The sequence below is a fragment of the Xyrauchen texanus genome, chromosome 14 (genome assembly GCF_025860055.1).
Source record: "Xyrauchen texanus isolate HMW12.3.18 chromosome 14, RBS_HiC_50CHRs, whole genome shotgun sequence".
NCBI classification, from domain to species: Eukaryota; Metazoa; Chordata; class Actinopteri; order Cypriniformes; family Catostomidae; genus Xyrauchen; species Xyrauchen texanus.
Window position 1 is genome coordinate 47,280,878 of NC_068289.1, and position 144,179 is coordinate 47,425,056.

The 144,179-nt window shown below is 36.9% G+C and overlaps 3 protein-coding genes and 1 pseudogene across 8 annotated transcripts; 2 read left to right on the forward strand and 2 right to left on the reverse strand.

Annotated features, from left to right (window-relative positions):
• Window positions 1–200: 200 nt before the first annotated feature.
• Window positions 201–62,499, forward strand: LOC127655199 (glutaminase kidney isoform, mitochondrial-like). Its single transcript, XM_052142852.1, has 18 exons — window positions 201–598; window positions 31,484–31,580; window positions 31,954–32,075; window positions 36,211–36,340; window positions 36,981–37,060; window positions 39,788–39,951; window positions 40,230–40,288; window positions 46,492–46,524; window positions 46,625–46,683; window positions 47,182–47,248; window positions 47,422–47,472; window positions 49,802–49,978; window positions 50,094–50,225; window positions 52,547–52,639; window positions 58,602–58,663; window positions 58,745–58,821; window positions 60,456–60,519; window positions 60,677–62,499. Exons 1-18 carry the CDS (start codon window positions 306–308, stop codon window positions 60,831–60,833), a joined length of 1,917 nt encoding a protein of 638 aa, XP_051998812.1. The 5' UTR covers window positions 201–305; the 3' UTR covers window positions 60,834–62,499.
• Window positions 62,500–80,625: 18,126 nt separating this feature from the next.
• LOC127654917 (signal transducer and activator of transcription 1-like) lies at window positions 80,626–93,988 on the reverse strand. 3 transcript variants are annotated; one of them, XM_052142473.1, is made up of 24 exons: window positions 93,884–93,988; window positions 93,059–93,186; window positions 92,653–92,797; window positions 92,438–92,533; window positions 92,242–92,331; window positions 91,695–91,773; window positions 91,370–91,464; window positions 90,178–90,329; window positions 89,606–89,764; window positions 89,286–89,378; window positions 88,900–88,959; window positions 88,682–88,711; window positions 88,442–88,532; window positions 88,286–88,324; window positions 88,100–88,183; window positions 87,401–87,499; window positions 87,166–87,307; window positions 86,995–87,050; window positions 86,597–86,691; window positions 85,197–85,336; window positions 84,910–85,098; window positions 82,873–82,957; window positions 82,672–82,744; window positions 80,626–82,528 (listed from the first exon to the last, which is right to left on the reverse strand). In XM_052142473.1, exons 2-23 carry the CDS (start codon window positions 93,184–93,186, stop codon window positions 82,714–82,716), a joined length of 2,178 nt encoding a protein of 725 aa, XP_051998433.1. In that variant the 5' UTR covers window positions 93,884–93,988; the 3' UTR covers window positions 80,626–82,528; window positions 82,672–82,713. The 3 variants fall into 3 exon arrangements, with proteins under 3 accessions (XP_051998433.1, XP_051998434.1, XP_051998432.1); XM_052142474.1 differs by having other exon boundaries at window positions 82,667–82,744; XM_052142472.1 differs by having other exon boundaries at window positions 80,626–82,744.
• A 5,405-nt stretch (window positions 93,989–99,393) lies between these two features.
• LOC127654783 (signal transducer and activator of transcription 4-like) lies at window positions 99,394–142,690 on the reverse strand. 4 transcript variants are annotated; one of them, XM_052142203.1, is made up of 24 exons: window positions 142,257–142,690; window positions 121,623–121,757; window positions 121,290–121,425; window positions 117,583–117,681; window positions 116,081–116,173; window positions 115,905–115,983; window positions 115,202–115,287; window positions 112,234–112,385; window positions 109,974–110,132; window positions 108,673–108,765; window positions 108,489–108,548; window positions 107,828–107,848; window positions 107,088–107,178; window positions 106,330–106,374; window positions 106,012–106,095; window positions 105,039–105,137; window positions 103,735–103,870; window positions 103,511–103,563; window positions 103,329–103,423; window positions 102,325–102,461; window positions 101,638–101,829; window positions 100,142–100,187; window positions 99,929–100,031; window positions 99,394–99,798 (listed from the first exon to the last, which is right to left on the reverse strand). In XM_052142203.1, the coding sequence occupies exons 2-24, from the start codon at window positions 121,748–121,750 to the stop codon at window positions 99,784–99,786; spliced, it is 2,202 nt and encodes a 733-aa protein (XP_051998163.1). In that variant the 5' UTR covers window positions 121,751–121,757; window positions 142,257–142,690; the 3' UTR covers window positions 99,394–99,783. The 4 variants fall into 4 exon arrangements, with proteins under 4 accessions (XP_051998163.1, XP_051998162.1, XP_051998164.1 ...); XM_052142202.1 differs by lacking the exon at window positions 142,257–142,690 and adding an exon at window positions 136,948–137,220; XM_052142204.1 differs by lacking the exon at window positions 142,257–142,690 and adding an exon at window positions 122,044–122,359 and having other exon boundaries at window positions 106,330–106,371.
• Window positions 128,610–144,179, forward strand: part of LOC127654784 (WD repeat-containing protein 75-like) — a 30,540-nt pseudogene continuing 14,970 nt past the window's right edge.

Genomic DNA, 144,179 nt, shown 5'->3' on the forward strand with positions numbered 1-144,179 from the left:
ACCTGTGGGTCAAACGTTCAGTGAGTCACAGCAGGATGTGATGCATGGCAATCAAAAATGAAAAATGGTGTTTCCAGCCAATAACTGGAGAGAATTTTTAAACACATTTTCTCTTCGTCCAATAGGACGTTAGGTGGGCGTGTCTCTGAGCATTTTTCTCAGTGAGCCTCTACATAAACTTCACATTCAGTAGATGTGCATAGAGGGTGGATTTGGTCTCTGCTGTTGCTTCCAGAACTACAATTTGTCTTCTAGTATTATTAAAAACAAAAGAAATTAAACTCAGTTAGCTCGACAGGACTGAGATGTTACAATTTAGGGCTTCATTTGTGCTGAAGGAGTTGATTCAAACCAGCCCTAAGCGTTCGCTGTATGACATTTTAAGGCATAAGCAGACTTTACCTAACGCCTACTGCTTTACCACTGCTTACCCGAATAGCAAAATATCTCAGTTTAAAACTGTCTACAATGGAAGACATCTGCCTTTCATACGACCTTCACAAGGGAGAAGATTCTTATGGTCAAAGACTGAGGGAGAGATTGAACACACAGAGCCAGTGAAGAAAGATGAAACCGTCCAGGAAGCCGCGGCAGACAAGTACGAAATTAATTTATGTATGCCGTTTGGTCATGACTTATATCTTTACTGGTCATAATTATACAGCATGTTCAGCTCACGCGCCAAAATATTCCTGAGGACTCTTCGTCTTTTTGTCGCCGTGCCAATTTAAGAACTTCAACGGTTAAAAAACGCGCTCGAGACGCATGCTGTCGTGGCGCTGCGTTTAGTGTTTTTAGCGTATGTATTTGGTGTATCTGTGCACTCGTAGATTTGAAGCTATATTTGAAGTGCTGCGTGCTGAGGGTGGCGTAAGACGATCCACGTTTCCTGAGTGGAAGTTGGAGAGGGGAGTGGTGGTGGCCTTTATCAGCTGCTGGATATGACACCATACGGCTGCTGTGGAATGTCAATTACCTACATCCTCAGAGCTTTGGGAGACCATTAATACTACAGTTTATTCAGTTTCAACACATAGGCGTTTTACTCTTGTAAAAGCAGATACGTCATTATTATATGTTTATAGATAGATAGGCTATATAAAGGCGTTTTCATTTCTTCTTCTTTGGAATGGAAAATAACTGGCAGTAGAATAGTTTGCTCTTTCGCGCACTTCTAGTTCACACGCTCATCATGACTCATTGCTCCTCTGTCCATATGGATTATAAAATGACGTAGGAGGTTCGTGCTGCGTCTGCAGAGAGACTTTAATCGAGAGCTTGACCATTATGTTCTTGATAATATTGTGTTTTGTTTGGGTTGCCATCCTGGCTCAGGGATGGACAAGGTGACATGTTCCAGACAGTCATCTGGGGCCAAGTGTAAAATTAAGGGCGGTTTTCTGTACAATTCGTGGCAATCTGTGCGTAATTTAACTTGTACCCAACAACACCTGGTAAACGTGTAACTTCTCCAAATAACATATGTTGAAGAAGAAAAAAAGTTGTTTTGAGGAGTTGCCATTTTGTCATTACTATTAGTGAAAAATGTTCGAATTGGATTACTAAAGAGAATAATGTTGCATTATAGCCATAGCCATTGTTACACAATTAAGAGTGTTGCAAGGTAGTAATGGAGTGAGTATCAGCTTAAAGTCTGGTCCAGTTTGCTGCTTATTTGAGAAGGTTCTGTCTGCTTCCTGCAAGACTAGGCCTACATGTTACGCCCCCTTCAAAAAATGGCAAAATGCTGAAGTCTTGCAACTAGGGGTGGATAAAAATATAGATTTTCAGATGTATCGTGATCTATTTACTTGATTTTTCATTTGAACTATCTTGGCATATAAGATCAATCTTTTACTCTATGTGCAATCCTTCTCTACAGACCGAGGAAATCGCTCGCTAAATTCGTAAATTTGTACATTTCACTCACCAGTAATTGTGTAGTATACACTGATCAGCCACAACATTAAAACCACTGACGGGTGAAATTAATAACATGTATTATCTTGTTACAATGGCACCTTTCAAGGGGTGGGCTATATTAGACAGCAAGTTCTTTAATCTCATGTGTTGGAACTTGGAAGCAGGAAAAATGGGCAAGTGTAAGGATCTGATCGACTTTGATAAGTGCCAAAACGTGATGGCTAGACGACTGGGTCAGAGCATCTCCAAAATGGCAGGTCTTGTGGAGTGTTCCTGGTATGTAGTTGTTAGTACCTACCAAAAGTGGTCCAAGGAAGGACAACTGGTGAACCAATGACAGGTTCCCAAGGGTCATTTATGCATGTGGGGAGTGAAGGCTACCCCGTCTGGTCCGATCCCACAGAAGAGCTACTGTAGCACAAATTGCTGGAAAACCTAATGCTGGCCATGATAGAAAGGTGTGAACACATAGTGCATCGCAGCTTGCTGCGTATGGGGCTGCGTAGATGCTGACCGGTCAGAGTGCCCATGCTGACCCCTGTCCACTGCCGAAAGCACACAATGGGTATATGAGCGTCAGAACTAGACCATGGAGCAATGGAAGAAGGTGGCCTGGTCTGATGAATCAAGGTTTTGTTTAGATCATGTGGACTGGTGGGTGCGTGTGCATCGTTTACCTGGGGAAGAGATGGCAGCAGGATGCACCATGCGAAGAAAGCAGGCCAACGGAGACATTGTGATGCTCTGGGCAATGTTCTGCTGGGAAAGATTTTATTTTGGGCATACAAAAATGTTGTGCATGCAAGATTATATTTTGAGTGCATAAAAGGTATTTTGCAAGCACATGAACTCAATGTATCTTGAACGCTATGTATCTTGCAAAGATGAATTCAGTTTTTTGCGTGTGCAAGATCTCACTCGCTCTCTCCTCATACCCACTCTGCGTGCACTCATAGCTTTGACTGCTTGTTTGCTCAGCAAGGTCTCAGCATTATAATGTACCAGAATTTCAGCCAATCAGAGATGAGGTGGTAAAGTTTGATTGGCTGGCTATACCACAGATCATACTAGGGCTGCACAATTAATCGAAAAACTAATTGCGATTCCGATTGCGGTTGCCACGATTATATAATCGTGAAAATTGATGATTACAGCGTTCAGTTTAAGTCTGCTGCTGTTGCGTCAGTGGTTTCTATTTACAATGTGTTTTTGCAGCGGTTGAGTATTCTAACCAATCACTAACATGTCCGTTGAGCAATGAAATGGTGTGTTTCAACCTCAGTGCGCCTCCAGTTTGTGCAAAATTTCACCATTCACCATGCGTTTTTTTTCCGGCTCATGTCAGCATGGATTGCTTGTGAATAAACAAAAATACGATTCAAGCTTTGCTAAGGAACTGTTATTCAAGAATGGGGCAGGTAAAAACACTTACAAAATGCAAGTAAACAGTTTCATTCATGAATATTTCAAATGTCATGACTGTTTGATAGTTTATGGTGCCCTGTGTTAACAGTTGTGCTCGAGATGAACAGTTTAATATATTCGGATGCAATGTGTTGTATGTGCTTTGTGTAAACCCTCCAATTATGTTTTATAATGATGTGGTTCATTCTATTCTGGATGAGTTTGCTGAATTTTAGGGGCTGCATGATGTTAGCCAATCATAACAGTGGGCGTTTACGTTGAGGTTTTAAGGAGTCGGTTAGGCCAAATCTGAGCGTTTCAGACAGAGGGCCAAAAACTAAATTATCATATATTGTATTACTAATTTTACACAATTAAATTACGGTAACACTTTACAAAAAGGTTCCATTTATTAACATTATTTAACAACATTACTGTAGTTAACATGAACTAATGAACTTACTGTTATTTACAACATGTATATATATATATATATATACATACACACAGTGCATCCAGAAAGTATTCACAGCACTTCACTTTTTCCACATTTTGTTATGTTACAGCCTTATTCCAAAATTGATTAAATGCATTATTTTCCTTAACATTCTACAAATAATACCCCATAATGACAACGTGAAAGAAGTTTGTTTGAAATCTTTGCAAATTTATTAAAAATAAAAAAACGTAAAAAAAAAAAAATCACATGTACATAAGTATTCACAGCCTTTGCTCAATACTTTGTTGAAGCACCTTTGGCACCAATTACAGCCTCAAGTCTTTTTGAGTATGATGCTAAAAGTTGGCACACCTATTTTTGGGCAGTTTCTCCCATTCTTCTTTGCAGGACCTCTCAAGCTCCATCAAGTTGGATGGGGAGCGTCGGTGCACAGATATTTTCAGATCTCTCCAGAGATGTTCAATCACAGAGTTGTCCTTTAGCCACTCCTTTGTTATCTTGGCTGTGTACTTAGGGTCGTTGTCCTGTTGGAAGATGAGCCTTCGCCCAGTCTGAGGTCCAAAGCGCTCTTGAGCAGGTTTTCATCATGGATGTCTCTGTACATTGCTGCATTCATCTTTCCCTCTATCCTGACTAGTCTCCCAGTCCCTGCCGCTGAAAAACATCCCCACAGCATGATGCTGCCACCACCATGCTTCACTCTAAGGATGGTATTGGCCAGGTGATGAGCAGTTCCTGGTTTCCTCCAGACATGATGCTTGCCATTCAGGCCAAAGAGTTCAATCTTTATTTCATCAGACCAGAGAATTTTGTTTGTCATGATCTGAGAGTCCTTCAGGTGCTTTTTGGCAAGCTCCAGGCAGGCTGTCATATGCCTTTTACTGAGGAGTTGCTTCCGTCTGGCCACTCTGCCATACGGGCCTGATTGGTGGAGTGTTGCAGAGATGGTTGTTCTTCTGGAAGGTTCTCCTCTCTCCACAAAGAAACGCTGGAGCTCTGTCAGAGTGACCATCGGGTTCTTGGTCACCTCACTGACTAAGGCCCTTCTCCCCCGATCGCTAAGTTTGGCCAGGCGGCCAGCTCTAGGAAGAGTCCTGGTGGTTCCAAACTTCTTCCATTTACAGATGATGGAGGCCACTGTGCTCATTGGGACCTTCAATGCTGCAGAAATTTTTCTGTACCCTTCCCACAGATATGTGCCTCGATACAATCCTGTCTCGGAGGTCTACAGACAATTCCTTGGACTTCATGGCTTGGTTTGTACTCTGACATGCACTGTTAACTGTGGGACCTTATATAGACAGGTGTGTGCCTTTCCAAATCATGTCCAATCAACTGAATTTACCACAGGTGATCTCCAATCAAGTTGTAGAAACATCTCAAGGATGATCAGTGGAAACAGGACGCACCTGAGCTCAATTTTGAGCGTCATGGCAAAGGCTGTGACTACTGTAAATGTGATGTTTTTTTTTTTTTTTTTTTTCGTTTTCTATTTTTAATAAATTTGCAAAGATATCAAACAAACTTATTTCACATTGTCATTATGGGGTATTGTTTGTAGAATTTTGAGGAAAATACTGAATTGAATCCATTTTGGAATAAGGCTGTAACATAACAAAATGTGGAAAAAGTGACGCGCTGTGAATACTTTCCGGATGCACTGTATATACTATTATATTTTTACTTGTATTAGTTTACATTAGTTAATGCACTATGAACTAATAATGAACAATTGTCATTTTATTAATTAACAATACAATTAAAATTGCTATATGTAGTATTTTTACTGTACTAAATCATTAAATGACCATAATGTGTCATTAGAGAATTTGGAAACATGCTAAGTTGAAATACTGTCTTCTCCGATAACAATGCTACAGCCAGTATATTCTACTTTTAAATGTCCATTCCGGGCCAGAATTTCTGGGTTTCCGGGTTGCCAGATTTGAACAAGTTTGCAGGCAAACAACACTGCGTGCTGCACCCATGGAAGCCAGCAAATGAACTGTATCAGAGATAACAGATTCTACACAACCTAAAAATTCTCGCCATCCGTCTAAAAACCACCATGACCAGAGGTGTAGTAAAACAAAGATAAATACTGGAGATGCCTTTGGAAGATGGAGACAGCTTCAGAAATCTTTTAAAACGATGCGGAGTTGGCTAATTTGCGTGTCAACATTCTGGCAACCCGCATGAACTTCGAGTCTCTGGGGCTGGGCAGAAAACTCTCCAATATTTTTAATTTGGACTACTGTACTGATTTCAAATGCTTGTTGTCAATCTTACATATAGCACCTTTAACTCTTTCCCCGCCAAACACAGAATTTTCCGGGTTTTATGAAAAAACGCTTCCCCGCCAAACACTGAATTTTCCGGATATCCGTGTTTTAGGTGGTATACGGTAAGGAAGACCCGCACGCATGTTTTGAAAGAGTACGCAACTCTTTGATCAAAGAAACAGACTGCGATCGTCTCAAACGTGAAGTGGAACACCATACTAATACTAAAGCACAGCACTTGTTTGATAAAAATGCCTTTTTCTCAGCTTTTTGTTCGAAATGTTGTTTTTGACAAAACCTACCTCTGTTCAAGTGGCAATAAAAAAAGAACAAATGAAGATAAAATAAAATTGTTTTTTTTGCCTAAAAGCAGAGGCTCAGATTTTTATTTTGATATATAGCATCTTCATATATTCATGGAAGAAAATATTCTGCGGGCCATTAAAGTTTAGCGAAAATCGTCAAAAACCCTGGCGGTGGCTGGCAACTTTTTTTAAAAACGCTGGCGGGGAAAGAGTTAATAAAGGCTCTAAAAATATATTCTTCATTGTTTGTTCATGATACCTATTGCATTAACTAATGTTAATGAATGGAACCTTTTTATATACATTAATTGTGAATTGCTAAAATGTATTTGTTTTATTTGATATCAAAAGGTCATTGTGACATACTGGCAAGCAGTAAAAACCATGAGAGCATCACACTCAGCAGTGATAGGTTCATAAATAATAAAAAAAATAAATAAATCCATTACAAGCTCTAAAACTGCTCCATTGAGAAATAATTAGTGGTGCTTGCAAAGCATCACTATTGTAATCTCACATACTTATTATTATTTGTATTTTTTTTATTATTATTATATCTCCGTACAAAACTTCGGCACCTAACTCGTCCCGCACCGTTTGGCATAGACCCACGAATGAGGTGTCAAATCGAACGGCCTATTGAGGACACATGTGCTATGACTTTTATAAGCGATCGGGGGTCAAAAAGCGGCCGAAAAATCCCATAGACTTAACATTGAGACAAACTTTGACGCGTCACAGCTCCGATCGAGGTTTTCACAGAAACGTGTGATTTGCCACATTTGAAGAGGCTGGCAGGCTCTGTAAGAGCATACCTCAATATGGGGTAAAAGTTGCACCCCTGGGGGGCAGGAGCTACCCAAAAATGCCCCAATTGACTTATAATGGTGTAGGACGGCCCATGAAATGAAATGGCATAGGGATTTTGTATTGAACATAGCTCTAGATCACAGTGTCATAGAGACGAGGGGGCAGGCTCATTTTACTCAGATGACCAATCAGTCTCTCAGGATCATTGTGAAGCTATCAAGCCACGCCCTAGCAACCATTTAGAGCACCTTAGCAACAAGTCCAATAGACTTCTATTGAAACAGATCAAAGGGATATCTCCGGATAGAAGTGTCATAGAAACACAAGGGTGGTCTCGTTTGACTCGGGACAGCAAACAGCCAATCAGGAATCACCTCAACACTTCCTAGCCCCTCCCTAGCAACCATTGTCGAGCACCTTAGCAACCAAAATCCATAGAGGGATATCTTCCATTCTGAATGTCACAGAGGCATGGGAGTTGGTTTATATCATTCATACTGACAAGCAGCCTCTGGAGTTTCATGATTGGCAGCTGCCAAGCCACTCCCTAGCAACTAAACAGAGTACCCTAGCAACCAAGTAACAAATCATATATTTCTGCACCAGAAAATCAGAGAGACTTCTGGCTTGATTTATTTCAATCAAGATGGCAAGGAGACTTCATAAGTATCACTATGGTAACAACCTAGCAACCGGATGGGGTTACCCTAGCAACCGAGTAACAAATCACATATCTCTGCATCAGAAATACATAGAGACTTCCGGTTTGACTTATTTCAATCAGGATGGCAAGGACACTTCATTAGTATCACTATGGTAACTGCATAGCAACCACATGGGCTTACCCTAGCAACCGAGTAACAAATCACATATTTCTGCACCAGAAAATCGTAAAGACTTCTGGGTTGCTTTATTTACGACCATAATTTTTGTTCTTTTCAAGTTATAACATTCTGTTTGACGAGTTTTGCCACGGCAAGCACCACTCACATTTTCTTCAGGAAATGTACCTATCTAGTTAATATCTATAATTTGTTTACGGTCTTTGGCTTTTTGCTGTAACACAAATCACTAATTATAAAGCAAGCACATGAAGACATGGTGCGGATATGGTTAAAATGTAACTGCTGTGTCTAGTGGTAATTTGACCAACATTAATTTGATTTAAATTGGGATCCTCACAGAATAACGATGAGATGAGTGTCTGATGATGTATTGAGAGCATCTGGAAATGAGTTATTGATATTGTTGCCATGGGGATATTCTGTGTGTTCTGATTGTCCGGCTGTGTTTAAACCAGTCTTTTTATGTTACGGGTGAAAATGGGATCACAGGCTGCTCATTTGGTCCTGAAGCTGATCATAGACACCAGGTTGCATGCTGTCACAGACTCTCAGAGCTACTCTTCTGTTACCATAACAACAAGACTAACAGGATGATGAGAGATGAGAGAAGGTGTTAGAGCACTGGAAGATTTAATTGTAGAATTGCGCTCTCAAATGTTCAAAACTTTATGTAGGGATTAACCGATGTGAGTTTTCAATGGCTGATGTTGATATGGATTTGTATATAGACATAAATTGGCCATTTAATGCTGATATAAACTGTATAAAACAGGCCTAATTTAATGACAGTGAGTGAGATTTACACAAAATCGCTGAATTTAAATGAACACACTTATGTATTTTACAATATTAAAAAAAAAGGATATGAGGAAATATGCACTTCGCAAAGCTGATAAAGGTATAAAGCCCATAATATGTAATAAAGGCTTATACAATTAAACAAAATTGCCAGGCAGATATATCTGTCTACAACTATCCTGAACCTCAAGCTCATTTCCAGTTCCTCTGTATTTTCTGTTGTAGTCTTTATAGCATATTGTCAGCAAGAACCTTCAGGAGGTCAGCATACTTTTCTTTTATTTATTTCTGGAATGTGATTTAATCTCTTGGGGAATCTAGAATGATTTCTACTCTCCTATCTCCAGCATCATAGATAGACTCTGGAGTGACTCATGAATGGCCTTCCACCTAATTTTAAGTGCCATCCTGTTTTAATTTTAATTGCTATGTTCACAAGAGAGTTCCAGATAGGTTTTTTTTTTTTCCATTCTTGCAGTTGTAATGTTCCATCATCATGGGTGTGTTGGCTGCATATCAAGAGCCCACAACCAGTAAACAGATTTTAAGGAGTATTCATTGGGACTGCTCTGCGTTTTCAGTTCTTCTAACTGTTTTTTGAATTTTACACTTTTGTTCAGAAAGGGTGAAGATGTTGAAATAAACTATAGTTTAATAGCATAGAGATTGAATAGCTTAGCAACAGGCTACACATGCAACTCTATTGAAATCAATTGTGAATTTCTGTGCACTTTGCAAAAGTAACACCATTTGTATGACTTTTGATGCATAGTATTTACAGCATAATATAAAACACTAATTCTGCAATTCAAACTGATATACTATAATCCATTATAAAATGCTATAAAACTGCTATAATATGCTAAAACAATGCTTTAAAAATAAAGGCAACAATCAATGATGTGCATTTATTAACATTCACGTCATTGTTACTGTAACAAGATTCTTAAGATGGGCAAGGAGGAGGCGGGAACAAGCTTTAAACTTTAATAACAAACTGAACTCAAACATAACATGAACTGCAGAACATAGAAAGATGCACTTACACAGCTTTGTGCATCTCTCTCTCTCGAACTGGCATCCCCGGCTCATCTTTATCTATCCCGGTCATCCATCGTTACTGCCTGAACACACCCTCCTTCACGTCACATACCCCCAACACCTGACTTATTCCCCCCTTCCTGGAGGGCAGGTTTTGTCCTTTCGGCCATCCATCCACTGGCCAGTCTTCCCCACCTCATGGGAATCTGAGTATGATGAGGGGTGGGAAAGAGAGAGAGAGAGAAAACTGGCACGCCGGTCCCCGAACACACTGTCGACTGTTCCTCAGCCAGCTGTGCAGCGGTCCTCCGTGACGCTGGGTGATCGCACTTGACCTTACCTCCTGGCAGATGGCAGCGGGCTCCTCCACCTCCCGGCAGATGTCAGCAGTTCCTCCAGTGGACGGCAGTGGCTTCTCCACATTCTGGCAGCCGTCAGTGGCTTCTCCACATTCTGGCAGCCGTCAGTGGCTTCTCCGCACTCTGGCAACGTCAGCGGCTTCTCCAGCCTCTGGCAACCCACAGCGGCCCCTCTGGTGGATGGCAGCAGCTCCTCCATTTCCTACCGGGTGGCAGCAGCTCCTTCATCCCTTGGTGGATGGCAGCGGACTCCTCCACCTTCTGATGAACTGCTCCAGTGCATCAGACCATACCTCCTCTGCGTCCCGACCCTCCATCAGTGGCGAGGGCTCTCTGACAGCACATCCCTCCTCCTTCCTGGTTTTCGTCACCAATGTAACAAGGTTATTAAGATAAGCAAGGAGAAGGTGGGAACCAGCTGAACAGTCAATGTAAAACTTTAATAACAAACTGAATTCAAACATAACATAAACTGCAAAACAAACAAAGCACACACACATCTTTGTGCATCTCTCTCTCTCTCTCTCTCTCTCTCTCTCTCTCTCTCTCTCTCTCTCGAACTAGCATCCCTGGCTACTCTTTATCCCTTTCCCGATTCAGTGATTCGATCGATTCAGTGATTCCATCGTTACAGCCCGGCCACACCCTCCTCATCGTCACAGTTATTTTAAAAAAATGTACACACATTTTTTTGACAACAAACAATCATTTGTACATTTAAAAAAATATAAGCAATTATTTGTATATTTTATAATATTTAGATTTAGGATAAATTATATAACGTATGAAAACTGTCCAGGTGAAAGCCTTAGCCCCTGAAATAATAGCATATAAAGAGTATAATAAAGTATGCTATTAGTGAGTATTAATATAAGCTTTTTAGACATTACAGTGTTAATCGTTTTAGTACATCGTTTAAAACTTAATTTAGATAAAAACTGTGAATTTATTTTCTGTGTTTTAGACAGTTTAGGATATTGCAAGGTGTCTAATGTTTTTTTGGAAACTGCATTCACAACATATTCTGACTAGAGTGTAACTTAGTTCAAGTTCACCTGTGAACTTCATTGTTTGTGCAGATGTAAGTTGTAAGATTACATTTAAGTTATAGACATAGCTGATTGATCTCATTCTGTAGCCTGTGCTTGTGGAAGAAGTAGCCTAATTAACCCGTTAAACTCTGATCAACTCATGCAGCTCAAGCGGGAAAATCCCCAATCTTTTTTAGATTAATTTTCTTATTAATTCTCATAATTTATTTTAATGAATACACTGTCTTAACAGCACTTCACAGGGTGAACTGCAACACCAGCACCCATCCTTCACACGGCCATGATAACAATTGTTTCATACGAAGGCTTGAACTCATCGGTCTCAATCACATTCTAGTTTCTCTGTGTGTGTGTGTGTGTAACATGAGCATGGCTCAACACAGGTTATCTATCTCCAGGAGGCTGAAATAACTAAACATAGTGCCAGTGAAAATATCTGTGGCCCAAAAAGCCAAAACCAGAAAGAGATTGATATATGTTGTCCCTGGTGGCCTTAAAACAAAGTCCCTTTCAAGGCAAGGCACACTAAATTCAAACATTATCTAACATTAAACAAAGGCCATTTGTATAAACTCAAAATACAGTTTTTAAATGATAACGATGTTTATTGAAGCCAAAAAATGTTATCCAATACCAACTGTGCCTGTGTGAAAAAGTATTTGCTCCCTTAGTTACTAATGGGGCTTTTCCACTGCACGGTACCACTTGACTCAACTCGACTTGCTTTTTTGGGGTTTTCCACTGTGGATAGTGCCTGGTACCTGATACTTTTTTTTAGTACCACCTCGGCCGATGTTCCATGCGATCCGAGCCGATACTAAATGTGACGTCAAAATCCTGCAGTTCACTGATTGTTCAGGGAGAATCGTCACTACCAGCGTCACTGGATTTCCAACCCATCAACCCGCTAGTTTCATAACAGTATCATTTGTTCATACAAATTTCAAATTGTAAAAAAAGAAATGGCTGTGCGCAAATCCACACCATGGTCAATAAACAAGGTGACGAGCTAAACGAGTGATGAGCTAAACAAAAAAGTCTCTCAGGAGGTGTCTCCGCTGTTGGCCGCACACGGCTACTACCGGACCTACCAACAGTGTAGGGAGAAGTTGGACAATTCATGTGCCGAAAAAAGGTCTGTGCAACCCACTGACTGGTGGAAAGTCTGCCAATGAAACCTTTGACAGCATACTTCCCATCAAATGAGTTCTCGCATGAGCTCTCTCCAAAGGTTTAGCTAATTGTGTCCAGGTGACAGAGTGTGAAAAATTGACTGAGCTCTTGTCCTTGTCTGCACTTGTTTTCCAAATCAGTAAAGATTTTGCTAAAATCTGTCAAACATAGCCCCATCTGGCCACAAAGGATATTTAGCTTCAGTTCAATGATAATTTTTTTATCATTGTTATTATTGGGTGCTACTGGATGGACAAATTTATAACTGTAAACCCATTTTCAGGTTTCTAAAGAAAATGTGAGCAGTGCTGCTCATGCAAAACCTGTCATCACAATGGTCTTGGTGGTTGCTAGGGCATTGCTATGCATTTCTAGGATGTTTATAGGTGCTTGCTTACCAGCCTAAGTCAAAAGAGCCCACCCTTAAGACTCTATGACATTCTGGTCCCAAGATATGACTCTGTTCAATGTAAGTCTAAGTGATATTTCAGAAATCAAAAATCTGATTGGTAAGAATAGTTTGATTGCTTGGGAAAATACCTCTCCTTAACAAGCTGCACGATTTGAGGTATCATTTAGGTCCACATAAAGGAGTAACACAAGTTGTTATGTACCAAAGTTTTATAGGTAGGGTTAAAACCCTAACCCTTATAGTTATTTCAAAGGTGACATTGAATAATGGAGTATCCAGCATTTTGTCAAGAGCAAATGCACATGCACTTCAGCAAGCGATTATGTAGGACATATTTTCTGAATCAGTCAGACTGTTTAGACTGCAGTGTGCTTTCAGTTTTCGACTGTTGCAGTACATTTGAAATCTTTATGACCTGTCATATAATCTTAATCCCAAAAGATATTCAAATGAACAAATTGCTGCAGAAAAAAGGTGAATGAAACTGCAGATATGATACCTGCAATTAAAGCTATCACATGGAGTTGCTCTGCCACAGGCACGTGCACACATAAACATCAAAGGGGGCTTGAGCACCTGCCCTTTTTGTTCCTCGAGAGAATTTTTTAATAAACAAATATATATATATATATATATATATATATATATATATATATATTCCTGTTTGCGCACAGCTTTCCTGTCAAACAAATATATTTATTGAATAAAAAAATCTAAATATCAGGTTGGGAGATGAGACTTTGTCGAGTTCCAATGCCCTCTCTCTACCTCCATGTCTCTGCACAGCAGTGTAGCACACTTTGGCACATCAGACACACAGTCAGGCAGGCAACAGCCCCTCTCAACTCCTATCCCAGTTGTGTTTTTCTTGGCTTGTGTGGAGGTGAGTGGTGATGAACAAAAGACTGAGCTTCCAGTGCCTTGACTTTACAGCTAATTATCCAAAAGACAAATATTGTTAACTTCTGTCTTGCTAACGGGCATGACTCGTGAGCTACTAGCTAATGTAATAAGTTAGCTAAAGTTTAGCTAAGGCAATATATCATGGCCATACAGGCCACTGTACTGTACTTAATGGAGACACTACAGTAAAATTTGTGTCTAATAAACATAACAATTGCCACATTGATATGCAAATGTGACGTGAACTAATTAAAATGAGCTAATTTACATAAATTTGACAAGTCACTGCAGTTGAATAGGACAAACAAATTAACTAAAGCATATCACCACAGAACTTCCCCAGTTAATGACTTACATCAAGAGTCTTTTCCCCTGAAATGTTTTGTTTAAATATGCAGATTAGCTTGTTTTGGTTAATTTAGAAGTAGTCTATTGATGCAAACAGACAGAGGGTAGTAGGCTTAAAACAAACACCATCTAAATGTGTATTACTTTCCATTAGAGAAAAAAAGACATGTAAGCAAAATAGACCAAAATCACAATATTTTGTATAAATCTGTTGAGTATGAAACAATTGCATGAGTGTGAGGGAATTTAAATAAATTGGTAAGGAAGTCAGAGTTGTGTTAATATATTTAACGTTTTGTTTAAAAAGAAGTGCCCTTTTTTCCACTTAAGACCCAAAAATCTTTATGCAGACAAAAATGTCTGTCCCTGCTCTGCCAGCTCTCTCTCTCTTTCTCTCTCTTTCTTTCTTTCTTTCTCTCTCTTTCTCTCTCTTCTCTCTCTCTCTCTCTCTCTCTCTCTCTCTCTCTCTCTCTCTCTCTCTCTCTCAGGTGGGTGAAGTAAAGTTATCTGACACCTGAAACCTGCACTGTTTGTTCTCCTGAGCAAAGCTTGTTCAGCAGTGCAGGGTATCATACCCCCAAGGGCCCCACAAAGGTGCAACAGAAGTTGCCACAATCCTCTTTGGGACGTGGCACTTTTTAGTGGTACAACATTGTAACATTTCAGTAAAAAAAAATAACGAATATGAAGGAAATTACCTAATTATAAAAGTAATAGTGCACAATCTTGTAGGGCTGTGCTTAAAAATTATATATTAACATTTTGTATCCTTTATGGCACTTTTAGTGGACAGAATATTTACCTTTTAAATTGGCTATTTTTCAGAGGCAATATTAAAACATCCATCTTAACATTTTGTACTCAAAGTTTGCAAGACAAGAAAGGATTTGAAACAAACTAATATAATGAGCACATAAAACACTTGTGCAACAATTGCAATGTTCACAATATTGGTACCAAAATTTCTGTAAATATATTGTGAATATTCAATGTATTGTCCAGCCCTACAGTGTTGCAAATATACAAGTGTTTTGTTAGGCTATATTTATACTTTTGAGAACGCAATGGTTCAAAACAAGCATATTGAAAAGAAAGTGCTAATGCTAAAGCAGCAGTATGATTGGTGTCTATATCCAGAGGCCTGTTGGATGAAGCTAGTTGAATAAACTTGGAATTTCAGAGTAAAGGCCTGTTCACACCAAACCCCTTTTTGGTATGAATGTTTGTTCCGAACAAGCTTTTGTAAGGTAAGAATGGATTTCGTCGCCACTATTCTGTTTTTTAACAGTGTTCAGCTTTATTTTCTCCTTCGGACTGCGATGAAAACTGGCTGACAAATGAGATAAGAGGGTTTTGTCAGGGTGCATCTGCTCAATTCAGTGTGTTGCTGGTGCTATTCAACTGGCAAATACTGTCATTAGACTGCAGCTGATACACACCCGAAATTGTATACTTAAAAATAAAAGTTGCAGTTCACGAATCCTTCGTACTGCAAACATAAACCTGTTCTGTTTTTGAAAGTCTGCTTATGGTGTTTTTTCTTAATCTGCATTATATCACTAATATGTATATCACTGTTATATATATTCCTCTCTCACTTGGTTTTAGTGCACTATTGAGCACTAAGTTGTTGTTTGTTTGTTTTTTGCGAAGAGAAAGTGAGTGCACTCGCATGTATGGTTGCCAGATTGCATGAATTAAGTTTGACATAAGGCGAAATATTTCCAGTTTGTGCAAGTATAAATCTCTGATTGGGGTGTTATAGCATATATTATCTGGTAACCCTGAGCATATTAAAAGCTTGTTGATGCGCGATAAGTCCAAAAGCCAGATAAATGAAAGATCTAATGAAAAATTATAAAATGACCCATGGGCAGTAGTTTGCCCTGGTCTGTAATTTAGTTTGAGCACCCTCAAGCACCCCCATAGAATCGGGACTGGACAGAGTGCAAGTATTGTTCCCACAGTAAAAAAAAAAACACATTTCTCACATTATTTTGCCTTTAGAGATGAAGCACTGAATGAAACGTAATAAAAAAAAATATTTAAACCCCGGTTATGCACATGGCTGGAAAACTGAGCTGCTCAGTTTACAAAATGCAAGTAAACATTTAATTTGGCAAAGTTTCAAAATGTAAACATTAATTTGGCATGCTAGTGGCATTTGATATGAAAAGCAGGACAATCACTATGGCTGTTATTATTTTCAGAGCAGTTCATTTAAAAGAGTCTAGCCTACTTCATATCATCCTTATGACAAACCTGTTCCATTTCTCATTTCTGGACTGGACAGGTATTATCTTTCTGAGCTTTCTGTATCAGTCATTGTAGGTCTTTTTTGGGTTGTCTAATTTCAAGTTTATATCTGCTATTTTTATTGCAAGGATAAATATCAAAGTATTGCAATAATTTTAATAAAGACAAGGCAGTGAGTGAATATATTCTTTTATATTATTTTTAATATTTGCATCCTATTTTACAATAAACTGGTATTCTTGTGAACATTATTCCATGTGTATTTATATCACTGTACATTGGGCTATATTATCCAGGCATTATAAAAAGAGAAGTTGATCTGCTTCTGTATTATTTGAACTTTAATAAAGCTATAACGCATTCAATTTGACTGTATTTAAGATGTAACACCGGGATGTTTCCTTTAAAGAGCTCCGCCTCCGCTTATTCCACAATGGTACATGCTTCTGAATGTACTTTTTTTAATCATTCCCTAATACTTTGGGATCTACATAATATAAACTGTGAAAGTTTAAACTCACCTACTTTATTTGCTTGAATAAATCCGGGTGTCTGTCTTTCATGTGCTTTATTAAGTTTGATGTGTTTCCTCCTTTCATCAGAAAATTGCGAAAGCAGCGTTTACAAATAGGTTTTTGCTGATCTGTGATGTTTCCCTTTTCATCAGCCTCAAATTACCTGGCTTTTTCCACTTTTCATTTCGACAAGATTCAGTTGAGGCTCCGCAGCAGCTTTGCTTGCCGCAATCTTTTGCTTGTTGTGAGCGTTCGAAAGTTCCCGTTCAAAAGTTCCCGCCTCTGCATGTGTACCGGGTAGACCCGGTACTCGATACCTTCAGAAATTCTGGTATCGTAAATAATATTTTGTTTGAGTACCGACTTGGTACCGGTATTTTTGACAACACTATTTATATATAGTATCTATCACAATTAGTAGTAACTATCTGTATATTTTTCTAAAATGTAAAAGCTTTTATATTAATTTATATGAAAATCACATGTGCAAGCCATGTGTCACTTTGATAGTCTACAATATAATTTTACCAGTATATTTGTTTAGGTGGAAAGACTCGTCACACAATGAATGCATCTTTGTGTTAGAATAACCTTACAAAGTTTTCAGCATTATGAACTGCATACAGGTACAGTATGTAAAGAAATGCAAAGAAACTCAATAATACATTGTTAATGTGCTCCTCAAAAGATACAAGGTTCTCAGATCTTAAAATAAACCATCTTATAATATCTTGATATATAGGTCTAAAATGTTTTATCATAACATTTAAATCTAAATGTATCAAATACTGTAAATAATAGAGCCTGATCAGTATTGTATTTTTATTATCAGTCAATAACTGACCATTTAAATAAATAATAAATTCAAATAAAATAAATAACGCTGGCGAGACGCCATCTGGGTCTGAAGCCTTCCTGGACTGTTGCTTCCGAAAGGCACGGCACACATCGTCTTCACAGATCTTGAGTGCAGATTGTGTAGCAGGAGGAGGGAGGAGGGGGGTTGCAGGAGGTGTTAATGTTTGTGTGAAGTGAAGGTCCGAGTGCATGTGGGGTGTGAAATTGGGCCTTTCGAATCTGCAGTAGAACACATTCAGGTCGTCAGCCAGTCGTTGGTCCACCACAGGGTTGGGGGTAGGAGTCCTACCTCTTGTTTTCCCCGTTAACTCCGCGATGCGATCCGCTCTGAACAGCTGGAAGCCCGGCAGATGTAATGCGCTGTCCGGAATGGCTTCACTCGGCCAGGTTTCTGTGAAGCACAGTGCAGCACAGTTTGAGAAGTCCTTATTAGTACATGTGAGGAGATGTAGTTCATCAGTTTTGTTGGGAAGAGAGCGGAGATTCGCTAGATGAATGCTCGGCAGTGCTGTTCGAACGGCGCGCTGACAGAGTTTAACCAGCGCGCTGGCTTGTTTCCCTCGCCTGCGTCTCGTAGTGCGTTTAAACAACACAGCTGCGCCTCCGACTAAAATGTCCAGCAAAACGTCTGAATATTCAAAAACCGGGAAAAGATTATCTGGTATGTGCTGCCGAATGTTCAGCAGTTCGTCCCTGGTAAAACTGTCTGGAAAAAGATTACTAAACACAGGACAAACAAAAACAACAAAAGAATTGGAGAGCTCCACACCAAGGCGGCCATCTGCAGCGCCATCGCTGACATAAATATTAGCTATATTAAAAAGGGAAAATGATGGGGTCATTGTTTATTAACTTTCCAGTATGTATTTTACAAACTAGTTATCAACTTACTGTGAAGACACCGCTAAACTCCACTTGGAGCCCACTCTGCTGGATAAACTATGTTATGACACCAATTTTAAATCACCCCAAGCATTGTTTTATGCATTATATGTTCAGAAAAAAAACATATACGCCGATATGATAAATCGGTCGGGCACTAGTAAATACATTTTCCTGTGAAATGTGCTTTAATTTGAAGTGAGAGATACAGGGGGAGTGACTTAAGTGCATCATAGATGTCACATTACTCACATCTGATTGGTTCAGCATCAGTTTGCGATCTCTAACCCAGAAAAAAAAACCTGCTATAGAGCAGGTTAGCCATTTAGCTAAGTTGTTATGGCAATGAACACAGATAAAAACCGGCTCAGTGGTAAAGATGCTGGCATCCACCCCTAGAGTTTGCTAGTTTGAATCCCAGATTGTGCTGAGTGACTCCAGCCAGGTCTCCTAAGCAATCAAATTAGCCTGATTACTAGGAAGGGTAGAGTCACATGGGGTAACCTCCTTGTGATTGCTATAATGTAGTTCGTTCTCAGTGGGGCGCGTGGTGAGTTGAGCGTAGATGCTGCGGTGGATGGCATAAAGCCTCCACGTGCGTTATGTCTCTGTGACAACGCACACAACATGCCACGTGATAAGATATGCATGGTGTGGATGGGCTAAAGCACATAACTGTTAATCAGATGGTCGCTGGTTCGAATCCCACAGCCACCACCACTGTGTCCTTGAGCAAGGCACTTAACTCCAGGTTGCTCCAGGGGGATTGTCCCTGTAATAAGTGCACTGTAAGTTGCTTTGGATAAAAGCGTCTGCCAAATGCATCAATGTAAATGTAAATATGCGGGTTGACGGTCACAGATGCCCGGATTGAGGCAAATCACTATGTGACCACGAGGATTTAAAAAGCACATTGGGAATCGGCATTCCACATTGGTAGAAAAGGGGAAGAAAATCCCCCCAAAAAACAAAAAAACATGCCACTGATTACATATTTCCATTTGGCACATGGACTAACAATGCACTCCATCAGCAGCACTAATTGTATAATACCTCCTATCCTCCACTCCATGCACACTGGAAAAACAAACACTTCACCATGAGCCTAGACAGCCCTATTTACAAAGTGGCTAATGCGTCAAGATAATTTTAGTCTTTGCTTCGAGAGCTGTCAGCTGAAGATAATTTAGATGGCAGCTTTATAGGTTATAGCATTTGTCAATGGAAAGATAGTGAGAACTTAGTAAAATAATTTGTAAGGGTGTTTTTTCTAAGAAAATTATGCTTTAGTTATTAAGGCTGTCTGATATTTGTTGAATTTAAGCACTGTTGATGACTTACATTCTTGGGCTAAGGCCACATTCACACTACTTTTCGTTTGAAAAGTATCATTTTCACCATGTTTTGGCCTTCCATCCATACTGAGACAACACCAGGTATAAACGCAGGCCTTTGGAAGAAGCAATTCATCATGGGTCGACCAAATTATGTTGACTAAATATAGAGGCAGTGTTCACACTACCTATACAGCAGCAGGGCTGATAATGACATTCCTAAGGACAGTACCACTACCAGCTGCTTGTTACTTATGGAAATGGGGCAGATTCAGTGTATGTTCAGTGTATTGGAAGGCCAGAGCTGTTTTGATGAAGTGTTGTTGCATTTTCACATCAGGGGGCTTGGACCATTCATTTCCAAATGATTTCCTGCCACTCAAATGTAAACACACTCTGTTTTCTGGCAACTAAACTGAGTGTTTTCTCCACTTGGTTAATATGCTTTTGTATTCACCTGATCTCCATGTTTACATGTACAATAAAAATGTATTAATGAATGAACGTTACATTTATATAGCATCAACCTGGATGATGCAATAGCAGCCATAGTGCACCAGTATGCTCACCACACCAGCTAGCAATTCATGAAAGGGGATTATTAGGAGGACATGACTGATAACAGCCAATGAGGGAATTTGTCTTTTTTTATAGTATAGTGTCCCCATCACTATACTGGGGCATTAGAACCCACAAAACCACAGGGTGAGCACCCCCTGCTGGCCTCCCTAATACCTCTTCGAGCAGCAACCATAGCTTTTCCCAGGTCGGTCTCACATCCAGGTACTGACCAGGCTCAACACTGCTTAGCTTCAGTGGGCAAACAGTCTTGAGCTACAGGTTGAAATGGCTGCTGTTTTAAGGCCAAATGAGTAATGATCTGTAATCGCCTTGAAAACGTAAGGGCTTGTTGAGTCAATAGTGTATTATAAATATCACATAATAGATAGTTTTATTGCCAATAACTGGTACAGTAAGTCAGTCAAAACGGAATTCCAATAATGGCCAATATTTTTTTTCCCGTTATTAACAAGAGAACTACCATTTACCTTTTTATGTTTTTTATGTACATGGGATTGCATCATGTCCTGCCAAAGTAAACATTGCTTATATTGATATCACAATAATCCACTGAACTTTATGGTCAACCAGATCCAGAGCTACACCAAAAGCTCTAGCAACAGAAAACATGAAATGGCCTTACCATTTAATAGATGCAATGCTAGGACGATTCATCGCAATCTTCTTTCGAGCAATCTCAATATTGTTTCTCATATCCGCATATGAGACCAAGGGCCCTATTTTAAGCATGCAAGCATTATGCACAACGCAATGCCTTAAGTCATAAGCACAAAGTCAATGGGCATGGTCATGAAGTTTTGGTATTTTCGTGCAAGCATGTGCTTAGGCCAGGCACAAGTGGGTTTTGCAAAATCATATGCGCAATAGGGACCAAGTGCAATGTAAATGGACTGTATGTAATGCATTAAAAGAACAGAAATATGGACTTGCATTCTTTTGTGCATTAACTGCATCCTTGATGAATGCCATGCATATTTATATGACAGTTACATGCACTCCTTTTATATGAATGGAAAATGTGATTCTCATCATAATTTGGATGTTTGCTCCTTTAAATTATAGAGAATGTAAGCATTATTAATAATTTTCTTCTACTGACACACAGATCATGGCTAGTATTTGCTGTGATTGTATCACTTCTACCGGTCAATATTGATTTAGAAAAAAAATAAATATTTATTGAAACAAACAAATAAACCAAAAATATTTCTAAATTAAAATTACACTTCAAACAAAACAAAAATGTAATCAAAATAACAAAGTGGTGAATAATAAGCCATGACCTGTAGATAGTTTTACAATATCCTAAAAATAATATTTTTTTTATCAAAATGGCTACGACGGATTATCAGTGGCTTAATTTAATGTTCCACTATATTTTAAGAGTTTGAACAAACTTTATTACCACCTGCTGATGGAATCTTCCAGCTTCAAATTTGCTTTATTTGGAGCTGTATTTGGACTTTGTGCTGAGTTAAGACGTGATATTGAACCGTTTAGCGCAACAACCAAATTCTTAGGAAAATAGAAAATCGTGCTTTGCGCCACTTAATTAACATACAATACACCCACAGTAGCGCAAATACTCCCACACACACCCATTTGCGCTTTGTGCTTGCACAAAAATTGCACTTAAAAATTGGATAAGACCTTGCACACAGTAGTAGCGCATTGCGCTTTGCTTTGCGCACTCATAAAAATAGAGACCCAAATTTCTTTGTGACATTGCGACTAAAAATTTCTTTGATTAAACACTAGTTGTTAAATGTTTAGATTTCATTCACCAGTGATTGAGTATTACGCTGTCGAAGAAGTTCATTATCCTTTCACTGCGGGTTGAGAGTAAAAGTTTGGTTTGACTCATTCCATTTATTGTGTCTTAAGACCAGATCCACGCAATCCATTTATCGTTGAAAAGTTTCTTTAATATCCTTTTTGTTCTTAACAGTCAATTGTTAAAATAAAAAAAAAAAAAGCAATTCGCGGTAAAGAAGCAATTTGAGTCCTCTTTCGTTAATATGGGCTTATTTATAGAAGCTCAGTAACTGTTTTTAGCATGTGTTCTACAAATCAATGTAAATAATTCTAAGTAGTATAAATTATGTATTAAACAATAAACTTGGAAATATAAGAATTTACGCAATATAATATAATATTTATTGATGAAATACATGGATTTGTACATTTTTAAAAACCTTACATGTAACCAAAATGATGAAAAACAAATAAAATCACAGTTTTGATAGCTAGACATACAGTACTCTTGCTTGTGTGATATTTCTTTAATATGAGTACTGTGTATTAAAGTGTTGCTTAAAAACAATCACTCTGCACTGTTGTGTTAATTTTGCATATAACCTAATCCTAAGTTAATAGAAAGACTGATTCAAATTGGTCAGTTTGACACTAATTTATTGATATTTTATGTTCTGTTGAAACTATTATACACAAATGGATGACCCATATACCATGGTAACCATAGTTTCAGCCAAAATACCATAGTAACTGCAATTATTGTTACCAGGCCTACTATAAAACTTCACAAGGTGCCACCTTCAGACTGTGCAAAAATGACTGCGCTTATGCCCTGGATGACACAAGCTACTGGTCATTATGTGCAAGGGAGACTTTGTCACTTGTCAGTGTTCAGGATCTTGAACAACTGCATTTTAGTTTGTGGTAGTTTTATGTACACATCATGCTTATAAAAAGGGATGTTGATCAAACAGAGGCATCATAAATTAGATTTGAAGACATGAATCTACAGTCTCTGCACAGCCTGTGGTTTTTGGTTACGTGCTGAGTCTGTCTTCTCTGACCCATCAGTGTTGCATGAATAGATGCTTAATGTTTGTTTTATTAAGTCTGCATGAGGTTGGGGAGCTATCAATCTCTTTGGGAATTCCTGGAATCCCATGGCAGCCTCAACAAAGATTATTTTTTTTATATATTCATATTTTTCTTTATGAAATAATTAACATTTTAGGTTTTTAAATTTGCAATAATAATTAACAGGAAATTATACAGCCATAATGTAACAGCTATACATTCATAAACAGAGTAATTTATACTGCAAAGACAAATGCAGAGGTCTAATGTTTTCACACAAACACACATTTATGTTCACTTACACTTACATTAATACCTCACCAAGACAGACATTTTGATTAAGAAATGCATTTGACCATACCCAGGCAGCGCTCCAAAGCAGCCACTTGTCAGTCAGACCTTGAGTACAGTAATGAATCTGCTTGCTTTTTATTATGGACATAGGGATGGTACGTTTGGCTTCCCTTCTCACAAAGGGACTGAGAAACAAGCAACAAAAGGAGAGGAGAATGTGCCAGACAGCCAAAGCAAACACCAAAAAGACCTAAGGTGCTAATTAGATCCCAAAGGTCCTGCACAGATGATTCATCCATTATCTTTTTCAAATCTGTCCATCTCTGTCTCTGTCACTCTCTTTGGGCAGAGTTGCAGACCTGCTGTTCCTGCTGTAAGCTGATACCGCAATTCTGATTAGCACACAAGTGATTTGTTTTTATCACATAATGCAGGCTGAGGCTCTCATACATTGACTGTAATACAAGTAATAGACCTCACTTCAACTTAAATGAGAGCACAAAAATAAGTTGTTTATTCATCACTGTTGCTGCTAAATCAACTTGATCAGATTTTACATCTGATTATCATAAACAGAAACAGCAGTATGTAAATTTGAATCACATCAGTAATTTTTGTTTAGTATTTTGCCATAATGATAATGAGTTGTTGACATGTTTATGGGTTGAATTAGGGGTGGGAGATATGACCTAAATCTTATATCACGAGATAAGAACTCCAGTCAGTGAATTAAATACTTAATATATTAAAGCCACTTCATCTATATTTGGAACAAGACAATCAATGTCAAAGTAAGAAAATAAATAAAAATCAACCTGTTTTCAAACATGAATCTTACCAAAATGCTAGATATAACAGTATGCCACATTTTAGTTAAAAATGTCGTTGACCAATATTATTGTTATTATAAACTTTGCTATAAAAAAAATTAAGATCTTCTCAAAGCAATGACAAAAAAATAAAACTTAAGTAAAAAAATATCCAATGAAAATAAACACTTGAAGTAAATAAATCTGAAATAAATATCACAAAGGATGAGTGAACGTTACATTTATATAGTGCTTTTCTGACACTACACTCAAAGCGTTTTACCCAGATAACAGGGGACTCTCCTCAACCACCACCAGTGTGCAGCATCCACCTGAATGATGTGACCGCAGCCATAGTGCGCCAGTGCGCTTACCACACACCAGGGATTTGTGGACAAGAGAGAGTAGAGTTGTAGAGCCAATTAATGGATGGGGATTATTAGGAGGCCATGATTAAGAAAGACTTCTTGCTAAATAAATAAATTAATGCAGAGTTCATCTTTTGGCTTTCATAATATTCTTTGGCCTGCTTCATTTTGAGGTGGTAAAACAGGTTTGTTTTATTACGAGTGATTATCGTTGTGCAAAACAGTTTGCAGATTAAATTGTTCTGCTCTGTACACCATGTCGCACCTGTTTTAATAACAAGCTCCTCTCCATTTTCTGTGTGGGCGTTAGGGCTGCACCTGACAATTATTATTTTTATCGATTAATCTAACGATTCTTTTTCCGATTAGTCGATTAATCTAATTATTAATTTGCAGATTTTTCTAAATTATTTTTATTATTATTACTTGATTAATACAACAATTAATTAACCCAAAATAATTATAAAAAACTTGTCTCATTAATATTTCAATATTTTATTAAATTATCTTGTCTTAAACAAACAAATGTACAAGAAACAAAGTGTGCACTGCAGGGCATTATTCTGCAACAAAAATAGCCCTGGCTTAAATGGTAATCTCCGTTTTACAGTCCAACATTAATTTTATTTGAGAGATTTTATGTTGGACTGCTAAACTCGAGGTTCACAATGATTTGATATTCCTCCTGAAAGTGACTTGAATTTTACATTTGTTTCATTTATTTTGTTGTTGGTTTGCTAAATGTAGATTACTTTAATTTTATTTTGGAGTGATGTAAATCTCAGTGGGGCAAGGAATATAATTGAAACGATTTACAGACTGTAACAGTCATAGAGTTGACACCATTTTGTTCACTCATACATGGCCGTTAAAGTAAACAGAAAATATAAAATGGCCAAATAACAAAATTAGATGACGCATGGTGTAAAGTTACGTTAGCAGCGGTGCAGAAATTACTTTTAACATGGGGACAATGAGGAAACATTTTGAAAATCTATTTTAAGTGACTACTACTAACAAACACGTGTTGTTATACTATATATCATGTTTGTCTGGGGACAAAAAGTCAACAAAACTTACGGTGCTGCCGTCTTGACAAGCGCTCTGGGATGCTTTCGCTTCAAGTGTTCGTTCATGCCGGTTGTACTGCTGTGATAAGCCATTTCCAATTTGCATATTTTACACAGCACCACATTGTTGTGTCTCTGGATAAAATACTCCCACGCTTTAGATGACCGTGGGCAAGTTTTTTTTATCTGCAGCTTGTTCTTTGGGGAATCCATGCTTAAACCGGGTGCTGCCATTTTAATTATTCCATTGCGACGCACCAACGCATATGAAAATGACGTATTTATGTATGTCGATGAATTGTCCCAGCCGTAGTGACTGTCGTCCTGTTCTGTGGAGATTTCTTTTCCTGGGTCAAAAATGACATGTAGTATGAGTAAAAAATAATAAAATGAGTAGCATGAGTGATCCCGCTCTGAGCTCTTCTGTCTCTGTAGCGGACCACAGTCACGTGAAACATTCTCATATCAGATGAGAAAATCTCTATTGGTTGACACTTTATATCGTCCACATGATATATATCATCATATCGCCCAGTCCTAGGTTGAATCATCAAGTATTCCTTCAGATATATAATTTTAAATCAGTTGCTCAGTTTTTTATTTTATTTTTTTAAAACAAAAATCAAGGTGACAGTAAAACACTCACAATGGATGGAAACTCAACCCGCATTTGAAAGCAGAGATGTCAGGATCATAGTTTCGTTAAAGCTCTTAAATTATTTTTTTTATTTATTTTTTTACTCAAGAACGATTTACTCGAATTACTTTTAGTGATAATCGGCATTATGCCACAAATGCTGGCAATAGAGCTTAGCTTGTATTAAACCAAGAACATTCTTTGAATTCTCAATTGTAATATCTGTCAAAGACAACAATTTATTCAAATGGGGATTAAGCAAATTATATTTTTTAAGTATGTTAAAAATCATGTGAGATTCCTTATTATACACTCACCTAAAGGATTATTAGGAACACCTGTTAAATTTGTCATTAATGCAATTATCTAATCAACCAATCACATGGCAGTTGCTTCAATGGATTTAGGGGTGTGGTCCTGGTCAAGACAATCTCCTGAACTCCAAACTGAATGTCAGAATGGGAAAGAAAGGTGATTTAAGCAATTTTGAGCTTGGCATGGTTGTTGGTGCCAGACGGGCCAGTCTGAGTATTTCACAATCTGCTCAGTTACTGGGATTTTCATGCACAACCATTTCTAGGGTTTACAAAGAATGGTGTGAAAAGGGAAAAACATCCAGAATGCGGCAGTCCTGTGGGCGAAAATGCCTTGTTGATGCTAGAGGTCAGAGGAGAATGGGCCGACTGATTCAAGCTGATAGAAGAGCAACTTTGCCTGAAATAACCACTTGTTACAACCGAGGTATGCAGCAAAGCATTTGTGAAGCCACAACACGCACAACCTTGAGGCGGATGGGCTACAACAGCAGAAGACCCCACCGGGTACCACTCATCTCCACTGCAAATAGGAAAAAGAGGCTACAATTTGCAAGAGCTCACCAAAATTGGACAGTTGAAGACTGGAAAAATGTTGCCTGGTCTGATGAGTCTCGATTTCTGTTGAGACATTCAGATGGTAGAGTCAGAATTTGGCGTAAACAGAATGAGAACATGGATCCATCATGCCTTGTTACCACTGTGCAGGCTGGTGGTGGTGGTGTAATGGTGTGGGGGATGTTTTCTTAGCACACTTTAGGCCCCTTAGTGCCAATTGGGCATCGTTTAAATGCCACGGCCTACCTGAGCATTGTTTCTGACCATGTCCATCCCTTTATGGCCACCATGTACCCATCCTCTGATGGCTACTTCCAGCAGGATAATGCACCATGTCACAAAGCTTGAATCATTTCAAATTGGTTTCTTGAACATGACAATGAGTTCACTGTACTAGAATGGCCCCCACAGTCACCAGATCTCAACCCAATAGAGCATCTTTGGGATGTGGTGGAACGGGAGCTTCGTGCCCTGGATGTGCATCCCACAAATCTCCATCAACTGCAAGATGCTATCCTATCAATATGGGCCAACATTTCTAAAGAATGCTTTCAGCACCTTGTTGAATCAATGCCACGTAGAATTAAGGCAGTTCTGAAGGCGAAAGGGGGTCAAACACAGTATTAGTATGGTGTTCCTTATAATCCTTTAGGTGAGTGTATTTCATCACAATGTATTTTGGTTTGTCATAGTTTATGTTATCCATTTGTTGCATGTTGCTCATTCAGTCTGCATGGTTTTTTTCTCTCCCTCATTGCTCTGCATGCTGTTTATTTGTAGTATGATTTGAACTGTCACTTATAGTCTTTAACCTCCAGTCTAACCAAATCAAAACTATTTCACCCAAAAATGAAACATTTTTACTCAACCTCATGTCCTTTAAACGCCATATGACCTTATGAAGAAGCCTCAGTCATCATTAACTTTTATTGAATGGAAAATAGATTTAATGAAAGTGAATGTTGACTGCTTACAACATTCTGCCTAACGTTTTTTTTGTGTTCCACGGAAGAAATGCTTTGGCTTTTTATGGTTTGAGTGTGTTTGGAAAAACATGATGAGTAAATGATGAGATTTTTTCTGAACTAACCTGTTTAATGGTTTCCTTTCTGCATTCCATAATTTTCAAAACTGAATTTTTACATATGAAAAAATAAAAAATAATAATTCTGAAATTGACATTTTCATGAAACCTTTTGATCTTTACTTAAATAGGACCTGCATTCAAATGAGACCACATAATATACAGGGAAATGAATTGAGTAAATGTAAATTGAGTGTGGGAAAGGAAAATAGTAATTCTGGACTGCCGTTAGGGGGGTAAATTAAAATGGTTTATGGTGAAGAGGCTGTGGTGGGAAAGTGGGCCCGTCAGTGCTCTTTGGGAGGATGTTTTGGTAGGCTGATGGGAATTACTGTGGTGGCTCAGTGCCACAGCAGCTTATGCAGAGCTCCATTAGAGTCAAAGCCATCTAAATGTGATAATGCAACTGCTAACTCTTAATATAACTTAACAAGAGTGAAGCTGTACTTGTGTATTGTGCACGTTTGCATTGCACAAGAGTTGTGGCATGACCAATGTGAATATAAAATATAAACAGTATTTTGAAGATTCTGCTATATTCACACTAATCTTTGAAAAGGAAACTGAGCATTTTGAAAATGCTCTCTATTATCAAAAATGTATGTATCCTTTGATTTATTACCATTCTTGATGCCATTTTCAATTTCACCACACTTTCTTCCATATTACACATCAGGGCTTTAAACATTTATATTAGGGATGTACGAATGTATCGGCTGCCGATATTTATTGGCCAAAGTGCATGAAGTGCATTAAAATCATCACAATATTCACAGTATTGCTTAATTTTATATCGGCAGAAAATCATCACGGTAATGTTGTGAAATTACAATATCGCCCAGTGCATACAAATATTTTCATAGCGGCTAGCTTGACCACGGTAACAGCAGTCAGGTACCGAAATTGGTCTGTACTCGTTAACAAGTCTACTGTAAGAAGACTGATATTGTTCCTTTTTTAAATTTTAGCATTGGCGTGGTACCAAAGTACTGTTCCTTTTGACATCCTAATTCCCTACTTATCATAATTTCAAAAATGGGCCTCATTTACAATTTACGTTCACTGACGGCCAGGGATGTAGTGGAGGCTAAACGCACGTAAACGCCGTTTACGCACCTCCCAGAATTCGGAAATAGCTTTTACCCACCTCCAAAGTGGGTTTATCCACCTCTAAATTGCGTTTATCCACCTCTAAATAGATAGTGCCTAAGCCATTTTAAATTAAGCTTATGTCATTTTAGTTTCATATTGTTCATTATTAGTTTCATAGGTTGTTAAACCTAAGACGAAGTCTTTCATAATGCGCTGCTGCCAGTGTTTCCCATGCGCGTGCATCGATATTGACTACTACCAGCTATATACAGCATGCTGACCTCAAAAATCCAGCTGTATTCTAACAATAACTTAGCTCTCCTTATTAGCTAGGCTCCTTGCATGCTGGCTAATAAGTAATAACTGACAGTGCTGTGTTGGACAGATTTATGCAGCGGTGTTCCATGACGGAGAGAGAGCGCGAGAGGTACGGGTGAGAGAGAGAGGGACGAGCAAGAGGTAGCCTAGTGCTGCGCGAATGCGCTACGGCTCTCTGCAATCAAATACGATTTTAAATAGGCTTAGTAAAAAATAAATCGAAAATCAATGTGTGGCGGTCAGCGTTGATATTTTGGCGGGCCGCCACAAATAAATGAACGTATGGGAAATCCTGGCTGCATTACTGTCAGTGTTGACCAATCAGCAGGAAGCAGCAGACTGCATCAAGATTCATCCGTCACTCACTAGCCCAAACGTCTCATGTAAAAATGGATATCCGGCAATTTTTTTTTTAAATATGTGGCACCAGATTCATTCTTCTGTCGTTAATCTGCACTATTTTACTATCTAAACTATTTTGATAATCAATTAGTCGGGTTGAGTCGTTTTTTAAGACAAAAGTAAAAAATAATTTGATTCCAGCTTGTTAAATGTGAATATGTTCTAGTGTCTTCTCTCCTCTGTGACAGTAAACTGAATATCTTTGAGTTGTGGACAAAACGAGACATTTGAGGACATCATCCTCCTGGGCTTTTGGGAAACACTGATCCACATTGTTCTGACATATTACAGACCAAACAAATAATTGATTATTCGAGAAAATATTCAACAGATTAATCGACTATGAAAATAATCCCAAATCCCTAATCATTATGTACAAGTGCATTGCATTGGAAGCCCTGGATATAAGCCTCCCTCTCTATCTCTCTTAAATATTTTTGTTCTCTCTGTTTTGTCATTTAGTAAACTTTATAGATTTCAACCATATTATTCCTTCTTGGGTCTCTTTAACAAGAACTTAGATTAATGTATGAATTGAATAGTGATTGTGTGACCTATGATGAGGGAACAACCAGTGATACCCTTGGTAGTACCATCAAATGATAGCCTATAGTGATGTCATCAGGATACACATACAACCGGTAGGCAGTGGCCCACCTTACAGGGTGACCACGTCGTGGTCCACCAGAATTTATAGTTTACCCACCTCTTTTTTTACCACTACACCTCTGCTGACGGCCATTCAAAAAAGCAGGTTTTCCACTAACTCTTCTCTGCCTGTTAAATGTTTTTCATTGAAATGGTGCTGCAAGCCTCTCTGTCTCTGTATTAGCCAGCAGTAGTGTTTAATCCCAACTAACCAAATTCTTTAATCAGCTTTATGTGCATTTTAACACATGGGCAGACACCCGACCAGTATTTCTATCAGGTCCTTGTGTTTGGATATATATTGTACATATTCAAAATCATGATATTCTAGGAGCACAGATGGACATTTTGTCTTTCTCTGCTGATCTGTGGTCCTGCTTGAAGCTGTTAAAATGTGTCACCCCAAGCTAAAATATCATATCCCATACTGTATTTTGTATCATGGTTGCTATTATATTATGAGTTATGGATTAAGGCGAGCTCACTCAATGTCAATGCACTTTTCTCTCTTGTTCCAGGAGGAGGAAGGCTGGCATCCTGCCCAGCTTGGAGGACCTGCTCTTCTACAGTATTGCTGAAGGCCAGGAGAAGATCCCAGCACACAAATTCATTACCGTGAGTGACAGCACTTATTATACACACAGGGTGTTTTGTTTATGTCTTGTGCTCGTAGGTCATCTGCAATTTATCTGTGTGATAGTATGACCATGATTGTATAAATGTGATGGGGCGAGCGTTTACTTTTACCACTTTGTTGTTGTTATTAATAGCACCACTAAATGGGGCACAGTCGACAAGCTGCTCGACAAAGAAAGTAGAACCTATATAAGATTATTGTCATTGATGATAGTAATGAGTAATGGACTGAAATGTGTTTGCATTTGAAAATGATCTGTGTTAACTTAGACACATTGGATTTGGATTCATGGAAATTACGTGTGTGTGTGTGTGTGTGTGTGTGTGTGTGTGTGTGTGTACGCGCATACAGGCACTGAAGGCCACTGGACTTCGAACAGGAGATCCACGGCTGAAGGAATGTATGGATATGTTGAAAGTCACCCTCAAGTCCACATCAGATGGTGTAATGCTGGACCGTCACCTTTTCAAAAAGTATGTTTTAATTGTCCTGTAGGCTTATATTCAGAGTACCCAATGGTCAAGGAAAAGCTGGAAATATCAGAGAATTTTTAAATTGTGATTTCCAGGCCTGGAAATCCAAAGGAAGATATAATATTTTATAAAGTCATGGACATTTCTACAGTGGGTGTCATTTTTTTCTAGTTATGCTTTGCTTTAAAATATTTCAGAGGCTAGGAATTCCTCTTTGAGAGTGTAATCTCTATTAAAAAAAATTGTTTTAAATAATTATCCATTCATCTGGATTCAAAATCATGGAAATTCATTGGTAAAAATATATGGCAATCATCTGAAATTAAGCAAAATGCAATGTGTTGGAACTTCTTAGCCTGTTAACTAAAATTAGATACTGCAGGTAAGACCAGAGAGAAAAAAATATTTTTCTTCAATTCAGTCAATTAATTTTAGTCCAACAAGGTTCTTCCTAAAACAGATGATCTCTGCATTAATATGGATGCCGACAAGACCCAAAAACACCTTTTTCCATACATACTCAGATACACACAAAAACATTATACTACATGATATTTGTGATTGGGGGGTGGCACTCTGCATCTTATTTATAGTAAGTAATCCCCATCATTTGGCCACACATGGGCAAATCCCACACAATCTGCATATCACTCCCCAGACATAATCTATAACACATCTCTACATAACCAGCCTGATGGATGTCTATTTTTCAGCTTGCCTCTTGCGTGTTTGTTGCTGGCACTATGTTTACTGCCGGGCGATCTGGCTGGCACTGACAGCTTCATTACTGGCTGAGAGACGGATGCAGTGGGTGTATGTTAGCTTGTAGAGGCTTGATAAAAAATGTCAGGGTGTGACCTTGCATGAGAGACAGGGCCGTAACCTCCTGAGACCCGAGCATTACTGCTGTGTGCATTTTCCATTTCCCTTTTTGATTTGTAACAAGTAGCACATAATAGATATCCAATATACAGTATATATATATATATATATATATTCTAGACCAGATAGTTTTCATCATCCAATTACTGCCAACCATGTTAAAATAAAATGATACATTATCAAATCTGAATCTATTTACTGATTACCATTGTCCCATGTCTGCCAAACAGGTTGAGTCTGCAGCCTGAAACTTTCATCCTATTTCATCAAACTATTAATAATAATAATAATAAATTTTATTTATAATGCACTTTACATTTCAACTAAATCTCAAAGTGCTATTGTCATACTAGCTCCATATAAAGCATCTGAAAGCAAATTTTTTCAGCTTTGAATGAACGCATTAATTCTCTTATAAATAATGCACAGTAAATATAGGAAAAATACGCTAAAGTACACATTAATGTACATTGTGTTTAGCAGCATGGCATTTAATGTAAAATCGCTACATTTTTAATAATGGAATATCGGATGAAACTAGAGACTCCAAAAGACAAACTCCACTGTGAATTTAATTTATTATGCGTTACGTATAGCGAAGCCAAAATACAAAATCCACGTATGTGTATGCAGGGCCGCACAAGGATAAAGAGAGAGAGGGCATGTTTTTAATGGAATACTTACTGCTTGATGAATACATCAGTGTAAACTGAAAATTCGTTGAAATTTCTATATTGAATATACATTCATTCATTGATTCTCATTGTGATAATGCACAGTGAATATAGAAAATTAGCCCATAGTCCATGTACTTAGCCACTGTGTTTAAAAGCATGCCATTCCGTGATATGAAATGTTTAAAATGCCATAATGAATGAAACTAGAGACTCTAATCTTTTGACTCAAGCATGTTTTAATGTAAAATCTTAATACGGTTTCTTACTAAATATAGTTTTGTTGCCATTTCTCCTAAAGACAAACTCATGTGAGATCAGCGCCATGTTGTTTTGTCATATGACTCGGTGCGTTGGAAGTTTAACCCATTAATAACAGCTGTGAGTCTCCTGAACTGAGATAAGTCGGTTTAAATGAAATTATATTTTGCATAGCCTATAGCAGGGGTACTCAACTTACCACTGGTTCGACTTTTCTGAGCTTGCTTTTCCATTGCTGTTTAGTGCCGCCTCAACTTGGGTGGGATTATAGGCTGATCTTCATAGTTGCGCCTCCTCTGCCGTGACATCATCTTAAACGCGACACAATACAATAAATAATAACAAGACCGCTAGCTGTTAGCTACTAACTCATTGTGCTACATAAAGCAGTTATTGCATGGTGATTTTATACAAGTGTAACAGTTAAATTGGCCTGGTTGTTTTAGAAGCAAGCGTTCCAGTAGCTGGTCATCTAAATAAAGTGAAGCTTTCAAGCAGAGTATAGTGTTAACCTACCCTCTCCCTCCCATCTGGTCTAGATAGCGTCCATTTGGTCGAACCACTTCCACTTTTCCTTGATGGTTCTGTGGTCACTTTTAAGTTTTTCCCTACACTGTTGGCAGGTCCGGTGGTAGCCGTGTCTCAGTTGTGCGGCCAACAGCTGAGACAATTCCTGAAAGACTTTTTCATTTCGTTCGTCGCTAACGAGAGGAACGTCTGCACCTTGTCTCACTCACAGTCATTTCTTTTTACAGTTCGAAAGTCACATGAACAAATGATACTGCTATTGCTGTAGCTAACTTTAAAACTAGTGGGTTGATGTCCCGTGTCAAAAATCCAGTTACACTGGTAGTGACGATTCTCTCTGACCAATCAGTGATCTGCAGGGTTTTGACGAGTATCTGCTCGGCTCACTTGGAACCTCAACCGAGGTGATACTAAAAAAAGTACCAAGTACTCTCCACAGTGTAAAACCCCCAAACAGTGAGCAGAGTCGAGTCGAGTTGTACCGTGCAGTGGAAAAGCCTCATTAGCAAAGCCGAGGAACCAGAAAGCAGGATCCCTTTAGCCTCGGGGGCTGTACTATATTTAACAACTTTGAATTACTTTTTTTATATTAATAAGGTGAGCAGACTACACTATATGCTATTTAATACATAATGGACACATGTTATTAACACAAGTAAAATAAATATTACATATACTGTAGATATATAGCAAAGTTCTTGTAAAAGTGTGGTTCTTTAAAAACTGTGATATACTTTTATTATAATGATCACACTGTATATAGGCCAATATGTTTGTTTGTTTTAAAAGATCCACACTTTTACAAGTAGACCACATACTGCAACAGAATACACCACTGACAAAATGACAATGTACAATTAAAATGTACATTTTGAGAAATTTCAAAAACATTTAGCCATATACAGAAAGATGATGATCTGGGCCCGTATTCACAAATATTTTTATCTTACCACTAGGAATTCTCCAAAGAGTTCCTAGCTTGGATTTTTTTGCTTAAAACCTATTTACAAAAATGTTAAGAGCAAGTTTTAGTAAGGAAATATTAAGATAAGAGTAAGGCAGAGTTGACCTCGCTGCTAGGGATGGCATCGCATTTTATTAGCGCACTCTTTTAAATCGCCCACAGTTAGTTGTAGACAGGAAACCGCTATTTGTCAGCTAAGATAAACAACTATATATACAGAATATACAGGATGGATGGATGGGTTTGTGGGTAGATAGATAGATAGATAGATAGATAGATAGATAGATAGATAGATAGATAGATAGATAGATAGATAGATAGATAGATAGATAGATAGATAGATAGATTACAACATGAAGCACATATTTTAGGTTAACGCTTTTCTTTTCAGTGTTGCATTCAGAATATATGTACACTGTGCATAGTATACATACTACAGATATAGTACTGAGTGAGTACTGTTGTATGCTATTCTGTACATAAATTTATAGTCCAGCAGTGTATGTAGCTATTTTGAGCTTGTCTGCCCATTCAGGGACCTTGGTGTAGCAACTGTACCAACATTTTGGTAAATTGTTTGTGGGAAATGTGTTTTGGCTCAGATGCTGCTGCCACCTACTTTTACCTACCTCTAACCAGTGTTGCTTTGAAATAAACCACCAGTTTCATGCCTCAATGAGAATAGACACACTTGACAATTAGATTTGTAGACAAATTTGTTCCTTTGTATACATTTCTTTGCAAACCTGGATTTCAGAAAATATTTTTATGTGTTATCATATCAATTCCATGTGAAAAAATGTCACAAGGCTTTTTCTGTCCTCAGGTGTGTCCAGAGCAATATTGTGCTCCTCACTCAGGCCTTCCGCAAGAAGTTTGCCATCCCTGATTTCCAGTCATTTACTTCCAACATTGATGCGCTCTATGAGAAAGGCCGAAAACTTTCTGGAGGGCAGGTAAAAAGAAAAAACTTTAAATATTGAGGCCCTGTTTTAAGAACGCTATGCTTAAGCACCCACAAAAAGGGCTGGGCGAAACTGCGCGTGCAAAGCGTTAATGTGCTGGGTCAAGTGCAATTTAATTCTGCAGTCATTGTACTGTCAGCATCCTATTATATATTACATTTCATGTCAAGCAGCATTGATATAACTGAAGACAGCCAAAATAATTTGGAAGTGTAAATGGGCTGTATGCAATGCATCCCCTGCTCTGTGATTTTAATGTCGCCTGCACTGCTCAGGAACACGATGTATGTGTTTTATGATCTTTGTAGGTCTCTCTGGGCCTATCGGCTCTTGTCCTGCTTGCCCTTGTCTCACCGCTTTTAAATTTATCTGCTGATGGAATCTCCAAACTACAAATGCAGGAGCTGATTGCATTTTGTGGCACTTCATTAACAGACAATACACACATTTACGTGCATATACCCACAGATAGAGCAAACACTACCACCTACGCCCACTTGTGCTTTGCGCTGGCGCAAATATTGCTCTCATAATTTATCATGAAAATAGAGCCCTAAATCTCTTTATTTTAACTCAGATGTTTTGTTCTGCTTGATAAGGATTTGTTTCTAGCTATTTCTTTTGCTTTCAGGTTGCTGACTACATTCCCCAACTTGCCAAATTTAGCCCAGACCTGTGGGCTGTGTCCCTTTGCACAGTAGATGGACAAAGGTATAAATCATCACACACCTGTACAGTGTATCTGCTATTGAGGGGGAATTACTTATTTAACTTTTACAGTAATGTCTAGTTTCATTGCATGTTAGCTTGTGACATCCACCTCAAGGTTCAGTTTGTTTTGAGTGTGCATTCTGAGCTGCTATTCTGCTCACTACAATTTATACCTTTATTTAACCAGGAGGTCCCTTTGAGATTCAGAATCTCTTTTACAAGAGAGACCTGGCCAGGGTAGCAGCCAAATCACAACAAATGCATACATAACAAACACTAAATTACATTTTCATGATAAAAGAAGTACATAAAAAAATAATTGTTGTTATCTGAGTTACCATAGCCTTTCTGTCTGCTCGAAGCAGTCTGGCCATTCTCTGTTGAACTCTCTCATCAACAAGGTGTTTCCGTCTGAAGAACTGCCACTCATTGGATGTTTTTTGGTTTTTGCCACCATTCTGAGGAAACTCTAGAGTGTGAAAATCCCAGGAGATCAGCAGTTACAGAAATACTCAAACCTGCCCGTCTAGCAACAACAATCATGCCATGGTCAAAATCACCGAGATTACATTTTTCACCATTCTGATGGTTGATGTGAACATTAACCGAAGCTCCTGACCCGTATCTGCCTAGTTTTATGCATTGCACTGCTGCCACATGATTTGCTGATTAGATAATCGCACAAATAAGTAGCTGTACAGGTGTTCCTAATAAAGTGCTCAGTGAGTTTATGTTAAATTGAACAAACACCTCTAAGTAGACCAGATATTATAAAACAATTCTGTGCATTCATGATTGCACTTGCCTTGAAAGTGGACTTAGATGTCTTTTCCATCCTCTTAAGTTAGGGGCTCAGTTCAGTTTCCAATCACATTTATGTTGTTTTTGAAGTCCAGTTTAGGCTGCGTCTAAAGTTGTGTAATGTGTAAGACATAAAGCATACCCCAAAATCTTTCAAGCTTTGATTTTCTTTTTGGATATTTATTAATCAGAGAACTTGAATAGCATTATCACTGACCATTTACTGTACCTATATTTGAAGTACCGGTAATGCTTCATATATGTTGGTCACAAAAACATTAGATAAAATACCAGCTAATCTTATCATTCAACAAGCGCTCCACTTTTCACCAGGACATGTTACCAGTGGAGATAAAACACAGGGTAGAGCAGAGGGGATGTTCTAATGTCTAGTCATGTGAGAGTCATTGAAAACAAGACCATAAAATAACAGTCATTGATGTTTTCTTCAATACAATTCTCAGAACCATGTGCCATGGTACATCCTTTGATCTTTGATAACAAAGATAAATATTTTCACTCTATGCTATATAATTTGTTTTAAAGATACATGGGGCATCTACTTACCTCCATATGTCTCTCTATGATAACCAGACTGTTACAGTAACTGTAGATTTTCTAGTCTCTTATTCAAATCAAATCACTTTATTGTCACACGACCATATGTAAATTGTATAAAAAAATATACAGTAGGTTGTATTGTAAAGAGAATACAATATATGACAGTCCAGTAAAAGATTAATAAAGTGCAGTGCTGATGTATATTGATTGTGAGAGATCAAGTGTTCAAAAGTCTGGTTGCTTGGGGGAAGAAGCTGTCATGTAGTCGGCTGGTGCGGGTCCTGAAGCTGCGATACCGCCTGCCTGATGGTAGCAGTGAGAGCAGCCCATGGCTCGGGTGGCTGGAGTCTCTGATGATCCTCCAAGCTTTTTTCACACACCGCCTGCTATATATGTCCTGGAGGGAGGGAAGCTCACCTCCGATGATATGTCTGGCAGTTCGCACCACCCTTTGCTGGGCTTTACGGTTGAGGGAAGTCCTATTGCCATACCAGGCAGTGATGCAGCCAGTCAGGATGCTCTCTACAGTGCTGGTGTAGAACCGTGTGAGGATGTGGTGGTTCATTCCAAACTTCCTCGGCTGTCTCAGGAAGAAGAGGTGCTGGTGAGCCTTCTTCACAACGGCCTCAGTGTGGATGGACCATGTGTGTTCCTCAGTGATGTGGACACTGAGGAACTTGAAGCTGCTGACTCTCTCCACCAGTGCTCTATTAATGGTGATGGGGCTGTGTTCTCTGTCTTTCCTCCTGAAGTCCACTACAAGCTCCTTGGTCTTACTGACGTTGAGGGAGAGGTTGTGCTCCTGACACAGCATGTCAATCACACAGTGCCAAAACCTTGACCCATCAACAGATAGAATCTGCTGACTTTTTTTCACATTTTATCTGAACTCATTTTGAGGGAAAATCTGTGGAATTCTGCAGAATGCATTTAAAGTGTTAGTTCACCTACCAATTAAACTGTTGGCATTATTTACTCACTCTAAAGTTGATCTAAATCTTTGTCACATACGTTCTGCTGTAAAACACAAAAGGGGAATTAAAAAAAAATTTTTTTTGCAATAATCACACATTTGCAATAATGACATTGAATAGTGACATTCTTGAAAAAGGACAAAAAAAAAACACCCCAAAATAAAACCACAGTAAAAGTTATTGAAACAACACACTGAGATCTTTCTACTGAATGCCTGATTAATTTATGAGGCCCACAATTTTTTCAGTATATTTTAACATCTGAATATGATTCACATTGTGGCCTTGAGGTTCTTTGTAGGTTTATGATTCCTCATTTGATAATTGGAACATGCCATGTATGATAGGATCGTGTCACTGGTTTTAATCTATGTTTATTCATTTTGCACAGACACACAGTGGGTGACACTAAAGTTCCATTTTGCCTGCAGTCGTGCGTGAAGCCGCTCAAGTATGCTATTGCCGTGCATGACCACGGCACTGAGTTTGTACACAGGTTCATTGGGAAAGAGCCCAGCGGCTTACGCTTCAACAAACTCTTCCTGGATGAGGACGGTAAGGATTATCACTATCAGCATCAGAAGAAGTTTCAGCTTTATATATATATATATATATATTTGCATTACTGTAATGACAGCATTACTGTAACTTGAGTGGCTTTAGTCCCTAGTACAGCATTCACACCTGAAAGTAGTATTTGGACTGTATCAAACAGAAGAAACTGTGCTTGTCTCTCTGAATTCTGCCACACAAAACAGAAAATTCCTATGTACTAACAACACGAGTGTTTTGTGTTTTTTTTTTGTGTGTGTGTGGGGGTTGGGGGAGCACAGATAAACCCCATAATCCAATGGTGAATGCTGGTGCAATTGTGTGTTCTTCCCTAATTAAGGTAAGCATCTAATTCCACTTGTTTTTCCATTTTGTTTTAATGTTAGAAATGTATTCAACTACAAGTACTCACATTTATCTGATTTTACTTAGCCAGAATAAACTATTTGATATTGGTTTAAATGTTCTTTACAAAGTTTTTGTGACATTTGCAGAAATCGTAATGAGAGATTTGGGCTGTAGTTGTATTTTTAAACCATACAAGTGAGTCTGAGAAGTGACCATCAGTGCATATTATGGGTGCTTCCTGTCCTGTCCTTTCTTTTGTTTTATTGCTGTACACAGTATGTCTATAAATATCTAACACACCTTCTCAAAACTTTCACTTTCATAATAAAATAAAATGTGCAAATCATCCCGTTCTGAGGACCATTATTGTTAATAGTCTGTTTTCATTTCATTTTAAGTAAAATTCATTCAGAATTTTTGTTTTCCAAACATTTCCCTTCCACCCTCTGTTGTGACAAGGGCTGGGCAATATAGCTTCAAAAAAATACTTCATATTTGTATTACTATTATCGTTAATATCTCTATATTTATTTGCTATAAAACGATTTGTGTTATTTGTTTTAATCAAAGGAACCAACATTTCCATCAAAAAGTCATTGTTGACCATTCAAAATGTGTAAATGTAAGAACTTAAAAATATTCAAGGCATGTATTTTCATTTATATGCACATATATAACAACACTAATTAAACAGTAAAAGTAATGAACAGAAATACACTCCATGCACAATTATTAGGCAAATTGTATTCCTCAGGATTAATGCTCTCAGTCAACCACAGCCTCCCAAATGCTGTTCAAAGAGGATTAGTGTCTTCCCTCACTGAAATTCTCTCCTTTGAGAAGGGCCCACAAGTTCTCAATAGGATTTATGTCAGGTGAGGAAGGGGGCCAAGTCATTATTTGGGCATCTTTGAGGCCCTTGCTGCCAAGCAGCGGAGTACTTGGATGCATGCGATTGGGTTATTGTTATGCATAAAAGTCATGGCCTTCTTGAATGTTGAGGAATTCTTCCTGTACCACTGCTTCAAGTAAGTACTTTCCAGAAACTGGCAGTAAGTTTTAGAGTTGAGTTTCAGTCCATCTTCAACTCAAAAAGGTCCAACTACCTCATAATGATAACAGCCCCTACCAGTACCCCTCCTCCACCTTGCTGGCGCCTGACTCGAAGTGGTGCCATTTGTCCATTAGTGATCCAGCCACGGCCCATTCATCTGGTCCATCAAGTGTCACTCTCATTTAACCTTTGAAAAATCTGTCTTCGGTTATTTCTTTGCCCAATCTTGATGCTTCAACTTGTGAATCTTATTCAGTGTTGGTCGTCTTTCAGCCTTCTTGATCTTGGCCATGTCTCTAAGCACTTGACACCTTGTACTTCTGGACACTCCAGGTTGGTTGCATTTCTGGAATATGGTGGCACTGGAGGATAATGGGTTCCTGGTAGATTCTCGTTTAATTCTTATCAAGTCTTTTGCAGTTAATTTGCACCTTTTCTTCTCCATGCGTTATTTGCGCCCCAGTTGACTATTCGCAACAAAACATTTAATTGTCCGGTGGTCACGCATCAATAGTTTAGCTATTTCAAGAGTGTTGCATCTGTCTGAAAGGCATTTTACAATGTTTTACTTTTCAGTGCCAGTTAAATCTCTTTTTTGGCCCATTTTACCTGAGGTAATGAAGCTGCCTAATAATTATGCACACCTTGATATAAGGTGTTAGACACTTTCCCCACACCCTCCCTCATTACACAAATACATACCACCTGAAAATTATTGAATCCAATAAGAATTCAAGTTTATATAGTTTGGAGTTGGAACATTTGCATGGAAATAATGATAAGATCAGAATACTCACTTGCCTAATAACTGCATGCAGTGTATTGACTACATATATTTTTACTAAAACAATTTTAATACTGAATGAAAAATTACATTCATGAGACATCCAAGAATTTTTTTTGAGTGATGTCGCTAACAAATAGTTAAATCTTGAGAGTTAGTCGATTAATTGAAACGATTAGTTTTAACTTAAAATGTTACAAAAAATATTGATGTTTCACATTGTATATTCATTTTATATCATCAGTTGAATATATTGTGAATATTTGATATATCACTCAGCCCAACTTGTGCCTTATTAAAAAAAAAAGTCACCCAAGTTATATTTAAACTATACTGTATTGCTGTGCTATATAGGGGGTTTATGAAGCCTAGCTGGTATTTCTGGAGTTGTTTGCACCTTTTGGTTTTATTTGTGTGTTGCAGCTGAGTTATATTTGTGTTTTGATCTATGTGCAAGCACACAAGAGAGTAAAAACACTCCAGCTGGGTTAACGGTGGTTTTGTAATGTAAGGTTTAGATTCAAGTGTTCTGATTGCCTTACATTAAGATAGCACTGTACTATTTGCCCACAGTTGTGCCCTTGTATAAGTGTGCATGTGTACGTTTAATGCCGAACACCAAAAGTGATCCATTCCTTAACTCACAAATGCACTAATACATTTTCAGCAGGCTTTTCTGAGCTGGTCCAGCAGAAACTGTTGTCATCTTCTGCTGTGGGCTCATATAAGTAGGGATGGGAATTGTAAGCAATTTATATACAGTATTAATAAACAAGACAATACTACTTTTGGTAACATATTTTGAACAGCATCATTTATTACAACACAATTCTGTTCCAGTGTGAACAAGTCTTACTCAGTAACAGTTCTTGATGTATTTATTTTTGGACATGACTGAAAATAATGACTTAAGGTTCAATGAATGAGTCAGATGTTAATTCAGTAACCGGTCCGACTGATTCAGTGAGTGTGTTAATGACCTATTTGTGAGTTGTTTCAACTGATTCATTAATCTGGTTGCTCTGTTTGTTATTGTGTGCAACCACTGAGAAAGACGTGTTGTCTATAAAAAATTGTCATTGTTTTATTTCGCTCTATCTGGCCCTTTTGTCTTGCGGTGGAGCTATAGATTCAGCAGTGCTGCATCAATTGAGTAGCATTGCAGGAAATGCCATATTTTTGTGCGCTGGTCCATATGCATTAGCAAAAGAATGCAGATGTTAAACTACTATTAAGGAACTGTCATAAAAATTATTCAGTTCTGTTATTTTGTATAAAATGGAACTGGTTCTGAATAAGAACCGATCCTCGATTCCCAACCCTACACAAGAAAAACTGTTCATATTTTTTATGTATTTGTTTTATCCCAGTACAAATCCACACGCAAAAGGATGCACCATCATCATCTGTGATGAATGTTGAGCATCCTGTAAACAACACAGCCAATAAGTTTTAAATCATTTAATCTCCCATCACACCTTAACAATGATCTTCTCATGTTGTTTTCTTGTGAATGATATTGGTGTGACGTTGTCTTTCACCCCTTTGATGTGTTGACCGGTAGGTCTGTTCTGAATGTAAGCTATGCGTGTCGGTTTTCTTTAAACCTTAGTAACGCATGACATAATTTTCTACAAAGCCCTTGAGCAGCACCATGAGCAAATACTAAAGCGTGTGATATGCTGTTGAAGGCTCTCTGTGTGCTGTTTTATGTTGTTGCATATTTTGCAGACTTAGGATCTGTGGGATTTTTTGACCACTGCTGCAGGTCAATGACGTTGGTAATTTTCCTTTCCATTTTTCCTCCCTCCCCATAAACAGCCTGGATACTAAAATATCAGTAGTGTCATTGTGCTGTTCAGTATGACAATGAAATAGAGACAGTAGAGCATATGTGCAGGATAAAATGTTTTTTATTTTTTATTTCTTTATGTAAGCTTTGGGAGCCAAGAGAGGCCATGCATATTATTATATTCAGTCATGCTTTCATAATATTGTATTCTGCCTTGTATGTAATCGATCTTAGGTAGTTGGGTAGCTAGATAGTTAATTACTGTAGTTAGTTAGGTAGGTAGTTATTTACAGTTTTAAATCATTAACGTTCAAACCAAAAACTGAACGTTTTGTTAATGTCTGCGATGTGAAATCTGATCAGGTAGAAAATATTACGCCTAATGTGTCAGAACAGGCTGCAGGCTCTGCCGGGTAGGGCTGTCACAATTAGGGATGCGCAAATCTACCAATTTTAGTAATCATCTTGTCAGTCTGTTGTTTAAATGACTAGTCTGTATTAAGGATAATAATCTATATTTAGGCTTCGTTATGTTCACTTGACAACAATCTGGAAATACCGGGATATACGGATGCAAAGTGCAGCATTTCAATATCGTGACTAATGGATATTTCTTTCTTTATTTTTTGTTGATTTTCTCCTCAATTTGCGCTCTAGGTTCTCGTGGTGGCGTAGTAACTCGCCGTAATCAGGGTGGCAGAGGACGAATCTCAGTTGCCTCCGCATCCGAGACAGTCAATCCGTGCGTCTTATCACTTGGCTCGTTGAGCGCATTACCGCAAAGATCTAGCGCACATGGAGGCTTCATGCTGTTCTCTGCGGCATCCATGCACAACTCCCCACGTACCCCACCAAAAGTGAGAACCCCATTAGCGACCACGAGGCTACAAGCAGTTTAATCCTTTTTTTACTTCAACTATTTATTAAAGCGGTGTCAGACAGAATCCACAAAATACTTTAATTTCCCAACAACACCTCACATACAGGAACATTTCTCACAGCAGAAAATTTTTACGTCAGACTGTGATCATCGTGAAATGTATTGCTGATATGGAGCTTTGGTATAATAATGAGAAGACTAATCCTAAAGCATTAAAGTGACAACTTCACTGTACTTTACTGTAAATTTGAGTGTTTTACTGTACTGACTGTTATTCACTTTTAAGCACAGCAAACCACAATCATGCAAAAATGCTCTCTAAGAAGTTGTATCACTCAATTAATTTGAAAATTGCGTCTCCCATTAAAACAACTACCACTAAATACTGTATATTATTAGTAGTCGACCCCACACGATTTGTCGACCACCCTGGCACATCCCTCGTCAGATTATGCAATTTGGCTGACAATTAATTATCAAACATATATTTGCGAGTAATTGTCATAAAAAATGGTCATACCTCTTAAGGTTTATGTGTGCTTCAAATATCTTAAGAAGTCATTTATTAATATTTTACTTGGAATCATATAAAATAGGGAAATATTTTAAGCTTTCCTTTTTAAGGCTTGGAAAATATTGCACAGGGGTAATGACTTAAAATTCCATATACTTAAAATATGGTCAACATTGTGATTGGTATTTAAAGTGCACAATTATTGCAGTTATCTTAAATAATTTATTGGATGATTATTTAATAATCGAGGCCGCCCTTGTGCAGAGATTGGTAGACATAGCTTGAAAGTCCACAAGGAGTTTCAAATATAACCCAAGTTTATGCAATAACAGTATGTTGGCCTTGTCAAGCCAGCATTATAATAATGCATGGCCTCTGTGGGCTTCCATGGTAAACTGGATATGTAGTACAAGCTTAACATTTCTTCATACATTTTTCCCATCTGTTTTGTAAGCAATAATGTTCATCAATCTTAATAGCAAGACAAACACAAACAATAGTCATTGTTCATTTATACAGAAAATGCAATGATACAATGCTCAAAGTTGTAGGTAAATAGCTCAATGCTAAAGTTTGTAGGTTAATGGATAATGATTCAGACAGTTGCACAGATGACACAGTAGCTAGATGTAGTAGCCTTGATTTGAACTCATTCTTAAACAACCTGTTCCATACCTTCACACACTAATGCATCAACACACAATGCACAGATCCTCAGATACAATACCTGAATCATCCTAAAATATTTATCAGCCATGCTGATTCACAACACTTTGTTTTTTTACTTCTCTGTCTGGCCTGCAGGTCTTCATGTACAGTTTTAACTCTTTTCTCTGTAGCAGTTCATCATAATTTATTTTTTAGAGCATAACAATACTTTACTGTAGTCCACAAATTAAATCATTTGCTTCTCATTGATTTCTAACTGCAGACTACTAACTGATTTTAGTATTGTACTGGTAATATTTACAGAATATAAAGTTAGTTGATGTTGTATTGCTAATTTATTTTTTGATATTACATTAAAACTGATTTTATTTGGAATATATCATATTTTATTTTTAATGTGGATTTTATAATAATAGTATTGTGAACACATCATGAACACAGAATTTATTTCCATTTCCATTTCATTTTCTTATTTCCTTTTATTTCTTTCTGTGTCTTTCAGCAAGGGGCAGGCAATGCCGAGAAGTTTGATTATGTGAGTAAATAATCAATAGATAACAATTCTACTCTTCATAGGAACTGTTGTCTTTTGGTTCTGTTTTTATTTACCTGTTGTTATATGTACACTCCTGCAGGTGATGAACTTCTTGAAGCAGATGGGAGGAAATGAATATGTTGGTTTCAGCAATGCTACGTAAGTGGAAATTTCAGTTATGTGCTTTCATCTGTACCATTACTCATTATAGCAATCTTTTGACTGTTCCTTTTCTTAAAAAGCCCTTCTCAAACATTGATAAAGTTTGGTTGCATCTCAATAATTGACACTTTTAAGATTTTCACTATTTTCAATTACCGTTTAGCCTTTGCTAGATTGTTTTATGTCCTGTGGTGTGACAAATTAATTTTTAAAAGTACAACTACTCAATGTAGTCTCTTAATATCAGGCCATAAAAGCTGCATGTATAGTGATTATAAAAGAATTAGCAAAATACATTGTAAAATGGTTTTAGATGGAGTATAGTATGTCTACTTCCCTAACGTATTTCATGTTAACTAACCATTGGCAAAGTTCATCAATGAAGAAGTTGAAACAAGGAAGAAGGAAAGCATAAGATGAATAGCGTGTGGGAAATTAGACTGTATGTGTTGGGTTCTTTCGAGGTATCTGAATGTTTGCCGTTTCTTGATCTAGATTCCAGTCAGAGCGTGAGTCAGGAGACAGGAATTTTGCTATTGGCTACTACCTGAAAGAAAAAAAGGTTAGTATCTCTGAATGATTTTGATGTTGCTCAGAGCTCCTGTCACTTCTGATTCATTGCATCCAATTATCTATAAATATTTCTGTTGTTTGGAATAATTTGTGGACAGCTGTATAGATTCTTATTTAACCTCTCTGATTCCAACCTTTACCCTTCATTCTCTTTCTATGTAGTGCTTTCCTGAGGGCACAGACATGAATGCTGTTCTGGACTTTTACTTTCAGGTGTGTACAGACATCTTTCTGTGGTCTGATACATTTCTGAGTCAGATTTATCAGTTTCTGGTTTACAAATAATATAACAGATGCAACATAAGGTTTCCTCTAGAGCCAAATCTCTTGGAAGTCCATGAATAGAGAAGATATTCTTGTAGTTGTAATGCAAAATTTGAATTGCAACACAATGATACTGGAAAGGCAATATTATCAAATCTGAACTTTTTTGGTAAATAATTGAATGTAGACCCATCTACCTTAAAGAGCACCTATTATGGTTTTTCAAATATTACCATTCATGTAGTGTGTTATAAAGCTGTTTGTGAATGTAAAAAAAGTCTGCAAAGTTTTAAAACTCAAAATGCACCACAAATAGAGTTATTGACTCTGATTCTGATCACCTGAAACGAGTCGTTAGTAATTCCAGACTTACTTCCTTTACTAACATACGTAATATGGTAACAAAAGAATGCCTCTGGTCTTCATTGGCTGCTCGCGAACAGCTTTGACCCACCCTCAAAAACTACACTTAAGTGTTAGACCAATCACAACAGACTGGGACATCTGACCAATCAGAGCAGTGTAGGCTCTCTGAAAGGAGGAGTTTAGAATGAACGCTTTAGAACGGATCATTGAATGAGTTGTTTTTCACATTGGGGAAGAAAGGGTAATGCTGCAATTTAAATTATGAGAAAATTAAAGTGTTTTTTGACCTTGGATGCATATAAATATATTGTAGAGATCTTTAAAACAAAATCAGACACATTTTATAAACCATAATAGGTGCACTTTAAGGTGAGTGTGCAGTTTCATGTACAATTTGTATGGCCATGGAGGCAGAAATTCAAACTTACCAAGAGAAACATAAAAAGAGTATATCCTACTGAAGTTATGTTTTTTGTGTTGTTCAATCTCTTCATAAACTCAAGAAGGCAACATTGTTTACAAAAATATGCAGAATGTCTGACCTGAGTGACTTTGGCTTAGTTTGACATGGCACAGGAATTACAAGGCTGCAGTCTGGTGACTGTCTCTTGACTCCTCTCATGTGCCTCTGAAATCATACAGCATTTGAAATGGGATAGCCTAGCTGATGACTCTCTCTCTCACACACACACACACACACATACACACAATTGCTCAAGTGCACTTAGGGTGTTGATGCCTCAAAAGGCCTCTCACTCTTGTAATGACATTTTTTGAACAATAAATTCAAGGATTGGTCAATCAACATTTATTGACAAATGTAGATCGCTATTTATCCTTCTAAGACCCGAGCGTGACTGTAACAATACCCCCTAAGAAACATTCAACAAAAATAATACCAAGCTATAGAAAGTTTTTTATATATATATGTATATATATATATTATGTTTCCTGGAGAGTAGGTTATTCATGTTTTTGAGACTTTACAGACTTTACATCAGAAATTGGCATAATTAATTCTGATTCAAAGTAATGGCCAGCATCATCCAAGCACTGCCAACCATGTTAAAATAACATTTTTCTTGTAAAGTTCTGAATCTATGTATTGATTTCCATTGTCCTATGTCTGCCAAACATGTTAAGTGGTCCAAACATCATCTGCAGACTGAAACTGAACTTTTGACTGGATGTTAGGAGGGAATGCACTTGGCTTTATAGGAAAGCTATAGGATGCTCCCTTGCTCTCTAATTAGGGAATGACTTAACCTTGAGTGTGCTGTCTATCTGCACTGGCCTCAGAACAGTTTGAAATGCACCTTATTTTCATCCTAACTCTGTATAAGGCATCTGAAAGCAACATTTTCCTGCTTTTGGGTGTATCCAGTGATTCCGAATGTGATGATGCAAAGTGAATATAGGATATTTTAAGGAAAATTAGCCTATAGTCTACGTACGGGGTCATTGTGTTTACCAATATACTATTTCACGATAAATCAATTACATTTTTCAAATGGCATTTCGGATGAATCTAGAGACTCTACTCCTTTGACTCAAACAGGTTTTAATGTAAAAACTTAATGAAGTTTCTTACCAGATGTAGTTGTGTTGCCGTTTCTCCCAAAGACAAACTCAGCTGAGATTGGCGTCATGTTGTTTTGAAACATGACTTGGTGTGTCTAAAGTTTAATGCTTTAATGACAGCTTAGAGTCTCCTGAACTGAGATCAGTTGGTTTAAATTAAATTAAATTATGCATAGCTTATAGCAGTTAAAACGTAATGTTTCAGGGTCTCGGGAGTATATTAAGTGTATTCCCCCTTGTGTAGTTGTGCTGGACTGATGTTTTTATTGTTAATCATATTGATTATCATGTTGTTTTCACTATTCAGATGTTTTTGTGTTGATATATGCAGCTCTGCTCCATTGAGGTAAACTGTGAGAGTGCTAGTGTCATGGCTGCCACGCTAGCCAATGGCGGCTTCTGTCCAATCACAGGCGAGCGTGTGCTGGGCCCTGAGGCTGTACGAAACACCCTCAGCCTCATGCACTCCTGTGGCATGTATGACTTTTCTGGACAGTTCGCCTTCCATGTAAGACTTTGTGTGCATTTTCTAGGAACAGTAGTTCTTTAAATGATAATCCAATAATAATAATTAGAACCACAATTACTGTATATCCAGAAATGCAGTGCAGTTGTTTTTTCAGGTGGGTCTTCCAGCCAAGTCTGGTGTGGCTGGTGGCATTCTGCTTGTTGTGCCCAATGTGATGGGCATCATGTGCTGGTCTCCTCCATTGGACAAACTGGGCAACAGTGTTCGGGGTATCCAGTTCTGCACGGTATGTGAATGTCCTTTGCACACACAACCTTTCCACACACACAAACCCATTCGTTTTTTATAATGTTGCACCCATGTACTGGCAACTTAATGAAATATTTAATGATTAACCAAGATAGGGGTTGAGACACATTTCTGTGTGTAGAGATGTTGGGTACGGTATGCACTTTTCACACATGTGAAGCACACATTAGATACATGTAGGGCTGGGTATTATATATAAGCAATATCACACTCGCAATCGTGCTATATGGCCCTACACAGCAGTGCTGATTTACATTTACATTAATGCATTTGCAGATGCTTTTATCCAAAGCAACTTACAGTGCACTTATTACAGGGACAATGCCCCCGGAGCAACCTGGAGTTAAGTGCCATGCTCAAGGACACAATGGTGGTGGCCGTGGGGATCGAACTAGCGACCTTCTGATTAACAGTTATGTGTTTTAGCCCTCTACGCCACCACCACACCACAGTCCATATATTTAGGGCCATATAGCACGATTGCAAGTGTGACATTGCTTATATACAATAGTTCAATGAACAAGTAAATTAAAAAACATTTGGAAAAACTGAGTACAGTCATAAAAACGCATTTGTGCATGGAACTACTTACTTACGCGACCGATCAGAATCTACTGTTGATGGTTAAAAAAAAAATGATGCGTCCAAGCCTTCGTTAGTTATTCAAAATGTCACATCAGAAATAGTATCATGGCTTGTGCTGTTTCGAACAAGTTATTGGATAAACAAGAATGTGTGTGTGTGTGTGTGTGTGTGTGTGAGAGAGAGAGAGACGGAGTGTGTGCATTCATCAGTTGCCACACCCAAGCAAAGATGTTGTCAGCTTTTTGAAGGTCAGATGTCTCAGTGGTAAAATAGCGGCCCAAGTGGTGGTATTCCTCTCTATTTCGCTGTAGCCGGCACGCAAGAGTCATTCCCTATAGAAACCGTGGTAAAAAACGGTAAAAATTTGGAAATAATGTTTCCAATGTGGAAACTCCTGTAAGAGGTAAGCTTGTTGAGTTCTGTAATCAATCAGTCTGTTGTGTCTCTCAGCTGTGATGATTCTTAATGCTGAAGTTGTTCGTTTAAAGCCGTTTAAAGCTGTTTCCTAGCTTTAGTAATGTAGTAGTAATACAAGTGATCATGGAGCGCTGTTCTATGTAAACAATGCCACAGATATGAACAGATTCACTTCAGGTCCCCAACTGGCTCATATTACACACAAAAATTATCTTTTGCCATCACCTGCTGGCTAACATATGTAATGTAAAAAAAATTATAGATGTAAAAAGAGACGCATAGCCTACATTAGCTCTTAACACATATGCACTGCTCTTACACTTAAGTTTAGGACGACGTACACAAGCAGAGTGATATACACACACAGTGAAGTGTCCGAGTGCTGATGGCGTCAGACCATCAGTGCTCATGGAACGTCTCTCGTTCAATCAGATTCGAGGAACGAAACTAACTGTTGTATATACAATGTCATCCTAAACTAAAGTGTAAGAGCATGTGTCTCTTTTTAAATCTTTTTTTTTTTATTACAGATGTTAGCCAGCAGGTGGTGGCAAAAGCTAATTTTTGTGTGTAATATTTTTTTTGTTGCCGTGTCACAGGAGTTTAGGAAGGCTCCATAATAGTTATTTGTTATCTAAGGTTTTAGGAGATGACAACATACAATAGGTCTTTTAACATTTGGCCTTTAGTCCCATTGTACCCTATCATCAAAAATCATGTTAGTAAACTTATTTACTTTATTTACCTGTTCAAAGCTGAAACAAAAATCAACCAAAAAAATAAATACTCTGTGTGTGATGACGCGCATGTGTGCACAAACCCTGTTTGAGAGAAAGGAATGCAATTTGTGTGAAAGATGCAGTACCCAGTGAAGCAGGTAGGAACAATATGTGGCTAGGGGCTAAATATGAGATAATACGAAATATTTTTAGGTCAAATTTAATTTATAGATGTACAAAATACTATTTAAAGCTGTAAAACATCCAGAGAGCCCGAAGGTGAAAGGTCACAACTGGTTCTTCCCATAAGGGTCAAAATTGACATGTTCACTTAAACAATTATATACAAAAATTAATTTTCTTTTTTCTTTTGTTTGATATGATGGTCTCAATAAAGTCACAACGTTTGTTCCAGTAAAAAAAAATATGTTGTATTTATAACGTATTCTTTACCTGTGCTGGGTCAAAAATAACCCTAAGACAATAGGATTGTTAAACGAGCAATGTGTGTATTTATATGTGGGTGCTTTGAGACGTTGCCATCTTGGGTTGACTTGCAGCCTCTTCTCTGTTGTAGGATCTGGTGTCATTGTTTAACTTCCACAACTATGATAACCTGCGACACTTCGCCAAGAAGCTTGATCCTCGTCGAGAGGGAGGGGAACAGCGGGTGAGTGCCCTCTTCCATTTGCCAGCCAGCCTTGCCCTCCCACGTGCTCTATCGAAGCATTATACCACGTCTTGTATTAATGACTGCATGTACCCTGATGGAGGGAAAATTATAGTTATACCCAAAACTCTGAAACTGGTAATATATTTCAGGGAAAGCTTATTTCCACACTACAATCTGAAATAGGGCACACAGTCAGCCATAGACAAACTTTGTGCCCCCTACAGGACCATTTTGACAACTGCTAGTAAGGTCGCTACACTAAATGAGAAAATGTTTTTGCTGTTCTGTGGTCTCTGTGAAGCAGGACAGCTAAAGTGGTGAGAAAGAGCTGCTGTTAGTCCTTTAAAAGTTATCAGCTGTGCATGAAATTTGAATCCTGCATACCAAATGCTACCACTTATTTTGCCCTTTTTCATGCAGTTTATTTGAAAGAGATTTTTTGTTTTGCTTGCTTCAGTCTGCATTTTTAGATCTGTCATCTGCAGGCCCTGACCAGATCTGCCGACTTGGTGAAATGTGTTCAACTGTGCTTTTTGTTAACCGAAAGCATAATCAAATTAGCCAAATAATAAAAAAGTAAAAGGTGCAATCTTTTCAATATTAAAATACTTGCACCTATCCGGCTTAATATGCAGGGACAACTATAAGTAATTTGTAGGTTGATTCCCTTGAAGAAGAAAAAATTAAACATTGCCATGTTTGTTTGAGTGTCTCAACCAGTCCAACACAGCAACTTTGGCTTAACCAAAGCTGTGAATTTGGAGCAGAACTATGTTTTTATACGACCAATGTCTGCCGGGGAAGTATTCGAAAAACTGTTTGAAAACAGTCACTATTTTTGCCATTCTGTTTTGTTCAGCTAGAGGTGCAGAAATTACACACTTCAACCTTAATGAAAAATCAGGGCTTGTGGGATGTGTGGAACTTTATTAATGAAGATTGTTCCAGTTCTGCGGAAATCTGCAGATCTTATTTGCGGAGTTCTGCACACAGACTCTGTGTGGGCCTGGTTAGTTATTATTAATGATCGTGACATAAATGAGTCTTGCACAACCTAAATGACCCAAATGAGGCATGCACGATTAATGTTTTAGGAAACAACTAGTTTCTATAGTAAGACAGACCTTTATAGTTTTGTTTTGAAATTTGTGTGCATTGTGAATAGGGGTTTTTCTCTGTGTTTGTTTTTGTTGACTTTTAAATCTTTTTACGTCACCATATAGAACAGTGTGAGTCACCTACAGTGCACGCCAACAGACACTCTCACTCTCTCTCTCTCTCTCTCACACACACACACACACACACACACTAACAGCAGCCATTCTCTGTAAGCCCACAAAACGAATATGTTCTCTGTGTTGCTCAACACAGCAGCACACCTTTGGACCTATGGATTACGAGTGCCCTCAGAAAAGCTAGCTCTCAAAGACAGCTCAAAGACAAAAGTGTCTCTTACGGAGTGCAATGAGGACAGCTCCACCACTGTAGTCTATGTGATGGAGAATATCGGACATCACAACTAAGATGGACCAGAATCGTCTGTTTAACATGATATATTTATGTAATTATCAATCGTTATTCATATTTATTTTCAATGAACCTCAGTGGGTTGTTATTTTGGTCACATTTATGTTTTTTCACCAGAGTCAATGTGTCTGCAGTATTCCTCTCTCTTTGTTCATACCCTGTTGGAAAATCCTGCCTGTGCTGATAGCTGTGTTTTGGAACTTGGTACCTAACCTGAACTGGTTATTAGCTAGTCCGAACTGGTCATTGGTTGGTCCAACCTGGTTGTTAGCTTGTATAAGATGGTCATTAGCTGGTTCAAGCTGGTCATTAGCTAGTCCAAGCTGGCTGTTAGCTTGTTCAACCTGGGTGTTAGCTGGTCATTAGCTGGTTCAAGCTGGTCATTAGCTGGTTCAAGCTGGTCATTGGCTGGTCCAAACTGGTGGTTAGCTGGTCCAAACTTATAATTTGCTGTGGGCTAAATCACATAACTGGTAATCAGAAGGTTGCCAGTTCTATCCCCACAGCCAACACCATTGTATCCTTGAGCAAGGCACTTAACTCAAGGTTGCTCCGTGGGATTGTCTCTGTAATTGGTGTACTGTAAGTACATTTAAGCATCTGCCAAATGCATAAATGTAAATGTAATTAGCTGGTTCAAGCTGTTCATAAGTTGATCCTTATTTAGTTTAAACTGGTCGTTAGCTGGTCCTAGCTGGTTCAAACTGATCATCAAATGGTCCAAACTGGTCATTAACAGGTCCAGACTGTTCGTTAGCTGGTGATTAGTTGGTCAAAACTGGTTGTTAGCTGGTCCAAGCTATTCATTAGCTGGGCCAAACTAGTTGTTAGTTGGTCCAACCTGGTCGTTAGTTGGTCCAAACTGGTCATTGGCTGGTTGACCAGCCATCATGTTCCAGCTTAAAGCTAGTTTGTTGCTGGTCTAGAATCATCTGCCAGCTAGGACCAGCTAATGGCCAGCTATGATCAGCAGTGACCAACGTAGACCAGCTAGAAACCAGTTATCACATCCATAAAAACAGTAGCAAACATAAGCTGGTCAAAAGTGGCCATAAGCTAATTCAAGCAGGTCATTATCTGGTCCAAGCTGGTCCTTTGGCCATAGCTGGTCTAAGCTCATCATTAGCTGGTTGTTAGGTCCAAACTGGTTGTAAATTGGTCCAACTTGGTCATTAGTCTGTCCACATTTGTCATTAGCTGCTCCAAGCTTGTCATTAACTAGTCCACACTTGTCACTATTCCAAACAATTACCAGCTTGACCAGCTCATAGCTATATTGTTGCTGGTCCAGGAACATCTACCAGCTTTGAACTAGCTAGAAACCAGCTACCACCTCTTATTTATTTCATTGCATTCCCAGTCAGTCAGAAGTTTACATACACTTTTTTAGTATTTGGTAGCATTGCCTTTAAATAGTTTAACTTGTTTCAAACATTTTGGGCAGCCTTCCACAAGCTTCTCGCAATAAGTTGCTGGAATTTTGTCCCATTCGTCCAGACATAACTGGTGTAACTGAGTCAGGACCTCGACAAGTCTGGTTCATCCATTGGAGCAATTTACAAATGCCTGAAGGTACCACGTTCATTTGTAAAAACAATAGTACACAAGAATAAACACCCTGGGACCACGCTGCCCTCATACTGCTGAGGAAGGAGATACATTCTGTCTCCTAGAGATAAACCTAGTTTGGTGGTAAATGTGCAAATCAATCCCAGAACAACAGCAAAGGACCTTGTGAAGATTCTGGAGGAAAAAATGTAGACAAGTATCTATATCTACAGTAAAACAAGCCCTATATTGACACACCTGAAAGGCTGCTCAGCAAAGAAGAAGCCAATGCTCCAAAACCATATAAAAAAGCCAGACTACAGTGTGCAAATGCACATGGGGCAAAGATCTTACTTTTTGGAGAAATTTCCTCTGGTCTGATGAAACAAAACTTTTTTTGGCCATAATGACCATTGTTATGTTTGGAGGAAAAAGGGTGAGGCTTGCAAGCCGAAGAACACCATCTCAATCGTGAAGCATGGGGGTGGCAGCATCATGTTGTGGGGGTGCTTTGCTGCAGGAGGGACTGGTGCACTTCACAAAATAGATGGCATCACGAGGAAGGAAAATGTGTGGATATATTGAAGCTGCATCTCAAGACATCAGCCATAAAGAAAGCTCGGTTGCAAATGGGTCTTCCAAATGGACAATGACCACAAGCATACCTCCAGGGTTGTGGCAAAATGGCTAAAGGACAACAAAGCCAAGGTATTGAAGTGGCCATCACAAATCCCTGACCTCAATCTGATAGAAAATGTGTGGGTAGAAAACTGAAAAAGCATGTGCGAGCAAGGAGGCCTACTGACTCCCGTTACACCAGTTCTGTCTGGAGGAATGGACTAAAATTCCAGCAACTTGCGAGAAGCTTATGGAAGGCTACCCAAAATGTTTGACCCAAGTTAAACAATTTAAAGGCAATGCTACCAAATACTAACAAATGTTATGTAAACTTCTGACCCACTGGGAATGTGATGAAAGAAATAAAAGCTGAAATAAGTCATTTTCTCTACTATTATTCTGACATTTCACATTCTTAAAATAAAGCAGTGATCCTAACTGAGCTAAGACAGGGAATGTTTTCTATGCTTAAGTCAGGAATTGTGAAAAATTTAGTTTAAATGTATTTGGCTAAGGTGTATGTAAACTTCTGACTTCAACTGTATCTCTCCAATAGTTTTTAATCAATCATTTTTATTTTCTCATGTTTTTTCCTTGTGCGCTTATTGAAATGCCCTGCTCTCCTAGTTTTCATTTATTGTATCATTAATAAATGTATTTAATCCCATCTCATTGTTACCTGAAATTAATTTTGTTTCTATGTTTCATCAGATCTTGTGGAAAAACAACAAAAAAATCAATTCTACGTGCTTTTTCATCATACATTGTTAATTTTACTGCCATCATTTGTCTCAAATTGGCTTAGAAAGTCCAGTGAGATAGCATTAGGTTGTGTTTGGCCTCAATATGAATGAAAAACAAAAGTTTATAGTGAAAAATATCACAAGAAATTAGAAGATTATTGTAATTTAAACTCTAATTGATCTACTATTAAAAGAGCTGCCATTCATCATTGCAGCACTAGCTAAATAAATATAACCTTAACCTATAAGTGTGTTTATAATGTGATATATTTGGACTGCAAAAGACTGATTATGAGATAAATATTAGTATTGAAATGACCTGTTTTGAAACAGTATGTTTATTATTTGGTTTGGCTACTTTAACTATACATCTAGACATAACTCTACTGTCCAAAAAGACTCCAGCATTCATCAATCCATCTATCAGCAATGCCCTAGCAACCATTCAGAACACTTTAACTCAAATTCAAAGTATTCAAAGTACACAAGAATTATGTAAACTTAAATCTTCATATCTTCAAAATGCCTTAGTATGTCAATATAACTTTCAAACTAATCCTCAAACTATTTAAAACTTCCAGGCAAAGCTTTTTCCAGACAAAATGTAAAGTGAGTCTTGACAAACTTTCCATTTGTTATCTCAGATTAACATGCACATTACTGGAGAATGATAATTGCACATCAGCAGACAGGAATAGTGCTTTGGGATTATATTTAAGATGTTAGACAGGTCCTTAAGTCTGTAATTAAAAACACATGCAATGAGATCATTTATGTGATGATCTGTTGAAATGAAAAAGTGTTTGGAGCAGGTGAGGAAAAAGCACTATGTCTTGCATCTGAATGCACACCATACTTGTGCATTAATGTTAATGTATCCTTTATGTATAATTTCAATTTTTGTTTAATGTAACAGTTTAAGTGTTTATGCACTGTAATACTTAGTATATACTTTTGAAATAGGCTTGGAATTGATTTTCTGGTTTGTGATTACATTTTATTTTTTGACATTTGTACAAAAATGAAGGTGAATTGAGTTGTGCCAACATGGGCAATTTTTCTGTTCTTGCTGAGTTTAGGGTTGAAGGTTTGGTGATGCCACCTAGTGGTGCCTTTCTGTCCCTTACTAGCACTTGCCTCAAAGCCGCAGTCAGCATTAGAATAAAGTGCACGACTTTCTTTGCATGGCTTGCTAGGCTTAAAAAAGTATTATTTTTTTTATGTATTTTTCAGAACCTGACAGGAATGATTTAGCAGACCCAGTGCAGGACATAATAAATTGTGATGATTATAACTTAACGTGCCGTTTATCTTGCCAATCTGTTCAAGATCAGACTAGAAATATTTAGTTAACATTTAAAATGAAAGTACTTGTTCATGTTTTAATTCACTTAACTGAATTACTATTCACATCTATCCATTAGAGCTAAAGAAGAAAAGATACTTTGGAAGCCACCACCATTCTTCCATCTCTTCATCATAACTTACTACTGTTTCACAAAGGTTCTTTTCTATCATTCCAGGTGAAATCGGTCATCAATCTGCTCTTTGCTGCCTACACAGGAGATGTATCTGCTCTGAGAAGGTACATGGTTGATAATTCTCTTAAGTCTTTGAAATATTTTAAAATGTATTTTTATAACATTTTCATTAAATGTGACTGCAGGTTTGCGTTGTCTTCCATGGACATGGAACAGAGGGACTATGACTCCAGGACTGCACTGCATGTAGCTGCTGCTGAAGGTACAACCCTACACACATATGTCACTGTAGTTTGTCACTTAGTAGGGACGAGACACTGATAACCTAAAAAAAAAGTGGGGAACCAAATTTGTACTTTTTGTGTCTGCAATGTTGCTCCCTAAAGCTGCTGACACTGCTAATCATAGAGTGAAATTTCCAGTGCTTAAATGCATAGGTGTTTTGGCAAAAATGATTACATAATCGGGTCTTTAGCGACCTGGCACATAAATCTGTTACAAATGGATCTACAAAATTCCCAGATGGTGTCAAATTTTCTAAAAATTTTCAAGACAATTACAAAATAATAGGATAGAATATATTCTGATATATTTTGATGTTTTAGTTTTTTACTTTATCAAAGAGATAATGCAACAAATATAGAACAGGATTCATTACTTCCACATGGAAATTTCATTGGACGCAACTGGCTGTAAAATACATATTGAGCTACACATAACTCATAAGCTACTGTACAAATAAGCCACACAATATGTATTTTCTGAGGCACTTTTTTAGTTTAAATAGACGGACAACTTACAATTTCAGTAGTACACCAAAATGACAATAGTGTAATGATGTGTGGAAATAAGGGAAAGGCAGAAGGGTGTGCGGAACCAAATGCGGCTTTATTATTTCACAAAAATAAACAAACTCAGGAACAAATAAAAAGTCCACGAGGGGAAAAGTAAACACAAACATAAACTAACATAAAGCTGAACACGAGTCGACAGAACATCCATGAAGGGCTGGAAAACCTGGAGAAAACACGAATGGAGATGACACATAGGCATAGACATGAACATGAAACGGTAATGATCGACAACGGAGGGAGGAAACGACAGGGTTTAAATAGACAGACACAGTGATAACAAAATAAGCGACAGGTGCGGATAATAACGCTGTGATGAGGAGTGAGGAAGAAGGGAAGTGTAGTTTTAACAGAGACCGTGAAACACAGGCGGACAACAAGGAAGACATGACAGGGAGCGTGTTCGGTGAAACAGAAAACACGGGACGGACAACAAGGAAGAGTGACATGGAACGTGACTAGAGAAACAGAGAACACAGGGCAGACAACAGGGGATCGTAACAAATAGTCAAATTATATTGTTCATGTGTTAAACTTGCTATAGTTTACTAACAAATTGCTTCTTTGTCAAATAGCAAAGTAAAATGTAAATCAAGTCAATCACTGAAACAACAGCACCACCTTGAGTAAGAAATAGCATGTATAATATGTATCTGTGCACGCATCTAGAATACTGATAAATTACCATTGTCGCACAGAAAATCAATGTGATATAGTACTGATTTGTCCTGTAATAAAGAAATATATATGCCCTATGATAGAAAACTGATATAGATATGTAATCATCATAAAAATATATTGTATTGAAGTGCAAAAAAAAAAAAAAAACTGCCACTATTACATATCTTGGGTTTTGTTTTGGTAATTAAGCGGTTACTAAAAAAAAAATTATAATGAATGCAATTTTGCATGGGCATAACAAAAAAAAAATGGATAAGGTACAGGGTGTGGAATCTTCACACAAAATAGGTAAAATATATGATGGAAAAAGCTGAAGTAAATGTGTCCAGTCAATAGCTTATAGAGCTATTCCCTGTGATTTTAGGACACATTGAGGTAGTGCGGTTTCTGCTGGAGGCCTGCAAGGTGAACCCTGTTCCCAAAGACAGGTGAGCAAACACCCTAAACCATTCCACTATCAATGTCTGCTTCATTCACTTTTGATTAAGAATATTCACTTCCTTAGTCTTAATAAGAAATGAATGGAAATTCATCAGTCAAAAGGTGTGGAAACCCTGAAAATAAAAGTAAATTGTTTTCCATCAGGTGGGGAAACACACCAATTGATGAGGCAGAACATTTTGGCCATCATGAGGTGCTCGCACTTCTACAGGAGTACAACAGTAAGTACAATGCACCGGTGAACGCTGCTGCAGACAAAGAGACAACTGAAAAAAACCTTGATGGGATGCTGGAGACATAACCATTTCTACCATGAGAGAACACTTTCGTTAACATTCTTTACTTATTATTAGTGTGCTGTTTGCAAAAAAAAATTGACATTATATCCTGTGGTTATTACATGCATTTTGGCTTGTTCTCAACTTCATCCTTGCAAGAAAGGGTGTGGCAAAAGATCTCAATATGAAATGGTGTAAATGGATTAAAACTGTAATACACACCTATAATTGTAAATTGTATGTTTACATGCCAATGTTTTCTTGTAAAAGTTGCATAACTTTTCACGAATCACTAAACAGAGTTGGCACTGATTTCCTGAGGGCAAATAACTACATTGTTGAGTTTAGAATGATACTAAACAATCCACTCTGTTAAGTGACTAAGGGGCCATTCACACAGGACGTGTTCTTGCGTTCAAAAGTATCAAGCTGTGCAACTGAGCAGAACAAGATGCAGGGATCTCGAGGCATGTTTTTTTTAAAAATTCAATGCTCATGATGCAACAGCCAAATGACACATGTATACGTAGACAAAATAGCGCAGACTGAACGCATGTGCTGTGTGAACTGCCCATAAATGCCGTTTTATTTTCTGTTATATACTCATAACTTTGCGTGTACTCTTGGTGTAACTGTCATTATTGTCTCACACATTTAAATATTGTATTTCAATATACTTCATTATTTTATCATGTTTAACCACTGCCAAAGACATTGTGTTATTTCTGCTAGTCTTTACCTGATATAATTGTAGTTTTGGATGTATTCTTTAGAACACACACCTACATGAAGATGTTAATATTATTTGTGTTGCCATTAACCAAGTTGGCTGCTTTTTAAAAGAGGGAATGATATTGTTTGCAATTTGAGTATAATAGTGTTATCCACACCTGCTAAACCATTATTTGTTACAAATTCTGTTTAGTAAAACTCTTCTATTTATACATGTATACATAAACATTCTGTGCACTCACTTAAAGTGGATTTAATGTCTTAAATTACTGTAAATGTAGATTTTTACAGATAATAGTTTGTGAACAGTGAAAAAGTGTTGGAGAAAAACTTAAAGAACAATTAAAAACGAGCAGTTGGATGTATGACACAGAAGAGTTGATGATAAATTAGCAAATTGAATGTAAACTATTTCAAGAGACTACATTATCTAGCATTATTCACTGTTCAGCTGGATACAACTTACTGAGGCAGATTGTTTTTTTTTCCTTTCTGATCTCTCCAGTCTTGTATTTGACTGACTAAAGTGTGTACATGTGCAATTTTAGCAATTATATAAAACATATATATTTTGATGTGCAATAGTAAAAGTTGTGTTAGTAAATAAAAGGGTGTCCTTTTATCACACACACATTCACAGAAGTGCCTCCTTCAATTAAGTATTTAATTGCACCAACAAATTGCTTCAAATTGTCTATAATATTTGACAGATGTGGTCCTGACTGAATTGAGGTTTAATTCTCACCATGAGCAAAAGTAAAAGTAATTATTGTGCTCTACCTAAATCACTAGGATGTCTGTCTACGTCCATTTCTCCTTTATCTGAGGGGGACAAAAACTCTTATTTTATTCCAAATGTACTGATGGTGCGTAAATGCCACATACATGGACAGGAAATTCTAAGACAGAAAATTATCTCAGAAGAGTATTGTAATATAATACAATATGCTGTTGTAGTGAATTGCTGTGTATTGTTCCTTATTCCTTTTAAAATTATTTTCTTTATCAGTATTTTTGTCTTTTCCAGTAAAAATGCCTAAGCAGTTTTTCTTGTTATAAGTGTAACTTTCATAAAATTTTGTCAGATTCATGCATAAAACAAGAACAAAATTGGGGTATGAAAAATAAATGTAACATATACAGTATACTCTGAAAACAAGTCCTAATATCTTCTGCTAAACATACAACTTGTTTTAATTGTGCAAGTCAGCTTAAGCAACCAGTTGAACTAACTACCAGATCAATTGTCAAATAAATGGCTAATTATCAAAGGGATAGTTCACACAGAAATTAAAATTCTCTCATAATTTACTCACCCTTATGCCATCCCAGATGTATTCCAGGGTATGACTTCCTCTCTTCCTTCTGCTGAACACAAACAAAGATTTATAGAAGAATATCTCAGCTCTGTCCATACAATGAAAGTGAATGGTGGCCAGAACTTTGAAGGTTCAAAAAGCAGCATAAAAGTAATCCATAAGACTTCAGTAATTAAATCTATATCTTCAGAAGCGAAATGACAGGTGTGGGTGAGAAACATCAATATTTAAGTCATTTTTTACTATATATTCTCCTCCATGCCCAGTAGGTGGCGATATGCACAAAGAATGCAAATCGCCAAAAACAAGAAGAATGTGGAAGTGAAATTGGAGATATTTAGCAAATAAAAAAAACTTAAATATTGATCTCTTTCTCACTCACATTTATCATATCGCTTCTGAAGATATAAACTCAGCAAAAAAAGAAACGCTCTCTCGCTTTCAACTGCTTTAATTTTCAGCAAAGTTAACTCGTGTAAATATTTGTATGGACATAAAAGATTCAACAATTAAGACATACACTGAATGTGTCCTTGAACAAATAACCGTCAGTATCTGGTGTGGCCACCATCTGCATTAAGTACTGATGTGCATCTCCTCCTCATGGACTGCACCAGATTTGCCAGTTCTTGCTGTGAGATGTTACCCCACTCATACACCTTGCAAGTTCCCGGACATTTCTGGGGGGAATGGCCCTAGCCCTCACCCTCCGATCCAACAGGTCCCAGACACGCTCAAGCTGATAGATGATGCTGTAGGAAGTGTAATCGAGCTTCATTATCCCCAAGGAGACTGCTATCAAGATGTACAGTGTAAAAAGAGTTACATTTTGGTCTGTTCTACATTTTGGACTTTATCTCCTTTTTGTAGCTTCAAAGTTCTGATCACCATTCACTTGCATTGAGCCTATAGAGCTGTGATATTTTTCTATAAATCTTTGTTTTCTGCAGAAGAAAGAAAGTCATACACATCTTAGATAGCATGAGGGTGAGTAAATGATGAGAGAATTTTAATTTTTGGGTGAACTAACCCTTTAACTGGTCATTTATATCACATCTCATAACATTTCATATAATATAGAAATAATTCATGTGAAGTACAGAGGGCCTGACTATTTTGCCAAATTAAACTCTTGCTCTTTATTGTGTTCTTCAAACCACAGTCTCACTATGTTTTGTTTTATTCATGTATCACGTGATGACATTGGAGAAACAAACAAAAATGTGTTTGTCATTTCCATACAAACCCACCTCACAATATTTTTTTCCCCAAAAGATGAGGGTCCTCGGGGTGACCTTGGGCTTCAAGGCCTAAAACAGATGTGAAATCTATAACTACATTTTCAAAGTGTTCTATGGATTTATCTATCAACATCTACTGCATCCAGTAAAGGAAAGTGGAGCAAAAAAAACAAAACAAAAACTCACAGAGAAGTTTGTCGGCCAGCATTCTAAGCTGCTCAGAGTTTAGCGCTCGTTTAGATAAGAAAACAGCCAACTTATCACCTTTGAAAGCAGCCCCCATTTCACCAGTGGTGGAATCAAGAATGATGCCAGATTCTGAGATGGAGAGTGAGAGGGACAGCAAATATACAAATATATTTGGACACAGAACCAACTGGACCAACACATACCATATAGACTTTAGTGACATATACTGTATTTCATTTTTGATTGATAATTTACTGTATTGTTTGTTTGTTTTCTAGTATATGTTTATTTAACGTGGTTTATTTAAAGGGATAGTTCACCCAAAAATGAAAATTCTGTCAACATTTGCTTACCCTCATTTTATGACTTTCTGGGCAGAAAATTTGCCTCACTCTCTATTTCTTTTCTCCTTTTGAGTTCCACATTAGAAAATAAGTAATTCGAGTGTGGAAAAACATGAGGGTGAGTAAATGTTGACAGAATTAAATTTTTGGGTGAACTATCTCTTTAACACTTTGTCGATAATTAAGTATGCTTTTTGGGTGATGAAACGGTCACTACTTGCACTACTTGAGTACCAAAATCACTAATAGGTTTTAGGGTTCCCCCTCCTCCAAAACTGCAATTTAGCCCATAGTTATACAATATCATTTTAAATAGTTTTGAATATTCAGGTACAACAGGCATACATGAGGTTCACTACAAAGCATGTTGTATCACAGAATGGATCTAGATAGCAGCCATATTGGAGTGATCACTACAAAAGGCAATGATGTGTGTGTTGAACCAGTGGCGTAGCCAAGTGTGGGCCGGAATTAGACCCAGGCCCACTCAGAATATTAGAGATTATCCTTTACTTAAATATATACATTTATAAAATAGTATAAAAAAAACATTTTGATTGCACCGCTTCCCAGTTGTTAAAGAAAATTTGGTTTAAAAATGTTTTGGCAAAAACTTGCCCATCCATTTTTATTGAGGCCCACCCAAAAGTAATTTCCTGGCTACGCCCTTGGTTAGAACCTAATGGAACAGTCTTAGTGCAAAACCATGACTGATCTGATCTGCAGTCAGCAGGCTAGTTAGAAAGAAATACTGTTTCAGAATTCTACTTGCAGAACAGTCACTTTACCTGTATATCAAAGCAAAGTTCAGGCAGAATGAGTTGAGTATTAAAGCTAAGCTAGTGCAGCTCTTTAGTCATATTGAGAGGAGACTGCAAAAAAAAGAAAAAAAAAAAAGAAAGCCATTTCAATACCAATAATCCTTTAGGTAGTTCATTATAAAGGGCTTTTTAAATTTTGCCCCACCTCATTTGATACATTTTTATGCCTTGTTTCTCTTAACGTCTGTGAAAACTTCATAGTCAAAAAAGGAGTACTATCGGGTTACTCATTTAATTTTTTATAATATGCTATATTGTCTGCCTTATCTTTATTATTATTAATTTAACTTCATACCAAATGGAAACTACATATAACGCTTGCCAGACCCAGTCAGCTGTGAGCTTTTGGGCCTTTTCCACTGCATGGTATAGCTCGACTCGACTCTGCTTGCTTTTTGGAGGTTTTCCACTGTGGATTTACCTGGTAACTGGTAGGGCTGGGGCGGTATGGATTTTTTCTAACCGCGGTTGAAAAGCAAGATATTCCCGCGGTATAGCGGTAAACCGCATTAAATAGGCTACATTACATTGGATCAGAGAAGTTGATCCAATGTAATGGATCCCCGACAGACTTTGGCGCACACATCAGAAGTCGCTTTTGATAGACAGACTTTAAATATTGTCACCTACATCCGAAGAAAAAAAACGAGCACAATTTTAAATAGTCAAATTTTCATCAAGCAGTAATTTGGCATGAACTAATCACTGTATAGATTTCCTTATTTAAGATTATTCTCAGATACATTCGCATTGAAGATGGGTTTTGTTTTGTAGAAAGCCTTTCTTTAACTTAAAATTTCGTTTTGTATAAATTGTATCTTAATTTTAATCACTGTTTCATTAACTAATTGCCTGGAATTAATAAATAAGAAGCAAATATAGCAGACATATAATCAGCAGCAGGACGTGGAAGCGCCGATCATGCGATCTCTTGCGCGTGAGCTCTCTCATAAATGAACCGAAACTCGGCGGCTAGGCCTACTGCCTCACAGACATGAGAAATAAATAGAAATCTTAAAATGCATTTTAAACAAAATTCAAAACAAAATGATAAAATTTTAGGCTACAGTAGCCTAGTAGTCAGGTTTGCCGATGTGCGTTAGGCCTACTATTTATTTATTTATTTTTATCCCTGTGCGCCAATCGGAAACGGACTTCACTGCTGATATTCTGGGGATACAACATAGCCAATAGGCTATAGCCTACTAGGGACTTTAGCCTTTAAAATATCTTTGCTGCATTGGATCAGTCTCCTTTCTAGAACAGCCAAGAGCTTTCTAGCCTCGCGGCAGCAGCGCCTTGCATCGCTCAGACCTTAAAACAGTCAGCGCCGCGGATGCGGTTTTGAAAATTTATCAAAAAACGTTGGTGCGGACAGATGAGTTTTGTGATGCGGTTGCGGATTAAATAATAATAGCCCATCCGCGCATCTCTAATACAAATGGAATGTTATTATGTGTCATGGAACATTGCGCTCCCCAACTCGCGAAAGGTCGGATTTGCTCCATATTTTGATAAGTTTTGTTTAGAAAACCTTGAATCCATGTAGGCTAATATCATTAGACATAATCCATATCATTAGAATCAATGAATCCATGTCATTAGACACAACGAATCCATGTCATTAGACACAACGTGCACACATGTGCAGGCCAATGTTTTTTTTTGTTTTTTTGCGGTGACGACGGTGACAAGCTCAGACCCGCGGTTGGAGTCACGTGACCGCGGTATTGCGGTAATGCGGTAACCGTCCCAGCCCTAGTAACTGGTACTTTTTTAGTACCACCTCGGTCGACGTTCCAAACGAGCCGAGCCAATACTATATGTGACGTCAAAACCCTGCTGATCACTGATTGGTCAGAGAGAATAGTCACTACCAGCATCACTGGATTTGCAACATGGGACATCCACCCGCTAGTTTTAAAGTTAGTAGCAGCGATAGCAGTATCATTTGTTCACGGAACTTTCAAATTGTAAAAAGAAATGGCTATGTGCAAAACCACGCCGTGGTCAATAAACAAGGACCAGACGTTCCTCTCGTTATCAATGAACAAAACGAAAAAGTATTTCAGGAAGTGTCTCAGCTGTTGGATGCACACGGCTACCACAGGACCTATCAACAGTGTACGTAGGGAAAAGTCAAAAAAAACTTAAAAGTGACTACAGAGCCATCAAGGACCACAACAGCCAGAGTGGTTCAAACAGAAGAAAGTGGAAGTGGTTCGACCAAATGGACGCTATCTATGGTAATAGACCGGCGAGCAATGGTAGAGTAGAGTGCCCTGAACTCGGCCACGGCGTTGTTGGAGTCCACGATGGAGGATGGTACGTTTTGTTACATTAACTCTATATTCTGCTTGAAAGCTTCTCTTTACCAGCTACTGGAAAGGTTGCTTCTAAGACAACCAGGCCAATTTAACTGTTATACTTAACTGTTAATTGCTTTATGCTGCACAATGAGCTAGTAGCTATGGAGGCCCAAACCTGCATAAATAGTAAATTAATAAATGTAATAATAAAAAATAAATAAAGGAATAAATGTCTTGATAAAACAAATATAATTAGTTTTTAATTAAATGTATTCCTGAATTTATTAATGTATGACATTATTCCTTTATTATTTTCTATATTTATTTTTAACTTTTTTTTTATTCTTTTTAACTTTTAATTATTTATTCATTTATTTTGCATATTTTTTTATTTAGGTGTTTATTTATTTTATATATTTATTTATTCCCACATATATTTATTTCCATATTTATATATTCCCATATATATTTATTTATTTATACATGTATTTATTTGTACTTTACTGTGTGCAACATGGAAATGAGGGAGGCGGTCCTTGCGGAGCTCCAGTGCATCATTGGATGAGAGCTCAATAGTACTTATCGGAAGCAGATGGACGTCCCACCTTAGCACCCTCTGACCAGAGCCATAGAGAGAGAGTTGCGACAACGGAAGTTCTAAATGCTTGATCGTCACGTGATTCACGTAGACTTCAGATAGTTCCAGGAAGTGCTTTGGCGGGCATTTCAAACTGTTAGAGTAGAGTGACAGAACTGCGATTTCTGGTAATTAGTAGTCAATAAATGCATTTATTTTATATATTTATGTAACACACCGACATATGTATGTAGCATGAGTATGTTGTTACAGCGATGTTGTTTTTTTAAAGATCAAATCAGCTAATATTTGAGGATTAGTGTTCAGCTTACCGTTATTTGCCTCAACTTATTTCAGGCTAGGGTTTCTGTTGCCTTTTTATGTTACCTCATGTTCATTGTTTTCACTAATCTCATGGTAACTAATGTCATATTTATGACTTTTCAGATAGTACAGAGACAGGCTGGTGACAGGTGATTTCCAGCTCGCACCGCACAATGGGTCAATGAACTATTAACTATTAGCAGCGGTTACGTAAATGTAAAATTTAGTGAAATGAAGCTTATTGTTTACAATTCTTACAATTCTATATATATAGTAATATAATTATTTATGTATTATAAATATGATATATCTAATGTATAATTCTTACAATACTTATTCATATACACAATATATTCAGCTTTAAAACAACTTAAGCATACTCTTATATAAACTGCCGTTCAAAAGTAATGAGGCTGAAAATTCAGCTTGGCATCACAGGACTAAATTACGTTTTAAAATACATTAAAATAGAAAACAGTTATTTTAAATTGTAATAATATATTACGATATTACTTTTTTTTAAAACGATGGATGAAACTGAATCAAGAGAACAGATTTTACAATTAATAGGGTGTTCGTTACTAACTTTATCCAGCTCCAATCCTTGCCTAATCTGTTAGTTATCCGATATCATCCCTTATCTCCTAATTTAATGAGTAATACTCAACTATAAGGTTTTAATTTACAAGTTATTTTTATTTAGATGTACTGATAATATACAGAATAACATAATATTATTCTTTAAACGTCTCACCTTTTAAAAGTGCGTCGCAAACGGTTTGTTCTGCTGCATCTCTACGGCGCGGCATGTGTTTGCTGCTACTTCCGGGAACTATTGAGAGGCTCCACGAGCCGCCATTGCTGTAAAAAAAATGTTCCATTGGAGTCAATGGAGTTGTCGCAACTCTCTCTCTATGGCTCTGCCTCTGACTAGAGCAGATTTTGAATATGCAGGGAAACGTTTTGCAGAGAGTTTTAACAATCCAGGAAGTGCTTCGACATTCATACCCACCAGCATACAGCTCTCCTAAAACATCAATAAGCACCACTACTCTAAATGAAACATTTATTTGATGTGCAGTTATCGACTCCATTCGCATGTCGCGCAACTTTCTAGATATGAAGAGTCAGCTATAGTTTTAAAAATTTTTTTATTGCAGATGTATACATACATAAACGATCAGGGAAATGAAGCATGGTTGTATCTTTTAAAATGAACAATCATAACAACATAACAACAAAATATGACGTTATATACACAGAAAAAAAGAAAAGGACAAGGTTAAATCATATCATTTATGAAACTTGCTCATTTTGTGGTTTTGTTGAAGAAACAGCTCCCCATTTCTTTTGTGATTAGTATAACCAATAAATCTTGGATTGACTGAAGCTCTTATGTTTTTAGCCCCACAAATAGTTTACACGATATGGCTATGACCTAACGTCACATCAAAACAAGTCAAGAGTAATCGAGCACCGGCTTCAATCTACAATAAACCATGGTGAGCAGGACCCGCCCACATCATTATCATACAAGAGACAGAAATGTAAGAATAAATACAAAAATAAATAAATGTGGGAATATTTAAATATAGAAATAAATGAATGCATAAATACATAATAAAAAAATTAAAAAATGAAAGAATAAAAAATGTTTTAAAGAATAAAAATAAAAAGAGAAAATAATAAAGGAAAAAAAGTAATTCAAAAATAAATTCAGGAGTAACTTTCATTTAAAAACGAATTATATTTGTTTTATCAAGACATTTATTCCTTTATTTATTTTCTTATTATTACATTTATTTATTTATGTATTTATTTATTATTTTTGCATGTTTTGTCCTCCATACCTTCAGGGCAGGGAGAGTTATTTCCAGCAAAAAAATGACAAATATTGAACTGTTTCTCACCCACACTTATCATATCACTTCTGAAGATGTGGATTTCACTACTGGAGTCGTCTGGATTACTTTTATGCTGCCTTTATGTGGTTTTTGGGGCATGCACATTTTGACACCCATTAACTTGCATTGTACTGACCTACAAAGCTGCGATAATCTTCTAAAAATGTGTGTTCTGTGGAAGAAAGGAAGTCATACATACATTTTTGCATCTGTCTGCATTGTGTTGTGATTGGTTTATATGTAAACATTAGCTACGTGAACCTCTCTGACTGCTGAGGAATGTGCTTTGCTATTTTTTCAGCATCTTGTGCCATGAAACAACATTTGTAAGGAGCCGTTCACACAGAACGTATTTTTGCATTAACCTGCTCTGTTTTTCAATTGTTTTTCTATGTAAACCTACTAGACAAACAGCTTTGACCATTGCACTGTGTCTAGCTGCTTTTCAGCATCTCACACAGGGCCACCATTTTGAAAAAGAAATAAAAAATATTTAGATGCCATGTCAAGTTAAAAAGAACTTCAACTGTTAATACTAGGGCTGTCAATACCTAAGATTAAGATTTTAAATTGAAGTAATTATATATGCCAATTAATTAATCACAATTAATTTCAGATATAAATATTTGCTGAAAAAGCTCCTCAGAAACTCCAGCTGTATAGGGAACGCGCAACTACAGTAAAACAAACCAAACTCAGCCTTGCTTACAAAACGTCTAAAACAGGGGTGCCCAATACGTCGATCGCGATCTACCAGTCCAGGCAAAGGCAATGCTGGTAGATCGCACAAAATTGTAATGTACTTTCATTAAATTTTAATAAAAATAAATATAATGTCTTTCCTTCTTTTAGTTTCTGTCTGACTTGTGCTTGACGAGTAAATATTGACCAGGCCAGGTTTTGTTTATTCAGTTGCCATGACAACTAGGTTTGCGCATATGGGCTTTCCAAGGACTTCTGAGAACAGAGCGCGAAGTTGCAATGCTACTGCCCAGATTAGGCAAAACTGTCTGATTCCATTCAGTGCAAGTCATCAGAATAAGGTAAATGCCCTGGCTATTGTAATCTATTGTGCTGTAGGTGTTTTGGGTTTAGTTTTAAAACTGAATGATATCAACATTGAACATTATTATATATTTTTTTATTAATTAGAAGATGAATTCCATGTAGGGATACATGCAGTAGTCCCAACAAGCATTTTCTTATTTGAAATGAAACTGTGTTTTTTTAGTTGGTAGATCTTATTGAGTTGGTCATTTAAAAGTAGATCATCACACAAAAAAGTGTGGGCACCCCTGGTGCAGAAGTCTTGCAAGTGTCACATTCGCTGTTGGCATTAGATTTAGTGGTAGAGTTAAGGTTAGGGTTAGGTGTAGAGTTTCTGGGACTCAAATTTAACACAATAAGCACAGAGTTTGAGCATCACATATGGCTCTTGGTTTGACACTAGCGACAGCACAAGATACGAATGCTTTTTGTGCATTCATAATAGGGCTGTCGATTTAATGTGTTAATTCAGTTGAACATTTCTGTAAAAAAATCTTTTTTAATTGTACGTAGTTAATTGAAGCTTGAAGTACCACATGTTTTCAGCAGAGGGCAGTAAGCAAACCTACAGCTGTATAAGCAAGTGCAACTGTAAAGGTAGCAAACCACACTCAAGGTGCGTACACACTGCCAGCGACATCGCGCGCAACAGCGACTCAATACCATTCATTTTCAATGCGAGCACAGCGACTTCCGGCGACACGAGCTGTCGCGACCGTTGGCGCTAGATGTGGGCGTGTCCAGCGACGCGACAAAGTTGAGAAAAGTTCAACTTTGGAGCGACTAACGGAAGCGACAGCCAATAGGAGAGACGACGGGAGAGCTCACGTGTCCCTCTCTCTCTCTCTCTATCAAGACGGATGAAAGGCTAATTCTTGCTGTTAGAAATTTCCCAGTGCTCTATGATATGTCTCTTCCCACGTACAAGGACATTTTTAAGAAAAATACTGCGTGGAAAGGTGTATCTGAGATCGCGGGATTTTATGGACCCAGAAAGACAGGCATTTGCATTTTCGCCGGAGATAAACAGCCGCTATGGCAAACAGCACGCCTTGTTTCTCATTCATCTTTGATATAAAGCATTTTATGTACTGATTCCATTTATATTTAGTCTTTTCCCTCCAAAATGTTTGTTTTTAGTGGCAAGAAAAGAGATTCGCTGTCAACAGCAATGGAATGACATCCGTGAATGTCATTTATAAACGTTACTAGGCAACCAGTAGTGGGAACACCCACTAGCGACTTCACCGCCAGCCACTGGCGACTTGCAGCGACAAAGTCGCTGGCAGTGTGTGCACAGCTTCAGGCTTGCTAGACATTAGTGATGGCACAAGATATGAATCCGTTCTGGTGTTCAAATACAACTGGATGGAGCACAATTCTCGAGATGTGTTTTTCTAAGTTTCAAACTATGTTTAACTTGACACAGTGACCTAAGAATGATGTGTTTATCAAATCAAATCCCTTTATTGTCACACAACCATATACACAAGTGCAATAGTGGGTGAAAAACTTGGGTGCGGGTCCTAGCGACATTGCAGTATGACAATTACAATAAACATCTGATTTACACATAACACAGTTTACACATCTTGTTACAACACAATATACAATTGTGCTTCACAAAACATAAAATACAAAACACACAGCAAAACACAGTATATGACGTGACACAACCAAAGTGAGAGACTCAAAATTGTCTGTCTGACATGTGTGAACATAGATGTACATATTCACATAGTAATAAAATAACAGACACAATATAACAAAAAATATTCATATTATAATAAAATCAAGTCTATACAAATTCGTTTTTAAATGAGACTTAAACACAGACACAGATTCAGCAGATCTAATATCCCATGGCAGGCTGTTCCATAATCGTGGGGCCTTTGACAAAAGCTCTATCACCTTTAGTTTTGCATCTGGATCTTGGAACAGACCACAGTTTATGACAAGAAGATCTAACAGGTCTAACTGTGTCATAAGGCCTTAAAATTTCTGCTAAATATTCTGGCACCAACCCATATAATGTCTTATATTTAATAAAACAAAAATCTTAAATCAACCCTGAAATGAATTGTTAGCCAATGCAAAGAGCTAAAACTAGAGTAATATGATTAAAAGACTTAGTTTGTGTCAAAAATCTAGCTGCAGCATTTTGCACTTATTGTAGTCACGCTAAAGTAGGTTGAATTAAAATTGAACATTTTGAAAATTGTAATAAAGGCGAAATGAAATAAAATCATGAATAAGCTTCTCTGTATCCTTGAAACTCAAGACATTTCTCACCTTAGAAATGCTCTTTAACTGCTAAAAACAATGTTAAACTAACTTCCTGATGTGATATACAAAATTTTAATTTGTATCAAAATAGGCTCCCAAATTTAGTTCCACCTGCTGATTAATTGGGACAACCTGTCTAATTGCTGACTCAGTCTGACTTTTTTTAGAATCATTATTTATATCTCCTATACACTCTTAAAGAACATTTAAATTAGTCAGATCATTACGATTCAATGACAAATACAATTGCAGGTCATCTGCATAGCAATGAAAATTAATGTTGTATATTCGAATCACAGAACAAAGTAGTAACATACAGTATATAGTGAAAACAATATTGACCCTATCAGTTATCCTTGCGGAACATCACAGTTTATTGTTGAAGAGGAGGACATCTCATTTTCAACAGAAAATACATATTTCCTATTCATCAAGTAGAAAACAAACCAGTCTAAATCCACCCGATATTCCCACCAATCTCTTCAATATTTCAATTAAAACTGAAGGATCAACTGCATCAAATGCTGCTCTTAAATCAAGCAACACTAAAACGGATCACTCTCCAGCATCCTTCGCCATCAGTAAGGCATTAGCCACCCTAGAATACAGTTTATGTATTGTGGTGTTCTCTTTAACCTTACTGAAATTTCTTTAAAATATTGTTATTCTTTACTACCTCCAACAGTTGCTTAGCTACTACTTTCTTTATTATTTTTAAGATGAAAGATAATTTTGAGATTAGTCCATAGTTATTTGCAACCAAAGGATCTAATGAGGGCTTCTTTAGAAGCAGTTTAATTATTGAAGACTTTAACTCCTCTGGGACACATCCTGACACGAGTGAGCTATTTACTATAGACAACAAAGAATGGCCTAAAGTCCCAATAACTTCCTTGAAAAGTCTTAAATGAACAACATTTGTATGTCAACTAGATGTATGGCAGCAGGGGCATGGTTGAGCATTTGTCCGGAGAGAGAAAGCGGTAAGGGTGCACATGCCTGAGTGCTTTAATGTCTAACACCTGTTTCTGATTGCAGTAAGCACTGGAGAGAGCAATATAAGGAGGAACCACTCCAGAGAGAGAGAGCTACCACACACACACACACACACACACGCGCGCGCACGCGCACACGCGCAGAGACTGTGTCAAGCTGTGTACGCTGAAAAGTGTGAAAATAGAGTCTGAAAAGTTATTTTGAGTTTTTGTCTGATTAAAGACCTAATTTACCTTTTTGAGTTAAAGTCCCATGTTTCCTGTTTCCTCCTTTCCCACCCAACGAACTCCTTCCCAAGATGGTTTCAACTGATGTACAATTTTATATAGATCCTGCTCTGAAATAGGTGAGAAAGAATCCAACAAACTCCCCCTACATCCTGAATTTTCCATACATGGAGAAATAATTGATGTTAGATATCATCTTGGGTTACTTAACTGTAACCCCTGTTCCCTGATAAAAGCGGAACGAGATGGGAAACGTCTTTAGGAGTGACCAGCTGTGAATATGTGTGCAACACGTCAATGAAATTGACTAATTTATAGCCTCTGCTGGTGACATCATAGGATGCACCTGTAACAGGGCTATAAATAGATGCGTCACAGGTGCATCGTCAGGTATTTTGTCTGAAGAGCAGTCCTGGGGCATGGGAACGAGAATACCCACGGACTATTGCTCAGTCCCATGAAGGGATCCTGGTCCTAGCAGGAGATCTCAATCGCATGGCTCCATGAACGAAGCTAGCGAGCAGAGGATGTTTCCCCAACGGCATCCCGTCAATCAAGGCGTGGCAAGCTGATAGAGCGGCCACATAAACCCTGAGAGTGGCGGCGCATGTGCCTGCTGATAATTTTTCCTGAAGAAAGTCCAGAACTGAAGCAATCTGGCATTATGTGACTGGATATAACTGGATCTGCATTATGTGCACTGTGCCATCTTTCAAAGACACCCCATTTAGAACGGTCACTTAGAATGGTCTCGATAACTTCAGGTGAAAGCCCAGTGTCCCTCAGTTGGTACCCTTCAGGGGCCAAACATGAAGGTTCCACAGCTTGGGCTGGGGATGAAATATTGTCCCCTGGGCCTGAGACAGAAGGTCCCTCCTGTCCGGAATCGTCCAAGGCGAACCATCGAGGAGAGACATTATCTCCGAGAACCATACCCTGTTTGTCCAACGCAGCGCTATCAGTAAGAGGCAGGACCCTTGCTGGCAAACTCTGGCCAAGACTCCCGGGAGCAGAGAAACTGGAGGAAACGCATACAGGCGCATTCAAGCCATGTATGTGCCATCGCGTCTAGACCCAGGGGGGCTGGGTGACTCAGAGAGAAGTAGAGGGGCATTGCGCTGTCTGTTGGGAGGCGAAGAGGTCCACTTCTGCTCTGTAAAATCTCAAACATAACATAGCAGTTATTGAGGTAGCAGCCAGGTATAAAGTGACAATGAATTAAAGTGCAACTCTGGACATGTGCAAAAGTTGGATGGTGTACATGTGTGAGTATGTTTCAGTCCAGTCTCTAAGTATTGAGGAGTCTGATGGCTTGGGGGATGAAGCTGTTACACAGTCTGGCCATGAGGGCCTGAATGCTTTGGTACCTCTTGCCAGACTGCAGGAGGGTGAAGAGTTTGTGTGAGGGGTGTGTGGGGACATCCACTATGCTGGTTGCTTTGCAGATGCAGCGTTTTGTGTAAATGTCTTTGATGGACGGGAAGAGAGAACCCGATGATCTTCTCAGCTGTCCTCACTATCCTCTGCAGTGCTTTGCGGTCCAAAACGGTGCAAATCCCAAACCAGGCAGTGATGCAGCTGCTCAGGATGCTCTCAATAGTCCTCATATAGAATGTAGTGAAGGTGGGGGGTGGGAGATGTGCTTCCCTCAGACTTCGAAGAAAGTAGAGACGCCGCTGGGCTTTCTTGGTAATAGAGCTGGTGTTGAGGGACCAGGTGAGGTTCTCTGCCAAGTGAACACAAAGGAATGGTCACACTGTGCTCTTCTGCCAGGAATGTTGTCTGGTCCAGCAGCCTTCCGTGGGTTGACTCTACGTAGAGTTGTTCTCACATCAGCCATGGTAAGACAGAGTACCTGGTCATTGGTCTTCCTCGATACCACATCATTCTGCACCTCAAACCGAGCGTAGAAGTTGTTCAGCGCATCTGGAAGGGAGGCATCTTTGTCACAGGCAACTGATGTTGTCCTGTTGTTGGTGATGGCCTGGATGCCCTGCCACATGCGCCGCGTGTCACAGCTATCCTGGAAGTGAGTGTGGATTCTCTGGGCGTGTGCGCGCTTTGCCACTCTCATGACCCGGGACAGTTTGGCCCTCGCTGTTCTTAGGGCCACCTTGTTGCCTGCTCTGAAGGCGGAGTCTCGGGTCCTCAGCAGCGCATAAACCTCCGCAGTCATCCACGGCTTCTGGTTGGAGCGTGTGGTAATGGTCTTGGAGAAAGTGACATCATCAATGCACTTACTGATGTAGCTGATCACTGATGCTGTGTATTCCTCCAAGTTGCAGCCTCCCTGAACATGTGCCAGTCAGCATACTCAAAACAGTCCTGAAAAGCAGAGATGGCTCCTGCTGCCCAGGTTTTCGCTTGCTTCTGAAGCGGTTTTGTGCACCTGATGAGTGGTCTGTATGCTGGAATTAGCATAACAGAGATGTGATCTGAGTAGCCGAGGTGGCGGCGGGGCTCTGGACAGTATGTGACTGGGATGTTTGTGTAAACAAGATCTAGCGTGTTTGACCCTCTCATTGGTAAGTCCACATACTGATGGAATTTATGGAGATTTTTTTCTGGGATTTTGTTTTTTTAATCTCTCCTGAAATTTGTGTTTGGTTTCTTGTATGTTAAGACAGTTTTTTTTTTTCAGTGTATATTCACAGTCCTATGTGGCAGGGCGGAGGGTGGGGCCGGGTCATGATCCTACACACCCGGTCCCGTATTAGGCTAATCAAGCCTCCGAGAGGGATAAAGGTCGACTGCAGAGGATCGTGCGGGAGAGAGAGATCATTTACGTACATGTCCGTCATGTGTGTGCTTGTGTCCTTGTATTAAGTTTACCAATTAAACTATTATTTATATTGACAAGCCGGTTCTCGCCTCCTCCTTTCCATTGATCCCATTACACTGGTGCCGAAATCCGGGAAGGAGGAGCGATACGCCGTAGTAGAGTTCTTGCCACTACCATCCACCCCAATGGAGCTGCCGCGGCCATCTGCCGGTGGATGAGGAGCCCAGCCACCTGGAAGCGGACGACGGCCGCCGACCGCGAGGGGAGAAGAGGCTCCCAACCGACCGCCTGGAGCGGTCAGGGCCGCTGCGGAGGAGTTCCCTACCAGCCGCTAAAACGCGCCGGGGTTTGAGACCGCCGACCGCAAGCGGGGAGGGGCTCGCTGCCGACTGCCTGTAGCGGGAGAACCGCAGCCAGGGGCAGGGGAGACCCCTTCTGTTCCCCGAGAACGTGGCAGGGCATTTTGTCCGCCAGGGGCTAGAGGTCTGCCTCTGATCCGCCCGGAGAGGTGCGGCTGTCGTCCGATAGAGGGTGGAGGAGTGGCCGAGGAACAAGCTGCGGCATATCGGAGAACTGGCGAGTAAGATTTATTTATTTTTTCATCTCTCTCTCCTCTCTCTCTCTCTCACTGCCGCTCTGCGTTGGCCTTTTCCCTCTCTTTTAAATTTTACAGTGTTTTTTGGGGGGGTACTACACTGTTACAGGAAGTACCCCCCCAGTTTAATTATTTTTGTTTCCCTCCCCTTGTCCCCTCCCTTTTCCAGGTAGATGGGGATGACCTGCCGGCAGACGGGGCTTAGGGCACACCCTCCCCCAGGGAAAGGGGGGGGGGTATGTACGTCGTGCTGGGGGCTCCCCAGCCTGAGAGAACGAGGTAGGAATGTGGCATGGCGGAGGGCAGGGCTGGGTCGTGATCCTGCACACCCGGTCCCGTATTAGGCTAAGCAAGCCGAGAGGGATAAAGGTCAACTGCAGAGGATCGTGCGGGAGAGAGAGATCGTTTACGGACATGTCCGTCATATGTGTGTGTTTGTCTTTTAAGTTTGTCATTAAAACTATTATTTATATTGTCAAGCCGGTTCTCGCCTCCTACTTTCCATTGATCCCGTTACATCCTAGTATGTGTTAATGTCTGACTTGCTGTGATACTGAGGCTTAACAGAGGGGAGTTTATTTTTGTATTTTAATAAATTAATTTTTTTAGTATAGTTTTACTTTTTGGGTTGTCATTTGCTTTAAGAGTGTTTATGCACTGATTTGATGTGTGATTTTAGTCCTTTCTTTTAGTTTCTTCTAGACTGTAGGTATTTAATTGGTAAACTGTCAAATGGTAAAATTTTTTAGAAGCTTTTAGTGGAATTAATTTGTGAAATAACTTTTAATGTTTGGAAGTCAACTCTCTGCCTTTTAATCCAATCTGAACTAGCAGGGTCCTTCATATTATTGTAAAAGCATTTGGTTTAAAACTTTTGGGGGAAGTTTCACTAATTTCCTGGGTGGTAAAATGACCTAGGTGGCGTAGTCCGCTTTCTTTATCCCTTTAGCCAAAGGTTACACATGTTATACTAATATAAAAACAAATTATGATATTTGCTAGAGGTAGCCTAAATGCTTTCGGAAACTATAACTACAATAATATCATGCACTAAGGAAAGTGGCAACCGGCAACTTGTTACCTCAAGGATATATTTCTGCTTGATTTAACCCATAAAAATGTGTAAACTGATTTGTCAGGTTAATTTGGTCAGAATAAATTACATTTTTGATCGGAATTCAAAAGGTAATTAATGTTACATCATGAAGCACATTTTTAAGTATACCTCAGAAAAAATGGGGCCATGGGGGGGACCATGCTCCTGTCCTTAGGTATTCTTAAAATATCCTGATCTTGCGACATATCTTGCTATTTTTCCAACATTGATTAAAACACGTTTTTAAAAACATATGTTTAGAACAGTGTTTTGGGTAAAAAAAAAAAGAAGAAGAATATTCTAAAAATTGTAACTGGGTTACTTTTCTGAGTAACCCATACTTCAAAGAAAAAGTAATCAAAGTGCAAATTACTTTTAAGTTGCATTATATAACATTTGGTTGCACTTTATTTTACAGTATGTGTACTTCCAGAATACTTTCAGTGTACTTGCCCAAGAAAGTACTGGGTAATATTAGGTAACTACATTTACTTAATATGGGTTAGGGTTAGTACCTAGTAATTACTACAGTTGTTGTAATTATATGCTATGTAAATGTAGAACAGTACTCTAAAAAAAAAAAAAAAGAAGTGCTACCACCAGGTGTGCTGAGTGACTCCAGCCAGGTCTCCTAAGCAACCAAATTGGCCCAGTTGCTAGGGAGGGTAGAGACACATGGGGTGACATCCTCATGATCGCTATAATGTGGTTCTCACTCTAGGTAGGGTGCGTGGTAAGTTGTGCGTGGATGGCATGAAGCCTCCACATGCGGTAACGTGCTCAACAATCCACATGATAGCATGCCCGGATTGATGTCTCAGATGTGGAGGCAACTGGGATTCGTCCTCCACCACCTGGATTGAGGCAAGTCACTATGTCACAATGAGGACTTGGAGTGAATTGGGAATTCCAAATTGGGTAGAAAAAGAGGAGAATTTTACTGTCTCTAGAAATCTGAAGTACATTTCTTTGGCTTGTCTATTTAAAAATAAATTGCAGTACACCATGAACCATTTGTTAACTCACTTATATTTGATTTCAAAACACTGGAGACAAGGATGAGAAGTAGACAATTGGATGGATGAAAAAGAAGACCTGATATTGAAGAACTTGCAAACTAAATTATTACAAACCATTTAATAGTCTTGGCACTTCACATTATGTAACACTGTCCAATGTTTAAGAATATATTCAAATTTGGATTTGAAACAGGATCTCTGACTGTACAATGCAGTTGGTATGTGTATATACTGTACATATACAAATGTTTTAATGTGCAATAATAAATACTTGCTTCTCAAGATGGAAGTTTTAATCAAACAATTGACTGCACAGAAGCAGAATTTCAGAGTTTTTGAATGGATCCACTATTGCAGTACACAAATTCAGAAAAAAAACAATGATTCAAGTGGTAACACTTTATAACAAGTTTTGAGTTATTTCATTAGGTATCAAGAACTAACAACGAACAATATAGCCAGTTAATAAAAAATACAAATGTTCATTGTGTTTTAATGTTAAAATAACATTAGTTTTAAATATGATTTTAACATTTGATTTAAAAAATATATATATATTATGTTGAAATTAACATTAACCAAGATTAATAAATGCTGTAAAAGTGCTGTTCATTGTTAGTTCATGTTACAGTTACTAATGTTATTAACTAGTGTTAACAAATGGAACCTTATTGTAAAGCAGGGGTATTCAATTGAAGTTCCCAGAGGGCCGGTCTCATCATTTCCGTCCCACCAAATGTCTGGACAATAATAACTTTCGTAACCATTCTATTGACAATGTGTATCAAATGCAACATTTTTTGGAATAGTTATTTATATTTTTTATGTTGGCAGCAATAGTATTTTGTAAAAAAATAAAAAATCATAAACAGTCAAAAAGTGTCTTATAACTGGGCAAGAATGAGGACATTGGGGGCCCAAAGACAACCAAAGTACTGGGCTATGGGGGATCTTCTACTACTATACATATATATATACACATATTCAGATACCTATGGGGGTATATGAGGCCTTGTGACTGAGGAATATTGTATGGGGGTTCAAGGGTAACCTCTGAGAGAAAATGTAGGTAATGTAAAATTCTTACTGAACCATTTTTATATTTTCCTTAAAATGAGAATCTACCAAAAATAAACAAACAATGCACATCTAAATAGTGCAGTTTAAAATACTGTTTGCTATAGTTAAGTATAAATGGGCTGACTATCAAAGATGATGGAAATGTTTTTCATCATAAGCAGAGAACTCATCATTTTAAAGTTTTGGTTGTCTTTTTTGCCATCCTTTTAAACAAAAATCTTTTTGGGTCACACTTTATATTAGGTGGCCTTAACTCCTATGTACTAACATTAATAAGACTATGTATTTACTGTGTAACTACATATTGTACAGCAAAATTCCCACATTTGCTGCTACTGTGTCTATGGTATGGGTAGGTTTAGGATTAGTGGTTAGAGTTAGGTTTTGGGGTAAGGTTAGGGTTAGGGGTAAAGTTAACATTGTAACTACAAATGTAATTTAAAGCAAGTAATTTAAATGTAATTACAATGCAACAACATGCATGTACATAATAAGTCAATTGTATCACATGTGTAATATCTAGTAGTTAAAGTTACCTAATATAAAGTGGGTCCTCTTTTTGTTTATTTATCAGTAGGCTCGAAACATGTTGATTAATAAAGTTAATTCTAGATGGGGGAAAACAATCATTTAAAGTCTAAAGTCTTATTTTTAAGGACATGCAGAGTTTTTAACCATATTTTTACATTTTAATATAAACAACAAACAAATAACATAAGATTAAATAGTTTTAACAGTAAATATATTCTGTACTTTAACAGTGAGAATCATGGCTCCTCCTCAGACAGGTGGAGAATAGAGCTGTAATCCTAATATGGTACAAAGGGTACCTGGGTAAAGATTTTGGATATCATCAGTCATGTCTATTGTACATTAGTGTGATCTATGTATGACATACAGTATTTTTAGAACAGGATCATTGTCCTTTGGATTAAAATGAGATTGCTCGTGGAATAAGGTGCACATACTGTACCAGTGTGTCCAACACGTGTCCAACACGTGTCCTTGATGTGTTTTAGGACTGGCTTGGGAGCCTTGATCCAGGACTAAGAAATGTAAATAAATAAATTTGACAAATGCATTTCCATGATATTAACAATTTTTGCTGATATTGCTCAATTTACTGCTATGCATGCATGTGGTTGTCATAAAATAAGGAAGAGTAATTGCTTACACTACTGTCACTGGAATCATACGCCTGCCCAAATACGGTTCAACAGTAAGGTTGCTGATTCTGTCTACATCCATATCATCTTGATCTGAGGAATACAATAACATTAACGCATTAATGTCCAGATTTCCCAGAGATGCTTCCTTTTTTGGGGAGGATTTAATTTGCACTTTTAAAAGGATTTGCATCTTAAAACAAACATATTGTGCAGCACTTTTGCAAATTTTAAGTGCATTTTTTTATGAAAATGTGAAATGGCAAATTCAGTAACTGGTGGGCACATATCTGTATTTTCGTATGTTTCTTTGTCATTATGATATTTTAGTTTATTTCTTTTTCTTTTTTTTTGCTGCGGGTTTTAACTGATCAACTTTATCTAAAATAGTTTTACAGAAAATTTTGAAAATATTAACATTTCCATATGGCAACTCTGTACCACAATTGAATTGCACTAATGCATTTTCTCATTGGGAATTGTTTTAGATAGTGGCATTAATTATATTATTAATTTATTAATATCATAATACTGTATATGCATTTATACATTAATAACAAAATAATGAGCTGTCTAAAAAGCTAGGCTTTATTGACAGATGCATATTTTAATGAATAAAACAATACTTAATTCAAGAGGAAATTGATAATTTTCAAGAAAACCTAGTTTTTGAACAATTCTCTCTCGCTCACTTTTTTATTATTAGAGCTATTTTATGTAAAACAAATATTCAAATGTTAGAACATGAAGCATGCCATACATAGATGTAGAAAATCCCATATAAAACCAATGGAAAGATAGAGATAATAGATTTGTCGACCAGTCACTGAAGTTGTCATGTCAAAATCCCATCCTGAGATTGTCTACTTGTATGCTAGTTGTTTTAAAAACATTTATAGTCACCACAAAAATATTTACAGATGGTAAAAGAGGTAGAGTTTTCGGCAATTGCCTGCAGGCTTAAAGAGAAAGTTCACCCAAAACTAAAAATGCTCTCATCATTTACCCACCCTCATGCCATCCCAGATGAGTATGACTTTCTTTCTTCTACTGTACACAAATTAAGATTTTAGAAGAAAATTCCAGCTCTGTAGGTCCTCACAATGCAAGTGAATGGGTACCAAAACATTGAATCTCCAAAAAGCATATAAAGGCAGCTTAAAAGTAATACATAATTCTCCATTGGTTTACTTCTAAAGCAATCCATTGGTTTTGGATAAAAACAGACCAACATTTTTCTCACTATAAATTTTGACATCAGCAGTCTCCTTGGCAATCATTATTTCAAGCTCAATTACTCTTCCTAGCTCCATCTAGCGCTATGCGCATGTGTCAATTACTAGAGTGTGTAGTCGTGCTTGAAATCATGATTGTGCATAGAGACTGCAATTGCAAAATGTACAGTGAAAAAAAGTTATTTTTAGGTCTGTTCTCACCCAAAACCAACTGGATCGCTTCAGACGACATTGATTAAACCACTGGAGTCTTATGGATTACTTTTATTGGTCACTATTCACTTGCATTTTCATACAAACAGAGCTGAGATTTTCTTCTAAAAAATCTTCTTTTGTGTGTTCTGCCAGTCATTCACATCTGGGATGGCAGTAAGGTGAGTAAACAATGAGAGATTTTTCATTTTGGAGTGAACTATCCATTTAAATGAGTTAACTCCCCAATTTTAAATGTTCTGATTTTATGTCAATACAAACAGTATATCCAACATATAAGAATATTATCTAATCACAGACGGAAAAGTACCAGCAATGTGGTGCACTGAAATTTTAATGTGATGAATTGTAATATACTGCATACTACATTTTCTGTTGTACTCATACGATATACATCATACTCTTTTGGAACAAGATGTAGGCCTACTTATAGAACTTCTGTTTAAGTTTTAAACTTTTGTTTTGTTTACTTGCAAGTAAGTTCAAGTGAACAAATGAACTGTCAGATCAACAAACAAAATGGTTTATCTACTGAGTGTATAAAATAATAAAAGAGTAATAAATAAATAAAATAATACAATGTAAAAGAGTATGTACCATCAGAGGGGCTTGTATAGTAATGACCAAAGGCGACGTCCCTTGGGATGTCTGGATAAAGGTAGATGAGGGGGTTTACTGGAACTTTCTCTGCAGCGGTGAGGTGATAGTCACGGATGACATGCGGTAAAGAGATGTTCACCAGCTCTGACCTAGTGTAGGGCTTCACCGAATGCATCACTGGCGTACCTGTATTTCACGCACATTATAGCACTAGTACGGGACACACCAAGATATTGTTTTTGTGTTTCTTTTCGTACAATATTTTAATTTAAAACAACACGCACCATCCTGTGAGTGCTCCACCCATGTGATGGTGATTCCTCCATCTCGACAGGTTTCACTGAAGCGCAGAAGGAAAGTGCCTGGGAGTGTGTCTCTTAGCAAAGCCTTTTCTCTCTCTTTACTCAAAAAACCCATAATGTACCTGAATATGTGTAAGAAAGAGAGTGAAAACCTTAAAGCATTTCCTGTTTGATAAAAATTATTAACGAAATTCATAATAATTTGTGGTATTACAACACTGTAAATCTTAATACAGAATGTCTCATGTGACCTTAAAAATCAAAATGAAATGGCAAGGTTTTGAAAAGACTGCATTGCTTAATACAACAGTAGACTAATTAATGCACAAATAGCTATTTGGCTATTGGTTAACATTAAAGGGTAAGTTCACCCAAAAATGAAACTTCTCTCATTATTTACTCACCCTCATGCCATCTCAGATGTGTATGACTTTCATTGTTCTACAGAACACAAACAAAGATTTATTTATTTTTTTAAATATCTCTGCTTTGTAGGTCCATACAATGCAAGTGAATGGTGACCAGAACTTTGAAGCTCTGTCACATAAAGGCAGCATAAAATTAATCCATATGACTCAAGTGGTTAAATCTATGTCTTCTGAAGCAATGCAGTCACTTTAAGTGAGAAACAGATTAATATTTAATTTTTTTTACTATAAATCTCAGAATGTGAAAGTGAAGATTTATAGTAAAAAAGGACTTAAATATTGATCTGTTTCTTACTCACACCTACTATCACTTCTGACATCATAGCTTTAACAACATGAGTCATAAAGATTACTTTTATGCTGCCTTTAGATGCTTTTTGGAGCTTCAAAGTGCTGATCACCATTCACTTGCATTGAATGGACCTACAGAGCTGAAATATTCTTCTAAAAATCTTAGTTAGTGTTCAGCAGAAGAAAGAAAGTCATACACATCTGGGATGGCATGAGGGTAAGTAAATAATAAGCTAATTTTAATTTGTGAGCGAATTATCCCTTTAAAAAATCTACGTTTAGGACACCTCAACTGGATGATAAAAAAGATGATAGTTTTGATAAAAGATCACAGAGACGTTTTTTCACTGGAATAATGTGCACCTATGAACAATCCCACAATAAGACCACAGACTTGTGATAAGAAAGTGAATAGGGTCTGTTTTGATTTCATTCTGACTTTAAAATTGGAATCTGCTCATTTAAAATTAGTTAAATGTATTTTCTATTTATTTAAAAAAAAAGAAAAATAGCATTTCAAGGAAACTTATTTTCAGACTTATCTATACAATGAAAAAACTTCAGCTGATCTACACATCTAAAATGGAAACGGATTCTAATAAACTGTAGCAGATAGATATTACACCTCATTTGTTCCTTTGTCTGTAATTGTGGCTTACTTACCCATCATTCCAAATGCTGAGCAAGTGTCTTTTAATAAGGTCCAAAATTCCATCTATCCACTGCCAGAATGGTACACCTCTCTCATTGGCTGATGTCTAAGTGAAGACACATATTATTAATTATTATCGCACTATTCTAACTAAAGAATATGCTATGGGAGTATCTTGTCATTCATGCAAGTTATTTCACATCTTATTGCATCACATATTGTATTCAATGAGTGTTGCGTAACGAGGGCCTGACTGTTTTGATAACCATATTTCTGTCTGATCTTTGTGGTATGGTTTCAACCAGTAAATCATGTAATGACAGCAACAAAAAAAAAACAGAAGTGTGTTTTTAAAACGAAAGGAAAAGTAACTTTCCTGTCTTTGTTTCAGGCATTTCTATAAACCCACCTTGCAAAATGTATTCCAAGAGATAAGTCCCTCAGGGTCACCTTGGGCTTCACAACCTAAATACAGATGTGAAATCTAAAACAACATTTTTAAACGGATCTATGCATTTACAGTAACTATGAACAATTAATCTGGCCCGTTTCTAGTGGTGATATAGGAAGAAAATCTCACCGAGAAGTTTGTCTGACAGCATTCTGAGCTGCTCAGAGTTCAGCACACGTTTGGTGACAGAAGAAAACTGCCAACTGATCACCTTTGAAAGAAGCCCCCATTTCACCAGTGGTGGATTCAAGAAGAATGCCAGATTATGAGACTGAGACAGTGAGAGGCAGAATGGAAACATCAATGGAGGACAAAAAAAAAAAAAAAAGAAAAACAATACAACAATGATGGAAAGCAGCCTTACTTGAGGTTCACAGCAAAGCATGTTGTACCACAGGATGGAGGCCCAAGAGGTCGGCAATTGATTCACATGGGAGATCACCACGATAGGCAGTGATGTGATCTGTTTAAACACAATGAAAGGTTGTTAGTAAAACGTAGTTAAATGCAATAGATATTAGGATTTTGTGCCATTCAGAATTTGATTGAATTGGATAGGGATTATGGTTAGGGGTAAAGTTAACAGTTAAACATTAGATGTAAATGTAAATACATGTAGGTACATAATAAGTACATTATATTAAATGCTTAAGCACATAGTAGTTAAAGGCACCTAATATAAAGTGGGTCCATGCATTTCGATAAAAATGTACTCATACTCCCAGCATATGTCTATATTGAGTTTATGGGCTGTGGTGGAAGAATACGTTTTCAAAAAGGAGGCAAACAACATGAAGCAGGGTTACAAAATGACGTTAATGGTTGCTAAACCTACAGCATTTGCTAAATTTCTTTCAAATGCAATTCAGTAATTTCCTCTTCTTGTCATTTTTAAATTTCAAGTCAACATCCTGTGGGGTGTGGCTAATTCAATTCAAATTCCAACGACCCCTAACTTTCAATGGATTGAAAGGGAGCTAATTTAGAAATTTTGGCCAACCCTGACTGGTATGGTAGTTTCCAATTGAAATATCAGATTTCTCTACAAAATGAGTCACTTTACCGATAAATCAATAGATAGTTCTGGCTGAACAAGCTGAGTATCAAAGCTAATTAAATGCAGCTCTTCAGAAATGATGAGGGAAGTCTGTAACAAAAGAGAAAAAAACAAAACATTTTAATACCAACAAAGGATTATTTTAGTTATTTAGACTTTTATGTGACTTAGTTACAATTTCTGTAACCCTACCTCATTAATTCTGTTGCTAGTTCTCATTTCTTTTAATTGCTGTGGAAATCAGAGGGAAAGAAGTAACATTCAGTTTCTATTTAGCCATTGTCATGCATTCATAATGTGCTGTCAGTTCTGTCTTATCTATTTTGTTCTACATTTTTCACGTCATACCAAATGACGGAATTCTGCTGCTAGGCTTCCACTGGATTCCTCCAAGTTCATAACTTTAGATGCCGTCCCTAAAATGTTGAATTTACGGGATCTAGGAACAACAAACAACTGCATCACTTGATGCATGATGACCTGCATAAAATGCTTAAAGGCCCTATGTAATGAACTAACTCATAACATCATATTATTGTAATTAATAATACATTTGTGCCTGTAGTTTCAATGTCAAATGTGACCTACCCCTTCACCGTGTCCCTCTCTGTTAAATCTCTACAGGAGGAAAAAAGCATATGAATACATGTAGATAGATAGATAGATAGATAGATAGATAGATAGATAGATAGATAGATAGATAGATAGATAGATAGATAGATAGATAGATAGATAGATAGATAGATAGATAGATAGATAGATAGATAGATAGATAGATAGATAGATAGATAGATAGATTTACTTACTTGTCAATGGAGGCTTTTACTTTGAGCTGACAGTTCAGTTCAGGCAGTTTGACTAGTGATCTATGAAATAATGGAAGATTAAATTCAGTTGGTTTTACCTGAATATATATATTAAAAAACATTTATTTATTTATACATGTAGAGGACATGTATAATTAATGACTAATTATCACTACAGGATGCATTGCTGCTAAATGTGTAGCACTTAGGAACACATTCAACACACAAAGACAGAAATCGGAAAGCATTTGCACAGTGTCAGCAAAGGCACTAAACATCACATTTTAAATATCTGGAGCATTTTTGCTCCAAGTCTTGGTTAATTTCTGACACTGCATTATAGTGTCTGTGGAAAACCCAGTGACTGCAACTTCAAAACAACCTACCTGATCTTAACTGTGAATTGCACTCCTGTTTTTATTACCAAGGGTCTCTGTGGGTGTGTGGGCATGCATGGCTGTCTCTCCACCACAAGTGAACTGAAAGACACACCACAACTGCTTTCATCCTGTTTAAGTCTATGATCTATCAGATGTGATGTAAGCCACAAATTATAATCATAATTCCTATGTAAACCTTTGACCCCAAAATGCTCCAACTCTTATCAACATTGCCAGAAAAAACAACTCTTTCTCTTTATACTAAAAGTGCTCTGAATATAAATGCAAAATGTAAAGGATGGAATGGTTTGTGTCGTATATCACACTTCAAAATGATGTTTTTGAAGAGTGAAAGGGCCTGATCTTCCAGCTGGCTCTTGCCCAGAGTTAGGGGGTCATTGTCATAGGTGAATTTCTGCACGAGTTCTTGCACTTTCTTCAGCTGCTGACGGATTTGTTGCAAACATTCTGCCACCACGGTGAACCTGCACAATTCATGCATTAGCCAATTAATATGATAATTAGCTGTGGCATACACACATACACAGTGTCTCCATCAGTGTCATGGACAGCACCAAAACAAACACTGAACAATGTCCACATATACACATTTGCAATAAAATAAAACTCTTCTTAGAGCTTAATCCCTTTCTATACACACAGAGTTTGGTTATTTAAAGCAGAAATGTGTACATTTTCTGTGATGAAACAATTTCTCCAATCCCAGCTTAATATGCAAAACAACAATAGCTAATAGTAACTGATAGCAATAACTATCAAAGTATCAGCCACACTTTAAAATAGTTTGTAGTTTTTATTAGCTTTGTAAGAGTTGGATGATAATTCTCTTTATTGCATCTGTTATGGTTCATAAACAGCACTGCCTAGAGGTTCTCACCAGCTCTGCAGTTGGTCCAGGCAAGCGTTGGGAGGCCCTCCAATACAAGCCATCTGTTGCCGTTGCTTCCACTCAGGTACCTCATCTGATATGAGTCTGAGCTGGATCTGCTCTGCTAGCATTAGTACATTAGCTATTTCTTTTATCAACACCTGCACACACATACGAACAATGAGGTCAGAAAATACAGCGGCCCCACAAAGTATAATTGACACTTAGGCCACACAAAAAAATGCATGAGTGTTATTGTGTTAAATAACTAAAAAAAACAAGTGGGATTTATTTTAATGAAAAATAGCACAAGTACACTTTCCAAGCAAAGCATTTAAAAAAAAAAAAGATGAGTTAATTTTAAGTTATAAATAATACAATAGATATACTAAGAATAATCTTGTTGTCAAATGTCCAAAATGCGTGTGGCTACTCTTCTGGGACACCTGTGAGAACACGTTTTGGCAACAATTTTTCAGCAAGTACTCACTTTTCTCTATGCTCTTGACATCTGAGACATAATCTTGAATTATTTACCAAAGCAAGCTCACAGACAAGTGACCAAATGCCCATTTTGAAGAAATAAGCTGAAATAGATTTTGTGGCAATTTAGGGCTTACAGAAGCAGTGATCGGATCAGACATGCTGTCTTTTTTCACTTTGTGATTCTTTTGATAATCATTGGAACTGTAGTTATGGCAACAAAATGATTTCCTGAGATTCATTCCTAATAACGGGAGCTTTCATTTGATATAAAGTATGACTTGTCTATTTGAGTGTTTTGCTTTTTTTACTTTTATACTTCTTTGATATTTCTATATCATTAGAATAGGGTGGCAGCACACTGGCTCTCTTTTGTGATGGAGGTTTTCAAGTCTTATCTTGTTATTTTATGTAACATAAATGCAAAAGTGACACCCCTGGGCCCACACAAGGACCCAAAGTTAGGTCCACAGAAAGGGGAACTGTTTTCATAAATCCATGAATATGTCATTATACCACTTGCTTTGGTATATTTTATTTTAGAATTACGTGTCAAAATACTTCAAATACTTTTTGGGGCCATTCTATTTGTTCTGTTTAACAAAGTATGGAATTCTGATGAAGAGATATACAGTAAATGCCAAACAGTAAATCTGTGCACCACAGATAGCTATTAATATTCATGTGCTGTGAGCAGGTGTATTCAGTCTTTACGTACCTCTCTTTTTATATTCATCCCAATAAACATTTGTCTAATAACCATTTCTTCCTGCTGGATCTCTTTATTTATCTGGCCATTCATTTCAACCTCCACTGAAAATATAACAACACATTCATGCCAGTTTTGATTTATTGATATTGATTTATTATTATCTAGAATTATTATACACTCCCATGTTTAACTGATTGCATAGAACACATCTGTATATTTTTACATTGATATAATTCAATTCACTGTGATTGTAACCCCAATACTTTAGACCAAAAATGCACCCTGGTACACACCCTGGTTTCCTTACAGTAAAGAATTGCTTAATATTTACCACGACTCTGCAAGGTCTTTCTCTTAAAGTCATACTCATCTTGCACATCCTCCAGAACCTGTATATCCTGTTCTGTTCTCTGGTGAGAGAAATAAAGCGAAAAGAAAAAAAAAATACATTTTGCAGCCTGCTAAAACAAAATGTATTGTATATTTAATATACATCTGTCTTGACATTTAGGTTAGTTCAAAATCAAAAAGGAAATTCTGTTTGATTGTTTTAAGCATTTCTGTGATAAAGATAAAAAAGGACACATCAGCTCCATATGATAATGGTAATGAGGAACAGCATTGAGGCAGTAATATCAAAATTAATATGCTTTTCAAATTGTGAATGTGTAGGTAAGAATGAAGATACTGTATGATTCTGAAAGTATATGGTTCAGGTTGTTCACCTATTACATTCAGTATTTAATTTTTTCATTAAAGCTCTTATGCAGAATTCTGTTTTATTATGTAGATAATAAATATAGGAAATGTACAGAGAAACCATTTCTATTATCTTTTGTCTCCATTCCAAAAGTTAACTATTCAGTAAGATGGTTTACCTGCACGCTCTTCTTCAAATTGTTGACTTTATTGTCCAACTCATTGTGTTGTTCCATCATAAAACCCCCCTGTGATGATTCAGACTGACCCTGAACACAAAATCAGGCGTGTTCTTTACTTGGACCAATGAAAACAGAAGCACTTAGTAAAAACAAAAGGATGCACATCAATGCGTCTCAAATATAAATGTCTTACTTGAGTACTAATTGCAGTTTCCAATATTTTCGTCTCTTCATTCAGAGTGTTGGATATGATCATAGCCATGTGAACAGGATCTTCCTGGAAGTGCTCCTAGTGGGAGACGTTCATTTGCAATGATTGAGCCATATCATTTTTGATCAATGACAACAATCAGATTTTATCTTGAAAGTAATAATGCTAGAAAAACAATGCAGGGAGAAATTGTGCACCTGGAGGTTGCGTTTGATTTTGCGTATATTATGTTGCAACAGGAAGTTGTTGCCCAGGCTGAGACGACTGTAGTGCTCATCTAGTTGGTTTAGGAGATCGTGGAAGAGCAGGGTTGCCAAAGACACATTACTTGCAGCCGATTCCCTGCAACCAACAACAGGATGTTAAATAAATGAGGATTTACAGCAGTGATGCAGAAATTGTCACTGCTGAAATTGTCATGTGCTACAGTGTTATAAAATAAAATACATTTATACATTTATTTATTTATTATAAAATATAATGCATAAATAAAATAAAAAAAAGACATTAATATGAAAGAATTTACAGCAGTGATGCAGAATTAAATTAAATGAAAATAAATTAAATTAAATTATCATCCTGAGTATGCTGAACAAATCTCACCAGTCACGACTCTCAATCCATTGGCTGAGATACTGACGAATCTCCATAGGGAAAGCATCATTATAAAGCTGGTCCACTTGCTCTAAATACAGAGTGTCCATTAGCTGTAGCTGGCGCCACAGTGTCATCTAAAAGGAGATACATGCATTGTAGTATTACACAAGAGCCTTTAAGTACAACATGTCTGTGTTGATTTTTCTCACCCAGGCAATGAGTTACAAATAATTATTAATAAACTATATAAAAATTATTTAAAATAATTATTGCTTAAATAATTTAACTAGTAATAGAAAATATATTTTTGTAAATAAACTAATATTATAATGATTGTACATCTGTGCTGACCCTTTCAAATAATTGCAAATCTGTTCAAGAGGTGATTACCCTAACATGCCCTATGCATATAAATAGGTACTATTCGGTGAGATAAGTTATATTGTAACTGTCTACGGCTGATCAAGAAATAAGAGGGCAGGAATAACCAGCAGACATATATAATCAACACTATGCATACCATAGTTAAATTATTTTCTGTATTGTTAATACAATATTTAACATATCCATTCTTTTCAAACTGTTAAATATCTGAAATATTTCAAGTGACTCTTCTGCACATCTAGCAAACTGCATTCAATGGAATTCTTGTTCAGTTTAATCCATAGCCTTTAACAAAAACAAAAACTATGAGATAATGGATACATAACATATGATCAAACATTTAAGCTATAACAATTAAAACATCATTTAACTGTCAATGCCAACAATCCAGTTGTGATTTCCTAAATGAATCAGTGTTCTGGAACTAAAAACAAAACAGAAAATTACCTTTCAACATGGAATTGGACTCAAGACACAAAAGGCGTATTTCTCAGGCTAAGAAGGAAAGCTACACATAGACTAAACAGTCTCTTCTTCAACTTCAGACTTTTGTTCTCTCCAATGAGCTCAAAAATGGTAAAACGAGCCACTAACGCAGGTTACAGCCCACAATGGCATTCTAGGCCAATAGAAACGATGCGTATACAATATTTAAGTAGCTCAAAGATAACAGCCAATCATCTCTGGGTGCGTATTGTAAACCACGCCCCTTTAGCGAATGGCTGTTCTAGGAAAGTACAGCCCTCCCTTGACCAATGACTCATTGGTAACAGAAGTGAAACTAATGAAACGACAGAAGCTGATGCGAATCATGGAGCACAAAGCATGCAATAATAAAATCCAGTTTGGCAAGGTTTGATTATGAATATGCGCTAATAAACATTACTTTAAGACTTTCTTTATCAGATAAAAAATAGACAACTCTGTAACAGTATTTAAAGTTATAGTTTACTGGACTGTGTTACGGTGTTAGATTCAAGATCAAATGGCCTAGGTAGGCGGCAGAGTGTTCAATGCGAATATGCTTTTGTAGAGGGGGAAAGTGAAACTGATGGAACGGCATCCAGGCAACCACGCGTTTTCCGAGAAAGCGAGAATAGATGCGCTGCAGGAACGAAACTAAGAAACGAAACTTGGATCCTTGTTTTATTCCAAGGTACCGGGTGTATTTAGGAGAGCTTTCGATTTTCCTTATTTACTCTCTCTACATGCACCGATCAGCCACAACATTAAAACCACCTGCCTTATATCGTGGAGGTCCCGCTCGTGCCGTCAAAACAGCTCTGAGCCTCGATTAATCTGAGCGGTTAAGTTCGTTTCCCAAATCTGCCTTTATCATGAACAAGCGAGGAGAGCTGAGAGGCGCTGTCTCTGTGTTACAGTGTTCAAATGTGATTGTAGGCTTTAGTGCTGCTTGTCATTGTAATATTATTATATTTGTGCGTAACTATAACTAATTAGTAATTTACCTTGCTAATATTTGTTTAAAATATATTTTCTTAAATTTTCCACCTAACAACAAATGTAGGCTACATATTGTTTTACAATAATTTTGTGCAAAAGAACTATATTTATTTAATACAATCTGCTTCCATAATCAGGTGTGCATGTGTAACGTTTTCACACATTTCCCACCATATGAAAGCTTCCAGGATTATGTGGAGGCCCCATGTATAATCCTGCTAATTATAAGCGTTCATTGAATATTACGAGGTTCACCTTGTTATCACGCAGCACAGAATAACAGTGCACAATAAGAAGACGTTTAGAAGATGCACTTTATGGACATTCACCAATGAGGCGGAAGTCTGCTCAAAAGTGATAATGGTGACAGTTATGCTGCACAGGGACGGAGCCAGAAGTTTTTCAAAGGGGTGGCCTGGCAGGGGCAAGCGATCAATCTGTGGTGGCACAGAAATCTTCATGCAGCATTTTTATATCGTCGGATTTTGGATACAATGACACCCGGTACGGAGAGGTGTGGTGACCTTGGTGTGCGCACATGTTAAATTTGTACATTTGTACAGAGATTATCTGACCTCTAAAGAACTAAACTGTGCCAAAATATGACCAAAAAAAAAATGACTAAAACAGCAATTGCGAGTGGGGTGGCCAAAGGGGTTCAGTCCATGGCTTCAGTCCATGGTGGCCACGGCCACCCCTGGCCACCCCCTAGCTCCGCCACTGATGCTGCATGGATGATGAGCCAATAAAATTGTTCTTTTCTATGTGTTTACTAAAATATGCTGACCTGGCAGCTTTTAGTGCCTGTCTGTATCTACAGACACAATCCTTCCATGCACCACAAAATACTTCTAACTTGGTATTTTTCCACATGCGCTCCATTTTCCAAGCTGCTCTCTTGAGAGGATGATTGTGATCATTGTACCATGGTGCAGGGATTTTTTCTTAAATTTCCTTTAATCAAAGTGGGGCGAAAATATCAAGAGTGCTGGAGAAGAATGCATTTATATTTTTTGTTTTTTCATCAAGTTCTTCTGGGCTTTGGGGTTTATTGAATGTATGAGATAGATCTGGAAGATTATTAGTGAAGTTATCTTTAGTGGTCGAAAGAATAGTTCTACCTGAACAATAGTGTGGTGTAGATTGAGTAACATTGGCTTATTGCAGCATATGAGAGACAAGGTAATGATCTGAGATGTCTTCGCTCTGCTGAAGAACATCAGAGGTATCAACATCAACTCCATATGACAGAATTAAATCTAGTGTATGATTATGGCTATGAGTTGGTCCTGTTACATTTTGTCTGAGAGAGTTGAGAATATCTATAAGTGCTAATCCCAATGTATCATTTTCATTACCTATGTGAATTTTAAGTCACCAATAATTAAAGCTCTATCTACAGTAACTACAAGATCTGATAAAAAATGTGCAAATTCACCAAAGAAATCAGAATAAGGCCCGGGTGATCTATGTACTGTAGCAAGGACAAAAGGCGACAGAGATTTTTTTTTATTTATATCCGATGGTGTCACATTAAGCATTATTAGTTAAAAAGACTTACATTTATATCCTGTCCTCTGAGTAACACCAAAACTTTCACTTTAAGGCATATGCTTAAATGTTTGAAATTAGATTTGCTGACAAAAATATAATTGTGCCAACATATTAATTTAATGCATTACAAAACAAAAATAATATAAAAAAAAAAGGTTTTAAAATGGATGACTTGGACCGAATAATAAAGAAAAGCAACCAATAATTGTCGAGCATAGATGAGAACTCCTTCAATACTGTTTAAAATGCATCCCAGGGTGATACCTCATGAAGTTCGTTGAGAAAACGGCAAGCGTACATGTCTGCAAATTCTAAGCAAAATGTGACTACTTTGAAGATGCTAAAATAGAACATATTTTTTTAATTTAGTTTTTTAGTTTTTTAGTCACAACATAATCCCTAAAATTCCATTTCTGTTATTCCATAGTTTTGATGACTTCAATATTATTCTAAAATGTGAAAAAAAAAAAAAAATAAGAATGAGTAAGTGACCCCAAACTTTTGAAAGGCAGAATATACAGTATATATAATACTTGTAATCAGATTACTGTTACATACTTTCAAATAAATGAATTACTTTTTAGTACATTAAGATCAAGTTCTTTTATTTATAAAGCACATTTAAAAACAGCATCAAGTCTGACCAAAGTCCTGTCCAATACAAAATTATAAAAACACACAACAATTTTAGACCAGGACATTACATGCTATTAAAAGCCAGTGAAAAGCGATCAGTTTTAAGAGAAGATTAAAAAACGAAAGGCTCTCCCTCCTCTATGCTTTAACCTCAATCGTGGGACATCGAGGAGGTATTGATCACTGGATCTCAGACTTCTAGGTGGATTGTAAGGATGTAGTAAGTCTGATAAACAAACAATAACATTTTAAAATCAATTCTAGCTTGAACCGGCAGCCAGTGAATTAATTTTAAAATGGGGGTAACATGATCATAATTCCGACCTACTATTAGACATTTTGCTGCTGCGTTGTGAACTAATTGAAATCAAGCAATAAGAGATTTGGAAATTCCACAATAGAGAGAATTACAGTAGTCCAGATGAGAAGTGATGAAAGCATGAACTGCTATCTCTAACATTTTCTCAGACAAAAAGGGTTTAACTTTAGAGAGTAGACGTAGCTGAAATAAACTGGATCCTATAACAGCGCTAATATGTTTGTCAAATTTCAGCTGGCTATCAAACCTGACACCAACATTCCATACTTGAGGAGAGAGTAAAGCATTGAGATTTCCGCAATCAGCATTATTGACATCAAAATGATCAGTAGGACCAAAGACAATCACTTCTGTCTTGTCTTTATTCAAAAACAAAAATTTTTGCTAGCCAAACTTTTATTTCCTCCAGAGAAGAAGAGATTGTAATGCAATGTGATCATTTTGTTTAACCGGTAAGTAGATTTGAGTGCAGATCAACCACTTCTAAGATCAACCACTTCTAAGATCAGCTTAGAAGTGGTTGGAGATACCATGCTTCTGATAATGGAACCCAGAGGGAGCATGTCAAGAGAAAAAAGTGCTGGTGCAAGAATAGAGCCCTGAGGCACACCACAGAAGAGTTAAATTTGCCAAGCTTAACAGAATGTTCTATCAGTTAAATAGGATTTAGACCATTAAAGAACATTCCCTTTTAAGCCCACACACAATTCTAGTCTGGAGAGCAGTATAGCATGATCAACAGTATCAAACACTGAAGTGAGATCTAAAAGAACTCAAATCACAGTATCACCTGAATCTGTTTCTACTAGGATATCATTTAAAACTCTAAGAACAGCAGATTCTGTGCAATGTGAGATTTAAGATTTAAGACTGAAAGGTTTCAAAGATTTGGTTGTTCTTAAGAAATACCTGAAGCTGCTTAAGCAAAATCTTTTCCATTATTTGGGAAATAAAGGGTAAAACAGAGCTTGGTCGGAAATGATTTAAAACAGATGCATATATTACTAAAGTAATATTTATAATATATTTAAAATATGAATTCATATGTACGTCTGTTAGCGTTTCTGTGACAGCTAAAGCGTGTGCAACAATGAATGATGAGGAAATATATATATTTTGAATTTGAGTGGAAAACCCAAAACCTTTCTAGGAGAAGTTATTTAGAAAGTAAAATTATTAGTAATGTGAACTTTTTTTAGATGAAGTGATCAGTAAAATAATCTGCTAAAAATTTTGAGAAATAATTAATAATGTGTAGTGGATTACTTATTTTGAGTAACTTACCCAACACTGTTTTTTTTATATCTTGCTATAATTTACTTCCATGTTGTTTCTTCATCAAATAGCAATTTCAAATGTAAATCAGTCAATCGCTGAAACATCAGCACAACCTTGAGTAATATATAGCATATATAATATTTGTGTTGCACAGCATATCAACATGACATAGCATTTATTTGTATGATTATAGTATTAATTTCTCTTGTATTAAACAAAGAAATATACTGTATATCCTGCAATAGTAAACTTATATAGATATGAAATAATCATAAAAATATAATTTATGGAAGAGCAAAAAAAAAAAAAAAAAAAAAAAAATTACACTATTACATACCTTGGGTATCTAACAACCCTATAACCCTAGATGCTTTTGTTACTTAAGCCTTTATAATTATTATAATTGTATTTATTTTTTTTACAATATTTATAAGATAAAGATAAAGAAATACTAAAGAGGTGTGGGCATAACTAAAAACAGATGAGGTACAGGGGGTGTAATGAGGTCCCAGGTCACTAAAGACCAGAGGTATGCGTTTAAAGGTTAATATCATTAATTTATAAATATACTTGTAGTAGCATTATTTGTAATGATCAGAAATGTACAAGGATTTTCTCTCTTTTACTACTACTGCTATATTTACAGTACAGTAATAATAATTTAAAATAACAATAAAAAGGAAAGACCATAAGACACTTGATTAAATATATATATATATATATATATATATATATATATATATATTGCAGAGAGACCATATCATTCTTTATTTAAACAATATTGCTTAGCAACAAGAAGCTATGTCATAAATATTTACAGTAAGATGCATTGTGGGACCTTTAGCTATATACTGTATACAATGAATAGTTAATTACTAACTCGAATTTTGAAATTGTTCATCTATGATACATTTTCATATTGCCAATATTTTGCAATATACATTCTTTACACGGAGAAGTGATACACTGTATTGGCACAGAGCCATAAGAGCGAATACAATAGATCAGAATACAAAAGTAACAGGAATAAGGAGATGGAAAGCTTTGACGCCATCCAGACTCTTGGATCCAAACAAAATGAAGTTGTTGCTCTTTTCTAGGGTGAACTCATCTGCAATATAAAAAAGAAAAAAATCGTCAACTGGTTATGCTTATTTACTTGTATTAAAGCTCTATGTAGACAGCATCACATTTCTAAAGCACCACAAAGCATTACAATATATAATAAAAAATGAATTTACTGCGCTTTCAAACTCAAAGGGACTGAGGTGCTGGCTGAGAATGTCAAACATCCCAGGAGACATTGGCGGCTCAGGAGAGGAACATGCCTTTTGGACTCGACCACTGAGAAATTAGGAAATAAAAGCAAATTCAACACATTGCAAAAATCATCAGAATCAAATCACAACGTCATGCAAAATTGAAAAGAAACTGAAAAGAATTCAGATACTCACTCCCGTCGGGAAACGGGAACTAACTGTGTCGGGAAATAAGGACAAACTGTAATAAAACAAAAAATAGAGGCCCCTTTAAGAGATGACATAAGCCGTTTATTTCATAAGAGTATGTTATATGCTATATTACAACAACACTACTTAGGATAAGATTATCTAGTGCAGTTCATAGTGAAGAATGAGTAATGAACTAAAATAAATAGACAAACACTACTTTGTCCAACCACCTTTCAATTCTTATATGAAATTAATTTCTTATCACAAGCATTCAAGGAAAAACAGGTGTTACATCATAAGTACATTTTAAATGTAAGCAACCATCTTGGCACCAAAATAAATACATAAATAAATATCATATATATATTTATAATATATAGTAACACTACACTAAGCTTCCATTCATTAACATTAGTTAAAGGGATATTATTTGAACGTCAGTAACTGTAATCTGATTACAGTAATTTTAAATTAATGCATTACATCATTTTTTTGACTACAAAAATCATAATATTACAGTAACTAATTATTTGTAATCTAATACACCCAACACTGATCCTAGATGTTATGACTTTCTTCTGTTGAACACAAAGATTTTAAGAAGAATATCTCAGCTCTGTAGGTCTAAATAATGCAAGTGAATGGTGGACAGAAATTCGAAGTTCCAAAAAGCATATAAAGGCAGCATAAAAGTAATCCAGAAGACTTCAGTGGTTAACCCCATGTCTTCAGAAGCGATATGACACATATGGGAGAAAAAGATCAATATTGAAGCGTTTTTTTACTATAATTTCTCCTCCCTGCCCAGTAGGGAACAAACAAACAAAAAGAATGTGAAAGTGGAGATATATAGTAAAAAAGGACTTAAATATACACACCTATCATACCACATCTAAAAATTCATATTAATTACTTTTATGCTGCCTTTATGTGATTTTTGGAAATTCAAATGTCTGGTCACCATTCACTTGTATTGTGTAGACCTACAGAGCTGAGATATTAATCTAAAAATATTAGGTTGTATTCTGCAGAAGAAAAAAAGTTATACACATCTGGTATGGCATGAGGGTGAGTAAATGACGAGAGAATTTTCATTTTTGGGAGAACTCCCTTTAATGCTTAAAGGTATCATGAACTAACAATGAAAAATATATTTTAACAAAATGTATTAATCTTTGTAAAATAGGTAAGAAAAATATAAAATAATGATTGTTAGTTCATGTTAGTTCAAAGTGCATTACCAATGTTAAAATAAACTTTAGATTTTTTAAATGTATTATTATATGTCGAAATTAACATTAACCAAGATTAATAAATGCTGTAAAATTATTGTTCATTGTTGGTTGATGTTAACTAATGTTGTTGACTAATGTTAACAAATGGAACCGTATTGTAAAGTGTTACCCAAAAATATATAAAAAACTAAATTTTGGGCCAGGGACCTCTTGTTGAATTGAACCGGAATGATCCAAATTTGATTCACTGTTTATACAGCCTACCTTTGTTTTGCTGACTATTGTAATGTTTCCCAAAAGCCTCGTCTTTGGGGATGTCGGGGTAAAGAAACTTCAGAGGATTCTCTGGGACAACACCATCCGCAATGACCTTATAGTCCCGTATAATATCAGCAATGGCCAAGGCGTTGAGACGGTTTTTCGTGTACGGCTCTACAGAGATGAACTTTGGCTCACCTGTAGGCAGAATACATGTGCATTTAAGCATCTATTTGGCAGGTTTCATTGTGACAACTTACCCCATATAATGTGAAATGTGTATAATGAGCTGTTTTTCTTCCTGGGCGATAACATTAAATAACTTTTGTAGCCTAAACTTAAAGGTGTGCCTATACCGAAATTGATTTGCAAAAATTAAATAACCCAGATCTCCTCTATGGATTTTTTAGCTGAACAAGATTTTAAATAAAAACATCTGCTACATTTTGAAACAATGGCAGACTGGAAATTCCCCAAATTCCTCTCAAGTCAGGACAGTTTCCTAATGAGGAAATTTGTTTCTTAGGCCTCACCTCTATCATCTGCTGATGAATATCTTTGCTATGTTTGATGGCAAACTGGAACATTATGTTGTAACTTGTAACATCATGCTTCCAAAATATAGATTTACGGAAAGTAGCTGGGAATATACCCTTCGGAGGATAATAACATATAGCACAGAAAAAAACACACCATTTTCATCTTGTTCCACCCAGGTGAAGGTGATTCCTCCGAGATGACTTTCACTAAAGCGTAGCAGGAATGTTCCTGGCTCCTTTTCCTTCAGTAAGGCACGTTCCATCTCTTTACTCACAAATCCCATTATGTAACTGTTAAGCAAAAGACAACAGAATCCATTGATAAGGGCAACAGTAACCAGTTGCCAATTTACCTCTTGTAAAAAACACTTTTTTTATAAAAAAACACTTTTTTACAAGAGGGTAGTAATTTCAACTTCCTAGTCATCCAGTACCTCCCTAGAACTAAAACATGTAAAATATGAATGGGAATATACTTCAGATATATTTTACTCATAAGAATGTCTAGGCGTGCCAATAATTGTGGCAAACATATTTTGGAGAATTTTTTTTAAATTTAATTATGAGATCCGCCCCTTCAATTTAGATTACTTCATTTAAAGTTTAGATTTTTGTGAATATTTTGAATGAAAGATCAAAAGTATAAACAATAAAGACATATTTTTAACAGTCTTCTATGCTCATATTTACCAAGGGAGCCAATATTTTTGGCCACAACTGTATATGTGTGTGTGTGTATATATATATATATATATATATATATATATATATATATACACATATACACACATATACACGTAGCATATATAAATATTAAGAGTAAATTTAGTTTATTTTGGGGGAACTATTCTGTCATAATTTACTCATATATATATATATATATATATATATATATATATATTATACACACATGGCATATATATATAAATATACAGAATTTTCATTTTGGGGGGAACTACATCTTTAAAATCATTCCTTTATTATTTGTGGCACATGATATAAAAAATGTATCAGGAGGTCGAATGCGAAACGTTCAATGTTGAAATTTCATACCCCCCCCCACATTCCACTCATAAATGGGTAGTTGTCCCCTGGGTTTAATCAATTTATTGTAACTCAAATTCCATCTAAATAGCAAAAGAAAACAAGATCACTGACCCATCAATCCAAACAGGATGTAAATGTTTCTTAATAAGGTCCAGGATTGAGTCCAGCCACAGCCAAAAACTAAATGATTTGCCAGGGATGGTCTCCTGAGAGCCACAGGAAGAAACAGTCCATAATGGATTTATATTGTCTTGCTTTCAAACATCAAGAGCAAACGATTCATTCAACATTACCTTCCAGAACTTGGACCAAGAAACCTGGCAATCATTATAAGAAGCTTGTTGACCTTTAAAAAAAAATTATAAAACACAGTTTAGATAGAGGCTATGCGGCATGCACAAAAATCAGAAGCATTCTCAGAATGTTCTTGAAACAATATGGGTGGGGGTGTACTCAGTGTAATACAACATACACTGACTTATTACTTTGTATTATATTAAGGTCACAATAAACATACCCAAAAGTTTATCCCCAAGCATGTTAAGCTGTTCCTTGTTGAGTCCTCGTCCAGCAAAACTTGAGAACTGCCAACTGAGCACCTCCGACAGTTGGCTCCAACTTGCCCGTAACGGGTTACTGAAGAATCCAAGGTTCTAGGCAGGTCAGAAGGAAGGAATTTTACACATAGGTCTGAGCACTGATTCAAAAAATGTACTTACTATGACCCCTAATGCTTTTAGTCCTATCATTAATCGAGTCATTCAAAACACCAGTAAAGCATATCTATTAGGGCTGTCGATTTAACGCGTTAATTCAGTGCGATTCATTTGACACAAAATAATGCGATAAAAAATGTACGCAATTAATCGCAATATAATAAGGAAGATTCCTGAGAAATGCAAGCTTGTAGTACCACCTGTTTACACCAGAGGGCAGTAAGTGAAATTTCAGCTGTGTGAGCAACACACAGTTTATACTGTGAAGAAAACACATCAGTAGGAAGAACAACACAAACATACGTTACATTCTTGCGTTCAAAACACTTGAAGGAGTGCAAATGCGAACTTTAAGGGATCTTAAGACGTTTTTAAAGATTGAGTATTAAACTATATTTAACTTGAAACAGTGAACTAAACATTTTATGTTTATGATGCAACGCACCCGTGACGCTGCACAAGCATGTCTGGCGCAGGTGTAAATTGACGGGCTCTTAAACAAGCCCTCATAATAAATCTAGAACTGATTGACAAATTCACTTGTGAAATGGATTGCTGTGAACTGTGTGCCAATAATTGACTTATGATCAATAATATGGTAGTAAACAAAATTGTATTCTAAAAACGCTTTTTGTATTGTCTTATCAATGATTAACTCTTCTGCTACAAGAATGTAATGCATTTTAATTATCTGAATATTTTTATTATAATATATATATATATATATATATATATATATATATATATATATATATATATATATATATATATATATATATATATATAATTTTAAATATTTAAAGATAACTATGTATAATTATATATTGATATAAATATGAATAATCTTTATATATTGAATTATTGTTATATGAGGGGCTTTCTCAGCAAATATTTTTATATGCAGTTAATTAATCGGGACACCATGTAATTAATTCGATTAAAAATTTGAATCGATTGACAGCCCTAATATCTACACTTCAGATGCAAATATTTTGAATTATTAAACCAAGTGGTACAATAGACAATCTGCTCTATTTCATGTAAATCTAATTGTAGCAGCGATCAGTATTTACTACACACTGTACAGTAAGTAGGTTTAACTCACCTTGGGGTCGTCAGTTAGCAGGTTGTACCACATGACAGAGGCCCAGCCCCCAGGGAGCTGACTGACATTGGAGATGACAACCAGAGGCAAGGAGCAAGTCTGCATACGAACAAAATATAAACCCAGTGAGTGGTACCAAGGTTCATGTAAAATACTGTACATACACATGTGATTTTTAACAAACAAATGCCCCACTGTGAAAATCAAAAAGTTGTTCTGGTCATAATTGTAAATTGTATGCATTTGAGAGACACTTTTATCAGTATGTGTATTCCATTCGCTACTCATTGCAACTGTACCTATAGAAATTGTATACCTCTAAAAGGGACAGTTCACCCCATTATTTTTTTCTTCATCATTTACTCACTTTCATGCCATCCCATATGTATATTACTTTCTTCTGCTGAACACAAATGAAGATTTTTAGATGAATACACTTACAAATGAAAGTGAATGGTGAGCAGGACTCCAAAAGCTCCAAAAATCCCATAAAGGCAGCATAAAATTAATCCATATGACTCCAGAGGATTAATATAAGTCTTCTGAAGTGATGCAATCAAATTGGATGAGAAACAGATCAATATTAATTTTTTTTAATGTGAAAGTGGCAATTTATAGTAAAAAAGGACTTAAATATTGATCTGTTTCTCACCCATATCTATCATATTGCTTCTGAAGTCATATATTAGACCACTAGAGTCGAATGGATTACTTTTAATCCGCCTTTATGTGCTTTTTAGAGCTTTTGGAGTTTTGGACCATTCACTTGCATTGTGTGGACCTACAGAGCTGAGATATTCTTCTAAAAATCTTTCTTTGTGTTCAGCAGAAGTAAGTCAGTCATGCACATCTGGGATGGTATGAGGACTAGTAAATTATGAGACAATTTTCATTTTTTGGGTGAACTATTACTTTAACTGTACTGAATAAGAAACTGTAATCAAAACAACAACAAATTAAACCTCAAACATACTTCAAGATCAATATCCAGACCCTGTAACATCAGCATTGCCTCAAAGTTGAGCGAGTGCAACTCCTCTGTTACTGACAGGGGACCCTGAAATAGAGAGACAGTAATCAGCAAGGGTCCACTTCAATGCCAAAACCAAGGCTGTGCTGTGTGACACTGCCCTCTGTTGGTCAAATAATAAAATACAACTGACATTGGGTTGGCCTTTAAATGCTCGCTACATCTGTTTTCTTTGTGCATAATGGTTATTAATCCACATATGGGCCAGCAGAGTAGATAATATAAATGAAGCAGCAGCTATTTGAACTAATGCAGTCCTACCTCATTCCCTTTTCCTCCAGTTGGACACTTTCTCTCTTTCAGCTGCTGCAGAGAATTGCACAAAGAATAGATCAAACATTTTGCTTCTTAAAGGAATAGTTTACCAAAATGAACAATTCCGTCATTAACGCTCATTCATGTCGTTCCAAACTTGTATGCTGTAATTTTTCTGTGGAGCACAAAAGGAGATTATTCATGTAGCAGACCATGTCTGTCAAGCTGCAAAAGGACAAAACATCTGCAAAAAAAGCACCAAAAAACTAGTCCATAAACAACTAATATAGATTATATATATATATATATATACTGTATATATATATATATATATATATATATATATATATATATATATATATATATATATATATATATATATATATATAATCTATATTTGAAGTTTTCTAAAGCCATATGATAGCTGTGAGGAATAGTCCAAAATTTAAATTGTTATTCGCTGATAATCTGAAGAAGAATAAAACAAACACTTTGGAGCTTGACAGCCATGGTGACTATGAACTGGATGGAAAAGAGCTGTGTGACAACTCTTTAAAATGTCTATTTTTGTGTTCCACAGAAATAACAATATACAGGTATGGAATAACAAGAAAAATAAAATAAGGGTAGTAAAATAATGACAGAATTTCCATATTTGGGTAAACTAATCATTTAAACAACTTAAATACATTTAATACCAAGCTACAAAAGTCTTATAAGCTATATTGCTTTAAAATATAGTGCTAGAATTCAGACTGAAGTACCAGATGTCTGAACTCTACAGAAAGGCAGCCAGTCGACTCCTCAACATCCATTACTTTGGTGTTGTTGGTGAGGATGAAGAACTGCCTATTCCTGCAGAGAAAGATCAATAATGTTTCACAGATTGTTCTCATGCATCAAGCTATACCAAAGTATGATATGGTCTGTTCATTTCAGGCTAAAACAGTGCAGTAAAACCTCTGTAAATTACAGTAACCCGATAAGTAGAATTTTTTAAAGGGGAAGTGTGTAATAATTGCACCACTAGCAGCAGCAAATTAAATTGCCTGCCATTGGTCAGGTAAAAAAGATAAGCCTCGCCCCAAACGTAAGGTAAACGTAACATTGGTTGAGGCAATGTTGGGATGCTCAACCAAACAGGGCAGTGTTACCTAAAGTTGATTGTAGAGATCATTGGCGCCAATGGTTTCTACGATCTACATAGGCTTATGATGCTTTTGGGAAATGCTGCCCAGAGCAATATTCTGAAACCACTACAGAGCCACAGTGTTTACACTTTTGGGGATATCAGCCAACAAATGGCTTTTTTATACTTGCCTCTGCTTATTCAGCTGGTACAGGAGAAAGTGTGTCAAAAAATGACACCCTTCACCATAATTACCTTGTGAGGCTTTGCTGTTCCCCTCCCCCAACACAAACTTAGCTGAAAAACTCATATTGAAATTTGGCCCAAATAAACAACAGGAAGTTGCTTCTTGTGTTTGAGGTTGAGTGCACTCACACTTTGCCTGGTGGAAGGTCTCTGCACACACACAAAGAGAAAAGAGTAAAAACACAGAGGTTACACTGGGCTAAACACACCTGTGATACAAATATTGCTTGATGGCGTATGCACATTAAAAAAGTGATTTCAAAATAAAAGGCTTAATATAAGCATGCATGTTAATGCATTTATTTATTACAGTTAATGATGGTAAATGACCGCAGTTGAGTCATTCCTGCTATGAAGTATATCTTCCCATCATATTGTATATGCCTTAATATAATGGATTTAGAAGAAAACTTCAACATTTTTAAAGACAGAAATCACAACAAGGTTTTCATGTTTTTAAAAAAATTATTAATCAATTTATAGATTTTACCTATGTCCTCAATATCACTTTCAATCATGTAATATACAATTTACAACAGAAGCCAGATTCTTAATGGCATAATCCTCACATCAGTAAAAAACAGCATAAACATCAGTATGTATTAGCAATGGATTTTATTCAGTCTGTGATATTTTGTGCTAGAAATTGGTTTGTCTCAGTCTAAAACATTCCTTTTTGAAAGAATGACAGAAAACAAGCATATTTTGTTACAAAGTTCAAAAAGGTGCTGCATAACATGAATGACCCATGTTATAATGACACAGTGTATAAATTATTCAAGGAACTTACTTGTCAAATGTTGTTTTGACTTTGAGTTGATAGTCTACCTCAGGTAATTTAACCAGTAATCTGAAAAGAGACTGTGATTTAGATATTAAAAATGAAATAGTTGTGTTTTCAGTAATGGCGTTTGACTCTAATACCTTATAGACTTGTTTACATGGAGTGTTTGGGAGCAGACTGTGGTTCATACCTGACCTTGGTGGTGAATTGCACCTGTGTTTTGATAATTAGAGGTTTCTGAGGGTGTGTTGGCATGCAAGGCTGTTTCTCCACCACAAAGGAACTGCAAACAAATATAAATAGTATACAGTATATATAAAATAAGGCAGCAGCTATTTACAACAAGTGAAAATAGCAAAAAAAGCATCTTCTTTGCACTAAGTGTAAATAGTGTTAGATGCTATTTGCACCCCTAATTACCAATAAATACTAACAAACAGTATAGGAGCATCGCTGCAACATGTTTATTGTTTATTTAGAGTCCCACAGACACCCTACACCAACACCTACCCCTAAACCTAACCCTAACAAAACATAACCATGTTTTACTACAGTAACCATAGTATCACCCTGGTATTTTGTAGAAAGATCATAGTAACCAAACAATTAAACATGGTTTTTATATTAACCCCATAGTACTGTAGTAAAATCATGATTAACTGCATTAAAACTATGGCTTCCACCAAAAAACATGGTTTTTACAATATTACTATAGTAAAACCATGGTTAATTTGTTTAACTTTATCTCAACTCCCCGACCTTAACCATGAGCAAATCACTGCGAGGAAATCAACCTCTATATTTATATTATTTATTATTATACGTAGTATTAAAGGAAAGGAGTGGAGTCAGGAACAGTATGGGGATAAGTGGGATAAAAGGCAGATTAGAACCCGGGTCATCCAAAAAAAAAAAATCATTTCCACAACCTTGTTACACCCCACGCCACTGCAGTAACACTAGTGGGCACAGTTTGTCTTCAATTTCTGTTTTTCCACCAGAATTTTGGAGTGCAAATAGCCGCACTATGTGACAGGTGCTATTTACACTTAGTGCAAACAGTCACTCCTAAAAAAAAATATATATATATATATATATATATATATATATATATAACAAAGTGTAGCAAATGAAGCAATGGAATTTTTGAAAAACAGTCTTTTCCATTAACACTTTTAAAGGTCCACCAAGTAATTTTCTCCATAATAAAAAAGTTTTACTTCTAAAGAAATTAATTTAAATTAATCACGACACAGCCACGCCCTCCACCCTGTCACAGTAATATAACACAAATTATAGGGATATACAGTACATATGCATTAAATACTTAAGCTAAATTAAGGTGAAATTAATCTTCACAGTCTTGTGAAAAGTATCTATTGTGTTATTTCCTGTCAAGGATTTACTATAGACATAAGTGATCTGTTTTGTGGCAGTTGCTCATATATCACATTTGATGGGTGCATGGTAGATTCTGTTGAGATTTTTGACCTTTTGATGAGGTGGTAGATCAGGTATTTGACTTGCTCCTCCATCTGAGGTCTCTGGAGTGGGATTGGGTCACTCTCATAAGTGACCTTCAGAATCAGTTCACCTAGTTTGTCAAGCTGTCTTTTAATCTGGAAAAGACTCTGGGCTGTCAGGGTAAACCTGTGAAAAGTGATATCACACAAAAATTTGGCTTGATTCAAAGCTAAAAAAGTAGTGATATACAGTAGATGAGGACTATTTAACAGTGATCACAGTGGTCAAGCCTCAAGAAAGGACACAAAAAAGAACCATAAAAGTAGTCTTTATGACTCAAGCGCTATATTCCAAGTCTTCTGAAGTTATTTGAGGTATGTGTGAGGAACAGACCAACATTGAAGACATAATTTGATAACACAGTCACTTGGATACGTGTTCAGATTAAAAATAATAACACAATTAGCAATTGGTTCTCAGGTGTGTCGTTACTGAATGCGGAAAATGTGGGCAAGTGAAAATTCTCCAAAATTCTCCTTTTGTGTTTCTATGACATCATGGAGTAAACATTAAACAATGACAAATGTTTAATTTTTGGACAAACTGTTCCTTTCAAAATCCCTTTGGGAAGTTCTACTTGACTTTTTCTCAAAAAATGAAACTTTTCTCATTTAGAAACCCTAATGCCATCATGCCAACTATAAATTATCCACCCTGCCCAGTAGGTGGCGATAAGCACGAAGAATGAGATTCACCCAAAGCAAAAGAAGAAGAATGTGAAAGTAAATGTGGAGATTTATAGTAAAAAGCACATAATTATTGATCTGTTTTTCACCCACACCTATCATATCGATTATTAGGAACACCATACTAATACTGTGTTTGACCCCCTTTCGCCTTCAGAACTGCCTTAATTCTACGTGGCATTGATTCAACAAGGTGCTGAAAGCATTCTTTAGAAATGTTGGCCCATATTGATAGGATAGCATCTTGCAGTTGATGGAGAGTTGTGGGATGCACATCCAGGGCACGAAGCTCCCGTTCCACCACATCCCAAAGATGCTCTATTGGGTTGAGATCTGGTGACTGTGGGGGCCATTTTAGTACAGTGAACTCATTGTCATGTTCAAGAAACCAATTTGAAATGATTTGAGCTTTGTGACATGGTGCATTATCCTGCTGGAAGTAGCCATCAGAGGATGGGTACATGGTGGCCATAAAGGGATGGACATGGTCAGAAACAATGCTCAGGTAGGCCGTGGCATTTAAACAATGCCCAATTGGCACTAAGGGGCCTAAAGTGTGCCAAGAAAACATCCCCCACACAATTACACCACCACCACCAGCCTGCACAGTGGTAACAAGGCATGATGGATCCATGTTCTCATTCTGTTTACGCCAAATTCTGACTCTACCATCTGAATGTCTCAACAGAAATCGAGACTCATCAGACCAGGCAACATTTTTCCAGTCTTCAACTGTCCAATTTTGGTGAGCTCTTGCAAATTGTAGCCTCTTTTTCCTATTTGTAGTGGAGATGAGTGGTACCCGTGGGGTCTTCTGCTGTTGTAGCCCATCCGCCTCAAGGTTGTGCGTGTTGTGGCTTCACAAATGCTTTGCTGCATACCTCGGTTGTAACGAGTGGTTATTTCAGGCAAAGTTGCTCTTCTATCAGCTTGAATCAGTCGGCCCATTCTCCTCTGACCTCTAGCATCAACAAGGCATTTTCAGCCCACAGGACTGCCGCATACTGGATGTTTTTCCCTTTTCACACCATTCTTTGTAAACCCTAGAAATGGTTGTGCATGAAAATCCCAGTAACTGAGCAGATTGTGAAATACTCAGACCGGCCCGTCTGGCACCAACAACCATGCCACGCTCAAAATTGCTTAAATCACCTTTCTTTCCCATTCTGACATTCAGTTTGGAGTTCAGGAGATTGTCTTGACCAGGACCACACCCCTAAATGCATTGAAGCAACTGCCATGTGATTGGTTGATTAGATAATTGCATTAATGAGAAATTGAACAGGTGTTCCTAATAATCCTTTAGGTGAGTGTATATGCTGCCTTTATGTGCTTTTAGACCTTCTGGCCACCATTCACTTGCATTGTATGGACCTACAGAGCTGAGATATTCTTCTAAAAAAATGTGTCTGTGTTCTACAGAAGAAAGAAAGTTATACACATCTGGGATGACTTGAGGGTGATTAAATGATGAGATAAATCACAATAACATTAATATTCTATTTATTTATTATTTCAAATATTTTTTATCAGGGTAATACCAGTTCTGGAGCTGATCCAGTCCTAACAGAACCGGGCCTCCGATACAGGCAATCTGTTGCCTTCGTTTCCAATCGTTCAGTTCAGGGTTGAGCTGTGAGGAAATCAGGGCATCGATTTCCTTTATTACATCTGCAATCTTTAACAAAATCTCCTGCAAAGGCAAGACAGAGTGCAAAAAAGAGGGTCAAATGACCAGTCAACATCAACACAGACACAGTCACACTCCTGAGCAAAATGAGCCAAAGAAGTGTGAAAAATAAGTGTTGCGTCCAGTGTTATTTTGTGCATGTTTGTTTGGTGCTTTATTTCTCTCTCTCTGTTTGTGTGGGTGTGTCTTGTTTGTGTTGTGAGTGTCTGTGCCAGGTGCAGCTGATTCGCAATTTAGCAGCTCCAATTTGCGACAGAGATTGGTGGTTTCTGAAGGCACGATTTATAAAATCCCTGCGCTGCCTTTTAGATGCGAGCGGTCACATATCTGGGCCGGTCGTGCTGTTCCCAACTCTCCACCAGCCACCATATCAAACACAGTGTTCTCTTATCTGCTATGTTAGTTCTGAGAGCAGTAACTTCATGTGCAGTTTGTGATTTAACACTTGAAACCACGACTAGTGTTCTGCCTTTAAAATAGTCAGGTTTGTAGGGATGACCTGCCTGTTTTGTTCCATTTAGTTTACTTCTGTTTTTGTTAGAGTAGGTAGGTAATTGTTTCTGTATTTTTATTTACACATTCCTAGGTTTATTATTTCACTTTATTTTATTAGATTGTTTTGTTTGTTATTTTGGGCCAATTATTATTTTTCCCTATTGTTATTTTCCCTGCTGCTTTTTAAATATCTGACACAATAATACATTATTGTTGAATTTATACGGCGGCTGTGGCTCAGGTGGTAGAGCATGTTGTCCACTAATCGCAGGGTTGGCGGTTCGAGGGCCACACGACTCCACATGCCGAAGTGTCCTTTGGCAAGACACTGAACCCCAAGTTGCTCCCAATGGCAGGCTAGCACCTTGCTGAGTGAATGTGTGGCTGAATGAGACATGCAAATGGGGAAAGACCCAAATCTTCTAAAAGGTGTTCCAAACGTACATTTCAATAATACATTTTAAATCAGCAATAGAATCTGAGAAAATCATAATTTCATATCATAAAAGTAAAATATAAAAATATTTAGACTGGCTAATGCGCATTCTGATGTTTTACAATGTCTCTATCAAAAAGGCAATTGGCTCTATTAAAGACAATATGAAATCACATATTAATGCATATTTCTGGTCTTAGTGTGAATGATTCATCAGTGTAACATTTTCATTGTAAATCATTTCTTCTCTTTGGATTCTTTAAAGGGGTCATTACATAATCCTTTTTTTATATAATTTAATTGTCTTCCTTGAGGTCCACTGACAATATAGGTAAAGTATTTTTTCACCAAAACAGTCACAATTTAGTAATATATGATCATTTTCCACCCCGTCTCTGGCCCTCTGTCTGAAATGCTCGGTTTTGGCCTTAGCGTCTCCTTTAAACTTCAATGTAAATGCCCACTGTTGTGATTGGCTAACGTCATGCATTCCCTAAAATACAGCCATATTTGAAACTCAATCGGAATAGAATGAACCAGTTTCACAACATTATAAAACTTAATTTCAGGGTTTACACAATGCACATCCACATTGCATCTGGTTATATTACACTGTTCACTCAAGCTCAACTATTAACACTCAGCACCATAAACTATCAAACAATCATGAGATTTGAAACATTCATGAATTAAACTGTTTACTCACAGTTTTCCGATCGGGTCCAATAGAGTAATTAACTGCCCTATCTTTCAATAACAGTTCCTTTGCAAAACATAACTCGTATTATGACTGGTTCACAAGCAAGCCACACTGATATGAGGCGAGAAAAATGTATATACATAGTCCAAAGCAGGATGAACAAGACACACGCACATACAGTATCACCATGAACTTAGGCACACATTGCTGGAATGGCATCAAAACTGTCAAAGACATCCATCTAGTGCATATTTATATACACCAACAATTAAAAATAGCACAGATGGCCACAAGTTTAAAAGTGGTGTGAGATACATGGTAATGGCCAAAGATGTCTGTCTAGTCATGTTTATATACAGAAATAATTCAAATGGTCCAGATGGGTCCCCTTTGGTGTTCAGGAATACTTTGTAGCTACACTAGGCCTGTCTGTCATGCTCTCTCTCTGTTTACAAACTGAAAACCAGTGGGTGGGTCCAAGGATGCATTGATTTAAAGTAGGCATTGATGTTATTGCTGAAGAGAATTAATGAGTCCCCTAGTGATGTAGGCATCTTACTGAAGTAAAGAACCAGGCATTTTTGTAGCTTGGTTTCAATTAATGTTTTTATTGCACTGGGGTTAAATTTTGAGTTCTGAAATGAACAGTAAGTTTTAGAATGACCTCTTATATGTCATAATATCAACAAAAAAAAAATGATTCCTCGTGAAATGACCCCTTTAATCAAAATATGATAACTTAACTTGCTCTTCCTCTGATTTGACTTTTCTATTCTGCTGACATCACTTAGGCTGCGCAGGCTATTGGAAAATATTGACCAATTGTCAAATAGCTGTTAAGGCATTATTTTTAGCAAACTCCCATTCACAATATAATCAATACCCGATGGATCCAAATAATGTCCAGCGCTTTTTGATTTCTTGTTGGATACATCAAATTTTACTTTAAGGAAGTACAATTACTTGCAAACGGCATCTTTCACCAACTTTAAAAATTAAGGTGTGACTTCCATTCCTAAAGCTGCCATATCACTCATTGTGTTTTTGTCCATTAATCTTTCTGTGAGTGGTCCATCTCCTCCTCCTTGTATTGCCTTTGATATTATAAAAACAGAAACAAAAAGACCTGCTCAACTGTCACAAGTAAACAGAGCAAAAAGGGTGCTGTCAGTCTTCAGAAACACTTGCCTTTCTTTTGAAATCCAGGCGGTTCAGTATGTCCTGAAGTGCAGTTACTTCCTGCTTCATGGACAAAGAGTTCCTGTCAGCTTGATCTACAGGATTACAATGTCTGTGTATCAAAAATCATCTCTCGTATGCCCGTAAGATACATAAAATTATTAAACCATAAGGTGTAGACATACAGTTGCACCAAAAGGTATTTGGACAGCTAATGTGCACTAAAAATTAATGAGTGTCTTTGCGTTATATAACAAAATATCAAACGAAATGGCATTCACTTGAGAGACAAATAACACAAACACTCCACTAACAAGAAAAACATTTGCCAAAAAAAGTTAAAATGAGAAAACAATAGACAAATTGTCAAAATTTAGACAAAAATCATTCTGATACTTTCTGGTTGTCAGACTTTGTGGGATATGCCCATAATGATAATGACTTAAGGGGAACTGACTTCATACATCCACTAAAATGACCTTGAAGTAGCACCAGTTTGTTAAAAGCAATTGCAAAAAATAAAACCATAGATAGTTCTAATGAAAGGTCTAGCATAATTTGTTTACAGATGCCACTTGGTTTTATATTTCTAACACAAAACGTATTTCTAATGCAATGAAGCTTATTGAATTTAAGTGCCCAAATACTTTTTGGGACCACACTGTATTTTTAAAGCACATACTGAAGAAATCATGGACATATAATAGCTTACCCCGAAGCTGAAGTGTTTTGTAACGAAAGTCAAAATCGTCCTGCATGTCCTCAAGATACTTCACAGCCTGGTCCAGCATCTAAGGCATGAAGAAATACTGACACTTGTCACGCATGCACTTTTTCAAATCTAAATCCCTGTTTAGCAGTAATGAGTCAGTACAGGACATAATGTACCTGAACGCTGCTTCTTATAACTGCTACTTTGTTGTCGAGGATTTTCTGTTTCTCCAAGGCTGCAGAGTTTTGCATTGACTTCTCCAGTGGACCCTGCCATTAATGAAATGAAAACATAGGAAATAAAAGATTGAGACGTTTAATGCATAATTCTAAATATTCACGAAAAAAGGAAATAACAAAATGCTAGATACTTTTAAAAGAATAGTCCCCCAAAATTGAAATTCTATCATATTCTCAACCTTCTGTTTTTCCAAACTCTTATGCTGTTATTTTTTCCATGAACACAAAAAGAGGATTTTTGAAGAATCTTCAATGGCAGTCTTTGGTGACTGTCAAACTCTGAAAATGCCCCTTAAAAACACCATAAAAGTACCATAAACATAGTCCATATGACTCATGCACTACATTCCAAGTCTTCTAAAGACCAACGATTGCTTTGTGCGAGGAACAGATTGAAGTTTAGATTGTTATTCACTAACAATCTTCCCCTCCATTGCAGTTTTTATGGGGAAGAATTGCAGTAAGTAATGAATTGAATGTTTGTGCCTGTTCCTCAAAAAAATAAAAAGAGAAAATCTTCTGGTTCAGAAGACTTGGAATAGTAGATCTTTTTGGAGCTTGAACTGTCTTTGTATGGAAAAGAGCTGTGTAAATCAGTATTGGAGTTCGAGTCAAGACCGAGACCAGAAGAGGGTTGAGTCTGAGTCAAGAAAAAGACAGGAGAGGGCCGAGTCTGGGTCAAGACCAAGACCAGAAAAGGCAGAGTCTGAAACAAGGCTTTTTATGAATGCATTCAATGTATTGTTTAAACAACTATTCACTCCAGGCTCACATATCAAATAAACCTCATTTATAGTTTGCTTAAGCTTATGTTGGTTAAATAATATTACCAGTTGAGAATAAAAATAGAGTATAACACAGGTGTCTCAAAACACGTATTTAACAGTTGATATTCTTTTTAAATTGACAAAAGAACTTGAAAGAATTGTGGTGCCCCTCACAAGAAAACAGATACGTGGTGCAATGGTCAAAGACATCCATTTAGCAAGTTTACATGGAAAAGCAACTGAAAAACAGCATGAATGGGCATTGGTGTGAAAGGTATTACATGACACAGCACCAATGGAAGTTCCTTAAAATTATCTCTCAATTAACAATTGTAGGTAAATATCCACTGAATTATCCCAATGCTGTTTACTGAGAAGCTGCTGCAAAATATTCAGTGAAATAGCGGTCCGAATGAATCGGATTGAATAACGAATCGACTCCATTTCGCCAATTTGATGAAAAGAACCGATTCATTGGAATTACTTATTTGTGAATCGGGCATCACTAGATCTGATTCTGGTATGATGTTAAAGAAAAAAAATAAAATTTGTAAATTTTATTTGGTGAACTATTCCTTTAAAAGTGGTATAAGTGAAAAGGGAAGCTTGGTGTACAACATAGTGGCACATGTGGTTTTTTCATGTCGTTTGTCATGTCTATCTTGGCAGTACCTGTTCCTGCATGCTGGCTGTGGACAAGATGCGTCGCTCTTCCCTCAGGCAGTTACAGATGATGGCAGCCATGTGGAGAGGGTTAGCTTTGTATTTCTCCTGAAAGATTGAAGAAATAGCATTTACTCACTGATGTAAGACCATGGATTCTATTCACAAACCTACTGTACTTTGGTGAAAGTAAAGTCATTGATATAAGTGAAGTGGACAATGAAGTGGATGTCAATTAGGTGCTCTCAGTAGCAAGTTACATAAGGTTACAATCATATGTATGCAAATTAATTCACACTGTTTAAGATTATGGAAAATCTCCTAGTTGAAACATTATTGTGGGTGTGTAGTCTGGGTGTTTTTTTTTTTCTCATGCAATCTATGATGACAGCATTTCCCGATATGACTGGTAAAAGGGGAAAGTTCTTCCAAAACAAACAAACAAAAAACACAACTGTCCTATATATGGTCTATATATAAAAAAGACATTTTTCTGTCTCCCCCACACTGAATTTTTGCTCCCAATCACAATATTATTTTGTTTTTGGGGTGGCATATCTACACCATCTTCAGACAGATATGTACATTTATTTTCTTTTTTTTTTAACCAAGAAAAACCCCCGACATTTAACTCTTCTGATATTTGAATTTATACAGAAAAATCCCCACAACACCCACTCACATAAAACACAATAAATGGTACAAATGTGTTGATTAACTTGAAAATTAATTGACTAGTATGATCTCACAGTAATGTGTAATTAGCTAAATAATAACTGATGTTTTGTCATCCTGGACACTTGTTTTCTTGTAGTGTTAAATTTAATTTAATTCCAACAGCTAAAACATGAATTACTTTTTAATACGTTTTTATAAAGCATTTTTGTAAATTTCAGCCATTATGTCTAGGCTTAATTCCAGTATATGCTCCCTCACTAAATATAGTACATTTTAGGTGGGTGAGATAACCTCAGTGATAAATATGGGCGAGGCGTGTTTCCACTGAACTCAATGAAAAGTTAGCAAAAACCACACTGGTATGCAAGCTTCCGTTGACACAATCAAATATAGCACTTATAAATTACATTATGAAAGCTGTAAGTATTGAAATTGGATCCATTATGCAATGAATTAGCTTTTCGAGGCACACTCACATCCCTCATTTAAAATTGCTTTTAGAGCACAAATCCTAACACATGGATCTCATGACATGTTTTTCTAAATATTAGACTACGTTTAACTTGACACAGCGACCTAAAAACTGCATGCTTATGACCCAATGCAACCAAAGAAAGAGGCTCCAAAATCATCCGTCTGATGCAGCTGAACATATTATAATAAATCTCGGACTGATTGACAAATTCAGTTGCAATATGGATTGCTGTAAATTCCAGGCCAGACTGGTAATTATTTAAATATATAATGATGCAGTAATTATAAATACTTATATTGAATTATTGTTATTTGAGAGGCTTTCTCAGCAAATATTGGCAATTAATTGTGATTAATTCGATAAATTAATCGGCATACCATGTAATTAATTCGATTCAACATTTGAATCAATTGAAAGCCCTATTAGATATACACAAATGTATACATGAAATGTAACTATTTACTTAAAAAGGTATGTTACACAAATTTAATTTAACAACTAATGACACGTTGTTTCAATTAATTCTAATAATATTGTTTCTACCGATATTAATTAGCTCAAAAGAAAATAATGACTGAGGTCAGTCATTAAACAATTGGTTCCCCAAAAAAGCTGCATTGAAAACTTAAATGGATTGAACAGGATACAACTTCACCAAAGCGAAAAGTAATCATCATAATGGTGATTTTACTTTACACAAAACAACTAATTACAGTACTTGAAATGTCAAGTTTTGGGCTCCCTGTGTCAAGTTCCTTTAACTTATTTTCTTAAAAATCCATAGAAATAAGATTTTAAGTGTTGATCATTTAAACTATAGAGTAACATTTGTAAGCTATGGGGAATACCCATAATGCCTTGCACTTAAATTATTTAATTATATTTCCTTGGTCAAAGTGAACATATTTAATACTTGTTCTTAAGAATTCATAGAGTTCTCAGCTCTTTCATAGTATTATTTATGTTGTTTCGTTGCAAATAGTTGTTTCGTGTGATGTGACCATTAGGGACCCATTTGGTCAAGTTGGACTCTGTTAACAGTATCGCAGTTCTCCTTGTGCAAGAGCAACTGAAGTACATGTGTCTATGCATTTCTGTGGAGAAATAAGGTTATTTAATGATTGACCAAGAATCAGTTACAATCTTCATTGTTGTATGGCCTAAATTTGATTCCATTCAATTAAAATGATTAAATAGAAACAACAACATTTAAAAAGCAAATTGCATCTAGTTACCTTAACTTGAATAGTTAAGTTCAGTCTATATGCTCACCAAGTTAAGTGCACTTAATAACACATTTTGAAGATGCCATTATTCAATTCAAATGAGGGAATGAGTTCAATGAAGTCAACTTATTAGGTTTTTCAGCGTTAATCACACTAAAGAGAGTCAAATTCTATATGAAATCTTAATAACAACTCTTTAAATGCCCCAATAATTTCCTTTTGACCAAACAAATGTGCTTAAATTATTCGTGCAAGGGCTCAAGAACCTCAGTTCTGTACCTGAATTGTTTGAGTCAGCAGTTCTTAAAATATTCATTTTATGGATTTTTAAGCCAAAGAATTTCAAGGAACTCAAAATAATTATTCTTTTTTACTTTATGTTCACCTTATAATAAATATTTTGTGTTGCACACATTCATGCAAATCAAAGGAATAGTTTACCCCAAAAATTTTAATTATCTCATCATTTACTCACCCTTATGCCATCCCGTTTGTGTATGACTTTCTTTCTTCAGTAGAACACAAATGAAGGTTTTAAGAGATTTTCAGCTCTTTTGGTCCATACAATACAAGTGCATGGGTGCCAAAATTTTAAAACTCCAAAGATCACATAAGTCAGCATAAAATTAATCCTTACGACTCCAGTGGTTAAATCAATTAAGTCTTCAGAAGCGATATGATAGGTGTGGGTGAGGAACAGATCAATATTAAAGTCACTTTTTACTATAAATTCTCCTCCCTGCTCAGTCAATTTCCACTTTAACTTTCACATTCATATTCTTTTTCTTGTGTTTTTGGTGATTTGCATTCCTCATGCATACACCCCCTACTGGACAGGGAGTATAATTTCTAGCAAAAATTGACTTAAATAATGATTTGTTCTGCACCCACACCTATCATATCACTTTTGAAGATATGGATTTAACCAATGGAGTCATATTCATTATTTGTATCCTGCCTTTATGTGTTTTTTGGATGGTCAACATTTTGGCACCCATTCATTTGCATTGTGAGGACCAACAGAGCTGAGATATTCTTCTGAAAATCTTTATTTGTGTTCTGCAGAAGAAAGAAAGTTATATACATCTGGAATGTCTGTAAATGATGAGAGAATTTTTATTTTTGGGTGAACTATTCCTTTAAGTAAAGCTAAAAAAAAAAAATACTAATAAGTACGTTTCTGAATAGTATCAGTGACATCACTGAAGAAAACTATGTACTTAAGTGCATATAGGTTAAGCTGAGAATGCGGAAAAAATGCTTCCATTATTTTTTGGTTTAATAAGATGCTCAGAATGGCATGCCCTCTTTTAAGAAACGCAGGGTGTGTCTGTTACCTGTATCTGATGAAATATTCTTTTAAGATTGTGCCTGTGAAGAAAGTTCTGCTCCTGAGAGCACTGCCTCTCCAACTGTATGAGGAAGTTATTGAAGAGTACAGTAGCCATAGACTCGTGGTTTGAGGCTGTTTCCCTGTGCAGATATGGACAAAGTTACTTCAGAAGGATGTATTTCTATATTATGTATTGAATTTTAGAAGAGCTGTGAAACAAATGTACAATTACGAAATTTAGTGTTCAGATTATTTTTTGGAGGATTTTTGGGAGAGATTTTAAGATGTAATTAAAAACATTACAATTCTAACAAAAGAAAAAGAAGAAGCAACATACCAGTCCTGACTTTCAATCCAGGTGGCCAGCACCTGCCTCAACTCCATTGGAAAGTTATCATCATAAAAATAGTCCACCTGCTCGAGAAACTTAATATCCAGTTGCTGAATTTGTTTCCACTGACTCATAATGGCACTGGGAATAAAGATAAAACTCTCATTTAGATTAAATGTGTAAGCACATGACATTACAACAGTCTGCTTCATATTCACATATCCAACTATATCAGAACCATGAGCAAATCAGCAAAGAAAGGAAGTTGCACACTTAGTCAATCATAATTCATAGTCAATAATCAGCATCATATTGTCTAACATATCACTACATATTATATGAAAGATAATACATTAAACTTGGTTCCAGATTTGTAATGTTTGCATTAAACCTTATGCTTAAAGTTGTGAAATATTTGACCGCTTACCTATTTATAGTATGAAGGCTAAATCCTGAGAAGTTTACACAGTTTTCCTTGCTATATATAAACTCGATGTGTGCGCTCTCAGGGTTCAGAATAGCAGGCAGCCACGCTTTAACACTGAAAAGACTTGCACTTTGACTACAGACCTCAATCCGACAGAATTGGATGAACAAATGATCGGAAATTTCCTTCAATCGTCGAGAGGCACTACAAATGTTCCTAAAAGTCTGGAATAGATCATTAATAGCCTTTAGGTCATAAACGTCAACAAACTTGTCCAGTGATTATTGTTGAGCGGGTAGACAGGTGGGTGCTTCAAGGAAATGTTGAGCACTTCACGAACACGGAAACGTCGTGCAGAGAAACACTACGGGAACTCCCCAAAATGATAGTAGCCTACAGAAGGTTTTAAAGGTTGGATTGAATGACTCCTTCAGTCTGCTTCAGATCGGGGGACGCATGGACCATTAACACATTAATTGAAATAATTTGTACACTGTTCTGTATCTAGTATTGTTATAAAGGATTTACTCAGTGTATTTAAGAGTCGTAGTAATTGATAGGTGAGAAACACTACAGGTTTTTAAATTCATAAACTAGGCACGTTTCTCTCATGAAAATTGCCCATGGTTCTACATACCAATAGTTTAACTGTGGTATTTATTGTAAGACTTGTAATGCAACCACAAGCAGGGCTGTAGCTAGTGGGGTGAAATGTGGTAACGACTCTTGGGTCTCAAAGTTGCAGAGGGGGCCAGTAACAAATTTGAAGCTGTATTATTTTAATAAGGGGCCCAGAGCAATATATAGTCAGGGGATCCAGAATTACTCACTTCAACTCACTACTGACCACAAGGAAACCATGGATTCATCCTCATTATCATGGTTAGATTAAGGTTTCTAAACAAAAATAAATCAATAAAAAGCCAAAGCACATTTAGAAACTATATAACTGCCATATCTGTAATTAAAATTAAACACATTCACTCACTCCCATTAAAGATTCTTTTAAATTAATTTACATGTATTTTGACTGCACAACAATGCTAAACAACCAAGATTAATAAAAGCTGTAAAAGTATTGTTCATTGTTAATTCATTGTTAATTAACTAATGCTTTTAACTAGTTAACAAATGGAACCTGGGCCTGGGTATCGCAGCGAGTAAAGACGCTGACTACCAATGCTGGAGTCACGAGTTCGAATCCAGGGCATGCTGAGTGACTCCAGCCAGGCCTCCTAAGCAAATAAATTGGCCTGGTTGCTAGGGAGGGTAGAGTTAGATGTGTTAACCTCCTCGTGGTTGCTATAATGTGGTTCACGCTGTAGGTGGGGCACATGGTGTGCTGTGCTTGGATGCCGCGGAGAATAGCGTGAAGCCTCCACACGCGCTATCTAATGCGCTCAACAAGCCACATAATAAGATGCGGGGATTGACGTCTCAGATGCACTATGCCACCATGAGGACTTAGGGTGCATTTGGAATTGGGCATTCCAAATTGGGGAGAAAAAGGGGAGAAAATCAAAAAAATACAAATGGAACATATTGTGGTGTTACCATAAATATAATTAAAGGAATATTCCAGATTCAATACAAGTTGAGCTCAATTGACAGCATTTGTGTCGTCTTTTTTTGTGTGGTCATTTTAGGGTTTGTGGTGTTATGTCGTCATGGTCACAATGCTGTAATGTTGTATATACCTACACAGAAAAGCTTAGTAAGCAACTTTATCAGATTAAATTCATGTAAACATGTATAATGTTTTCGTTTTGTGGCTATACTTTTCAAACAGGAAGTATTTCAATGTTTAATGATTGACCCCATTCACTTCCATTGTAAGTGCCTCAGTGTAACATACATTTTTGATTTTCTATAAAGAAATGGAAGCGTAAGCGGGCAGTTATAGCAGGAAGACTCTGGATCTTTATGCTTTCATTCAATCACTGATCTCATCCAATCACAATTCAGCCTCTGGTTTATAACAGAATATGTATATGTGTGTGTGTGTGTGTGTGTGTGTGTATATATATATATATATATATATATATATATATATATATATATATATATAGTTTTATTGTTCTATACTGTATATACTTTATTTTCTATCCAATTTTTATTCGATTTCTTATTATTTAATTAATTATATATATATTTTTTATTATTATTTTTTTTTTATTATTATTATCTCTGTATTGTTGCTGTATTGTATTGTTGTGCACAGGAAGCCAAGATAAATTCCTTGTATGTGTAAGCATATCTGACAATAAAGCTGATTCTGATTCTGAAATGCTGATTAAAATCCATAGTGATTCTGTTATTCCACAGATATAATGCAAAATCACCTAATTATGGATAAAAATAACCAAGATGGACATTTTACAGTTTTGGTGCATTTTAAAATATAACCTTGTGAAAGCCAACCGAACAATGAAGAAAATGCAATGCCCCTGTTATGAAACAATCAAGCAAGCTACTGGTCTAACATGCCCCAAATCACACTATTGCAATTTTACTCATGTTGTTATTTTGTCAGAGAGCTATACAGGTCCTTCTCAAAAAATTAGCATATTGTGATAAAGTTCATTATTTTCCATAATGTAATAATAAAAATTAAACTTTCATATATTTTAGATTCATTGCACACCAACTGAAATATTTCAGGTCTTTTATTGTTTTAATACTGATGATTTTGGCATACAGCTCATGAAAACCCCAAATTCCTATCTCAAAAAATTAGCATATTTCATAAAAGAAGTGTTTTTAATACAAAAAAAGTCAACCTTCAAATAATTATGTTCAGTTATGCACTCAATACTTGGTCGGGAATCCTTTTGCAGAAATGACTGCTTCAATGCGGCGTGGCATGGAGGCAATCAGCCTGTGGCACTGCTGAGGTGTTATGGAGGCCCAGGATGCTTCGATAGCGGCCTTAAGCTCATCCAGAGTGTTGGGTCTTGCGTCTCTCAACTTTCTCTTCACAATATCCCACAGATTCTCTATGGGGTTCAGGTCAGGAGAGTTGGCAGGCCAATTGAGCACAGTAATACCATGGTCAGTAAACCATTTACCAGTGGTTTTGGCACTGTGAGCAGGTGCCAGGTCAGTGCTGAAAAATGAAATCTTCATCTCCATAAAGCTTTTCAGCAGATGGAAGCATGAAGTGCTCCAAAATCTCCTGATAGCTAGCTGCATTGACCCTGCCCTTGATAAAACACAGTGGACCAACACCAGCAGCTGACATGGCACCCCAGACCATCACTGACTGTGGGTACTTGACACTGGACTTCAGGCATTTTGGCATTTCCTTCTCCCCAGTCTTCCTCCAGACTCTGGCACCTTGATTTCCGAATGACATGCAAAATTTGCTTTCATCCGAAAAAAGTACTTTGGACCACTGAGCAACAGTACAGTGCTGCTTCTCTGTAGCCCAGGTCAGGCGCTTCTGCCGCTGTTTCTGGTTCAAAAGTGGCTTGACCTGGGGAATGCGGCACCTGTAGCCCATTTCCTGCACACGCCTGTGCACTGTGGCTCTGGATGTTTGTACTCCAGACTCAGTCCACTGCTTCCGCAGGTCCCCCAAGGTCTGGAATCGGTCCTTCTCCACAATCTTCCTCAGGGTCCGGTCACCTCTTCTCGTTGTGCAGCATTTTTTGCCACACTTTTTCCTTCCCACAGACTTCCCACTGAGGTGCCTTGATACAGCACTAAGTAATGAAACAGGCTGGGAGTTTTTAAAAGCCTCAGGAATCTTTTGCAGGTGTTTAGAGTTAATTAGTTGATTCAAATGATTAGGTTAATAATTCGTTTAGAGACCCTTTTCATGATATGCTAATTTTTTGAGAATTTTGGGTTTTCATGAGCTGTATGCCAAAATCATCAGTATTAAAACAATAAAAGACCTGAAATATTTCAGTTGGTGTGCAATGAATCTAAAATATATGAAAGTTTAATTTTTATCATTACATTATGGAAAATAATGAACTTTATCACAATATGCTAATTTTTTGAGAAGAACCTGTAGTTGCGGTGAGTCGTTATGTGACTTTCTTTCTTCTGCTTAACACAAACTAATGTTTTTAGAAGGATTTCTCAGCTCTTTTGGTCCATAAATTGCAAGTGACTGGGTACCAAAACTTTGTATCTCCAAAAGCATATAAAGGCAGCATAAAAGTAATCCATAAGACTCCAGTGATTGAATCTATGTCTTCTGAAGCAATGTGATAGGTAGGGTCAGAATCAGATCAATATTTTAGCTCTTTTTTTTTTTTAAATAAATCTCCACTTTCACTTTCTTTAGTTTTTGGTGATTTCCATTGTTCGTGCATATCGTCACCTACCGAGCAGGGAAGATAATTTTTAGGGGGAAAAATAACTTGACTGTTGACCTGTTTCTCTCACACACCTATCATATCACTTCTGAAGATATAGATTTAAACACGAGTCTTTTTGATTACTTTTAAGCTGCCTTCGTGTGCTTTTTGGAGCTTAACATTTTTGGTACCCATTCACTTGCATTGTATGGACCTTCAGAGCTGAAATGTTCTTCTAAAAATCTTCATCCATGTTCTGCAGAAGAAATAAAGTCATACACATCTGTGATGGTGTGAGGGTGAGTAATTGATGAGAGAATTTTCCTTTTTGGGTGAACTATTAATTTAACCCAACCCCTAAATCTAGCCCTAACCCTAACCATAGTAGTAGCAAGTGCGAGTCTCGCGAGACCTTGGTATTCGTACGGTTACCTTCTAGACACAGACCCTTTTAAGTGTTAATTCAGCAATATAACCTGTGATTGATTCAGCCTGACAAACGCTGAGAAAAGTATAGCACGCGACGACGCCGTATGTATTCAAGGAGTAATGTGAACAAAATGAATCAGCATTATTACCCCTAAAATAAATACTTGAGTACATTAAATTGTGACATTTCCCTGAAAAAATGTTTGTCTTAAATCTCACCTCCTTCTTTATATCTTACATTATACTAGGTGGTATTTTTTTCTACAGCCTAACAATTATTCTTGCTCATGATTATGAAATTGATAATGTGGTACTTTTTATTTGTAGGATGTGTAAATAGCTACCATATCCATAAAGCAAGGTATCTTAAATTCAAACCCAAAGACACTGGAAAATCTAGGCTAAAATGAAGAGACCTGAGTGATTCAAATAAATAAACTTACTAAAGATAGCGAATCTTTTCTAGCTAATGTTACCCCAGTGTAAAATTTATGTTTAAGTAATTGAGACATATCCAGATGCAGACCCGCAGCACCACCAGTTTCAGAACCCCAGTTTCAGAACCCCAGCGCCAGAACCTGAAGTGAGGGGCGGAGTTATTGACAATGAGACAAGCATGGCGGAGAGCGTGGTGAGTTGTGTAACGTTTTTGACATCATGTTGTGAAAAATTATCGCATATATTAAGTTCAGCGTTTATCTGCTAAATATTTAATTTGTGCATAACTTTATCATCTTAATGAAGCTTGAATATGTTGTCATACTTTACTGTATTAAAAAAAAAAAAATCTACGGATGGTTCGATACATTTTTGCGTGTTGTAAATGAGCCTTGCGGTGACGTTTTGTTAAAGTGTTTGTTCCACGTTCCTCTGTTATATGCGTTGTTTGTGAGTTAATGTTACCTTATAGTTGATGGGTTTTTTTTACGTTGAGATTATTGTGTGGTGCTTTCATCTCTTGTAGAGACATTTCGAATGAATGAAGACCACAAGGAAAAGGCCCGCAACAATCTCCTGGAACAGTCAGAAGCTTCCAGAGAGCCCTTTCTATTTCATTTTGTGTTCAGGGATGACATGGAGTTATTTTAGCAAGACTGTAAGGACAAAATGGGCCTGAGAGTGAATTCCTCATTTGATACATTTTAAGTTTAATTTATACAGGATTGTCATGATAAAATGGGCCTAGGGGTGAATTGGTCATTTGTTGTATATATTTTTATTGTTTCTTTTAAAATTATGCTGAATTTTCTCTTTTTTTAGTTTTTTGACATGTTTTATTTTACATAAAGAAAAATGCATGCTGCACATGTTCTTGTGAAATAAAGTATATTTTATATAAAATGCCCATAAGTTTCAAGTATTTTTTTTCACCATCATGATCAGGAAGTAACTCTCATAATACAATGAAACGGATAACTATATACAATTATATCACACAAGATCAATGTTTTAAAGTGCTTATTGTACTGTACCTTAAAGAATCATTATAACATACGTATAAAGTATGATGTTTCGTTTGTAATAAAAGCAAAGTACTCTCCAAAACGTTAGGTGGCGCTACTCGGTTTCGAACGTAAGCCCCGCCCCTCACTTCAGGTTCTGGCGCTGGGGTTCTGAAACTGGTGGTGCTGCGGGTCTGCAGCTGGATACTATTGGAGAAATTACTTTTCTCTCCAGAACTCCAATTGGCGACTCATTTGTGGAATACTCGCATCAAGCCACAAAAACAAAAGTGTTACCGACTCGGTCGCATGATGGCGCTCTGCTACAATATTTTCACAGCAGCCTTCATTTATCTAGAGACGAAGAAGAACCGCAGAGCAGCGGCCACATGTGATGGTTCAGACGCACAGTTGATAGATAGGAAGAAACATGGTAGAAAAGAATGACTGTGGTGGCAGCAAAATTAACCTGCGAGCTCCGATCATATCCAATGACTCCAGGTAACCGTTTATCAATTCATCTCATGTATTTACTTCTGTCTCTTAGTTTTCTAAACTCACCAAAGCCAAAAGACGTGACTAGTGTTGTGGGGAATGTTGGTCCCGTAGGAGGGGATGCATGATCAACCTGTGAGCAAATTAAACTCTTTCGATGTCTCTTTAAACTTTTAGATTGACAAGTTTTTCTGCATCTTTAAAATGTCAAAAACACTGTTGATTGCTTAAACTGCTGTTGGATGTTGGTTTGCATGCAACGATAATCATGAAATAATCTGATCTCTCATTCCTGCAAGGCAGTGAATCATTGTTACAGATTGAGATCATGCCTATTCCTTGATTATAAAACATCTTTAATAATGGAAATCAACATCGCGATTACGTTAAAGTACAAATATTACAGATATGTCACATTTTACAGCCCTGATGCTAACTGTCAAATTTGTATTTGACAGCTGCACTTGTAAACAAAGAATTGTGTTTAACTCTGATGAACGTTTACATAGAAATACATATACAATTGTAGTTGTATTTTTTAAATAACAAAATTTTATTAGAATAGAAATAAATAAGTATAACCTCTTCCCAATCCTGTAAAATTAGCCTAAAACGCCTAATCAAGGCATACCCAAAGTAAATTTAAAGCTGTTCTTGAACCGTTTGGAGTACATGCATGGTTTTGGTCACATTTGAAAGTGGATTTACCTTTCAGAATTACTGTTAAGTGCTACTGATTTTGAGTAATAGAAGTTTGAACACAATGAAATAGAAGTTTTTTTTTTCCGCCTGAAATTGTTTTTGCATACAGATGCCTGCAGATGACTATAACTTGTAGCTATTAGCTTGAGAAAACAATGGGATCACAGCATGAAGCCTTACCTAGTCCAAGTTCAAATGTTATAACAATACCATAAAAAATGAATATTTTACACATGTTTTTCTAAGGGTACACCCAGGCGTTTTACAAAAGTGCCTTTTGGATACTCCAAAAGGACCCTTTGGTAACCTAGGACAAAAAGGCTACTACTTTTGAACGCTTCAACGTACAGTCATAATTTTGGGCTCTAATGAAAGATGACACTTAGAGCTATCATATTCCATATCCAGATCCACTATTAGTTTTGCTGACACAGAGTAACTGATGCATAAACACATTAGAGTGCCTTTTCCCTTCTTGAAACTAAATGTTGTGCATATAAAAGAGTCAAAACTAGTGCTATGGTGGACAATTTGTTTATATAAAAAATACACAACAAACTATTTACATGAATTTTTACACAAAGTATTTACAAACCATTATAAAATTGTACATGTTTCTAGCAACATGCCAGTCATTGTAGCAGTCACATTTGGGTACAAAGCACAAAGGCACATCACAGGAAGAGTACTTCACTGGTGTCTTTGCATGACACTGCCTGCACATCAGACGACCAGCGGTGCAAGATTTGGTGATGTGCAACGGCCTGTGATGTGCTCTTCGTGGAGCAGGAGATACGGGTCTGGCTGTGGAGTGAGACCCCAACTCTGCCAGCTCCTCAGCAAGGGTCTCTCTGAAAGCCCTCCTCTCTTGATGAGGTGCTGTCCTGCTGCTCCACTTTATGTGGCCCGCATCCGGCTCCCAATCGCTATCTGATTCAGTGAGAATAAATAAATGTAATTTACAAAGCTAGACACAACTTTTCCATCTTTTCTGTATTCTATATATATATATATATATATATATATATATATATATATATATATATATATATATTATTAGTTTTTCTTTTCGAGTGTGTAAATATGTATTATTGTATGTATATTTACTGTAAATACTGTATACTTTGCCAATGTACTATGGAACAAATAGACGGGCCTACACCTCCCCCCATGAATTCAGCATTGTAACAAATAGATGGGCCTACCCCTCCCCCACCTCCCTGCATTGTAACAAATAGACTCTCAAACACAACATATATTCTTATTTTCAACTTATATTTATTGATTTATTTATATATATATTTCGCGTCCATTTATATATATATATAAAAATGCATATTTACAGTAAATATACAAAACATCTATATAGCATGTCAATAGATCTGAAACAAACAATGAACTAAAACCTCACACATGCACAAACAAATACAAAAAACACGCACAAACGGTTCAAACACTCAGTGAACTCACACACGCACAAACAAATACAAAAAAGACGCACAAACGGTTCAAACACTCAATGAACTCACACACGCACAAACAAATACAAAAAACACGCACAAACGGTTCAAACACTCAATGAACTCACACACGCACAAACAAATACAAAAAACACGCACAAACGGTTCAAACACTCACTGAGGAAACACACGACAAAGGGTAATTACAAAATGTGTATTCATTATTCAAACTAAAGCTTATTTATGCGGAATATACAGTATATATGTTATAAAACACAAGAAAACACTTACTTGTCCAGAGCAATGTCTCATCTCTCCATAAACATTTCCTCTGCCTCCGAATTATCCGTATTGTTTTCAGAAATTTCATCTCCAAACTCATCATTTCCACAGTAAATGCCTTCTTATATCACATCCTGGGGTGAAAATCCTGTTTTTCGCGTTCGTTTCACCATATTTAAATCGCCAAATGTGTAAACAGTTCCAAAACAGCTCTCCAATATTTTTACGCACAAAAAATTGGGTAATGGCAAGGCAATTTTGCGCACACACATTACAGAACCGTGCTCTAATCTTCCCACTAAAGCTGCATATCACTGTTTTCAGCATTTCATTGGCTATACGATGCGTCAGTCATTTCCACTCTTCGATGTAATTGGTTTGATCAGTAAACAAAGGAAAGTGGGTATGCCCTTACATTCGACACAGACTGTGGTTGGGTATTGAAGGCTTTGGACAGGACATGGAAGCTCCTATTGGGTCAAATGAGGTGTCAATCGAAAGGTCAGAGTGCGTGCTTCCATTTTGATACCGGATATAGGAAATGTTTACATCTAAACTGAAGTTATTACCGATAATATGTGAAAGTTTAGGTACAGCTGCCAGGTGCTTTGAAATGATTCAACAAGAGTCTGTGGATATTAATTGATGTAATAATGTGATTTGGACTAAACATTTTACTTGATTTGATCATTTGGACATTTGACAATGAAACAACACCGTTTTTGTCGGGAAGTTATGGATCAGTGGAATACTATGATGCTTCATAGGTGAGTTGCCTAAATTTTGTTATTGGTTGTTTATATGTTGGTGGTCTGACAAAGATATAGATTGTACCTGCTGTTGTGATTGTATCTTAAAATGGTTTATATCAATAGAAAATCAAGAAATTTAGCTTTCCAAATATATGTGGCATGTGTACCAATGTAACACACAGCAGTTTTGTTTATCGCATACTTTTATTTTGTACATTTAATGGCCCGTCCGCGGGCTGTGAATTCTATCATGATAAACAATTGTTAAGAATATAGACTACATATTGCAATGTGGTAAATTCAATTATTTCAATTAATCCAATTCCGGTGATTTCAGCAATATCCTTAATAGTTTTCTTTGCTTGATGCAGGCCAATAATTTGCCCTTCTGAAACGCAGTAACATCTTTTCGACGACCACGGGATACATCTTCTGACATGGTTGTTTGAGAAATTAGAAGTTACACACTGCATCAGTTACGGTTAAAAGAACTGTTGCCAGCTGAAACATATTATTCACTGCAAAAATGATCCAAACAAAGGTTCTTTAAGTATCTACTTATTTATATATATATATTTTTTTTATATACCCTTTTCTCCCCAATTTGGAATGCCCAATTCCCACTACTTTGTAGGTCCTCATGGTGGCATGGTTATTCGCCTCAATCCGGGTGGCGGAGATCAATTCTCAGTCAAGACAGTCAATCCACGTATCTTATCACGTGGCTCATTGAGCATGACGCTGCAGATACTCCCAGCATGTGGAAGCTCATGCTACTCTCAGCGGTCCATGCACAACTTACCACATGCTCCAGTGAGAGCGAGAACCCCTATTCGCGACTACAAGGATGTTACCCCATGTGACTCTACCCTCCCTATTAATCGGGTCAATTTGGTTGCTTTGTAGACCTGGCTGGAGTCACTCAGCACACCCTGGATTCAAACTCGCGACTCCAGGGATGGTAGTCAGTCAATACTCGCTGAGCTACCCAGGCCCCCCTCTTTTTTTTTTCTGGCCAGGCAGTGTATAAGCAAAGTAATATAAACTGTGCAGTTTTTAAAAGGAAGGGTATTATGAAAAACTAGGCCTGAGTATTATACTTGAATGAAATATTAATTTGTAAAGTTCAAATATTTGAATGATTATATAAAAGTAGCAATAATTTTTCTTTAAACTTGTAATGAGTAAAATTAATAGTACAGATTTAGACATGTTGAGATGTGTAAATAAGAAGCATTAAAGGAATAGTTCCCCCAAAAAATGAAAATGCTTATCATTTACTCACCCTCATGCATCCCAGATGTGTATGACTTACTTTCTTCTGCAGAACATAAAAAAAGATTTTTAGAAGAATATCTCAGCACCGTTAGTCCATACAATGCAAGTGAAAGATGATCAGGACTTTGCAGCTCCAAAAAGTGAATTAAAGCAGCATAAAAGTAATCCATAAGACTCCAATCCTTAATCCATGTCTTCTGAAGTGATCCATTCCATTTTGGGTGAGAACAGACAAAGCCTTTTTAATATAATTCTTGACATCAGCAGTCTCCTTGTTGATCATGATTTCAAGCTCGATTACACTTCCTAGTGCCGCCTAGTGCTCTGCGCATGCGTAAAGCATTAGGAAGTGCAATCAAGCTTGAAATCATGATCGTGCCTAGAGACTGCAAGATGTACAGTGAAAAAGAACATTTATTTTTGTCTGTTATCATAAAAAATAGATTAGAACACTTAAGATGACATGGATTAAACCACTGGAGTCTTATGGTTTACTTTTGTGCCGCTTTTATGTGCTTTTTGGAGCTTCAAAGTTTTGGACACCATTCATTCTTATGGACCAACAGAGCTGAAGTATTCTTCTAAAAGTCGTACACATCTGGGATGGCATGAGGTTGAGAACATAATGAGATGTAAATTTTTGGGTAAACTGTCCATTTAACTATATGTTAACTCAATGTGAGTAATACTGTTAGATAGAAACATCCATATGAAAACAATCACCATCCTTAATCATTGCACTTAGTTGTAACCACATTGTCTGTGACACTGATTGTTCATTTTAAAGTTGTCTTAATTTTTGCAGGTTTGTGTTGTGTGTCTCTGGAGATTCAGTAAAAGTTTATAGCACGTGCACAGAAGAGTGGCTCCACACTCTTCAGGGCCACACCAACCAAGTCACAGGCATTGTCTTGAATCCAGTCAATCTCCTGCAGGTCTGTGTGTCTCTCTTAGTTTTTCTTCTATAGGGAAAGCTGGAGAAAGTGTATAAATAAACTCGGCAAAAAAAAGAAAGGTCCCTTTTTCAGGACATTGTATTTTTAAAGATAATTTTGTAAAAATCTAAATATCATCGAAGGAACGAGTGTTACACCGAGGCCTGTACTCTGGAGCAGGATCAATTTGGAGGTGGAGGGTCCGTCATGGTCTGGGACGGTGTGTCACAGCATCATCGGACTGATCTTATTGTCATTGCAGGTAATCTCATCGCTGTGCATTACAGGGAAGACATCCTCTTCCCTTGTGTGGTACCCTTCCTGCAGGAACCTCCAGCATGATAATGCCACCAGCCATACTGCTCGATCTGTGCATGATTTCCTGCAAGACAGGAATGTATTGAGCCTGGATCTCAATCCCATTGAGCACGTCTGGGACCTGTTGGACCGTAGGGTGAGGGCTAGGGCCATTCCCCCCAGAAATGTCCGGGAACTTGCAAGTGCCTTGGTGTATGAGTGGGGTAACATCTCACAGCAAGAACTGGCAAAACTAATGCAGTCCATGAGGAGGAGATGCACTGCAATACTTAATGCAGTTTGTGGATACACCAGATACTACACCAGACCCCCCACACACACATTATTCCATTTCTGTTAGTCACATGTCTGTGAAACTTGTTCAGTTTATGTCTTAGTTGTTGAATATTTTTATGTTCATACAAATATTTACACGTGTTAAATTTGCTGAAAATATAAGCAGTTGAAAGTGAGAGGGCATTTCTGTTTTTGCTGAGTTTAGCCACTGAACTCATTTGCTTAGTCAGCATTCAAATACAGCTGCGATTATTTTTATGCAGTTAAAGTTGGCCCATAGGAGCTTGTTACTCTTACCAATTTGCTGTCATCTGTATTCAGGGTCAATTTTGAACAATTGAAAACTCTCACGATGAGTTCTTAAACCAATTGTTTGTTACTGTAGGCATCTTTAGAGGGTTTCATTCCCGAGTATATTCAGACAGCCAGCATGCTTGAATTCTGTCTGAGGTTCATAAAAATTTGGCATGTTAACGGCCTATTGTAAGCAGATTTCCTCTCTTAGTGATATTATGGGTTTACACACTGTTGTGGTTATGTTTTTTCAAATTTCAACTTCAGGACATTGCGTTGTGTTGCTGAACAGACAACATAAGATACACTGATGTCAGAGACACTGCTATTATTTATTCATTCATGCATTTGCCGTGTCTGAAACCGCTCATCAAAGGAATATTCCGGATTTAAACAAGTTGGGCTCAATCGACAGCATTTCTGGCATAAAGTTGATTACCACAAACAATTATTTCACCTTGCACCTTTTTTCTTGAAAAAAAAAGCAAAAATTGAGGTTACAGTGAGGCACTTGCAATGGAATTCAATGGGGCCAATTTTTGGTGGTTAAAAGGCAGAAACATGAAGCTTCTAAGTTTATAAAATCACTCGTTAATTATTCTGTTTAAACACATATATTATTTGAGCTGTAAAATTGTTAAAACTATAATTTAAGGTTTGTTGGTATTCTAGTCATGGCAACAAAGTTGTAATATTTTCTATATCTTTTGTTTGAGGCTATACTTTTAAAATAGTAAGTATTTTAACATTTATGCATTGGCCCCATTGACAATCCATTCTAAGTGCCTTAATGGAACACAGATTTTAATTTTAAAGAAGTGGTCAATTAATTTTGTTAATTTAATTTTGTTGAGTAATATGCTACAAATGCTGTCGATTGAGGTTATCTTGTTTTGCACCCAGAATATGATGATCTGATGATCTGACCATGCATACTAAAGCACATTTCCAAAAATATCTTTATATATCAATCAGATTTCAAACCGCATACTTTGTGGATGTGGTTCGGGTTTGTAAAAATTCAGACTTTAATATACAGTATGTGAATATATATTTTTCCATTTACTTTGTTTTGCTATTTAGACTACAAACAGTTAAGCAAATTTTAGTTAGAAATGCTAAAAAGTTGGATTTTTGCTGTCTAAAGAAAGCCTTGGTTTCCTGCTAGCATTACATTTAGTTCACGTTTATTTCTAGTACACTTCCAATAAGGACTCTGACCATCATCCCTTATTTTTTAATTATACTATATATATATATATATTTGTTTTGTAATTATATTATTGTTCTCTTATTAGCTTTTTTGTTGTCGTTGTTTTTCATTCTACTGCAGGTATACTCTTGCTCAGCAGATGGCACTGTTAAATTATGGGACTTCGTTGATGGCATCCTTATCAAGGTACATTTTGTTATGTGACTGAGAACTGTAGGCTACTGTTTCCATTACATATGATGATAATACTCATTCCTTTTATGTTGATTTCTTTTTTTTTTAGACGTTTATCATTGGATATCCTTTGGTTTCACTTTGTGTCCCAGAAACATGTGGGAATAATTTTCCTTCATCTTCCCATGACTTCAAATTCACAAGCTGGTATGTTGTTTTTCCATTTGTTTATGCCTCCTACGCACTACACGACTTTCAAAGACATTGGATCATGGTACCGTGCATTTTAGCGTTTTCAAATTACACGACGAATTGGCGACAGGGGTGAACACGTTACAAAACATTTCACTATTGACAAATCCTTGACGACTCTGCCTGGACTCCAAATTAAAGTTCACAACAGAGTACACAACTAATGCATAATCATACGCTATGCATTTCAGAATATGATGTGTATGTTTTTAATCGCTTAAAGGCATCATCTATCTTATTGGTTACAATATGAAAATGTACCTCATACTGAAAAATCTATCTATTTGTTTACCTGACTGTCCAAGAGAATTGGCAATTTCTCTCCAACTCTTCTCCACCCGGTTGTGGTACAGTTCAGAGGAAACCTCAAATAGGCTCTGGGACTCCTGCCAATGTTCCACTAATCTTTCCTCAATTTCTTCGGTCCATTGAGACTTTCTTGATACCGCAGCCATGCTAGTTGATGTTCCATTGCAGATACATCAGGACTCTTCCCACTGAAACTTCCCATGCCCTGTTTCTTGCTCTCTCATTGGCTGAAGGTCAACGCTGTAGTTGTATTCAGTCAAAACACATTTCACTTTGCACGATTTGGAATCGCAGACAGGTCCAGATATTTAACATGCTAGATATCTCACTGACATCGGCGATGTGTTGGCGCTTCTCTCAGATCGCGTCTTTGATAATTCATACATTGCGAGTGTCCCTCATGTGAGCGAGCTCCGATTTGATGATTTCAGGCTTTTGACAGCGATCTCCACAAAACTGTTGGCGAGCGAAAATCGGGCTTAAAATCCTGTAGTGTAAACTCTGCATTAGTGGGCTGCATTTATACTCCAAGGCCTAATGCACAGATCCGCATTGCCAGGTATCAACATCTGCCATAAAAAAAAACTGTAACCTTCAAGGAATATTTCACCCAAAAAAGAAAATTCTCTCATTACTCACTCTCTCTTATGCCATCCCAGAGATGTATGACTTCTTTTCTTCTGCAGAACACAATGAGTTTTAGAAGAAAATTCCAGCTCTGTGTGTCCATACAATGCAAGTGAATGGTAACCAGATCTTTGATCACAAAAAGGCAAAATAAAAGTAATCCATTTGACTCTAGTGGTTAAATCCATATCTTCAGAAGCGATACATCTATATTTAAGTCCTTTTTACCATAAATCTCTAGTTTAAAATTCATCTTGTTTTGTTTTTGGTGATTTGCATCCTTTGTGCATATTGCCACCTACTGGGAAGGGAGGAGAATTTATAGTAAAAAGGACTTCAATATTGATCTGTTTCTCACGCACACCTACCACATTGCTTGATGAGTGTTTAGATATAGAACCACATTTGAAATGGCCCAAATCTAAAAAAATAAATAAATAAATAAAAATCTAATTTCCTAGATTCCTAAATACTAGATCCTTGGCCAGATGTCAGTAAAAAAAAATTGGAATTGGTTGAGTGTAAATGCAGCCATGGAGTGTTAATGGAGGAAGTCATTTAGTTTGCCACATTATTGTCATTTACTGCCACATTATTGTCTTGGTTTTGTCACACTAATTTTACATTCTCAGAATAATTAAGCTGTAGTGTCATTTAGAAAACCGCTAATTATCATGCTTTTCCGCAGGCACTGTGATAGAACAGGCGCTCTAGAATCTCTTTAGCAGTGCCGCATGGAAGGTTTCAAGTGTTTTACGACTCTGCAATTTTGCAAGCATGATAACAAATTGCTTATTCACTAATAAACTTCGAGAGAGAGAAAAAAGCAAACTTGCCCATGTAAAACCATCAACATCCTTGAACTACAGCTTTCTAATATTCAGCAGCTTATCTAAGTTCATGGGGCAAAAGGGCATGAGCAGTTTCCTGAGCATTGGGCTTTGTGTGTTTCTGTATGTCCAGAGTGTTTCCAGTTGGTTGCTGCCCATCTACCCAAATCCGCAGAACAGGAGGTGGAAGCCAAAGAGCTGTCTGCTGTTCTGACTGATGTCAGCCAAAACCCCAGCTGCACAGCTTTTAGGAGAGGGGTAAGAGCTTACTCATCACTTTCCTATAGGGTAGTTTAAAAAAATGTGACTTAACAGATTGTTTGATGGGTTGTCTTGAAACCATTTTAACCTAATCACATTCTAAGCACATCCTTGAAGGGTCTGCTTAAACTGCTATTTAGTCCAAGGCTAGGTGATTACATTTTTAAGTACATTACATTTCAGTAATAACATTACGTCGATGGGCCTTACAGGTACAGAAAGACAAACACATTGCTGTGTATTAAACACCTCATGCCATACTGAAAGAGTTTGACATTTCTGAGCAAATTTAAGATAATGTGTTGTTATGGTGCTATGTTTTTTACAACCGAGGTGTAGATCGCTTGTGGTTTCTATTTAAAATTTGCTCCAAATAAAATACAAGCCATCTGATAATGTACATTTTACTTGGTTCAATGCAGAACACGTGCCAACTGCCATTTGTAATGGGTGGGCGATATGACCAAAATTGTGGTCATATGTGTTTGCTTTGATTCGTATTCAAACCTCTCTAGATTAATTACAGATTAATTGTTACCGATAGTAGCTTTTTTTTTTAACTATAGGTTAATAGCAAAAAAAAAAAATAATTTTTTTTGGTCCCTCTTTTTTTTTTATTCCTTATCATTAAACCTCTTCTGTGGAAAAATATACTCAAACTAGATATATAGTCTATAAAAGGCTTCATTTGGTAAATGCTTGCATATAGAGCATTGTAATGTAACAAAGTCTCTGTCATTTCAAAATAAGAGTCCCTGATGTATTTCTCACTTGTTTATAGAAAGTCCCACATTATGCACCAAATTTGTATTTTTCTGGTTCTTATTGAGCTTTTAGTTGCACAATAAACAACTTTTGGGATATTATTCTTTTTGGGCTTTTGTTGGGTCTCAGTGTCTGTGCCCTTCATAGTATGGAAAGACATTTTTTTGTTTCGTTCTATAAATTGATTTAAAAAAAATCTATCGGCCAATTAATCAGTTATCTGCCTTTTCCACCACCCTGGTTATCGGTATCGGCAAAATCCACAATCGGTTGACCTCTAAACCTCTCCATCACGTATTGTTTGCGTTTGGCCTATCATTGGAAATTGGAAACCTTTTTGGCAACTACTCTACAACAGTTGAGCAGCCTCTTCTTCCTCTGAACTTTGACCTTGGAAGGGAACATGGGTTGTTTCAGGCATATGACAAATTCAATATATTTTCTAAATAATGTGTAAAACCATGTAAAGTCAAACAGATTAATATTATTTATTATAAGGTTAGGTTAGAGAATGATGCCTTTTAATTGGGTTTCTTGACTATTTTAAATCTTTTTTTGTATGATTGAAAAGTAAAGGGACATGTTTGTCCACATGTTTGCACACAGATATTTACATACCAAAAAGATCTGCAGTTTGGCCCTTTAGACTGTCAGCAAGATATATATCGCAATACCGCCTGGCTCTAATCCTCCTGATGCGTCCTGAATGACGGGAAAAACAGGCCACTCTCACAACAGGCAGCCATTGTGCCAAAACATGGGTTTTAAACATTGCCAGTAATTTACAATGGGAAAACATCTGTATTATCATCTCCCCAGAGGAACAGAAATCTTAACTTTCATGCCTGTATTTTTCCAATGGAAATGTTTAAACATTAGCTCATTTCTGGCAGTGGAGAACTTGCTTTGGGAAAACACCACGTCAGACATACTCTTCTTGTTATGGAGAAATCATTTGCCAACCTGCGCAGTCATTGCAATAGTAAGAGCGTTGATGTGGGATGGTAAACATGGTTTGAACCCCTTTTAGGTTAATCAGTGTGGAGCTGCACAGGTGTTAATTATGTAGAGTGAGTGAGGTGTGCAACCATGTTGCATCTTTACTAGTTGTTTTGGTAAAGACATTACTCACCATGACTTGTGAACCTTATTTGTGGTTGTGGACGAATAAAGAACAGTGCACTTAATAGAGGGACAGTTTCCTTGGAGCAACCTGGGGTTAAGTGGCTTGCACACGGACACCGTGGTAATGACTCACATTTTGTGGTAATCAGCATCTTTTAGATATTAGGAAACATACTGGCCATGTTTGCCTTCAGGTATTTATATATCCTTTATAGAGATAACTTGAATACTTAAGAGCCTATAAGTGATTCTTTTTAGTTGGATTTTAATTTTTTCCCCAAAGATGTTGAATTTAAGGAAAGCTTTTAAAAAGAATATTGGTCAACAAAATATCAGACTGAAAATGTGGCATAATGTGAAGTTTAGCATTATTGTAAAATTGATTTAAAACCAAGTTGATCTTTTTTTCCTTTGACTGTCAAGCTCCAAATATTATTATTATAATTTTTTTTTTAAAGTGGAAGTAGTTTAATTCACTGACTGGATTATCAACAAATAGACATTACAGAATGGATATTTAATGTATAAACCATTCTTATGAACTTTCCAGAAAATTTCCTATATTGTGATTATAGGTTATCATGAGGTAAAAGTATCCATTTCATGATATTTTGTTTTGGTCATATTGCCCACCCCTAGCCTCAAGTTATGTTATTGTTAAATAGCCAATAGTCTTAAATTATGCTACAGTCATAAACTAAGATTTTCTACTTGCAAGTCGGTTGCAGGTGGTATCAGGGGGTGGGACATTATCATTCTAGAGAGCATTTAATTGGACAGAAGTCTGTGTAGTGCAAGTTCATCAGTATTTTTGGTCAGTTTTCCTAGCAGAGAGAGAATGCAAATTTGTAATGTGTTTGCCTACAAAAAGTTAACTATAAATATGGTTTTAAAGCTATTGGACATTTATGCCAGCTATTATTTTGTTTTTTTTGCATTTTCAGGGTGAATACGTAGCATCTGCCAAACACCTCCGACTTAATGTTTATTTCTTCAAGGAACAGAAGACACAGGTAATAAACACTTTATTCTGAACAGCCTTTAAGTTCAGAACATGCAGGAACGTGTTCAACCACACTGCTTATTTACTGGCCTCAGGCAACTTATGACATGCCTGTCATAGATAATTTTGGTCTTTGGCTTTCCTCTTGTGCTGTCCTAAAAAGCATAGCTTTTATGTGTAACAACAAAAGAATTGAGATAATGCTTTCTTTTTTTTATTTTCTCATAGTTATTCTTTAAAAGCCACAGATAAGAAAGCAGCCAAAAATGCGTTTACACGCATAGTCTGTCACCCAATAGAAGACTGTATTGCCACCGGTCATGAAGATGGCAAGATCTGCCTCTGGTAAGATATGAGACCAGAGTTCAGAGTCCACAGCTTTTGTTCACATGCAGGTCACATGAACTAACATGTGCTGAACTGCTTGTCTTTCCCACAGGAGTAACTTCAATCACAAAAATTAGTACACATATTCCACCCAGCACTGGCATCACAATGCTTTGAACACTTTGTGTTTTACTCCAGAAGGTAATCTTATTCAAGTAAGGTGGTGTGTTAGTAATTCACACCTATTCACCACTTTAGGTATATTTAAGTCAAGCTCCAAAAAGAAACCAATTGCACCTAGAAATTTCAATATTTTAAAAACTAAAAATGAAACTACTCTCATCATTTACTCACCCTCATGCCATCCCAGATGTGTATGACTTTATTTCTTCTGCAGAACACAAAGTTTTGTAGAAAAATATCTAAGCTCTGAAAGTCCATATAATGACAGAATTAAAAGTAATCCATATAACTCCAGTGGTTAAATCCATATCCTCAGAAGTGATATAAGTGTGGGTGAGAAACAGATCAATATTTAAGTCCATTTTAACTATGAATCTCCACTTTCACGTTCTTCTTTTGGTTTTGGTGATTCTTATTCTTTGTGCATATCACCACTTCCTGGGCAGGGAGGAGAATATTGATCTGTTTCTCACCCACACCTATTATATCGCTTCTGAAGACAGATTTAAGCACTAGAGTCATATGAATTACTTTTACGCTGCCTTTATGTGCTTTTTCGACCTTCAAAATTATTTTTAGGCCAACTGTTCCTTTGAAAGGCTACTGTCTCTTTAGGTACTAATTTGTTGAGTGGAGGCATCGAGTCAGTGCTTGTCCAGTGGCAATATGGGGAGGACAACAACAAAAAAAAGAGTTCCTGCCACGTCTCGGAGGTTCCTTTGTGCACATATCTGCGTCAAATGATGGACAGTTGTTCTGCACATCTCATTCAGACAACAGTAAGTTTGATCTGATCAATGACTGTAAACGTATGTGTCAACACGACACTATTCCGTTTCTTTTCATTTTGAGGTTAAATGTGACCTCGGACATGTTTTCATGTGATTTACCCTTTATATGAATATTCCAGGTTCACAACCAGTTGAGCTCAATTGACAGTATTTGTGGCATAATGTTTATTACCTCAAAAAATTATTTAGACTTGTTTTTAGACCTTTTCTTAAAAAAAAAAAAAAAAAAAAAGCAGAACTTGATGGTCCAGTGAGGCATGTACAATAGAAGTGAATGTGGCCAATATTTGGAGGGTTTAAAAGCAGAAATGTGAAGCTTATATATATAATTTTGTAAAAGCACTTACATGACGTATTCTGTTAATTTGTGTATTGAGCTGTTAAGTTGTTAAAATCATAATTTTTACAATCGTTTTAGGGTTTGTTGACCCTGCCATCGTCATGGCAAAAATGTTGTAAAATAGGCTATAATTTTACACCGAAAAGGTTAGTAAGTGATTTTCTGACACTAAAATCATATTAACATGCATATTGTTTACATCTTGTTGCTATACTTTTGAAATAGAGAGTATATTAATGTTTACGTATTGGCCCCATTCACCTCCAGTGTAAGTGCAGAAACCTAGATTAGTCAAAATATTATGCCACAAATGCTGTTGATTTAGTTCAACTTGTGTCGAGCCTGGAAATTTCCTTAAGTTGTTCTTTTATTCTTTGGATGGGCCTGCATATTTCAGTGTTGTATAACATTTAGACTGCTTTCTGGTTTTTAATTTCTCTTCTCTTCCTTCTCAGAGATCACGGTTATCGAGAGCAGCCTCAAAGTATCTGACCAAGCCCTGAATCACACCAAAGGTTTGTAAGAAATTTTCTTTACACAAACTGGTTGTATTCCATAACTATTGCAATAAACGTTAGTGTCTTCTGATGCCTTCTAGGAGATGCCATTTTGACTGATCTAATGATTGATCCGCTCAGTAAAGCTTTAGTTCTAAACGGGAAACCAGGTCATCTACAGTTCTACTCCCTGCTACGTGACATGCATCTCTATAATGTAAGTCTCTGTACCCTTGAGGACACTGATGGTATCTCTTCGCTTTAACGTTTCTCAGAAATGCATACTTGCGCAAAAACATGAAGTATCTATAGAAAATATTTTATCATTTGTTGGTACAGTGTATACGTCACATTTTTGGTTAAAATTCCACTGTCACATGTTATATATAAAGTTGTGCAAGCATATGTCAGGTGAAATCACATGAGCTGTGGGGCCTCTATTCATGTGAAATAAATTCTGTAGTCT

Excerpts from the sequence above, each read along its gene's own strand:
- LOC127654783 (XM_052142203.1), bottom strand. The coding sequence starts at position 121,750 with ATGAGTCAGTGGAAACAAATTCAGCAACTGGATATTAAGTTTCTCGAG. Across the intron at positions 107,179-107,827 it reads GACCTTCCACCAGGCAAAGT|GAATAGGCAGTTCTTCATCC; the intron begins GTGAGTGCACTC and ends CTTTCTCTGCAG. Across the intron at positions 103,871-105,038 it reads TGCTAACTGACGACCCCAAG|AACCTTGGATTCTTCAGTAA; the intron begins GTGAGTTAAACC and ends TGACCTGCCTAG.
- LOC127654917 (XM_052142473.1), bottom strand. The coding sequence starts at position 93,186 with ATGACACTGTGGCGCCAGCTACAGCTAATGGACACTCTGTATTTAGAG. Across the intron at positions 92,332-92,437 it reads AAACTGCAATTAGTACTCAA|GGTCAGTCTGAATCATCACA; the intron begins GTAAGACATTTA and ends TTTTGTGTTCAG. Across the intron at positions 89,379-89,605 it reads TTCAAAAACATCATTTTGAA|TTCACTTGTGGTGGAGAGAC; the intron begins GTGTGATATACG and ends TGTGTCTTTCAG.
- LOC127655199 (XM_052142852.1), top strand. The coding sequence starts at position 306 with ATGTTACAATTTAGGGCTTCATTTGTGCTGAAGGAGTTGATTCAAACC. Across the intron at positions 599-31,483 it reads CAGGAAGCCGCGGCAGACAA|GAGGAGGAAGGCTGGCATCC; the intron begins GTACGAAATTAA and ends CTCTTGTTCCAG. Across the intron at positions 46,525-46,624 it reads ATGCCGAGAAGTTTGATTAT|GTGATGAACTTCTTGAAGCA; the intron begins GTGAGTAAATAA and ends ACACTCCTGCAG.